The sequence below is a fragment of the Dicentrarchus labrax genome, unplaced genomic scaffold, assembly GCF_905237075.1.
Source record: "Dicentrarchus labrax unplaced genomic scaffold, dlabrax2021, whole genome shotgun sequence".
NCBI classification, from domain to species: Eukaryota; Metazoa; Chordata; class Actinopteri; family Moronidae; genus Dicentrarchus; species Dicentrarchus labrax.
In genome coordinates, this window is record NW_026136701.1 from 19,922,249 (window position 1) to 20,066,427 (window position 144,179).

General features: G+C 38.8%; 2 protein-coding genes across 4 annotated transcripts; both read right to left on the reverse strand.

The window, feature by feature from the left end:
- Positions 1-4,686: 4,686 nt before the first annotated feature.
- On the reverse strand, positions 4,687-61,784 carry LOC127368213 (netrin-G1-like). 3 transcript variants are annotated; one of them, XM_051408788.1, is made up of 7 exons: positions 61,558-61,784; positions 54,968-55,624; positions 33,732-34,375; positions 17,611-17,783; positions 13,425-13,451; positions 12,145-12,189; positions 4,687-6,259 (listed from the first exon to the last, which is right to left on the reverse strand). In XM_051408788.1, the coding sequence occupies exons 2-7, from the start codon at positions 55,211-55,213 to the stop codon at positions 6,021-6,023; spliced, it is 1,374 nt and encodes a 457-aa protein (XP_051264748.1). In that variant the 5' UTR covers positions 55,214-55,624; positions 61,558-61,784; the 3' UTR covers positions 4,687-6,020. The 3 variants fall into 3 exon arrangements, with proteins under 3 accessions (XP_051264748.1, XP_051264741.1, XP_051264759.1); XM_051408781.1 differs by lacking the exon at positions 61,558-61,784 and adding an exon at positions 60,084-60,646; XM_051408799.1 differs by lacking the exons at positions 12,145-12,189; positions 61,558-61,784 and adding an exon at positions 60,084-60,646.
- A 68,564-nt stretch (positions 61,785-130,348) lies between these two features.
- Positions 130,349-135,472, reverse strand: amy2a (amylase alpha 2A). The gene is made up of 10 exons (XM_051408832.1): positions 135,365-135,472; positions 134,690-135,017; positions 133,756-133,902; positions 133,095-133,292; positions 132,703-132,933; positions 131,938-132,071; positions 131,423-131,645; positions 131,208-131,329; positions 131,002-131,127; positions 130,349-130,583 (listed from the first exon to the last, which is right to left on the reverse strand). Exons 2-10 carry the CDS (start codon positions 134,855-134,857, stop codon positions 130,394-130,396), a joined length of 1,539 nt encoding a protein of 512 aa, XP_051264792.1. The 5' UTR covers positions 134,858-135,017; positions 135,365-135,472; the 3' UTR covers positions 130,349-130,393.
- Between the last annotated feature and the right edge of the window lie 8,707 nt (positions 135,473-144,179).

Genomic DNA, 144,179 nt, shown 5'->3' on the forward strand with positions numbered 1-144,179 from the left:
TAGTATATGTGTATTTTTCATATCTTTCTTGAACTAATGGATGGAGGCAGAGTGGAAATGTCGTTTCCTGTTTAGTCGGTTCCAAGAACTCTGAAAGAGCAGTAGGAAAGAAGGTATTTCCATTATGTTCCAGCTGAGGCAGCTTAACTTCCTCTTTGTTCTGTCTATTGATTCTAGTGTACTCTGGCTCTGTGCGCCAAGCCAGCGAACCACCCACCAGCTGTCCTTGCGATGTCAGGGATGTGAATAGGAGTTTGATAAAGCCACAGATGGCATGCTGCTCCCACCCCTCCATAAGTGCCATTCCTGATGTGTTGCTGCAAAAATGGAGTCGATACAACTTCTACCGCTGGAGCTGAAAAATTGATTAGGATGAATAGGGCGGAAGGTCCTATAGATGTTGGTGAGTCAGTGCCTGGCTGAATGTATAGTATGTGTTCTAAACATAAAGGCACGTAAGGTGCATTTTTGCATTGGTGTGTGCCTCAGGCTGTCTCATATGATTTTCAGCCTCTTTTTACTGTTTCAAAGAACAATTATCTACTACATATCTAATAAAAGTTTAATCATTATTCTCCACCCAAAACCATCATTGTTGTCTATTGTATTTCTGCCTTTGCAGATTTTTGTTTATTACATAATTAAAAAATAGTGTTGTTAGAATGTGATAGATGTGATGATAAAAGGTGTAACAATGAGGAAAATTCTACCTGGTATCACTGATTTCTCCCTGTGGAGCTTTTTTTGATTACCACATCTTTTAAATATAAGCTTGCCATATTACAGAAGAGAACAAATCAAATGAAATGATTCGCTCATATGCAGGTTACTGAGTGAGGCTGACATTCACTATAAGGCCCAGTCACATCTCTATTTAAAAGGATAATTTTTTTTCTGCGAAATCAATAATTTCAATGGGATTACTATGATCAGTGGCTTCTCTTGTCGGGATAATGAACATCTGCACACATTTATTGCGTTTCGTTTAACTTGTGAACTTTGACACACAAATGAATCAGTGCCATTGATGAATAGCATGTCGTCTTGACAGTGCCGTGGAGAGGTGGAGAGGATTTTAACTCACTTGGTGTGTTGCCCTGTACACTTTTATTTAACCCTTCTCTGATGAAGTATAAACTACTCCAGAAAGGAATGGTTTGCAGGCAGTTATGGAACAGGAGCTGATAGTATAAAATACATATTTTGAATTAATTGAACTTATCATTGTCAGCAACTGAGCTGAACAAGCTTGCTAACTGACAGTTAACGCGAGTTATCTGACAGTTAAGCCTGCTAGTGCAGGAAACTGTCTTCCCCTCTTCAATAACTCTTAATAAAATGAATGTATAGTTATGAGAACATGCCAGGAGGAATACACAGACAGCATAGAGAAAATAGAACAATTGTGACTCACTGACTAGCTCTAGCATGTTCCTGGGTATCTAGCGTGCTAGAGTTTTGGCTCGATTGCCACAGCTGTTAGAGTAGTCCATACACAACCATTTAATAAAGACGACTGGAAAACTTTTAGTGTTGCACTTCATGGTATAACCAGGCCTTTAAAGTTAAAGGAATTCATCCTCAGACACATAGATTAGAGACAAAAACAAAATAAAAACACAAAAAATATCAACATCTCAGATTATGCGGCATCCTCTCCCAGCTGTTTTACGCAGGCTATGTACTGTGCAGTAATTAGTTTTAATTTGGTGCTCGCAATCATTTTGCAAGACTAGGTGTAACTTTTCTTCAAATGGTGGAGATTTGCAACAGATCTTTCTGAACAAACAAACAAACAAACTGACTAGCAAATAAATAAATAAAGTTACATCCATTGTCAGGTAGCAGGCAGCCTTTGCTCTATGAGAATGGTGCTGCTGCTCAAAGGAAGAAAATGACTTTGTGGAAACTTCAACTCTCCATATGGAGCCACACTTTTAATTTCTTTTGTTACAGTGACAGTTGAGCCAGCCGCTGAAACTTGCTCAGTGAGGGGTCCAAGGACGTTTTATTGTAGACTTGTGAATGGTAGACCTACAAGGACCTGCAACCTCTAACTTCTATCTAAGCTGTATATCACTGTACCTATACATTATAAGCATTCAAAAAATAAAATACAAGCTGCACTTTCTTTAACTACTGCTACTACTTTATTACTACCCTTGAATTGAAAACAGCCGAGGGAAGACATTTGAACTAGGCTTTGTGTTCCCATTTATAGCATATTCAAATAGTCTGGGAAAAGATATGAAGCTGGGGACTCATATGCCACTGCTCATCATATATGCATTCAATATTATTTACACTGTTGACTGAAGTTTAGGTGTCCCTGAACAGCATCAGTTTGTGTTTTGAGATCTATTGCTGTGCATTTCAAAGAGTGTCATTGATTAACTGAATATGGATACTGGTTTGCTAATAAGCTGAGTGCTCCAGTCATGTTGCTGAGCCTCTTCTTTCCTAGATACTGAATACCCCTTGTCTTATGTTATGTAACTTTCTTTTGGTGTCACCAGTGCTGACAGTGGCAGAACACAAGGACTGCTCATGTCTAAAAATGTCCTCTTAATACCCCCTCCCGAGTCTTAGAAGTGAAAGGAGGAAGGACAAGGTGTTGATGTGACACAGAACCGTGGGGAACATCACTAGCGAACAAAATCCTCAGGCCTTTTCTTTGTGCACTGCATTCTGACCCCTGACAAAAAGCATCATGCTACACTCCAAAAATCCCACTTGTATTTTTGCTTAGCTATTTATGGTAGTATAAGAAAATAGCTTCATGCATGTTCAGTTACACATGTTGTAGTTGCTACTTTTTCTTTGTTTTAAATCTGGTGTAGAAAAAGAGAAAGTTGCTCTAAATATTCCACCCATACTCTAACAGTGAGCAGACCATGTAGAGGAATTATGGCGCTCATTTTCCATTCGTGGCTGAGGATGTTGATGTTTGCAGTGTGTTGCACCTGCTCTTAAAGGCAGAGCAATGGTCTCCATCCAGTAGTTCATCAACCTTTTGTGCAATAATCTGCATTTAAGTGCAAGAGACTTGGATTTAACCTTACAACTTTTTTGTGCTAATAGCTAAATACAGCCCAAAGCCAGAAGCAAGTGTCATAAAACACCAATTTTATTGCACTAACATGTCATAAAGGTAATTGTCTTTCACACACACACTCTGGCCCTTAAACACTGCTCTATAGTTTCTTTTCCTCGAACTGTCACCACAAACGGTCTCAAGTGTGCCACTTTACGTTCTGCAGAGCCCGTTCAGAGAAAGGAACCTTGAACAAAACTATTAAATCACAGAGGGTGATACAACTGCAATATTGGATACGATGTTGTTACTGTATTTTAGGGGTAAAATCTGTTATTTACCACTTTTAGTCACATCCGCAAGCTTGAAAGAGCAATTGACCTTTCGCTAAGCCCCGCCCCCCTTAGTTCCCGTTGGTACAACTACCAAGCTTTCTGTTCTCGCATGGCACATATGCAGTTTAAAAGGGATTCACCTGTAATTCTTAGTGTTTTCTGCATGGACAAAGGCATTCTCATTTCCAGCTGGCGATTGTCTTTTGCCAGCTGTAAGGACAGCTGGCAATTTTATCTGCTGTAGCTAGCTATTTATTTAAGATAATGTTGTCACCAGCCGACTTGTTTCCAACTGACTCGTTTTAAAAGAAGTCTGAAAAGAGTCTTAAATGTGAACTCTATGGCTATATACATGATATTGTGCCTAAGTTAAAGCTGCATGTCCTAAGCAAAAAGTCACCATCTTTGCCAGTTAAGGATCCATGTGGAACACATGAAGATAAAGAAACAGCATTATGCTTGCTTTGCAGTGGTATAGTGTTAGTTGGCAAGAACGATGACTTATTCCAGGTTACTTCTGTAGGTAAGCTAGTTAGCTGGACATGCTAACATTTGCAGCTTACGTTAGAGCAGATAAACACAGTGTTTATTCAATTCCTGAGAGGTGTACTCTTGTTTTTTTAGGTTGGAAAGGTTAAAAAACTATTCAATCACTCTTAATAGAGTCCAATGTTCACCACTTCAGCATGTGGATGTTGGCAGGCCTGCTGCCTATTACGGGTGTTAACCTATAATTGGACAATCACGGTTTTGGGGAGAAGTTTAGCAAATGGTCAATTCTACAAGGATTTACTGATTTATTTTCTAATTGAAATGAATCGACAATCACATTGTTTCTTGTGTTTTATCCAACAAATCATTCCTCTCCTGTTATTTTACACAGTTTATTAACTCATTTCAAATACCTCATCTTAGTTTCCAAAAGTTGATTTCTCAGACAAGAGTCTCTGTCAAAAAAGGCATTTGCTACTCTATTCATCAACAGTGTCATTAAATGAGAGGCACTTACAGTAGACTCTAACACAATTAGGTGTTTAATGACAACCTCTGGAGGAAAATTAATCTCTCAAATGAAATTGGTCTCAGTGCTCAATATGTCACCCAGTGGGATGCGACTTCATTTCTATTCATTGACCCTCCATGAATTAAAGCTCATTTCCTGAACGTGTCGCTTCTCGGAGGCTCCCGCAGCAGGATGCAGGCTTTCAACCGTACCAGCTCAGAAAACCTTCCCCTCTTTCCATTTGATTCAAGGATTAGATCTGATTAAAGATTTGAGCTGGACAACCTCTGCGACAGCCATGCAATCTGCCCCCCCCCCCAAGTCTTCTTGTAAAATTTACATAAAGCTGATAGCATTTTGGGTTGGGATTCTTCTGATTCTCCCACCTTTCAGGAGCACAACATGGATGGGTTACAGCACATTAGTAAAAACAACTTTAGTTGTATGACTAGGAAGTCATTTGTTGACTGATACATTGTTACCAGCAACTGTTGCTTCAGTGAATTCAACGATTGACATTGATAGCTTCCAAGAATCCTTTAAAATGACATTCAGCTATTGTCATTGGCTTGTGCCTATCTACAAACAATACACTTCTACACTCTACACATCTTGTCTCAAATGTCATATTACTACTTAATAAAATTACTACTGTTCAACAACAAGACAAAGACATGTTTTTCTTTTTCCCTTTGGTGGAAGTGTATTGTGTAAGTGTGTATGTAAACATAGTTTTGACAGCAGCTCTCAAATGAAGAGAACCATGTGCCACACAAGCAAAGAAATAATACAACCAAACTCCTTATGCACTTAGTCCACATCTAGGACAGTTTGGCAGCAATAGAAAACAAGTAATACATCTTTTTGTTTTGCGTAGTCATGAAAATATCTGTTTTATACAAAAATTAAATACAGTTACAGTATGTTACAACTTTTTTTCCCATACAGGTGAGCTCAAGCATGACTACAAAGCCTCTGAAAAATAAAACGAAAAAGTACTAGATTGGTACTTGTCACGGGGCTTGATAATAATACATGTGCAGCATTTGGCAAAACAACGGACACCCTTCAGCAAAGTAAAATCACCAGAGTCACCAAAGCACAGGTAGGAGAAAGTGAGGGAAAAAGGGAAGAGCGAGGGGAAGAAGGGGAAAGGAGAGAAGAAGAAGGTAACAAGTAAGGAAGGAGGCAGTGAGGCAAGATGTTTTAGGATGTTCCCGTCCACATTATTATTTTTTAATAACTTCAGATGATACTTAGAAATCATGTGTCTAGTTTTGTACAGTTTTCTCTCAGAATGTGGGTAGCTCTATCCAAGTCTCCAGCGTTTAATGAAGTATCAGCCAATGACATAATCACACAGCGAGGGCTCCAACTGTTTCCTCTGTGACACAAGACAGCAGTGACTTCACCAAGCCTTTCATAAAGCCGTCTAGTATTCAGTATAACAGATCAGTGCACCACCTGTTGCACTAGTAACACTGTCACCCACAACTGTGGCCTTGGAGATGCAAAAGAGTTGCTTATATTGTATTCTTAGCACATTGTCCAGACATCCTTTGTCCTTCATGTTCTTAAGGTTGAGTGTTCAGTCTCAACATGTGTGGTCTTAGGGTTTTGGTTGAGGATGGGAGGCCATCTAGGTCTCTCAGCAAAGGGAAACAATCAATAGTGGGAGCACTACGAGGGTAAGAGTGAGCTGGCGGCTGATGGGGGGGTGATGGAAGGAGGCCCGTCCAGACAATTGGTCATCACACTCCCCAGGGCCCTGGCAGCGAGCTCTCTCGCACAGGACACCCGTGAAGCCGGGAGAACAATGGCACCGCTGATGGTGGTGGCACGTGCCACCGTTCTGACAGCGCAGCATCGCGTTGTCACACACCCGAGCTGCGGAGACAAAGCAAAAAGGGCAGGGGAGACAGGAAGGGGTGATTAATAGATCACTCAGTGATAGGGCGGCAGAGAACATCAACAGGCAAGTTCACAGGGCACAAGCTGCCTCTTCTTGTCCTGTCTGCATTGCTCTGTGTCCTTAGAGCACAGCTGACACATTAGGGAGGGTGAAACCAAGGACTTTTGTGTAGGAGTGTGCAGAGGAAGAATAGACAGATAACCAGGGCACATACTGTATGAATACTAGAATGCAACCCACAGCCTGTGAAAACCCTTTGCATGAATGACTGTTTATGACAAAAGAACACAGACAGACATTGTATGGATATTTTTAGGAACACCAAAGGGACTTTAGAGCAAATAATTCTGGCAAAACAAAAGAGCAAACAAACCATGGCAGTGATGAGGTGAAATTAATGATTAGTGAATCGGGGGATGACAGAGTATTGTGAATAGCCCATCTCTGCAGGACAGGAGAATTAAATTGTGCTTCCCTCTGGCACAATGACACTCACAGACACACACAGAAAGAGGAGAAGACATGGGACGGATACCTGGCTCCACTTACACCATCTCTGCCTTTGATATGCAAATAAGCATTTCTAGGTAATTCCCCAATTGCTGTTATTTTCTTCTCTGCCATTAACCCTTACAACAAATAATGCAACCCTGTTAGAAGAAAAGGAGATAATATCCAGGAATGCATTTCTCTAGCGGCCACCAACATATCTTTGTTTTGATATAGATTGATTAGAACTACATAAGCTTATATTCACATTTCCAGACAAAAACTCACGACTCAATTATCCCAGGAAGCCCCTCTGCTGGCAGAGGTGAAATCCTGGAAGAGGTAATATTTGCCAAGAGATTTCAGTGTAATTGGATATCTCTCCCTGCATAAATAGTAATCACATTTTTGGTTTTCAGTAATGTGGCTCATGCATCAGAATAAACTCAACAAATAATCATTGCTTCTGCCAAAACTGATTAAAAAGGCATCGGTATTGCATTTAACTTAATAATATTCCCATCCCTTTCACACAGACACCACTGCTGTTATGTGCTTTAAATGGAAATTCCACCTGTGGATATAGGGTTTATTGTCAATATGGGATTTTCAATAATTCTGTGATGAAGTGTTGTAAACTACTCTTCTAGTGAACCCACTTTCCTTGCCTCAACTGCCTCTACTTTTGAAAACCCTGAGAGATTTGGTGTGACAGCCTTCTTGTGTAGAACTGTTTTTAGAAAGATTGATAATGATAGCAAATACAGCAGTTCTTCCAGTCAGTACTCCATACTTAAAATGCAGCAGGTTTTGTAGCACGATGCATGATAGATTTCTCCCTGTATGATTGTTGAACACTGGTGCAAAATAATGAGTCTGGCAAGAAGCCGCTGCTCTTTGATTCAGAGACTGACACCAAAATCTGACATTTACAATTGCTATTTTAGATTAAAGATTTTCCACCAAAAAACTGCTTTGAATCGATACTGTGAATATGACATCATCATTTTTTAGATTTAATGAAACACAAAAAAACAGATAACAGACCCTGATATGATCTGTAAAACATATCAGGAATAAGCTGTGTGTTTGCACTCATTCTTCTTTAAAGGGCAAATCAATACTGAGCAACAAAAATAATTATAGTGCAGATGTATGTAAGCGTGATGAACACATTTTTGATCATTTTCATAATTATAGCTATGAGTAGTTGGATTAGAATTACTATATCATTATAGGGTGTAATAAAGGCTGGCATCAGACCTTGCTGATCAAATCAATTCCTCTCATTCCCTTTGAAAGCACTGTCCTCCCTGTCATGAAACACTAACAGCTTCTTTAGGTTTTAATGAAAAACACATTTTGTGTATGTTTCGCAATTGCCTGGTGATGCAGAGTGTATGTATGTAAAGTGAATCTGTAGTCCTCCTCTACTCATTGTTTTGGTTCACTCTCACCACTCTCATAGCATCGTTTTTGGCAGCTGCAGCTGTTTTTAGTGAAAAAGCTCTAAAAAACACAGCTCACCCAACATTCCCAGCCGAGACAGACACTTAGCAACTAGCTGGTGAAAAAACAGTGGAACATTCAGCAGCTTAAAGGACTCAGATTCAGATACGGTGGCATTTAGCAGTGAAGTTGCCAATTACAACCATTTGAATACAGCTCAGCCTTACAAGCGTGTAGGAGAAAGTACAGTCACTGCGAAACCTTGTCTTGACCAGTCTTGGTCCAAGCCTGACAGGACCAAACCCTCTAGTCCACTCATGCTGAGAAAAATGAACACCTTACTAGTTTAAAAGTGTCTGTACTTGAACTCTGAACAGATGAAAATGGACTCCTAAATCTCAGAGTGCTGTTGCTGTGTCCTCAGTGGGTTCAAACATTAATGCCCTTCTGGCTACACTCCAATCAGTAATGTCAGCTTTCTAATTTTACAGCTAATGGAAAACACCTGCCTTGTGTGTGTTCAAAATTTCCATGGGATCAGCTGAGTCTCCATTGTCTAGTCTACACATTAACTTTGTTGCCTATGGCCCAAGGATAATCTGTGTGTCCTCCAGCTGGCCCTAAGGACCATTGTCTTTTTAAAAGCATCTGTAGCCCAATTAGTTTTCTTTTCCAGAGGCTTAAGCCTGCGGTGTCTTTGTGGAGCCATAGGGCACTGCTGTCATAAAAAAATACAGTGTAAAATAAATCAATTATCTCGTGTCACTCAGAAAAAAGCTCACATAGTGACTGGCTATGTGTGAAATAATAATAAGTTTGTAAATTCTTCAGCAGCTTCAGTTCTTATCTATTATGGATACAATGAGCATATCAGTGATTTATTAATTATAAATTATACTCAACACTGTATGGTGTACAATAGGATGCATTTACACATGCATTACACATGCAGTCATCATTAGTGTAACCTGAACATTTTTATCTAATATCAAAGGTGAAATATACAATGTAATCACCATCTCATAAAGTTTAAAGGGGCAATTTTGTATCGCACTTAAAATTGGGGGACAAGAGAAAGAATAATCAAAATTAGAGCAGCAGAGCCTGAAATATCCTCACATTTAGTCTAGTAAATACAGGTCAAACCCCCGAAAACACTGCATTCCACATTTCCCATAATGCAACTCAATATTGTTTTTTGTTAGGGGTTACTCTTTCAGACAGTTCCACAGGATGAGCAGTACTCTCTGTGATAAGTACACTGAACTTGATGTGCAAAATTGGCAGAGTGCCCGTTTAATAACAGATAGGAAAAAAATAGATAATAAAATCTAATATGAGCCTTTTTTATTAATCAGTTTTTACATACAATGGTCTCTTATGTAGGGGAGTTGACAAATCTGCCGGTATGATGTCACTCACTCTCATACTTGTGCTGGCAGCAAGTGAGAACACAGAAAATTCGAATCATGGCTAAGCACCAGCATACTCTCTTCTGAGACATATGTGCACCTCACACCTCTGTCAGATGTGTGACATTTTAGCAGTATAACTGTTATGACAGATCCATCCTTGGGCCTTGGTGTTGCACGAAGCAACATGGAGAATATTCACTGCAGCAACAGCAAAACAGTGATAAATAGGAAAGACAAAGAGCTGAATTAAATATCATATTGCTGCGTGTGTGCAAGCATGATGCATTTGAAAGGTATTTTTCTTAAATGTAATTTTGTCTTGTTGTATTTGACCACAATTCAACTCAACTCATTAAATTATTTGGTCAATTAGGACACATTTCATCTAGTATGATACTGAGATATTGGACATATTGTTCCTTCTATTGTGACTTTTTTTTATGTCTGAGACATACTCAGGCAGTTCTCTAATCCTCTCATCTCAGTGAACTCTTGATGTCCTCAGACACTGTGAGACTGAAGTGTCAGAGATACAGCAAGTCACACCGTGGTATCAGGTTAAAAGTCACAAATCGATGTGCTGGACCATGGCTCCTGTCACTCTTTTTTGTGCAAGATCTAGAACTTATGTGTTAGAAATAAGTTTTATTGAAAAGCCAACCTTTTTAAATGTGTCATTTCATATGAACAGATCTAATATTACACAAATTGCTGAGTTTTGCTGCAGTCATGAAAGGGAGCTATAGTATTAAAGATCCCTTTTTTACAAGAAGGACCCTGGAGGGACAGCAGCTCATCCATTTAATTACATACAGGGGGAAATCATATTCATAGTTTAATTTAATAGTTTTAAAAAGCTTTTAGAACTATAGATTCACTAGTGCAATTAACTATAAGTGGAGACAGTTTTCAGATACAGGATCTGCTAATTATATGCTCTGAGACAGAATAGTGTTGCTTCAATTACATTGAATCAATATCTTTTGCCATGATGTCAGGGTAAGCTGAAACCTGTGTTCAGCCATGCCTCCTGTTATCATATTAACATGAAGGCTTCATCATTAGTCATGACTTGAGGCTCTAAAGTTCAACATAAATTGTCAGCTGCAAAGTAACACTTGACAGTGGCAGGAATACAAAATTGCATCTAAAGACAGACAGTGACTGATTTTCCTTTTACTCAAGTCCTGTGTTACATTTGGAAGATTAGAAACATTCAAGGACTAGTTCAACATTTGGGGAATATTCCCTTTCTCGCTGAGAGTTAGATGAGATGAAGATTTATGTACCACACTCATGTATGTTAAATGTAAAGCTACAGCCAGCAGCCAGTTAGCTTAGCTTAGAACAAAGTGTGGAAGCACAGGGAAACTAACTAACCTGAGCTAACCTGCCTTTGTCCCATTCAAAAATACATAGATAACATAGATAAGATAAGTCTCATTTGACTCTGGTAAATTTGAGGGTTTTTTGTTCCATGACATGCCACATTATTGATAAACTGATCGGTATAATTTGTATTAATATAAAAAAAATCAGTTGCAGCCCCAAATGATACCTATTACTGCAAATGCTAAACAACGTCCTTGTTTTTATTTGAGATACTGCTGTTGCACTATAAAATGTCACCTCTCTGCAAAAGAAAATGTCACCCCTCCCGCACTTAATGATTTCTCTTATGAAAACACCTACTGACATGAAGTGTTTAGAACTGACGTAAGTGTGGCAAATGCAGTACACCTACATATAAAAGCTTTTTGTGAAAATTGCTATAGGTCAGATTGATACTGTGTTCTGATACTTTATATGGAAATTATTGCGATTACACAGGAAAGCAGAATCGTTTGTAATCCAGTCCAGTGCATCAACTGGTTTCTTTTCAACTGACTGAAGCAAACACTTTTTATTTTCATAGGTGCATCTTATTCCCAGCTTTAAGAGTCCAGACGAGAGAGGGAAGGAAATGCCCTCCCTTGATTGTGGAAATCCTGAAAGCCCTCTTTTAATTTTTCTTTTCTGGCTGTGAGAGCAGTGGTGCAGATGCAACTTAACACTCACTACACAGGATATCTGGGCCTGAGGATTAGCTGGAGATAGCTGGAGATCAATCTACATAAACCCCCCTGGAGCTTCTTCTCTCCTTCCCTCTCCTTCTCCGCTTTCCTTTTTTTCCTTGTGAACATGGCAGAAAGGGTGCACCCCCAGAGAGCATTCTGGGTGTTTAAAAAGAGGGCATGATCAAAGGGGTTAGGAGGCAGTGGACTCTGTGATCACGAGGCATGTGGTCCATTCCCTACAGTGTTCTCACAACAAAAGGTCTGCCTTGTAAGGACCAGCGTGTGTTTGTGTGCATGCAGGATGAAAGAATCTGGGCTTTGGGAAAACAACCTGCATAGCGCTATTTGCATCTCCTACGTTACACTTTTTTTTTTCAAATTGCCAATCAATAAGCAATCAATTCATCCTCTGTATTGTTGATATTGAAGTTACAAAGCCTATAAGCCTACCTTGGTTACGATTTGCAACACCAAGAGATGAAGCATTTGCTCGATCTGTGTAAAAATGGGAGAGGTTATATATTACACTGAGTTGTCATATAATTCATGCTGTTATATGTAGTTAAAGCACAGGGACAGCATGCAGAGATTCTCGTTTTTTACATTAATCCGTTTGTTATCTGGGCTAATTTGCCTCAGAGTTATTGGAAAATGTCTGGCACATGTTTAGTAGTAATGTAGAATAGTGTGCATGCAGCTTAAATGAGTGAATCTTTAACAAGACAAAATGCAGAGACATGTACATATGGTAGCTGCTTTTGTTATCCAGTACGAGGAGTCACCTTCAGGCATCAACATGCGTATGGATGCATGGTGGGAACCATGTCTTGATAAAATATGTTTTTCTTTTCTCTGGCTTTGGGAAACTATCTGTCTGTGCGCTTAGAGCAAATATTCTTGTGTGGAGAAAAAAAAAGGATACTCAATAGTACCTACTGATACACTGGCCCAAACATGCAGGACTCCCAACAGTATTTCATGGACTAGCAAGTCATTTAAACTTAAACCATATGTGTTTTGCTGCTGACCATTTTGCAAACCATGCTGCACAGTCTTAAAGTATTTCCTACCTTAAAACAATGGATGCCTGCAGGGTAGGAAACCTTTTAGGCAGCCATTGTTTTTCATTCATTTGTGTACAATATGAAAATGAAAAATCATCTTAAAACTTGCTCCTGGTGTGTAATTTACCACAAAGTTTATACAGCATTAAGTTAATCTGCTCATTGATGTTAATGCTACATGTAAATATATGGAAATCAGCCATTGATTCAGTATATTAAACAGGACAGCATGGTCTACAAAACTTTTGGCAGGAAGGTGGAGTATATATGATTTGATCAGTTATAATCCTTGTTGTCTTGTTATTTTTTCTTCTTAAAACAAGAAAATGTTGCCAATGGGGTGAGAAAATTCTACTTGTTTCAAATGCAGCTTCTTATATTTAAAAAATGTTCGAAGAATTAAAATTGCATTGGAGAAAAGTAAGGTTTTCTCAAACCATTCGTTGGTTCACTTCCATTCATAAAAGCAGGGTATCAAGATGTTATCCTACAGTAATTTCTTGTAAGGGGAGATTTTCCTCATTGTGGAAATTATACTGATGAATGAAAACGGTAATGTATGGCACAAATTCTCACACCAACATCATCAGTCAGACAATAGTTAGTCATCACTGAGGGAGGAAACCATTAGTCAGCATGCCAATTTAAAAAGTTTGATAAACTTACGCACTGGTCCATGATTACTGGGAACACCTGCGGAAAGAGCAAAGAAACAGTGTTCAATTAAAGCTTGACTCATGCCATTTTACTCTTGAAACTTTAGTCATGAAACTGCAAGAGAAAACATTTTTGTGTGAGTTGTTTGCCTTGAATAATTCAAAGCCCTGCAGCACTTCCAATTGGTCTCCACTGTGTCCACTGATTAACAGCAGCCATGGCTCTGCAGAAAACCTGACCACTGCATGGTCCAACACCCGCCCTCTACTGATGATAATAACAGGTCTGTCAGTGATGAAATGTCAACAGAATCAAAACTCTAAGTACATAACATGTCTTTTCATCACCATTTTCATTTATGTTCGAAATAAACACGGTTTCTGCTATTGGCATCTTTTAAAAGGTAGATCATTCCTCTATCATTTTTGAATTAATTAATCAAACAAGACAAACAGCATCTGTAATAATTCATATTATTCATTGTAATCTTCTCCAATTGATAGGTTAGGGGGATTTCCAATATAGTGTTGTACCACAAGCAAAACATCACCTGTAAACTACGTAGGCTGAAAGAAATATTAGAAAGTAATTTTATAAGCAGTAAAACAAAAGGCCCTGTCTGTGTGCTGCTGGAGCTGACTTTGGCAACCCTGTTGCAGCCATTGTCTGGAACATGTGTTATCAGTTTCTGGCAGTAGAGTCACCATCATTGTGTTAAACTAATGTAATCAGTGGACAAATCCTACCCCACAATTAGTGCAATTTCTGATCCTTTTATTCAAGCTTTACTGTGTTGCCCTCCATTGATTATGTTTCTCTGGGGTTTTCATATTGTTTGCAACACATTCATCACTTTATTACCAGTTTGGAGCAGTCACAGCGACTCTTGGCCAGTGCACAACACTGCAGTAGCAGGTAAAGCACGAATTTTAAGCTCCAATTTGCAAGAAAGCAAGCAAGCTGCAATCCCTAACCAATAGTTGGTCTGTGTGAGAAATGGAGGGCAAACAATATTGCCCTTTGAAGTCAAAACACATTCTACAGTCTGATCAAACTCTCAGCCCCAACCCCTCTTAACCTGTGAACCTGCTTTGGAACACGAGATGAGTTGACGCTCCCTGTAAAGTGGACTGTCAACATAATTCTCGAAGTGATTCCTCTTCTGCTCAGCAGCCAACTTACAGAGCTTTCTCCTGCTTCTTTTAGGGAAGCCTTGGATTTGAATCACTCTCAGTCACTCTCTGCAGCTGACAGCTATGGCCCATAGCAACGCAGGGCTCCATTTTGGGCCCTCTAATTTATTACTGGATGAAGGGTCACATATGTCCATATATCTGCATGTGCAGGGATTTGAATATGTAATAGACCTCGCCTTGTTACTACCTGTGAGATAAATGACTTCCATGATTAAAGAGGAAGACTTGATGACAGATGAAAGCTATTAAACCATAATTACATTTTACATGTTCAGCATATTTGTCTTGATACAAGGGCTGTATGTTTAATATCCTCATAGGAAATATGAGCTTCACATAATGAATAAAGGCATGTTACATGGCATTGGCTTTACTTATGAGATAGGAATAATTTAAGACAAAAGTGTGTTCATTCAACACCTGGGGGACCAATATTGCTACGTCACTTCCATGTGCAACATTATTGCATTTTATGCCACTGCCAAACAAGTGCTAATATTGCTTTTGATATGGCTAGACCTTGGTTTCATCAGTTCAGTGCAGATGCGGCCAAGTGTTGGATTTTTTAATAACGGCCTGTCAATCTGACAGTGAGAACCACACTGCAGGGAGACTCATAACACAGAAGAGGTGCAGGGGTAAATCCTGCAATATCTCCTTAGAGTTCACGAACGTTCTCACAAACAAACTCCCACATGCAGTCAGATGTGTTTTTTGTGCACATACATACATACATACATACACAACCATAGACTCATAAGACACACTCACACAAATTACTTTATAATCATCCAATTCATCATCATAGCCCAAAGAAGAGCAAGAAAAGGCACCGTTACTGCAAAAATGTACTCACACAAATCAGTGGATCAATAGCAATATCATATCTGTGTACACATCTAATCAGAGCAACCATGTCTGAGAAATCAAGTCAGACAATCAAACTGAGCATCTGAAAAACCTGCTGTCAGTCCTAGCAGACCGTTGCCATGAGTGTTTCTGACTGTAAGGCTGAATCAGTGTGAACGGAGGACCAGAGGGCTAGATCTTCCACCATCTGGCCTCGCCTGGCCGTCCACCACCACATCCCTGAGTGGCTGTATTAGATTTATTGAGGCAATGAGCCCCCTGCCTCAGGCAAGGGATTTGATAAATGTGACTCAACTCCCGTCCAAGATTATAATGGGGATAATGCAAAAGAGCACCTTCTGCCTCGGAGTTACCACGTGAACAGGCTAAAAAATATCCAGCACTAGGTTGTCATGAAGTTGAAGTAGGAGTATTACATTTAATATTAAAGAATTGGAATGAGTGCTATTTACTTAATAATGAATGAATGAAACATAACATGATTTATCAACTGATTAGTTATTAAGTTATTAAGTTGATCAACTTTTAACAGGCAAGACATGGTTATATCTAAATAACAAAATAGGTCATTTCTTTTTACAGCCTGCCAAAATGACGTGAAGGTTTTGTGATTGACCACCATTATAGATTAAGCATAGATTATAGAATAAATTTAGCTTGAGTTCTGCTTACAAGCCTTTCGGGAAGCTTTCAGCTATATCTTACTGTCTTCATTGGCATATGGAGTTGTCATGGAGATAGCTTGGTTGTGGCTTGAAATTGGGTCACGTTGTAACAGGTGTTATACCTGTAATGCTTGAATAGGAACAGATGCTACAAGCCCCCCCTGGAAAAGACCAACTGTTGTCATGTGACTACAGTTCCATAATTACCGTGGGTGAACTGAAGGTGGTTAAAAGCTCCTGAAAAAGCTAGTAGTGGACTTTAAGTTACAATTATTTGTGGAACTACTGTATCCAAGATCAAGAATGAACCTCAATGCTCAAAAAAAACTATCTGTGGGGAAGATCATGGTACCAACATTGACAATGATTTTTGCGAGATAAAGGATGCAGACTGCCCCCTTTTGTGTCAATGTTACACCTTTTGAAAGCTCTACCACCCACCATGACCACGTTCCTAACTGTGTGTTCAGACAAAATGTGAAGCGAATTGGTGCCACTGCAGATAAAGTCAATAGAAAGATACAATGACACCCAAATTTGCCCAGGGTGGCGCAAATTGATGCAAAGACGTCTGTGTGAGTTAAAATAAAAATTTCAACTTCAGAAATATATCATGCTTATCCCTGGGCTTCATGAATATACTTCATAAATGTACAGAGATGAGAGGAAAAAGGAAATGAACTGGAGGGAGATAACAGAAATAACTGGAGTTTCTTGTGAGTTCTGAGTTCAGTCAGAGGCTGGAGACACACATAGACAGAGACACACGCCAACAGACACAATCAGTTCATCAGTTGCTAGCTAGCTTCCAGCTAATGTCTGTACAGTTGGTAAATTGGCTGTCCAGCGGTCAAGTTCATGCAAATGACGTGAGACAACAATTCACTTTGCTTTCTGTCTGAACACAACATGAAGGATTTTGGGCATAGAATGATATTCTGATTCTTCCATTTTGCTTCTGAGAGAATAAAGCGATTATTCACATGATAAAAAAACAGAGTTTTCCACAAGAACTTAGGTCAAGAAGAAGATTAATTCATTAATCCCCAATGGGGAAATCCATTTTCTAACAAACTGAATGAGCAGAGCGTAAATTGCATGTTCTCAAAATATTATTTTATATTTTATATTATAACAGGAGTTGTGTTTACTCACAGTGAAGAGCTCTTTCAAAGGCAGAGCAGGCTGTGTTTGTTCTCACATGAAAGATTACAGTTTCATATAACACATGTATTCCAAATATACTTCTCTGTATTTGATTTTACTCCTGTGATGATGATAAAGAGGTGCAACAATCTCTCAAGGGCAAAGAGTAAAACATTTTCAAAAATAATAGGTCGCTGTCTGCTGTAGCCAGATAGGAAATGGTCGGTTACTTCCAGCACCAACAATATCACTAGCAAATTAGCTGCATGGTCAGTCTACGACTACTGTTATTAGTATAAGAAATATGGGTATACTTACATATATTTGCCGTTCCTTTGGGTATAGGGAGGTAGGAGCCCACACTCCAGGCTCTTCCATGGTAGTGCCTCTTACAGCGGCTGCAGTCTGGCCCTGTGGTGTTGTGTTCACACTCACAGCCCAGCTTCCCCTTGTCAAAAACACAGCTGTTGGCATGCAGGTTGCACTTGCACCTGAGACAGAAAGATAACAACAAAAGACGGACGCATGAATAGGCATCATCCCGCACCCATTGAATCAATATCCTCTGGAGGGAATACACAAAGTCTGCCCTTGCTGCAGTGTTTATTTGTGCTTTTCAAATTTTTGACAGGGGTAAATTGAAATCCTGGTGGGTTATCTGACTTGGATCGTGCCTTCACAAAGCTTCATTATGCTCTCCTTTAAAAAAACAAGGCCTCATTTGTTGTTGCCCCGGCGGAGAGAACGGCGACGCGAATAAGGTCACTTTTGCCACTGTGAGAGCTAAATGAAAGGCACTCTGTAAGATTCACTAATTGAGCCTAAAACAGGGATCTGATAGAGAAATGATAGCATAAAGAGAAGCAGCGTAGCCAGAGAATTCTCTTTTTTCTTCCTCTTCAAAGTTACTGTGTTATTTGGCAAGGGAGCCTTCAGGCAGGAAACCCTACCGTTCGACGGAGCTGGTTTATTAGACAGAACTGTGGCAGAGCGGACAGATGCTCCTGACAGGAGAGGAGAGAAGGCCCGACGGCTTTCAACGCTCAACCAAATCCACCCCCGTTATTCTGACCACATGGAACAAGCCTGCCAAACGTTCCAAGTGTATAGAAAAAGAACTAGTAGTTTGCACTTGTTCTAACAATTTGAATGAGCAGAGAGTAAATTGCATGGTCTCAGAATATAACCTTTTTTATTTTCGTAAGAGTTGTGTTTACTTACAGTGAGGCGCTCTTTCAAAGGCAGAGCAGGCTGTGTTTGTAGTCACATGAGATATTACAGTTTCATATACCACATGTGTTCCAAATATAATTCTCTGTATTTGATTTTTACTCCTAAGAGGGTAAAAGGTTACAACAAGTGACATCAGCTTCTTGGGCAGGTGGGGGGTGGTTGATACGGGGGGGGCATCGAGTGGATCTGACACACTACCCGTCCACAGGGATTTGGGCGGCTCATGGTTTCACATCATGACTATGTTTGTTTTTACAAAGTGCTTCCGCGGGAAGATTTCTCCCATTTCAAACCGAGGAGCCGGGTATCTGTTGCCTACAATCGGCAGTGAACATGAGACAGAGAAATCACAGCAGCAGTCAGAAATACATCCATTCTAATTGACTTCCTGGCCTTACTGTGACATCTCGCATTAATGATAGATAACTGCGGGAAACAAGGGAAACTATAGCCTGTTCTGTGTAGCTGATAAACGGCAGTAAAACGTCTAAATAGGGTCTAAAGTAATGTGGATGTCTGGTAACACCCACATATGGGTTAGACTATTTTGCATCTATAAGCACTATACACTATATGTGTATAATTATCTTTATTTAAATTCATGCTTTCCACCAACAAACATATATAATAATACCTTGATGTACAGGATAGTAAATATCCTGGGATCGTGTCAGGCTAACATAATATTTATAACAAAACAAAATTACATTTGCTTATTAAGGGCTTTGAATTGTTCACAAATATCCTTATAATAGCTTAATGCAATTTTGCAAGTTTCAAATGTATTAGTTATAATTTATAATGAGCAACAATTATAAATATTCACATACTGTGTTGTCTTATACCATATAGTACGCTCAAGCATTTATTACCTGTTTGTGTACATAAAACTGTATTTAAAACTACTGAATGCATCATTATATATGATTCTATCTATGTTAACTGTTTATACATTATGGATGTGTCAAGTAAAAATAGTTAATAAATACATTCATCCTATCTTTTTACAACTATGTAACAGTGTGTTACGCATTAAATGACTTAATCTGGATTGCAAGTAAAAAAATAAATCCTTATTTTTAAAGGAACGTTATGACTAATACATCTGTGATGAGAGGTGCTCACTTGGTAACAAAAGTGCCTGAAATAGTTCAAGCTATAGTAACAGCAGAATCTTTTCTGATTTGTTACTGTTTTCAATGATTCAAAGCACATAAAACTCTAAAATCTTTAGTGATCATGCAGGAATTCACGTTACCCTTAGATGATCATATACACCTTTAAGTTAAAGCCCCAAAAAACTAAACGCCATTTGTAGATACATAGATTTCGACAGCTACAGCAACATTAAAGTTGAAAACAACTTCTTGAGTCTATACAAGAAAATCACCATCTTACCTCAGGTTAAGTGCTGTCTCACAATATTACCAGCCATAATGGATGCGACTGCATATCAGCACACATTCACAGCAACTAAATGCTAGAGCCTCTTACCACGCATTCCCCATAGTCCTTAACTTTTTAATCAATTAAAGTCCCTGCTCCATAAAATTAATGACTGGGTGTAGCTCTTCTGCCATGCAGACAGCAGCAGCTCCCTGAAGTAAAGAGAGATGAGATTTGACCTTCCACTTAATTAAAAACCAGCAAAATTTGGATCATCGCGCCTAACCGGTGCACGCTGATAGAGTAGAGGATGTGGACTCAGGGGAGCTCTGGGATGTGATGCTTTTGCCGCTGGCATTGTCATATTGAAATCAGAAAGCTTTTCTGTCCCCGGTTTGGGTCACAAGAGGGAAGAGATTCCCTGTATGTCCAGCCTTTTGAACCTGCACTATTTCAAAGACACATTTCATGAAGTTTTAATGACCTTTTATCCCGTGCACTGCCCAATAGCAATTGGTATTATCCATTATCCAAACAAGTGACCCTCCCTTAGGAGGTACTGGAGATCATAGCGTCTCTCTGTCCTTCCCATCAATTGCGTTTCTTCAGCTGGGGGTAAAAATGCTCTTAGAAAGGATGAAATGAACACTGTTATCGATAAAGTGTGTGTCAGTTACTGTTGAGGTGTATTTGTGTGTGTGTGTGTGTGTGTGTATGTGTGTGTGTGTGTGCATGAATGCGGTAAAGGGAGTCATTACTAGACACTACTAAAAGGAAAGTGAAGGGGAAGGGAAGTCCATCAAAATCACAAAAAGGCTTTTTCTCACTCCCGCTATCAAACTATGAAGATACTTTCTTTATTTGTGCAGGTTTTGAGATATCTGTGTCACATAATGGAGGTGAATGACATTTAGTCTGTGATGCACACAGCATTAAAAATTGTAATGAGACATGTACAATGTGTGCCTTTATGCTCATCTAAGGTTTTTATCTAATTATGAATGTCATCATGACCTTCTTAGTTATACAGTAAATGACCTTCCTTAATCCTCACATTGAAAAAAGACATTTATGCTGTCTGTGGTGAATAATGTGATACAGATTCTGGTCTTTATTCCAACCAAATCAATTTGCATACCAAATGTAAAAAAGAACAAATTTTTATAGTGAAGTAAGATGAGGCGAGGGTCTAGTTTATGTTCTGGAGCAGACAGCAGCAGTGCCCTGTGTCTTCTCCTTTGGCTGCTGCTTAACCTTGGTTTCTCCTGGCTGCCTGGCACTGTCGTGATGGGCTTACCATGTCTAACACAACTTTCCTTCCTTGTGACAGCTTCTAGCAGAGGAGCAGAGAACTTGTTAAAGTAGAAGAGGCTGAACTGACGGGGAAATTTCCTTTTTTGCTCATTTCAAATGTAACCTTACAGAGACTTCCAAGAAAAGACACTCAAAGCCACTGATTTCTTGTCTACATTTACAGTAATCAAACCTTTAACTGTTATTGAATAAAGTGCATTTTTGCCAAAGTGTATTAGTCTAGTCTATCGCTGAGGTAATTGTGGAAGACTAAAGAATATGATGTAACATTTGTTGCATAACCTTTCAGACAAGTTGCTAATAAATTACAAGGGTTCAAGGGGATAGGAATCAGGTGAACTGATTAAAAAACACACTGCATTAGAATGGGGTAATTTTTACTCTGTTGACGAGAAGAGTGCATATGAATGCTCCCCTCTTGTCGTATTCACAACCAACAAGAAATACCTAATTGGAAATGGCAGAAGTAAAGAAAAAAGGAGAAGTCTAAATACTGCAAATTATGGAAACTTGTTTACTGTCATGGCTTACGGAGGCACTTTAATAGAATGAGTCAATTGATAATGTTATAAGTAACACCTGTTATTTTCCTACTATGACAAGTTAAAATCACTGCTGTAAATAAGTCTTTAATACATGTGTGCAGACCATTGGCATCATAGAAGAAGAATATAAGCATTGCTAGATTTTTCTGTTCAAACTCGGCTAAGTTTAGATGAAAAGTTGTTTTGCCATCTTGGTTATACTATATATAACCATCATTTTGACAGCATGCTGTTGAAACAACAGGTAGCCTACATGTTACCTAGATGCCCCCAAAAGTTTACTTTTCAATCAATGTTAGTCCTGTTGTAACCACGCTGTGCTTATGAGTAAAGTCTGCACTTTCTATTTTTTGCACTTCAATTTGTGGCTTCTTGCTACTATAAATCTCATATTATTTTACTTGAACAGTTGCTGATGCTGACTATAATACAATAATACCTACAATACTCTAGGCTATATGTGTCTAGTGTTTCATGTTGGTCCCTAACTTGGGTTTTCTTTCTCTTTGTGGATGTGATTGGCCTAATTGATGGTTTACCCCTGCGGTAGAGTATAAATCCTGAGGCTCAGGGGGTCAGGGCGTACACCGATGAAGGGCTGGTAGCTAAAATGTCTGTCAGTGCATTATTTCCCATTGCTATGAAGATAAGGAAAATAAATTGCATATTATCTATACCCTTGGAAAAACAGTGGTTCCTACAAAATATTTTCTAAAAAAGCAACTTCTCCTGAGACCATTGCCTAAAACCTGCAAATATTTATGCAGACATTTCTTGTTGAGAATTTTATAAAATGGCTACAGTTTTTTTTGGATTGGTAAGCCCCCTTTCTTTCTTTTTTCCATTAGAGATTTAACCCATGGCCGCCACTCTGACTGATAAGACTGACTGAGCAAACCAGTCTCCCTCAGCTCTATATCTCACCTGTTCCCTCACACAAGTCGCCCATGGTCAGAACCTGTAATGCGCCTCCATGCTGTATAAATACATACAGAGGTTTCCTGAAACTTTCCTCGAAAAGACACTTGGAGAGCCTCACATATCCTGACCAGTGATGGTTCTGACAGATATGGAGAGATCAAGGCTGTTGAGTGAAACTTTGGCCTTGCTGAAAGTTTTAGATGAATGTCAATGTGTTACCAAACCAGAATAACCTGCCCAACACCTTACAGGGAAAGAAAGGCTGTTTGATGTCTGGTACATGTGAGCTACACAGGGAGCAAAATGGGAGAACTTCATTCAGAATTTCATCCCTTTCTTACATTCTGTTATTGGGAAAATTACAAAATTGGTTAATAAGAGTGGGAATATTAAAGGTCCCCAAAAAAGTGACACTCTGGTACAATATGGCAAAAATTTCCACCTACTAAACAAAGATGGAACAGAAACAACTGTTTTTGATCCCAAAAAAGAATGATTAAAGATCAGTGGTCAGAGTGATCCCTCATGTCAAAAACCATAAACCAAGCAAGAAATCTTAAATCTAAATGTATTTTTACACATCTAGACAAATACAAAGTAAGCCTACTCTCACCTTAATAATTATCAAGTATTAAGGGACTTGCAGTATGTCTCAGCAGGATTTAGAAAATCTTGTCAGACAGCTGATTCACAATACTGCAGCTAGAGTCCTCATTAAGACCAAAAAAGTGGACCACATCACTCCAGTTCCTAGATATTTGCACTGACTTTAAAAATTCTGCTGTTGGTTTACAAAGGACTAAATTATTTAGGGCCAAAACACATTTCTGATTTGCTGTTATGTTATGTACCTTCCAGACTCAGATCTTCTGGGAAAGGAGGCTTAAAGTTTTTCAGCCTGCCATTGTTTTATCAAATTAAATTTAGGACTTTTCGCTCATACTGTATCTTGCTCTGTACTCTACCAGTCTTGTAATTGCTATTTCCTGTTTAATCTGTTTTATACGTAAAGCTAAACTTTATTTAAATGCATATATTTATAGTATATCATTTTCTATATCTTTTCTATATCGTTTCTGCCACTCTGGGGTCTCTCACATAAAGAAACAAACTAAATATGTAGTTTGATGATGTCATGAAGTAGCATGGGATCAGAGGAGTTAAATAACCACCATTGTACACACACCGTCCTCTGGGTTTAAACATTGTTGGAAACATTTGTGATAATGTGAGTACACAACTCAACAAAATAGGTCTGATCGTCTTTAGACAATTTAATGTGGAAATGTTACATATTAAACCCTTAAAGGTGGTTCCTAGTGTTATTTGTCTCAGTATTAATGTTGGTGAGACTTTAGACCTCAGTATAAATCCTGCAATAATATAGCTGAAAGGTGCGATACAAATAAACCTTGAAGTGGGAAAACATATTCAAGGTTATCTGGTTTTCTAAACTGTCTTTACACTTCAACAAACAAAATCAGTCATGTATATTCAAATACACAGTATAGCTTGCATAATGTGGTATTAAAATAAATATGGAGTTAATACATTTAAATGTTTATAAAAATGGCCCTGGTTTGCTTCAATGTGAAACATATATATATTTATAACATACCAGTGAATTAAATAAAATATCTATCTGGTTTCATAAACTGGCAAAGCTAAAATGATTACATCTAGGCTGTCTTTAGCAAACTCCATAACACACAGTTGCAGGTACAGAGAAAGAGACAGTCTTCTATGTCAACAAAAGTCATTTAAGCAGGAACAAAGCAAATCCAGCTAACATAATGAATTTGACAGCATTACTTTACATTGACTTCTTCCTTTTACATTTTGGATGGCATTGAACTTTTTCACGAGGAGAGGAGGAGAGTCACAGACTCACAGAGTCACCTTATTACACCAGGCTGTGTCACCGTGAAATTGAAGAGTCCGATTAGGCTTGTTTTCGTCGCTCTGTGCGGTGGCCAATTTTGTCATTCTTCGGGGTGTAATGTAATACATCTCAAGCAAATTGTTTGCGTCCCCCATTGAAATATAAAGTAGCCCCGCCAGGGCTGCCCAAATTGTTGGAGAAATATTAGGAATGGATCACAAGTTAATTCCCCCTGCTTCAATTTTCTGCCAAGGCGAAATGAAATTTGAATTTGCGTGGCTTGGGCCACTGCCACTGAAAGACTGTGATTTGTTTCAATGACAGGGCCTATTATTGAAGTTGTGCATTGATGTAGGCATACAGTATGGTAATGTCTACCCCCCCTCGTCCCACCTCAGCCCTCATGGTGGAGGGCCGTCTCATTCATGTGATGTAAGCCGCTGAGACAAGGAGGAAGCCGTGAAGAAATCGGCAATGGGAAAGACATATTAATATGGAAATCAGAGGCCGGCTGCATACCCTGTGTAGTCTGTGTGTGCGTGTGGGTGAACACAGAAGCATGTGAGTGTTGCTTACTGCATGTACTCACCCACTACGGTATGAAGGATGAAAGTACAGATAAAAAATCTGTTTTCAGAAAGTCGTAATACTTTAATGTAATGAGAAAAAAACATGCTTTGCCCACCACTGCATTACTCAAGAGAAGACAAACACACATAAACCTATACACACACAATTTAATGTGAACTCATGAAGCCTCAACAACCTTGTCTGTTCTACTACTAGTAAAGCTTGATCATACAATAAATGTAGCAAAAAGGACATGTTGACAATTTTACTATTCATGGATGCTGGTCCTCCAGAGACAGCTTATGTTGATGTACTTTCTCTCCATATATTATTTACAAAGAAAGCTTGGGCCTTAATGAGCACTAATTAAACGCTGGAGACTGGGAGATGACTGGCAGAAAACATCGCAGCATGTGACAGGCATCTGGTGGAAGATAAGTGAGCAGGCGTTGGCATAGCCGGTGAGAACCTTACAGTGGTAGCGAAGTAACGCTGTGGGTCGTGTGAACCTGCACTTGAACCTGACTTTCAAACTCTGTCAATCAAGCTGGCTACAGCTGTCATGGTTCACAGGGCACAGGCTTGGAGGATTGGAGGCATGTGTGTGTGTGTGTGTGTGAGAGACTGGATAAGACCAAGTGAGTTTGATTGTGCTTGTTTTGTGTATATACGCGGGTGTGTGTGCAATTTGTGTTGGCTTGTGTGGTTTTGTGAAGGGCAAAGCAGCAATGTAGACATTCAAAGGTGCAACAAGGAAGATTCCAGTCCAATTCCAAGAGAAATATTGTGCCCTGTACTTGATAGTCTTGACTCAGTGTTAATTTTAGCTTTAAGCCAAAAAAATGTATCTCTTCCAAACGTAACATTTTCTTAACTTAACAGCGGGGAAATAACTATATTTAGAAATGTTTAGTTCATGAACAATTTCTGCAATGCAACCACGTGTCATAAAGAATGTTTTGAAAAGTTGATGGTTGATAAAGATCACAGCTCACAGCCCTTTACTGTGCCACTACCAAACAATATACTGGTAACTCTTTGGTCATGATATAAAATGCCAATAGTGGATCAACAATTGCACTTTGGCAATGGCTGATTCAAATAAACAGCAGGCTTTGACACAGTCTTCACCAGACATGAAAGGAAAAAGCATCCATCTGTGGCAGCACATGTCCCCAAAGGGAAAGAAATAGAAATTGCTCAAAGATGAGGGTAAATTTGGGTTAAAAAATCTTTGCATGTGAAAATACTGAAGGAGGAAAAAGTACAAAAACATGGGCTCGGTTAAAAACCCAGCTACAAAGCTGTTTGCACACTGTGTGACTCTGAATGCTCTGCCGTCTTTGTAGTAGTTGAAACATCATCCAATTACGCTTTTAGAGGGTGACAACCTACAGGAACATACAGATTTAGTGTAGTATTTGCACAAAGTACCATATGGCGGTGCATTTGCGATAGTCGAACAAAAGTGGCCTGCACTCAGGACTCACAGAGGATGTCATGTTACTCGTTTGATTAAGGTAATAAATGAAAATTGAGCAGAGCAATCAATGGTATGAATATTGTACAAAACGAGGTGACGGCACATTGCTAGAATAATGATAGTCAAAACACAGTGCATGTGTACATTTATCTGAGAAATAGTCATGAAATGTGTTGGTTTTGAACATATACTTTGCAGCAGTCAAGAAATTGTAAATCTTTTCCATCCACTGGACTAAAAATCAACAACAAATTCCATCAAGCTTCTCAACAGCATCCTTTACTTAGCCACTCCAGAGGAATATTGATTTATTTCCTCCTGATTCATTCTGTCCTGCCTTATGAACTTACAAGCAGGAGAGAAAGAGACACGTGAAGATAGAGAGAAGGCAATTTTTCCAGAAGGATGTTCAAATGTCAGTAGTTTAAATGAGGGAGGGAAATGTCCTCACATATTATTAAGATGATATTGTGTAATATCATTACACTGCTACTTCTAGAATTTCTATATACAACCATTGGAGAGCACATACTGTAGATATCCTCGGGGCTTAGATTTGTGGTTCAGCGGGGTGTGATGCCCGTCATGTGAATGCACTGTGGAGGAGTTACAAATTTAGACTCTTTTTAAGTGCAAGATACATTTGAAGAGTGTGATACGGTACTTTTATGAGTTCAGGATTCCCACTGGGAAAGGGAGATACAGAGTTTGTCTATGGCTCGAGGGGAACATTGGGGAGCCTATAATAACAGTAAAATGTTTCATATCTTATCTAAAACTATTATTCTTTGTATCCAAATTGCCTTTGAATAACTCTCAAGTATACCTCAGAGGGAAGGTTCAGGGTAAAATATGTTTTTTAGTCTTTGAAATTTGGTTTTGTTTAACATTTGTCAGCATAGAAAGTCAGTGGGGAACAAAACATCTCTCTTTTTAATTTCTACAAAGCCTGCAGTCTTGTTAACATTTGATAGTCTAACTTGCCTGTGTGTTACAAAGCAGCGTTTTCAGTGGGAATTGAAAAGTACAAGACTAGTATCAAAAATATTTTCCTAAATGAAAAATGATTAAATGTTCTGGTTTTGTGATCAATAAGTCCTTGATAAAAAAATCAACAATTGGTAATCCTGGAGCAGGTTGCATCAGCTAAGTTCAAACTTAAAATGTCATAGTGTAACATTAAGTGCTTAAGTAGAGACACTTATAGCTTGCATTATGACCAGTTTAGATTATGGAATTAGTTGACATATCTGACATTCATAATCTAATGTTTTAGATGCAAACTGAGAAAATACATTTCACAAAAAAACTTCAATACTTCAACATACTAAATGATATGCCAGTAATATAAGATTAAATGACCAAATAACATCGGTTAGGTTAGCATGAGTCCCGCTCATGAACTGCATGAATATTATTAAATCTGAATAACATATTTCTTTTTGTAAAACTGTTACAACTTGTGATACTACAGTAACTTGAACGGTTTACACTGTTGAATAATGTTTGGACGTGATCATTTCTGGACGAGATCATTTACTAACATTCAGCTTAGACATTACGTTGAATGATACAACACAATTTAATAATTCCCTAGTTTAAAGCTAGATACCCAGTAATAACTTATGAGGGGCCAAGACTATTGGTTACTTTGACACAATGTTTATATACCAAGTAAAAAATAAAAAATAAAAAGAGAAAGGAACAGTGAGGTAAGAAAAAGAAAAACAAGAGAAAAGGTGAGGGAAAAATAGAGAATGACATGGGGGATGAGAGAAATAGCACATTAGCACTTATGGATTAGCTGCCTCTCATTCCCAGGCCCTGCTGCAGCCCTGTAGATGTGCAGCTCTGACCGCGTGGCTAGCCGGTAGCGGTCATGTCTTAATTAACGAGCAGACATCTGATCAATAAGAGAGGAACGATGGAGAGGGAAACGTGAAAGGTGGGACAGCCTGCACGGTTCAAGGTTTTTGTTTTCCGTTGATGTGGAATAACATTAGAAATCAATAGCACGGCTAGCCCCGCCACACACTCTGACTCTCACTCAAGAGAGGTGAAAAAAGTAATCCCTTTCTACCTTTTCCGTGTGTTTTCTTTTACCCATCACTTTTCTATCATGCAAGAACATTGCACAGGAAGATTTGTCACAGTATTTTAAGTGCAATGTGATTCTGAGCCCTGTAAAGTCAGTTTTGTAAACATGTGCTCTGTAACAATTCTTAGATTATTAAATAATGTTTTTTTTTATACTGTCATGTCACGTGTGGCATCTGAAGCTTTTTTCATTTCTGAATGAAATTTAATTTACTGTTGTTGGAGTGCCTGCTTTACTACAACCTGCTTCGGGTACTTAAATTTGTGATTTCTTCACGCAATTACTTTAAAAAGCCTGCAGATAATGAGCCTCAATCATTAAAAATGTGTACTCGCAACTTGTGCAAAACCACAAATGAAACATGTCGATAATGATGTTTTAATATTATAATTTTTATTGTTATTGTTTATTTACTTCCGCCAATTTGTATTTTTTTGTGTTTTCAGTGGTCATAAAATCAAGCTCTTACGGCTCGTTCACACCTGAGCAGCGTGTGTGCTTGGCAGTCACAATGCTCGCTGGCTGCAAGTGAGTTTTCTTCATTTTCATCTAATTAAATCACTTATTCATTTGTAACTAATTTTTATATTACCTTTTTATCTTTGTAAAGCATTTCTTAAATATAAATGTAAAATTAGGCTAAATCATTCATAGATCACTGTGGACATATAATTTGACATTTTTAAAGCATGCCGATATCCATCCATTCAGAGCTCTGACATTCATGAACATATCTGCAGGTTACCTGACACTGCAAATATACAGTTGCGCATGAGTGAAAGTTTATCAGTGTTGTGAAGTATTCTGGGAATTTTCAGACAGGATGGCCATTCTGTGATAAGGCTTTCACATTTGGTTGTAGCCAGAAGGCTGCTGAGGCTGGTGGGAACTCTAATCACTCTCTCCCCACCCGCCTCTATCACCCTCTTTCAAGTGAGTTACTGATCCACCTCTGGACAGAAATCGTATGTTTATTTTCTTTTCTTTCTCACTGCAAACTTTTGGTGGAAAATTGAATTTGATGCCCAGGGGCAGGTTTGAAAATTGGGCAAAATAGCTTATTTCCCCCTCATCCAACCTTTTGCTACTCTTTGTAATGAATGGCAAAATAAGATATCTGTGGGAGATGCTATTCTGTGCTGGGTTGCAGGCCTTGCAATCTAGAACTCATCAATTCATGTTAACAGTACGAGTGTGAATATTGGAAGAGTGTGTCTGACTGCAAAACATGTGTATCTCTCTGATGGAGCTGACTTGGGAATATCACATGCCACCATTATGAAAAACTTGGTATGGCATGTGATCAAAGACTATCAAACATCATAAAATGTTGTCACCATTTTGCCAGTCATGACAGCTCATGTTCAGTGACTGATTTGTTCAGCTTTGCCAACAGCAGTCAGAGATGATTAAGAAATACTAGAGATATCTGAAAGTTGTTATTTAAAGCAAAAACTGTTGCTTCCTCAAAAAAGGAAACCTCACAGATTAAACCATAAATCTACTCATTATTAAACAGGGCATGGCTAAATTTGGAACCACAGCCTGGCAATTTTGAATGTCTTCACGTTTCACTGATGTGTCTCTGATGATTACCATTTAATCAGCTGCAAATGCTCTTAATTACAAGATTAGTCTCCTACCAATTAGCCAACGTGCTAATGGTTCTAATCTTCCATTGAAGTCGACTGAATTCTAATTAGGGACTAACTGTTTCAATTCACCCAGGGCCCATCTAATGGGTCATTACCAACCTAGTTATCCTCATATAAACCAACTGCAGCAAGCAACACAGGTCCCATTTGGAGAGCAGCTGTAGAGGCTTTACGACCATCATGTGGGCTATTTCCATGCGTCATGAAACGACAATGTTTCCATTCCCTGAAAATCACAGAGGCATTCTGATGACACACTGATGAAAACTATTATACACTAAAGCATTACAAGCTGTGTTACAGACATATGCACTAAAAGTTTTCTTAATTTTACAAAAATTGTTGGTTTTAAAATTGGAAAGTTTGTGAACCATGAACCTTTACCTAAAGTAGAGAGGGAGGAGTATTCTAATTTCCAATGAAACAGAATTCTAATTTGAAAACTGGCTGCACTAATCAATCCTTTTTATATTAACAATGGATCAAATGCGTGTGTGTAATGTGAAGGGAGTTTCTTGTAATGAACCACCCCATTCTGCAGTCACAACTCTCAAATCTTTTTTGGATTTTTTGTTCTGGATTTCCAGCCTGCAAATGCATGCTTTCATCGTCCTTGTTTGCAGCAATAACATCTTATTAACTCATGGTACACCATAACAAATGACAGACAGACAAAGTTAGTGACTAGCTGGTGAACACAGTAAAGCAATTAGCAGGTAACAAGTTGCTGGTGAAGATCAGACCAGAGCCAGAAACGCAACTCCAAATGAATGCTAAATTCTTTGCTGATAAGTTTGCCAAAATGATTTTGTAAGTTGATTTCCATGTTTACAGCTTGTTCTGCTGTCCCCAAGTGGCCAAAAATGACTTTATTGTGGCTTTAATAAACTTTAAACTTAACAAATATATGAAGCGCTAATTAATCATACAGTCTATTTATTTATTACATGAACATAACATTACATTGCAAACAAAGAGCTTGTCTCCTGTTTAAGATTATACAAATGAAATTATCCACACCAAAAGTTCCCTCCTACACTAATTTCTCATGTTTCTTATAATTATTCATGCAGAAAAGACATTCTACTATAAGGAGCAGTCCTTAAATCATTGTATATTGAGCAATAAAACATGAAATTGTCTCTCTGCTCTCCTGTGGGCTGTCCTCTCTGTACTTATATTGTTTAAAGGTATATAAAAAACGTAAATTAATATCAACAACAAAAAAAAAAAAAACTCAATCATGAAACATTTGATCATAAATGATTCTGTGTGCAACCTTTTTAGCCACACTAGCAGCTGACCTTTCTCTAGCATTGAGGTTGATGCTAGAGGATAACACATAAAGGCACTTGGGCTGATAACCAGAGTAGGGAAAGACCACCAGATACAAGACTTTTTGTGATTCAGGGGACAAGTGTGGATGGTGATATCTGTAGGTGTAATACACCTGGCAAGATAATTAATTACATTAAGAAACTTTGTGTATGTAGACAAAGTTTTGTAATGATGTAAAATGTTCATATTCATCAAAAGTCATGGAAAGTAAGTTCGACTTTTTGTGCTACATGACCCAATAATTATGATATCATATTATGAGAGTATGAGATGTCTGTGGAATCTTGATGTGTGTCTGTAATAAAAAATTAAGAGAGACATGCATTAAAACTCTTCTCTTTGCCACGGCTCACAGGAGGCAATCTCAGCCCTCTGTCCTTGTCAAGTTAGGGTTATAATAAGTAATTTAGGAGACTAGAGTTCAGTTTCTGCTCAGGCTGCCACTTTTTTCCTGATTCAGACTTATTTTAGGAACAGATATTTTAGCTGGTTTGAACTTATTCTAGGCCACGCAAACACTTTATGCTTGTAAACACGGACCAAGAAAGGAGGTATTGACACTTCTTTGCATTTTAAAAATTCCAACCAGTTGTAATCAGCAATGTAGTGTATCAGTTCACTAAAATCATGAAATTGCATTAATAGAATTCCCCCCATGTTTGAAATGGGGCAGTTCATTTGTTGGTCAGTTTATGGTGCTTTCTGAAAACCATAAATTTTCTTTACGTCTCTTTGTGGAAATGGGATAACAGATATGTTTTTCACATAAAAAAGAAGGTTGGTTTATACTGGGGTGGTCAATATACCATGGAGAAGCCACAGTATGTAGTTTTTCATTCCAACTTATCAGCTCAGCAGGTGATCTCACTGATGAGTTCTTCCTCTCTACTTGAAGTAGTGCTAATTATTGTGTGGTGTCTTTGTTTGGAATGAAAACATGCAAACTCTTGGCTCTCAATACCACATGGCTGGCCACCCCCGGTTAATACTGATGGTCTGTGATAATTATAATGCCATAAAATCAGTGTAATTGGCAAACAAACTAAACAAACAACGTTTTACAACAAGGTTACATCTTTTACCATCTATGTCCACCTCATCATTTCTCCTGCAGCTATGTGAGGTATCTAATGTGATAATTTATGGACAGGATTTATTCCATACAAAATGTAAAATATTTTCTTTAATTAAGATTAAGGTTAAGATTAAGTCACGTTAACGAGGTACGTTCTTTTCCTTACCTCGGTTGCTAAGGTATTTTATGTAACAACTTTAATGATTTCCTTGAGTATAAGAAAACCAAAGAAAATCTCTAGATTGGCACAGTCACGTTTTTTGCATGTTTTACGGCCACCATAGTTTGTCCTTCACACTAAGAAGGGGAGGGAAAGGGAGTGAGTTGTGACCTGCAACTACCCTCCTAGGTGCCACTAAATCCTAAACACTGGACTTTTAAGGGTGTTATGTGCAACCAATTTTATTTGAACAAACTATAACTCGGACTCTATGGAAAAGTATGTGTGAGATGTGCTCTTCTTATATAGATACTGGTTTAAGAAAATTGTACAGAAAATTGGAGGCTCTTTTTGTGACTTTCTTGACAACTCCTGTTTCTCAAACAAGGTTTGAGGCTATTCCACTGAATGGCAGTTAACAGCCGTAAATTGCAAAGACTGCTAACAAGTAAACATGGATGTAAACCATACACGATTGAAAATATTGTAAAATCAGCTGTGTAAATGTTTTCTGAGGAAGGATACACACAATTATTTGTTTTTTTTGTGAGAAATATTAAATAAAACATTACTTATGTTTGTGTACTGGAAAGCTCAGCAGGGCACAGGTTGTGAACTTTAAACCAGCACCATGCTAGCTTTCACTTACAATTTTTAAAAAGTAAAACAAACTCAAGATGCTTTAAATTAAAAACAGCTTAAGTGGCTGAAGCACGCAAACGTCAAATCTTGATTTAATTCAAATCAAAATCCAGTAAGAAAATATAAATAGCTCTTACCTGCCCTGCACCTTGATGTCAGAGATGGCGTAGAAGTATCTGGACAGATTATTCTCATCCACCATGGTGGCTCCAGTGGCTGGCTTCAGCAGCCTAATCCTCAGATCGGTGATGGTGAAGAAGTCCCTCAGGTTCTTGGTGGTATCCAGCTGGCCGTACAGTGAGGCCATGTTGTGTAGCCGAGGACCAGCAAAGACAGCAAAGCGGTCCTTTATCTCAAAACGTACTGTCTTGTCGTTCTTCCACACATAGCCTCGGGAGTAGTCCTCAGTGCAGATGATATCCAGCAGGGTGCGCTGGGTGAGGTCGTTGACTGTCTTGGGTTCCATAGTGAAAGCATCCAGGCAGTCAGTGGCATAGAACTGGTATGGGGTCCAGGTCCGGCCGTAGTCGAGTGACTTTTCCAGGACCATCTGCTCTGGTCGGCCTGACTCAAACGTGAGTATGATGTCGTCAGTCAGCTCAATGGTTTTGTTCCATGACAGCGTGATGTTAACCTGAAGAGGCTTTGGGTATTTCTTCCATGAGGTGGACTGCCAAAAAGTTGTGGGGTTGCGACCCTCAAAGTCAAACATTAACTCTGGAGGATGAGCCAGCTCCTCAGTGGTGGCGTCACATTCATTGTTGCACATGTAAGGATTCTCCTATAAAAAAAAAAAAAAATAGATACACACGTGTAAGTGCACATTACATTCAAATACATGAAGAGTTCAATATTACATGTACGAAAAATTGGGCCAGTATCTGTCATGATTCAAAAAATGCACAAAAGGGAACCCATTGAGAATAAAACAAAAGCAAAAACAGCTAGAGTAATTATACCTGAGAGCCAGGTCATGAAATTAATTTTTCACAATTAGCTGACAAGTGGTTTAGGGCTGAATTTAATTGGTTTTTGTGTTAGACTGCGTGAATTTCCTGTTGGCTCCTTTGGATTGTATCAGAAAGCAGCTCTCCCTACTAGCTGAGCAGTTCTAAAGCAAACTTACTGACAAAAATTGGATCATAATTTATCAGAATGATGGTGAAAACATTTGAAATCAAGACCAAAGCTATAAAATATCTGAAGTTTTAACATGCTAGTTTACCTTTGTGCAGAAAGAGTTTTGTACAACAGTTATGGACAAATAGAGAAAAAGGTAGGGATAAGCTAGGCTCTATAATTTTAGTAAGGCAAGTTAAGCAATTGAAATGTTTTTAGTTAGTTCTGAATAAAATATTCAGAGGAAAAGTGGAATCCAAGAACAGTTGTTAGTTATAAAGCAGCTCACTAAAAAAAGTCCCACCCTCACAATGACATCTCCCGGTTGGCTGTTGGTCCACAATTATTTGTTTTTCCAGTTCCCTGTTGGTTTACCATCCTATCGACCCTATAGAAATACTATTGTGTATGGTAGCGGAATCACATTCAGGCCAATGTGTATTTCATAATCCGCGCAAGCAATGTTGGCCTTAGAGCTGCAGGAGACAGTGACCCTCTCATTAAGATGACACTGTGGATCCCATATTCTCGTTCAGCACCATTCCTACCTACACTGCCACCCAAATTGCCAGTGTAATTGATATTCCTGTGAGGTATTTCAGCTGAGATGGGAATGGAATCCCAATGAGTGTTTCTTATGAAACACGCAAAGGGACATGCATTTTTCATGGGCCTGTGTCTGCTCTGTACCATAGGCATCCACTGAGTGTGGATGTCTGTGTTGAGTGTGTTAGTGGGGAGAAAGAGGAGCTCTTGATGTGTTTATGTTTGTTTGTGAGAGGGGTAGAGAGCTCCGAATGTGTTTTCTTGTGTGTGCACATGCAGTATGTATCCTTGTGTGTGTGTGTGTGTGTGTGAGAGAGTGAGTGAGTGAGTGAATGCCAGTGAGAGAGAGAGAGAGAGAGAGAGAGAGAGAGAGAGAGAGAGAGAGAGAGCTGAAACAGAGCCAGAGAGCTCAAGACACACTCCAATTGACATTCCTCTCACCTCTGCTCCAGGAACAATGAGGTTAAGTGCAGATGAGATTCAGATCAACTGTAAAGCGGTTCGATAATCAGCAATCATCCGACACTCTACACGCAAAATTATCTAAAGGTGAGAACAGCGCTATCTGAAACATTACCCGCTTATCTCTCCGGTATTGCAGTGCATTCAACACAGACTGCCACTTTGTGGAGTGAAGATCACTGGCAGGAATACTGATAAGCAGACGCCATTATATTTTATTTGAAAAGACCAATGGCTGCTTTTTGTCTTTGAGTAAGGACCCTTAACTCCTCTTGCTTAAAGAAAAACATCATTTGATGCTTTATCTTCTTCACAGGAAGATATATGTATGACTTGCCTGTTTTTAGATACAGATCTTCTCAGTCCATTTTATTTCCCATGGGTCTGTGATATGCTATCAGCAACCTGCTCCTCAGCTATAAGCGAAAACTACACGATGAGGTAGAACAAGACTGAGCGATTATGGGTCATTGGACCTGCTCAGCTGACTCAAAAGACCACTGCATGATACAATTAGGAGGGTAATAAGGGTTATGCTGCTAAGACAGAGACTGAGAGAATAAGAGAGAGTGGGAGGGAAAGAGATTGTAAGAGTAGAGCTTTTTTGCAATGTGCTTTTTAAAGGAAGATCCCAGTTGCTAAAAGTATTCTCTTCTCGTGCCCATGTACACCCACACACAAATGCGAAACAAAGCTTGAAAGGCCACGCTGTAGCCTGAAAACAGAAGCACAGAGAAAGAGAGATCTGAAAGACAGCATTATGGGGTAATAGGGAGGACGTTGGCTGCTGAGTTTGGCCACAGGGACGATAAATTGTACTAGTGTCAACTGTTTGTCAATGATGTGTGCTGAGGCTCGTTATATTAGCTACTTGTGCTTGAACAGCCTTGGAGGTCTGCTCAGAGCTCAGACCTTGCCCGTACATGGTGGGCGAGGGAGGTAAGAGAAAGTGATTTCCCTATTGTCATTCGAGAGCATGAATTTTCACTTATATTTGTTTCATTTGTTGTCACGGTTAGGTTTCAAGGGAGCAGCGGGGTGGCTGCCTTTGCATCATCCAAAATGGGAGCCTTGTTCACAGATGATATAAAGAACTCAGACTGCAGCATCTGTGGCTAATGATAAAAACAATTTTCCGGCTGAACAGCGAGAAACAGAGTAAATAGAAGGTTTAAAGAGAGAGAAATTTGCCTCATCATGCCAGCAGAAGTGTTCAGAGACCAGTGGAACGCAGTCATAAATTCAATCCATAATCATTCTCTCGCTGCCTGCCTCGACTTCAGGCCTTCAGGGAAGTGATCATTCTGTCCAAGGAGCTGGTTCACATATGGAAGCTGGCTGGAAAAAAACCTTTCATAAAAGGCCCTTCCATCATTAATAACAGTCAATAATGTATAGGCACTTTTCCAATCTAACATTAAGTGACATGTGCAGTATTTACTGTCTCCTAGTAATCCCCTCCATAGTGGAATGCATTTATACAGCCCAGTGAAGGTGGAATGATAGAGACTTAGAGAAAGGTCAGGACCTTTCATCGGATTTCCTGTGGTGGTTATTTAACAACAAAAACAGTGCATTATGAAGATCAATACCTTCTGTGGTCATTTAAGACCCAGGGCTTCAGAACTATGCTAGGGGGCAGCTATTGAAAAACAATAAGCCCTCTCAGCTTGATCCTTTACCTGTGAGCATGGCTGTGGGAGAGGGAAATAGTCAGCGGAGAATCAGAGAGAAACAAGAGTTTTGTACCAAAATGAGATATCGACCAGCTGAAAAATATGTGGGCTGTCCTTACAAAAGCATTGCTGCCATGAAAGTATAATCTGGCGGGGATCATTATTGAAGTTAAAGGTTATCGTAGAGTCACTTTTAACCAAAATTTAGCATGTTGATGATGTAATTACATTAATAAAAACTACATGTATTTGTACGTTTAAAATATTGTAAATCTATGTTTTGATCAATATCTCTTTGATATTCATATACTTATATATTTCTTAATTTTCTTATATTATTTTATTCATAAACCAGCTTATTTGTTACGAGGAGCCTGCAAAAACTGTTGTAAAGTATCTTGTGTGACTCACCATGGCATCATAATCCTGAATCAACAGGGTTATCTCTATTTGTGCTTGGATGCTATACATTTACAGAAAATCTATGTTATTATATATTATTAGATATTGCTATTAACCTTTTTTTCAACACTACACAAGATGTTTACATATTCTACTTCTACTTCTACTTTAATTCCTCTCATTTTATTGTATGTTTGTATGTTTAAAGGATCCCATTACCTCATGTCATAGAAGTCGGATAATTCCACACCTATTGACATTACATACAGCGCTGCAGTGGTTTCTAATGGCCTGTCTCTTATTGGTATTGCTGACATCTCTATTGCCACCATGGCTGTGCTGTGTATCTGAGCCCAGCTGGTTTCTATCAATGCTATGTGATCCATTCGGGGGCAGTGGCTTAATGTAGGAGGCCTGAGCAGCAAGTCTGCGGCTGGTCGCAGCTAATGATGTCCCAATCTCTGCAGCCTATAAGGTCAATCCAATATCAGGGTGTCACACAGTAGGAGAGCAAGAGAACAAGGAAGAGAGAGAGAGAGAGAGAGAGAGAGAGAGAGAGAGAGAGAGAGAGGGAGAGGCAGAGAGAGAGAGAGAGACAGAGACAGAGAGACGGAGACTTGAGCTGGGAATGTGCATCCAAATGTAATTCACAGGAATATAACACAATCAGGACATTCGGGTCTTCAGACTGCCATGAAGGTTCAGTGGATATTTAGATGTAATTTCATGGTTCTGTTCAATGGTTTATTGAGGTTTCTATTATAGGAACAAACAACACAGCACAGAATATATTTGTTGCACACAAATTACTGTATATCAATAATAAATATTGACACAAAACTGTGCCAAAAGTACAGCACTTGATGTTTTCTCACACACAGAAAATATCCAAAAATGTGGAAATACACACACTAACATGCACACACAAACACACACGGGCCCATGATGATGTGATGTGAGGCAGATGTTTAAATGAGTGACATATGGCCTGTGAGATTGACAAAGCATAACCTGTTGATGTGCCTTTTGACATAAGGCAGATAAATCCTCTGTCCAATGACGGCTCCTGTATGAAGGATGGGTGCAGGCAATCCAACCAATCAGTTCAGTTGACATATTTCTGGACTTGAAGCTCAGATCATAGATTGAACTCACAGCAGCTTTCTACTCAAACCATCTCCCTTTAGGCGAGCTTGTTATTTCACCATTGTGACATTTTAGCTTAAAGTCTGAGAATTGCTCACTGCTTTGTCTCCCAGTAAATCACTCTGAGACAGTTTTGCTTAGTAAATACTTGCTAAATTAATTTGGCTTGACTTTGTTTGACTGATGCACCCTTTCAGGAAAAAAGAAGAAATATTCTGCTATCAGTCATCAAACAGTCCTGGGGGAAATTTATTTGGGGTATAAACAGAGGCCCACGGCATATAAAGAGATCATTCAGTACACAAATTGCACAGCATTTCAGTCAGACGCCACAACACTGGAAGGGTATAATAATGATAGGCCTAATTATAAAACTGTTAGTCAGTTGCAGCAATTACAATTAATCAAATTGTGGGTCAATCAAATCATGACTTCCAAGCCATCCAAAAACATATTCAGAATGCACACCTACATTGATGCTGTAACATGCATGCGTACATACATACAATAATGTTGGTTGAGATGTGTGTTTAAGATAATAATTAATGCTTTAATTAGGAATGTGAAGCTGATGATGATTACAATAAAGACTGTACATCCATCCTCTCTCGCTCTTTATCCTCTGTTACTCTTTTTTCTGACAAGGCATAGCCTTGCATGAATTGCAATGTAATGCTCTTATAATACACTTTTAGATCACAATATATTACTTTAATGCACAAGATTATTATTTTAATTATTAAAGACCGCTGAAGGATAATCTTATTTTAGTACGACCTGGGCCTCATTTTTGTTATCATGCTTAAATCTGGGAACACATCAATATTGATGCAATGAAGTCCAGACTATGTAAACCACTTGGGGAAATGTTGACAACAATCCCTAAAGGCACTGAAACTCATTTTACAGGTAAAAGTTGGAAATTAGGAAGTTAGTCTGTTAACTGTGATTAATGTTTAAAAGGGACAGTTTTGGTAATTATTTTACCATTTTTCACTTCCAGATTAGTTTGTCTTACCTGTGGGTTTGTTCAAAACATAGAGTATACAATCATCTAACTTCTTGGTTCCTTGGATTTTGTTTGTTTGTCACTACATACCAAGAGCGATGATGACCAGAATAACTTTTTACATGTACCATTTGCGGTAAAGTTTTAATGTGACGCATACAGTAAAAAGAAATAAATGAGCCTGTGACCTGTGTGTACTTCACTGGTTTACCCTCAGTAACTCACTGCAGAGCCTCTGTGGCTGCGAGAGAAGTCTCCCAGTGGACCTGAGGTGTTGCTGGATTAATCAGCCCATCATCCTGCTCGGCCTTACACCTCCTAACCTGCTGTATGACACCTGCAGACCTGTCGCTGGCCCAGACCCCCTCTATCACACCTCCGGATGCCTATCCTCATTCATAGGGTGTACCAGAGGGGGAGAATTTGACAAATGACAGCTCGGTGATATCACTCGCCTGTGATCCAGTGCTCAGGGAGTTGATCCAGAACAACAAAAATGACGATGATTTGAGCTGAAGCACCTCTTGACAAAGTCATAAGATCGCCATCAGAGACCACAATAAATTCTCAACTTTCAATCAGTGCAAAAAGACAAGCTCTCTTTGCCCTGCACTCACATAGTTCCTCGATATAACTGAAGATGATGCGTTTGTGGTGATACACAGAGGACAGGCCAAAAAGGATGATATCAAGGTAGATCTAGGTCGGCTTTTTAGAAGAGGGAATGCTCAAGTGTAAAGTGAACACAGAGACTGGGTGTTGATCCTTTCTGGGATCGGTATAAGCCCTGACGGAAGAGACAGCTGAGATGAGCCATGGTGAGATATTGGGAGAGTCAGAGCTTTGGCAGAAACTCAATAGAGCTTTAATGACCTGCAGTCAGGGCCAGCAGTGGCTCACAACAGAGCCAGGCTTTTCATTCTTCTGACCTTCAGAGGAACGAAGGACAGGAGGATTGCTCATCTGACCTGTGAGTGCTCCATCATATCATATCTGAGGTTGGAGGGTTATGAATGCCTGAGACCTGACAACACATAACGGCAATTCAGTAATGTGCATATAAAAGAAATAATATCTTACATGATAGTTTGATGATCTAAATGGTCAGGACATGTGAAGGATTGCCTAAAAAGAAATCCTGACATTCAAGCCTGTCAAAGCTTACTAACTGTTTCACACATTTTAAACAATTTACTACAGATTACATACTCTTTACATCAGAGCTTAAGATTCTGCAGAGCATGCCGATGTGTTTTAGAAGTTTAAATGTACTTTTTACACCATTAAAAACCACTGTCTTTTATTTTCTGTATTGTATGAAAATTAATTAGCCCAAACCTACTTGAACAATGTAAGCCAGTGATTGCCAACCTAGGAGTCCAAGGATAATTCTGAAGGGTCACAAAATTATTTAAGGAATAAGACAGAAAAAGAATATCTCTCTTACTTACTGCATACTGTCAGCTCTTTATGGCTCCAAAGATGAAAGCCATCAGAGAAGATAAGCACTAAAAACACTGGTTAAACTGCTCATAAACAGCCATAACCTTTGATTATCTAAATACTGCTTCATTTTATGCTTTCACAAACCAAAAGGTTTGGGAAACACAAATGTAATCCATCACAGTGCAACATTAAGTACACTAATGGTAACTGCTTCTGCTTCACTGCTACTGTTGCCAGCCTTATCTTTCTACATTTAGTTTGCCTTTGGTAAATACAATAAAATAAAAGCCTGGTTAACAAATGTATGCATTCTGTCCACATAAATGCTAGAAAGCTTTTAATCTGAAACAGATACAGCAGGTGTTGAGTTTAAAAATATATTTATATTTTTATTAAACTGAAAGGTTGCTGATATAATGCCGATATGACTGTCAACAGATAACTTTCACTGTCTATGTTTGCTGAGAACTGCGCAAGCTTCAAACTGTGCCAAAAATAGGCAATCCCTCTACTCTCTAATGAAGTGTTGCTGCAGCTGCGCGTGGGACATGCTGCTCATGCGGGCAGTGTGGCTGCTCTAACCTGTTAATATGGGTGCTGAAATAAAAGACCTTCCGCAATGCACACATGCTGCTGATGTAGGTTGTGCATCCAGGCTGCAAGCATGTATACATTAATTTCTATAAGTAATTCAGTGCAGGCTTTTCAAATTAATCGGCTTAAGTATTGCACTTCCATAAAGTTTGGGGACTTGCAAGGGATGCAGTATGGTCAAAGTTGGTGCTGCAGAGGTCACTATATCCTATGAGATAGATCATCATACCATGATAATGCTAGGGTTATGTGTCATTTGCTTTAGCTATGCTTAAGAAATATGTGATAAATTCTGAAGTGCTTTTGTGGAGATTAAGAAGATTAATCAAGATTGAAAGCATTATATTAGTCTTGCAATATTATTATTATATTCACTTTGTACAGAAATGAATGGAAACCAATAGCTGCTTGAAACGGTGGAGAAAAGAAAGGCATACATGATCTGTAGTTTAAAGGTCAAAGGTCAAATGTGCAAAGACACATCATCAATATGTTCCCTTAAGTGTCATGTGAGTCAGCACACAGCAAACAAAATGAAAACATATGGATCAGGTAGTTAAATAAACAGCACATGAGAAGGTGCAGAGGTGATGGCTGTAACTTGCAATCCTCGCAGACGTCTGATCAAAACAAAAACATGAAGTTCTCCCGGCGCTCATGTTTCGATTTGCCACATGCCAAGCACTCCGCCCTTTGGCACGTAGCCCTCGCCAAAGCAGTCCCTTTGAGGACTGCAGCACAGCCAGTCTGGCCTTTTGAAGTACACTGCTTGGCAAATCAACCGCGCCGTGATCCAGGGCCGCAGCCTTGATTGGGATTCACAGGGCGTCGGTAGACGAGGGGAAACGCACTCCACATTAATTAACACCTGGCCTCATTATCTGTCCCATGTGGCAGAGTCCCACTGGGGTAAATTTAACACCGCCTTATTATCATAGGGAATGGAGGTGGTGGTGGTGGGCTTTTTTCTTTTTTCCGGTGTGTATAAAAATATCAAAGTTTACATATGGAAAACTGAAAAGTCTTTTGTGTCTATTTTATGTTTTCCTGTGTATGCGTATCTGTATGTGAGCCTACCTGTATATTTTCCTGTGTATCAATGTATATGTGTGTGTGGTTGCATTTTTTCTATGTGTGTGAGCTTGGTTGTGTTGGATTAGACTCCCTCTGATGTCAGGATTCAATAAAAAGCTTTAACATTGCTATAATGAGAGTATGTTTAATTCTCTTTGCTAGATCCCTCTCTCTCGCTCTCTCTCTCTTTGCAATCGGCACAGCCACTGGATAAAACGCTGCCTGCTTGTGCGGTAAAAATTGATATCTCTTTTATCAAGATACTTAGACAGAGTACTTAACAAGTTATCTGTGTGTAAAATAAACACATCGAATGGATTTACAGGCATCTCCTTTGATCCTGTAGAGAAAGAGCACGACACTAACAAGGTTGTAGGTTGGTATCTCATTGACTTTAACTCTGCTAAAAAAAAATTATTCATCATTCAGAAGGAACTTTGGATAAAGATGGGCCCATATGACAATTTAGATATTTCATATTTCATTTTTTCATAGTTCAACACTTTGATAATACGCTAATTTGCTTTTGTTCGAGTTAGATGGGAAAATCAATATCAATCTCTCTCTGTGCATTAGGAGCTACAGTCAGTTGGCAGTTAGCTGAGCTTAGAGACTGGAAGCCGAGGGTCTGACTACAAAGTTACCAAAAAAACTCACTAATTAATTCAATTCAATTTAATTCAATTCAATTCAATTCAATTCAATTCAATTCAAATGATTCAATTCATTTGTATAGCGCCAATTCATAACAGAAGTTATCTCAGGACACTTTTCAAACAGAGCAGGTCGAGACCGAACTCCTTATAGCATTATTTACAGAGACCCAAAAGTTCCTACCATGAGTAAGCACTTAGCGACAGCGGCAAGGAAAAACTTCCTACATCCAGAAACCCCGGACAGACCCCGGCTCTAGGTGGGTGGCCGTCTGCCTCGACCAGTTGGGGTGAGAGAGAGAGAGAGAGAGAGAGAGAGAGAGAGACAGACAGAAAGAGAGAGAGAACAGAGGCAACAACAGAAGGATGTTGACCATGTTGTATTTTGTCTATTTATTAATGGCGTAAAGCCTTACTAATACGAGTTGGATATCGGTTTTAATGTTATAGATGGGAAACCCCTGGATTGATCTAAATATACCATGAACCAGTTGATGGTCCAAAGTTATAAATCGGTTTAGTGAAGCTTTGCTGCGTCTTTGCTCTTGTGAAAAGGTAAAAGGTCAACGCCTTGTGACGAAAGTAACGTTAGTGCAGCGTGGCTTGCGAGGTGGGTACACACACAAACATGCCCAAGAACGCTGACGCGATTTACAGTGTGGCATCAAATCTAACGTTTGGAATAAATTTGGATAGGAAGGAAGTTGGACAAAAGTCTAGCCATTAGTGAGATTTGTCGGACAGTAATTAAGAACAGCAGTAGCGTGACAAACACTCACCTGGTGAGACGGCGTGTTGACACCTATGCAGGCAATGAGGTGTCAGTGGATGCTTATACAGCTAGCACAAGCAAAAACACGCAAGACATGGATGTTAAACACTTAGTAAGCAATTTACTATGCAACTCACAACTGTTTAAACAAACCCAAATTTCACTCTTTTTAGGCCATATAGTGTGGAACAATTTAAAACAAACAAAAAGTGTAATTCATTTATTACCCTAGAATGACTCCACCCTAACAATATGCTGATGAACTATTCTAAAATAAATTGCATTACTGATTTTAAACTAGCTTCATATAAGCAGCTTCAAAACACATGAAAATCTGCCACTGAGGGATTCTAAGTGCTCTCTCATTGAGAAGAAAATCAGAGGACACAGACCCAGTTCTGAGCCTTTTTTACAATGAAAGCAGGGGTCATCGCAGAGAAATTGATAGAAACTGGGATGAAATTGAGAGAGTGAAAGAAAGAACAAGAGACAGCGAGAGTGAAATTGCTGCATTGTTCAGTGTGTTAGCTCATTGTGTGTCAACTCATCCTCCATCTTTTCAATCTGCATAGTTATTAGAGGCTTTTATTAATTTGAAATGCCAAAGTGAGGAATAAAGCATTACTGAAATGTCACCCTTTCACTGAGCATGATAAAATCACACCAGCCACTTTTGGAAAGGAACATTCTTCCCCACTGTACTTTCATCCCTACATATCTCCCTCTCCTTCTCTCTCTTTACAGCACAGTCTCTTTCACTCTTTCTCAGAGATCGATATGGCGTGACAACATGATGGCTGGGTTTCCTAAGGGGAGGTGGGTCGCAACAGTTGCCTGTCATCTCGCCATTATTTCTCCCTTTCAAGTCTTTCCCCTTCGACTCAGTTCATGATTTCTCAAAATAGAAAATAAAAAACAAACACAAAAACATAAAAATTCTGCCCTGTAATGCTTGACCTTTTCAAAAAAACACAGACAGTGTTTTGACTTCTGGGGGATTTTAGAGATAACACGATACAAAGTTGATGTGCTGTACATACTAACAGCTTTAAGGCATACTTTAGCAGTTTGGAGAATGCACTTATTAGCTTTCTTACCAACAGTAAGATGAGAAGATCAATATCAATCTTACATCTGTACATTAAGTATAGAGCTGCAGATGGGATGTCTTTAGCCTAGCTTAGCATAAAGACTGGGAAGAGGAGGAAACAGCAAGTTTGGTATCTACAAAGACAAATGGTGTTCCTCCATTATATAAGTGAACCACATGACATATGATTGAGTAAAATCATAATAATGTCAATATGATTTTAAATGAATTTTACATTCTTACTACTGGACAGGACCAGGAACTTGCTCTTTCACTCTGCCTCTAGCTGGAGACACAGAAACCTCGCTCCAATATGTAATTCAGCATTTTTATTTATGTATGAGTTAAACAGACAAGATACTTTTAATAAATAGGACTATAAGTGAATCATCATATTACCCAAAATGTTAAACTGTTCATTTAAATATAAAACTTTTTTTAAACATAGATTATATGTGTCGGTTCATGAAAATATAGTTGAAATGATGAAGCTCATTGTTGTAATTTAACTTCATACTTACTGATTACTGCTGCACATTGGTGCCAATTAATATGAACTGTGAAATCTGTGAGATCTGTTTCCAGAGCCTGAAATTTCATTACAAAACACTGCAAGAGACACTACAGACTTGTGTTAACAAACAATATTTCAGTCAATGTTATATTATGGCACCTTTATAAAAAAAAGCTGTCATTGTAACACAGCTGTATTCACACCAACACAGACTTTTGAGGTGAAAGCTTTCAACTTGTTCCTTTCCCACGAGAGCACTGCTTGATTGCTTGACACTCCTCAGTCTGGCCAAAATTATAGACAGTGTCTTCAGGGAGGGGAAGTCCTTCACATGCACATGCACTTCCTTTGGCAGATGAGTGAGCCAAGTTGTGTTTTTTGGGCAGATACAGAGAGCCAGCCTGCCAAATAGCTTTAGAGTAATTCAATTACTGTATCTTTTACAAGAATCCCATTCAGCTTGTCAAGCATAAAAGGATGCTGAATGGGTGTACAAGCACTGAAGTCTGGGAGAGCGAAAATAATTTAATTTGATGGTGAAAGGATTCCTTTTATTTCTAAAATTACAGTGTGGACAGTCACCGCCTTACCCTCTTATTTTGTTGTTGAAAAGGTAGAAGAGCTGAGATAGACATGGCAAAACAGGAAGGGCAGGAAAAACATCACCGCTGGGAAAGTACTTTTTTCTGAATTACTGTCGCTCTTTAAGAACTACTGTTTCATTGGTATTGACAGACAACACACACATGCAGAAATAAATAATTGTTTCCAGTGTACTGAGGTGTAAGACAAACACGATGATTCATTTATGCTTGTATTGCAGTATGCCTTTGCCAAGTGAGCGGCAAAGAAGCGTTGGCATCTGAGTCTACAGCAAATTAGTTAAATGTGGCTGGACTACGGGAAGAAAGGAAGCTGAGTCATATGGTGAGGTAAGAGGATTCCCTTTGAATCACTCCAAAATACCATCTTATCTCCTGCAATTTGGGTCCTCAAGCAGTACATGCTAATAAGATTAGTCTTTGTCACACTGTTTCAAAATTCAAACCTAAAGGGACCAAAAAAGATTTAATATCTTATGTAAAGTTTGTTGATGTAGAACTCGAAAAGAAATGAGAAGTAGGGATGCAGTCAGTTCAGTTTGAGTTTGTTCATTTTCAAATGTAAACCTAAAACTACATTTGGCAACTTTGTGCATAAAGATACAACTGTCTAAACTATACAAAGAGGGTCCAAATTTAACATTTAATGTATATATTAATTGGAAATCCTTTTGCCAGGAACTGTCAGGAAGTACTGAATAAAAAATACCTAAAATACGAACTCACTCCTGAATAGAGATAGAGCTAAATATAGCTCTAAACCGAAAGCTGACAAATAATATATGACTTAATTCTACTCTGTCTGAGTAATTGAGTACACAGTTTTTAATAAGGTACCTCTAATGCAGTGGCTTAAAAATATATAAACTCAAGCACTTTCATTTTCTGCTACTTTATACTTTTCCACACTATGCAACTATTTTACATTTATTTATGAACTGTAATTGCTAGTTACTTTGTAGATTCAGACAAAAAATCCAAAAGCTAATCAACAAGTAAACAATTATGTTTTTATAGGAGTTCAAATGAACCCCTCTTTTACCAGCTTGAGTATAACAGTGATGTACACATTAATGCATCAATTCAATAAAATAATATACAGAATGATAGATATTCATAAAAAAAATCTTCATAAGTACTTTTTACTTTTGGTACTTTAAATGTATCTTGATATGAACACTTTTGTACTTATATTTTAAACTTTTGAATTACTTTTACTTATAATTCACTCTGTTGATACTTAAGTAAAAGATCCAAGGGCTTTCTCCATCACAGCTCTCATGGCGTATGATGTGGCCAAAGGACCAAACAGTTTATAAAATTGAAGTATTCACAAGATGCAATGTTTTTTAGTTTTTTTAAAGCTGCACCCTTACATCTAATGGAAGTATTAGAATGATTGCAGCCATTGATAATGCTATACTATATTATAGTCCAGCTGGTCAAACGCTGCACTGAACTGTACTTTCCACACTGCAACATGCTGCTACAATTTACTAAAGCAAAATTAACATACAGTGTGATCACCTGATTTATTACTTTCTTATCAATGTAGTTATCAATGCAGTTTATTGGTTCAAATAACACCCTCGCTTATATGTAAAAATAAATACACAGCCATTGCTATGTGAAGTAGTGGTACATATTTATATTTCATAAAAATGTAATGATGTTAGGCGAGGTGGTCTTTATTAAACCCTGAGTATTCTAGATGTCCTGTGTAATACACATTTTCTCATATAGCTCAGTCTGACATGCTTGGTATAGCAGGTAATGTAAAGTATTCCACAAGACTTGAAATAAAAGTATGTGGGTTTTAGCATTTATTGACCATGTCATAACAATCAAATGTGTTCTGATATTTCTACTGAATTTAATTAAATGTGCTTCGACACCAGCTGTGCTTAGTGGAAATGTATCATATCAAACACAGTGGGCAAACATAATATCAAAGTACATCAAGGTTCTCTGCCACTGTGGGCAGCTAGGTTCCATCATATACATCAGTACAAGTGTTTACATATGTGAAATACAATATAAAAACTGTAGAATCTGTTCCACAGAATGATTACTGCTTATAAAACTTGAATTGGCAAAAGAATGTATATGGATATCAGACAACATTTGTATTAGTGAAAGACAGCCGGATGTTCTTCGACAAAGGGAAACCTACAGTTACAATAATTTATGCTGAGAAAGCAAAAATCCTGCATACAACTTCAGACTGAGATTTTCAAGTGGCCTATTACGTCTGCTTTGAAAAAAAAAAAAGAATAAAGCACTTATGCATATCATTATACGCACTCCATTTCAGACATCAAACATGCATTCAAATGTTAAGCTGTCCAGAAAGACTCTGTCTAGTCGAACCACAAAGCCCATCACTTTCTTTTATATCTCCATGCATAATTTATCTGTCTTTGTATTTACAACCCTCTAAGAATTAACCTGTCACAGATTCCAGGGAATAATGCCGACATATCTCTATCTGTCAAGTGCTCACCTCATATGGAGCAACCAACCTCCACATGTTCAAACAAGGCATGGATATTATGCATCATCAGCTGACAGAAAACAAGGGACAAGGAAATTAAAAAGCCAGGAGACAAAAGAGGTGGCAGGCGAGTGAAAGAATAAATGATGACTCTCCCCTCTCTGGAGTCAGGGGACATGTTGCATGTCATCTCGGTGTCTTGGTACGCAGTGGTGCGGTGATGATGTGCTGGGCAGGGCCAGTTCAGAACAGAGTCAAGGGCACAGGGTTGACAGGAAGCTAAACGCTCCAACTGTTTCCTGTCCCCAAACAAATATATGGATGAGTGAATCCCCCCCCCAAGACAGAAGGGTACAGGGATCAAAGAGGAGCAATGTCAGTTTCTGGTATGACCTCTGAACTGCTCGGTTATTTTAGCAACCAGAGACTCTGACTTGTTTATGATATTGATGCTCATACTGGTTTGCTACAGACACAGGCTGTGTCCAAAATCACTATTTACTGTATATAGCAAGTAGTATCTATGGCATGTACACTGCTTTGTGTTAACAATTCCAAAATGTGATGCATCTCCATTTTATACAGTGTATGTTGTGTGAGACTGCATTTGTCAGTGATGACGCAAAATGATGATGATTCATAAGTGTAAGAATCTCAATTTACTGGTCATTATACAGTTAATGACTGAGGGAATGGGGGACAGATTTTGGGCATAGCTATGATTAAAAAAAGGAGCTGGCCAGTTGGATGTAGAGGTGACCAATCCTCCTAAAAATGACATTCTTATTAGTTTGCAATAGCAAATACATATTGTAGGATATTTAATGTCACCCAGGATGCCTTTTTATCAATATAACAAGGACCGTTTTATATTGAACACATCTGCAAGCTGTTCACTGTCAACATTTTGCATATCATGATTAAGCATGGGTGTATGTTTATGTTTTGACAACTTAAAGCTGGTTAAACCTGTGTTAATTGATTCTTTTGGACACTTGTGGGTAAAAAAAAAGCCAAACAAGACAGCAGACATGGAGCGATGTTACAATATATATATATATATATATATATATATCGAGCATTCGTTTTTTTTGCTCCACCATCTCCTGAGGGAAATGTCTGACTCTTTCACTGCTAAATGCTCTAGGATTTTGACCAGCTAGGCGTTCTGAGTTCTGAGCCAGCAAACCAACACACTGAGTTTAAAGATGATGAAAAGGCTCCATAGAACTGAGGAGAACCTTGAATGTTTCAATAATTTACTTTCACATTACAAGTAGTATTTTTTTCACATTGTGGCCTTGCGGTTTAATACTGAAAAAGTCGAAGATAACTTGACGCAAAAAATAGTTGATTTAGATTTTCAGTATTTAATGTAAACCACAACCTTTTCCCAAATGTACATGTTTAACTAGCCTAAACCTAGCAACACGTGGGATGCAAGACACAAACTCATGTTTCTGGTTACACTTCCTGAACTTTCTCAGAATGGAAAGAAATCTTGCCAGTGATTACCTGTGTTTCCCCCCAAATGTAGCTGGCAAAGCAAGTTAGGAGGATACAAATATATTTTGTAAGAGTCAAAGTTGAGGCACTAGCCATTCTGCAGATTCACTATTTCTGTCAATGACCTCACAGCCTACAGTATGTAGCAAAGGTTACATCCCTTTCTCTAGTCTGTAATCTATTTCTAAAGTCGATTACGTCAGTTCTTGTGGGCATGTAAGACACAGATTGAAAGTTCACAATGACTCTCGTCATTGCCGGCAAAGATAAGTCTGCTGCATTGACTGTCAATAACGTGGCAGTCTCCGAGCAGCTTAGTGGGAGCTCTCGTCTCGTCTTTCCTTCCTAAGCCTCCGAGGGGCTCGTGTGGTGAACTGGCAGCCACAACTCCTTTCATCCATTCTGAGAGAGCCGAGTAAAGTTCAGAGGAATTACAGGAATCTACCCAGTTAGACTCAGAGTAGCTGGAATAAGCATCATTACTGAATCAGTCTCACAAATGTTTATATATTGCCAAAATGACGTGGATGAATCAGCATGGCTGCAGATGCTGTGGAGTATGCGGGCCGATGACGATTGACTCAAAGCTCACATTCATTCATTTAGATCAACTGCCAGAACACTGAAGATGTTGTGGGAAGAAGAGTGTCTCTCAACTTCTTCCTCCAAGATTTTCCCTGCCAAATTTCAAACCACCACTTTCACTAGGTGAAAAAGGCAGTCACAGTTAGAAATGCTTGACAGGGTGGTCTGTTTAAACAAAACAGAATTTATTTACCCAGCACATTCAGATCGTGAACATTTTAAGACATTGTGGCAGCCATCTGCCAAACGCTTTTTTCTGTTATGGAATAAACATCTCCATGCCCAATACTTGGCAACAACAAATGATTTGGTTTTGCTCTAAATTGCATGAAAATTAAACCCCTCTCAATGAAGTTGAAGTAATGGCCTGCCACTTTTGTGAATTGCCATTTAATCCACCAAAACCAACCTGATTTGGACTTAAGAGAGGCAGCGAAGTGCTGTAATTAAAAACACTCTCATGTCTGTTAACCATATCAAAAATTATTATGAGAGGTTTTAGATGCAGATGGCTTTCAGCAAGCATTCTTCTACATTAACAGTTATTTTTCACAGGGCCCATGTGGTGCACTACTGTAATAACTGTCTCGCATACAACCATTCAAATGGGTCTAATTTGATCATTTTTATTCATCTATGAAAATGCAGAATATCAAAAAATGTTTTTTCCCCATTAGTCTCAAAAGAATGCATGAGTAAGACATATTACACACAGTAACTGAACACTGCAATATGTCTATAAATCTAACTTCAATCTTAAATTACAGTGTATGTATTTTGGTATTATAGCTTGCACACTGCCTGGTACTGTATATAGGTAAAAGAAAAATGCTTAAACCAGTGTTCTGGATGATAGTGAGTGACAGTGCACCACAGGAGAACAGCCTTAATACCAACACATTTTGAAGAACCCCTGAAGGTCTGCAGCTAAAAATAAAAACAGGGCTAACTCCCTGATGCAGAACACCTGTCCTAGACACTGTTTATCCTGGACTCTCTTTATTACTTGTCCTAAACATTCAAGAGAAAGCCTGGAATTAGAGCAAAAGAGAAAAGCTGTCTTTACTATTTCATCCAAAAACTTCAAACCTTAAGTTGTAAGAGATCCAGTCTTTAATGATTAATGCCCTTCTCATGAGCACAAACTATATTTGGCAGAGCTTCGTTTGGACAAAAAAAAAAAAACTTCCTTGAGCGACAGAGATGGGAATCATAAGCACAAGACAGAGGGAAGGGAGGGGAGACAAGCCATCCAGGATTCTTTGACCATCCACTATGAGGCAGACCAACTCCTGGGAAAAATGATTTGACTTGAGCTCACAACAGCAGTCAACTTGGCGATTGGCTAAAAGAGCTCATTTGCATGCCCCTCTCATCTCCAACAAACTCTCAGGAAGAACCGGTGGATAAGGTCACCGGTGTCAGTCTGCCTGTGTGCCAGCCGAGAATGTAAACAGATCAAATACAGAACAGCCATTTAGGCGAGTGCAGGAGGAGCCTGTGTTCTTGATCATCTGGACAATGATGACCTCAAATTTGTGTGAGGGGATGGACATCCTGGCAATCAGATGTAGGGACATCTATCACATAATGAAACCTTTTAATCTAGTGAAGGTACAGCTTGAATGAACACATGTTGGAGGTATGGGGATTGTATACGCTAACAGGATTATTTATGTTAAGCTCTTGTGCAACCTCCGTCAAAAAAGTCTGGAAGCGCCCTAGGACTGATCACCAACAAGCCAAGCGACAGACCAACACCAGTAGGGTGGCAAAACATTAACAAATCTTCTGTCCTTGTTTAGATGGAAGCAAAGACTCACAGAATACACTCACAGCACCTAACTGGGTGTGTAGCATCAGCTGTTCATGCAAGTGACATTGTTCCAGTGCTGAAATAATTAGGACAACCACATAATCTATCAAACTCATGAAGATCGGATACATTATTTGGTAATGCTATGCTCTGATCTTCAAAGTAGACGCAGCTTTCATGGATTGTTACTATTGTACTATAATTTAAAAATCAACAAATGTCCAGCAAAACCACTTCATAATTGAATTGTAGCCCCTGTAGTTACTACCACAAAGAGTAATATAAGTAATTGGTAGACGAGCATTATATAGTAGGAAGTGACCAGTGAGTGAACCAGTCTCCTTAAACAGCTGCCCTATAATGCTGTTAAGTAAAGTTGCAGTATTCACTGGTAGTAAATCCAATATATACTGTATCACAAGTATGTAACAATAACTACACAACACATTCTGACAATAACAAATAATGCCATAAAATAAATATAGTCAGTATATAATTTGTAATGAATTATGAAAACAATTTAGACAATATGTTTGTAGTATACTGAATATGAAATTATGGCTCCAAATAAACAGAACAAAAATATGACAAGGCATCTATAACTAGCAACAATTACTGCAGTAAAATGAACCACTTTGACTCTCTTTGTCTCTATTTGGCTCTTTATGCTCCCTGTGTTATGTGTTGTGTATTACTGATAAACTACTGGGCTGATAAAGGTTTCACTGTTCGTTTTGATATAAAGCTTCACAGAACGTCACACACGATTGGAGACCGGCTCCTTTTTCATCCTACAGTGGCATTAAATGTCTCAATGCCATCTGGAGCTGTGAAAGTAAAAACTCTCCTTTTAAAGATGCCCATTTTAATTGGTAAATATTTACTTGCAGGAGCTCTCGGCGGGCACGCACACGACTTCTAATGAAGCACTTTAAAGCCTATGGGCTCCTGCTGCTTTTTTTGAGTGTGATTCTAAACAAATTCAACCTGGGGTTGAATTGTTGATAATGTTTGATAAGGGCCAATGAAACACAATGCTAAACAATGCGGTAAGCATGCAGTGCATAACAACTGCACCAGTACAATTACCCTGTCACTATTAACACTGACACCCCCCCCCGATCCAATACCAGAATATATTGGACCAAATACCTAGATATTGCTATAAACTGTATATTTCAAATGTTTTTTGCTGCTTTCAAGTCCATAAGAAACATGTAAAAATATTTTACATAGTCTAAAAAGAAAAAAACATTCTGTGATTGCATGCAGTTTTGCGAGACAACCAAAATCTTTTTGTTTTTTTCTCCCAACTATAATTGTATAATTGTACCTTCTGTGGCTCCATAGAATTTACAAATTACACACAAGAAAGTTGTGACAAAGATAAGCATCAGTATTGTCAGAAGAGTAACTTTCAGGACAATTTCAAAAAAAAAATTTTCATCCTCTGTGTTCTGTGCATGTTTCCATTTATACTTGTGAATGTATGTCTGTAGGTTTACTTGCATATGCACATTTGATTGAGTTAGTGTGTGTTAGTCCATAGATGCCTGTATGTCCTTTTGCAGTACCTATTTTAGTGTGTATGTGTGTGTAAATGTATTTTCACACCGGCTTCTTCAAGATGTGTGCATATATTGATGTGTGTCTGCATCCATTTGTGTGTGTGTACCTAGTGAGTGTGTTGCTGGATGTTAGCACTTGTATCCTAATGCACACCAGGTCTGTATGTACATCAATCTTTGGTGCAGTGACAGCACGTTGCCTTGTATGCACTGCTCTCTATCCCTGACCCAGTATGCTGTGTGATCCTGCCTACAGCCTCATTTGTCTCCATCAGGGGACAGGCGAGGTTACGACTCACCAAAGCGCAGTACGTTTCTGGCGGATCTCCGCACGTGATGTTTGGGGGGTCGAGGGCCACTCGCAGGTACTGCGTCATGTCGGTGGCTTCTGGCTGACAGGCCATGTAGTCCCATGCCAGACCCTCCTCCGTATAGATCTGGGACTTGCACACGTCATAGTGTCCCCAGGCCGCCGGGTAATGTTGCATGGCATGAGCCACGCTTGAGCACAAGGCTTGCAGAGTGAACAATACGAGCCAAAGCATCACTGATCTTGTTCTGTATGGCTGCTGCGGAACTTCTTTTTCTGTCTTTACAGCTGCTGCTTCATCACAAAAAGGACTATATCACTGAGATTTTTCTAAATGAACTGCAGCTTTGAGCGGTGCAGTGGAGCAGTTGGGAACTGTGGCAGCATGTTGCTACTTTTGTGTGAACAGCTTCAGGCAGCGATTAGCCCCCATTCAGTTATTTTGTCTTCGATTGCTGCCACTTCTGCCTGGCTGATGAGGTGTGTCAACAAGTGTGCTTCTTCACAAGTGTTGAGCGTTGATGAAAGGGTCAACTAACGGTCAGATGTGATGTGCAGAGAGGAGTGACACTCTTCATAAGTCAGCGGCTGTCAGATGTCTTAGCTTGATCTTCTGTCTGTTGTGGGTTTTGCCACGGGCAGCATCCTAGAGGACAGAAGAAAAAACTGTTTAGTGAATTAAACAGATCGCATAAACACACAAAAACATTTGAAGCACTATATGAAAATATTAACAGAGGTTCAACATGGTTTATAGGAACTAAGGTGGATAAGTAGTGCACCTCACTACCTACTAGCACACACAATGCACACACAAACACAATTCAAGGTTCCACTGTTTAAATATATCCCTCAGTAATAACCTTGCCAAAATCACTGTATACAATTCAAATTGAGCTTGTTCTGAAAAGCCTAATCTCCCTTTGGTTTTTATACAAAAAGGCTCATTTCCATGTGTCAAGTCACTGCATTTAAGATATTGCTTTTTTCGACTCTTGCTCCTTAATAGTCGAATGTGGAGTTGCATTTGTCCCAGTGCCTTCAGAGGCATTTGGGAAATATTAAAGCAAAATTGGGAGACAGAAATGGTCTATTTGAGGGATTGTGCGTATCTCAGAGCTATCACAACCCATCAGTCAGATGGCCTAACTCGTCAGGTAATGGTGCCTGGCAGCAGTCAATGGAGACCCACACGATCTCAATGTCTCAGGTAAAAAGCGGGAGCGGGGAAAATAAAATGGAGGAGCTATATACAGCTGCCTCCAACAGTAATCACACTGTAAATAGGAGTTAAATCACTGTTGACTGTCTATGTGCTCACATGGCCCGAGGTTTTGCCTTAGTGAAAAGAAGTCTTTGTTCCCGGGAGTGGCTGTTCAGAAAAATGTACTTACATTTCAATTTAACCTTTGCCTGCTTTGGGCACAATTTAAACAACCATGTACAGTTATTCCTTTTGATAGCCTCTTACTTGTTTGCAATGTGACATCATATCATTTAATTCTGACTTAAAGAATGCTTGGCACAACCAGCTGGTACATGCAGTTGAACCAGTAACTTTCCGGTCAGCAGCTTTATTCTCTACCCCTCAGGCTATAGCCGTCCTCCTGTGACTGACAGTCACTGCTGAAATATATATATATTTTTAAGTAAGCTGCAGTTTGAAGCATGTGGAGAGTCTTTTATGTTCAGAGGAAACAGCTACTTTTCAATTTTTGTCAAACGATTACAGTTATTATCAGGAGATTATCAAGTCATATCAAATTAATTAAGGAGAGTATTTTGATATAAAAGCTTTATCATATGAACGGACAAAGATTCAAATCAGATTTGGGAAACAGAATCTCATCTTAATGAGTTGCTGTGGCTCACACACGCAGGCTGGTGCCTGTGCTCCCCGCTGACATATGGAGGCATTAGAATTCAGTATTTTAACTTGGCCATCTTGCCTTGGACTGAAAATTGTGCCAATTTGAATGGGTTTTGACCACATCTAAAGCAATTACTGCTTCCCTTCTCCCAACCTAATGCCCCTTTTACAAAATGACTACAGGCTTGAATACATTCCAACTGTAGTGAGAGATGTTCATCTGAGCCAAATAAATTATCTGCACTGCTATTCAGACCCTTTAAAGTGAGCAATGTCAGGAGGTATGGATGGCCAGCTTGTTTGACAAACCTCTGGTGGGAGAAGGAAAGAAACTAGTGGGAAAAAACACACAAGGGAAAGAATTTTGAGTTTTTAAATGCGCTCTTGTCAATCAGCGAGACTCCCTAAGAAGAGGCCAATTACAAATTTGATAACACGGCTGGAGCTCTGAGTGATGAATAAGCCATTTCTTTCATGGGGATGCAAATATCAAATTTCATAAATATAAATGTCAGTCCCTGATCAGAGATGCGTCATGAGATGGACCACTCTCATCTCACATGCCCACACACACACACACACACACACACACACACACACACACACACACACATAGACACACTAGATAAACCCCCTTTTCATCACTGAGGTTGACTTTCATTATAAATACAGTCAAATTAGGTACCAGCGGCAGGGTGGTGGAGGTCGCTTATCTTATTTTTATTTAATAGGGAACATTCAAAGCTAATAAGCTACAGCAAATGGAGCTAACCGTAGGAATATTGGATTTAATTCATAGACACCTGGAGTAATGAAATCTATACAGATGAGAGGAAGGTGTCAGGATGTTCAGTGAACCTCTATGGCCAGATACCATTCAACATCAGAGCACTGCTAAGGTGACAGTAAAGGGGAAAAAGTGTCCAATATAAAACATTTCAAGCCTGTATTCTGCTCATAAGGTAATTTCTGCATACAATAAGTGTTCTGACACCATTTAGAAAGCCCATTCATCTCCTATGGAGACTATAGCGGTCTATAGCAGATGAATTAGTGTATGGAAATAATTGCAATTCATAATATTTTTTTTTATTTTTTTCACATACAGCCCTTATTATTAAAGTTTTATGTTAAATTCACACAGCAAAAACTACAAATGAAACAAACAGCAATATTATAATCTTCCCCGCTGTCCCTGCCTCTATACCTCACAGTCCGAATGCAAGGAGAAACTCAGGAATGTCATAATTTTACTGAGGAAAATACGAGGTCAGATTCTATATTAAAAGTCATCAATATTTGAGCAGTTCTCCTTACGTGGGGGGAGAGAGAGAGAGAGAGAGAGAGAGCTTAGGTTGACCACATCACCTCTCTCTCTCGCTCTCTCTCTCTCTTGCTCTCTCTATGTCTCTTTTCCCTCACTTGTTTTTGAAGCCTCTGAAACACCCCCTTGTGTCCGCTTGCATTCCATCCCCTGGGCAGCTCAAGCATGGCAGAGTGTTTTAAAAGTCAGCAGGCAGCCGTGCCCCGTGGCTTATATTGGTTACAAACTCCCAGCCAGACTCTTAAAAACCTTGGCGGATGTATTCCATTCATTTTATAGTAATCCTGCTAAAGTGTGGCTTTGCTCTCAGTCTCCGAGTGTGGTTTTCCTGAGCCACTCTTGGCTCCCATATAGGGCAATGTGGAGGGGGGGCTGTCCATGGTGCTGAAACACAGGACACCATATCTGCTCCTATGCTCTACACAGAAAGGCCAGTACCTTAAACTCTGACACCACTGATTGCGGGATGACACTTCTATTGATGTTAAAATAAAAAATAAAAACTAAGCCTAGACAGATGCTCCCTCTGTGACTTATCCTGCAACAATTGCGATTTTGTTGTCTTGTCTTTCTGTATCGAGCACCTGGTCCGGATTTTGGATGCGCGCATACACAATACTGCCTCGTTGTGTTTATTGATTTTGCTGACTTCCAACCAATAACTTCTGATCCATAGCCAGTTTGAGCAGACTGATGCTTTGTGGCTGGCTGATGAGTGCAACAATAAACGGGTTAATGCTTCCAATGTTCTCGGAGCCAAGAACCAACCCTTCCATATGAGTCACAGTGGGTTCGACTGGCAAGCAGAAGCATGTCTGTTCTGGCACACACTTGTCTTCTTATTGTTTTTCTCTCCTTCATTCCCTCTCCCTGGGTCCCTCATTCAACCGCTCAGTCCCGCTCTTTCTTTCTTTGTCTCTCACTGTCTCTTAATAGCATCCTTGCTGCACTAGATCCGTAAGCACATAAAACAAACAATTAATGTCTGAGGGCTGCACTTTTAACCTCTGCGATTGGAGTCACTTTTTTTTATTTACAACAAGGACTGGCTGCTTTCCTGCAAAGAGCTTTTTCCCTGACAGGATGCGGTTGAAGTGGTGACAATGTGAGGGTCCCTCAGTGTGGAGCCCAGTCAGAGAGCCAGCCAGCCTGCACCACTGCCACACATGAAATCTGCTGCCATACATTATTCAGAGTTCTTGTCCTGAACCACTAACATGCAAAAATGCAGAGCATGTTGCAAAAATTTTTTAAATCTAGAACATGTAAGATTCATGCAATTAGAAACACAGTACAGAGACCAAACCAAAAATCCAATAATGTTACATTTTGTCTATTCCTATACCCAATGTAAATTAAGATGCAAAGAAAGCAACAATTTCTCAGAAAGTGTATTAATATGGATATTTGCAGTAACAGAAGCCGTGTTCATTATGTTCTGGGTCAGATTTTGCGCAGAGGCGAGGCACACCTAGATCTGACTTTACTGACCTGCTGCGCAACAGGTTAAAGTCACACTATTTAGCTCATTAAAAGGCTGAGGATAGCGGGGATACATTTAAAATACCAGCTTTAGATAAAGTGTATACGATGCAAATTCAGATTCATAAGCTCCCACATCTTCTAAAACAACGTAAACCTCCTCAATATAGTAAAACTTCTCAAAGAGAAAAACGGTAAGACGCTGTGAATGTAATTTGCGATCTTTTTATTCAATTTCATACGAGCCGCTCATTCCTTATTCATTTAGCCCACTTCAAACCTGATCACTGTTAACGTTCCGCCCATGAAACAGCCCACTGTAATTACCCTATTATTGCCCATTTAGTCACGATTGTCATCATCGTACAATTGACGGTATGCAAAAAGGAAAATGCACAATGTGAATGCTCAAAACACAACAATACTCACATTTAGATGCGCTCCTGGGACGTGCTGCTCATTCAACAAGTTATTTACAGCCAAGGGTAGTTGCAGAAAGATTTTCATACGCCTTTGACTGATTCTTCTTTCTCTAATTTATTCTAATTTCGCACCAAATGGATCAATAAAAGCGATGTGTGCGCAGAAAGCGCACATTCATATGGAGAGCACAACGTTTTTTCTTTCTCTCAACTTTTCTTTAAACTTTCGCGTCTCAATAAAGCAGCCTTTCCTTCCAAATAACGTTCCGGGACTCGCTCACATTCAAAGCGTTTCTTTCGCGCTTACAATCGCCGCCGAGTACCGACTGGTGTCCACACAGGCTGTTTGGCTTTACGCAGCGCTGCTCTTGGCGCAGCATTCATTGGAATGGCGCACGACAAATACTTCAAGTAGCCGTTAAGGGGATTCACAGTGGTCGCAAATTCATTAAAGTCCATCAACGCGTAATAAAACACATCCCGGTGGAGATCAACTCTTGGGGTCGTTTGGATTGGACAGATAGATTTCTCAGCCCAGCCGAGTTGTGGACGGGAGAGGAGGAGAGATAAGCAATCTTCCTCAAATGGAGCCACTATGTCCAGTTACATAGAAGCGCTCCGCCGGGTCCTAAAGATAATTCTGACTGGCTGGTAAATCTAAACTTCAGCCGGTGTTTTTACGCGGTTGTTAAATTCAAGCAACTGCGCAAAATATTCAGCTCTCCTAAAATAATTTCTTCTAATAAGCGGTTAAACCTTCGGATCTTAGTTTTTTCCTCCAACTGGTGCTAATATTGTGTTTAAAATGCAACTCATCACTAGAAATTAACAAAGCAAGTGACTTTATCTTGCCATGTTGCTTTTCTCTAAATACACGTTCTCCCATTCATTTTATACAAAGACAATACTCTTAGCTTGAATTGATTGGTAAACGGAGACATATTTGCAGTGGCACTAAAGTGCACTATTCTATTTAAAGTTGCTTGATAATTGCTCAGCAATGGGCTACATCTCTTTCTACAGCAGCATCCAACTCTCTTACAGCCCAAACAGCTGCAAGCCTATTGCGCACTGATGTCATTTAGAAAACACAACAGTTAAAACATTGTCGACTACAGCGTACAGTAATTACAATGTTCACCTGTAATAAGACATATTACATTTATTAAGTGTTACCTGAAGCCGTGCTGTAAAGTCATTGAGTTTTTATTATGCATGTGGGGAGTAAATCCACGGAAACTTAACCAAGGCGAGACCTCAGGGCAGAAATTCACAGCGCAGCGCAATAAAGATGTAACCTAAGTTGCAGGAATATGATCGCTTAAGAGGAAAAAAAAAACTCACTCTGAAAATACAGTCAGAATATTTTTGCTTATTTGCCTATACGCTGATAATCGCCCGGAGGTCGTACACAGATTATTACCTCTACAACACCGCTTCAGGACTCGATGCTTTCGGAAAACAAAACAAAAAGATCTTACCTTCCATCTAAGAATGTGGGGAATTGGTAATGCGCTTGCAAAAAAAGGAAAAGGAAAAAAAACTCCCCTGGCCGGAGTTGTTGGTGTAATTATTCGGTGAATTTTGAAGGCAGAGCTGAGAGAATAACTACAGTTAGGTGCGTCTACCGGGCTCCCTTGGCGAGGAGTCATAGATGTCACCCTCTCCACTACAGGGTGCCAAGCAGCACGGCAAACAACCACGGTGACAGGTCGCTTTGAACACGCATTTTAATTGTGGTGTAATGCCAACTGGTGGAGATTGCACGATAAGGACAACCGCGCCCATCTGAAGGTCACCACAGTAATTGAGTAGACCGCATCCAATGTCGGTGCAATACAGGTTCAAAACTACTACTGAGTTGTAGAATCAGTAACTGTAGCACTTATATTCATTCATATTTTTAGGGGTGCGCAACATGATTGTGTTCCTGCAAAGATACAGAGCATACTGGGGCTGTATTTTTTTCTCTGTTGTTGTTTGTAAACCGTATCGAAAAACGAAGGCAAAAACCGCTCTGGAGTCAGTTTTCTTACATTATGCTGTTTTTACTGTCTGGTGTAATATGAATTGCATGCATGTTCAGCACCCTGGAGAGCTCTTGCGCTCTGCAGGCAACTTCCCCACATGCTTGAGTAGTTTTTAAATGAGGAAAGTAAAAAAGAATTCATTAAAATGATGCTTTAAAGCACTTTGCAACAGTTGTGTATGAAAGTAGTTTGTGATCAACACAGTTTATTGAAGTAGAAACTAATTCCAGGGCTTCCAGTAGATTCTTCTCCTTCCTCCCTTTTTTCCTACATTTAGTTATTCACATGTCCTTCTTTCCTCCCCTCCTTACATCCATCATCCATGTTGATTCCAAATTTAAGAATAAACCCATTGGAATGCTCCATCTCGTTTTCAAGGGGTCTATTCAACCATCATTTCTTTCATTCCACCTTTTCCTTTTAGAAATCAGAATATACTAGTCTAATTTCCACACCTATTTCGTTGCTCTTCATCACTCTTTTTGGAGAATATAAGCTAAGCTGCTAAGTGTTTTAAATTCCCCCAAATAGATCCTCAGCCTGTATTGATTTCTTGCAAATTAATATGCACTGAAAGACCCGTAATCCCATTAAAAAGTGACAATGCCATTTCTGTTCTGATAAAGGCAGATTTTGGTTGGGACCGGAGCTGAATGACAACAAGTCTCTCATCCCCACAGAGGTAAAGTGGCTCACATTGTATCAGAGGGTTCAGCCTTTGCTTGGAGCGACTGCTGCTCTTGACATTTCCATTAAATCATCCCTCCTGGAAATACTACCACACCACCCTTACAGACACATACATGACTGTGCTCCCTCAGTTTGATTCTTAGTAGTGTGGATAGATAGATAGATAGATAGATAGATAGATAGATAGATAGATAGATAGATAGATAGATAGATAGACAGATAGATAGATAGAATATTAATCTATGGCAATATAATAACAGTGGACTAGTACTATAAGACAAATAATCTACAGCAATAGTGGCTTTGTGATACTGTATTTAGGCACAGTGTGGCTTTGAATGCTAATGTCAGCATGCTAACATGCTTACGATGACAACATGTTGATGTTAAGTAGGAATAATGTCATTAGTTTAGCAGTTAACTTATAGACAGTAGAAGTATTTTGGACAAATTAAAACTTTGACCTGATGATGGCGCTGGAGGCAAAAGTCAGATTAATTTATACTACATTTATAGGAAAGGCAAAAAATGGTTGCCTGGTCAGAAACGTATTACAGATAAACAGTACACTAAAATATGTTTCTGGAAGCATTTTAAGGTGAGAAACTGGCAACGCAGTAACCTGGTGCGTTGCACTGGATGGACTCACTGAGAACTCTAAGAGATGCAGTGGTAGCGACTTGTCAATCAAAAGGTAGCGATGCCCTAAAAGCATACCTAAGCATACCTACCTAATAAAGCAGGGGATAAAGCATTATCACCTTCTTTACTCTAAATGGGACCTTAATGATCACAAAATGCACATCATACTGTATCAGAAAAGATTTCAAACTAGTGATTGAGACCATAAACCCATTAAGAAACAATTTACTGATAAGATTAAATACAATTGGACTTCTTCTTCAACCAATGGAGTTGCCCCCTGCTTCACGTTTCACACCCTGAAGCTCCTTCCACTATACAGTCAGGACCAAAGTGGTGGACCGACTGACTGACTGACTGCTGCTAGCTTGGCTAAAACCCCCAAAGTTAAAAACAATCCAAAAGAGAAATTCAAACAATCACAAAGTCACAGTGTCCATTTTGGCTTTTTTCTAATCTGATTCTATAAACAATAGTACAGCAGCAACCACAGTTCATTGAATATCAATGTTTGTAAACTACAGTAGTTCAGGGTGGTAAGAATAAAAAATTCTGCAGAAGACAGCTCTCCCCACTCCCCCACCAGCACCCTCTGGTCAAAGGCTGCAGGGTCAGCTGAATGAATCCACAAAGCCTGCTTGAAATCACATCAGAGAGTCCGGAATTCCTCCATAGCTGCTCCACTTTTTTTTTTAGCAGTGTGCTACGGTGCACGGTGAGGATACAGAGGTGGAGTCTGCCCTCTCACCCTCCGTGTGTCCTCTCCCTCGGTGCCACCGAGAGCTCGGGCTGACAGAGATGGAGGGTTTGCTGTTTGATTCAGCTCCCGGGGGTCTATTGATAGTTTCAAAGTGGAGTCCACCTGCCACTGCTTTAATCATCCGTGACCCCGGCTGCATGTTGGAAGACCGCAGAGGGGGACGGGGATCAGCAGCCCTGTTCGTGTGTGTGTTTGTGTGTGAGTAGTCAAGAGAAAGAGAAAAAGAAGAAGGAGAGGCAGGTATAGAGAGAGGAAAAAGAAGCACTCAGACCTAAAGAGAGATGGGGAGAAAGAACGAGTCTGCCAAACCACTTTCCATCCCCGTTGTCATCGATACATATGTGGGTTAAGATTCATTCCAAACTTGCGTTGAGATTTGGAATAAAACAGTTTTTGTTCCATTCAGCTTCAGGCTTTTGTCCCATGAAGCATTTCTATCTGGTTTAAATGTATTATTAGTGTATTTAATCAGATTTTTCTCCAGAGGTGGAGTAGAGTAAATCAGCATGCAGGCACAACTTATGGCTGCCAAATTAATTCAATTTATTCCAAAGCCTTTCTTAAGGCCAAGGTTGTAATTATGGCATGCAATTAGAGGGGCTATAAATATTAGATAACTTCCCAATTCCCTGTGAAAGTTAACCCAAAAGAAAAGTTGTTTTTTCAGGTATTGGTGATTTACATAAAGATCTCAGTGTGCTTCTGGCTATAATTAAAGCAAAATTCACATACTGCTGACAAACATCACTCATCTATGGTAGAGTTTGGTTGAGAAAGGTTGTTATAAGGGTTTACCTTTGCTGATTGCGTCATCAGAAACCCACTGATAATTGGAGTGAAACTTCATCTTTAAAGTGACAACTTGAGCAACCAGTGTGGTGGCATATGACAGTGTAGCTTTTCACCAAGTAAGACATAGTTGTGAATTTGAGTGGGTTGTTACCACACATAAAAGTCTCTGTGTACAAGGAATATGTGACACTTTTCTGGAGAGTATGCCAAAGCCACTGCAGTGCAGCTTAGAACAGGAAGTGATCAGGGTAAGGAAGGAGATGGGAGAGTCAGGAAACACTCTTTGGAATTAGTTCAAGCACTGCAGTGTGTCCGTATGTGCGTGTGTGTGCGTGCTGGGAAAAGTAATGCTCATTTGAGACACTAAGCATTAGATTTATCCATTAAGTTTGTAAACATCCTTATTTACTTCCATTGCAAAATGTAAAAGATAAAACTTTTCTGTCTTAAAATCCTTAAAATTCAGCTACCAATTATACAATAAGTTAACTTTGTTACCACAACATAATTATCATAAACAAATCAAACCATGGTGATGGTGACTGATAGTCTAGCCAACATTACCTATATTTCTGATTTGTTCAGCAATCCATATAGGTCTGACCAATGAAAGCTTTGTACGAAGCATTAACAAAAGGTGATGTCATATTCCTATAGACAGTCTGCTGACTAGCTAGATCTGTGAAAAATGGCAACAGAAATATGGCCACAAACATTGGGTGGATGGGATTTACACAACATTTAAACTGCCATATGTCTTTCTTGACAACCTTAAATCACCTTCTCTCTGCAACTTTCTTAAAGTAACGTCTACATATACGTTACTTACTACCGGTCATTAGGGCATGTAACACGTTTTTTCTCAACTGCTCTGTACAGTGAGTCTTCTGCCATCATAACTTCTGTGTCCAATGTTAAATTTATTTCATTTGGTTGCATTTGTAGCGGGAACTCAGGGTAGTGCTTGCTACTATAACTGGGCAAGAGAGTGCAAAGACACCCTCTACCTTCCTTTGTACAATGTCGCACTTACGCTGTTGCTGCAAAAGCCCATAAACATGAAAATGCAATTCAGGTTCATTATAGGGCTAACAGGTGTTGCTGGAGCAACTGTTTCTCAAAACGTAGATCAAATTACTGATGAACCCTGCTGTTTCCTGCTGCAAAGAACACTTCAATGGTTTTTATTCCCCTGCCATTTCTGGCATCTCTCTGGATCTTTTTATAGGTAAATTAAATATTCAGAATTAAAATAATTTGCACCGGACATGTTCTCAGTTTGTCGCTGTCCTTTTTTGGGCTGTAAAGCAATCTGATCTTACCTGTGACACACAGTGTAATAGTAAGTGCTGGAAAAGACTGGGGATCTCAGTAAATCTCAGTTTTGTTTTACTTGGTTTAGTATAATTACACTAACATACAATTTATGTAATAACAATATAACAATTGTTACTGTACTGTAATTTACTTAAAAATGAATCATGCAACAGATTTACCAAACAGTAACAGGACAATGTCATGATATATCATGATATGCTTGTACTTTTAAGCCAAAGGAGCCACACGTGCATCATTCTACACTTGAATCACACTGACAGCATTTCCAGTCTATACACACCAACCCCCATTAAAATGCACTGACGGTACCTGGACTTGGCTTTGTTAGCAAGGATGGCAAATGAAAAACACTGATAGAGCCAAATCCAAAGGATCCTGAGCACAAAGTCTGAGTAAAATGGAATACTCATAAAAGGGTATTCATAACTGAAGCAATTTTAATGACACATAGGGATGAATTTTATTAATGGTATACAGCATCATCTTTTTCAATTTTCCATTACTTTCTAGACAGACAGACAGATAGATAGATAGGGTAACACTTTATAATGAGTACACACTATTAAGCATTAGTTAAGCATGAATAAATACTGAATTCATCATTTATAGCGCATGAATAAACATTAGTATGTAGTTTATAAACAGTTAAAAATGTTTTATTCATCATTGATAAGCACATTAGTTATGGATTAGTAAATACTGAATTCATCATTTATAAAGCATGATTCTGCTGTAAATAGTCATTACTATGTGGTTTATAATCACAGTTATAAATGTTTTACTCTTCATTGTACTGTACATTTCTGCATGCACTTGCACATCCACTATTCAGACATGTATTAATGATTAGTGACTGTGTTAGCAGATGTTCTATAAAACCCACAACAAATTCATTTTCTAATGATGGCCTATAAACAGTGATTAATGCAGGAATTCACAGTTACAAAGCACTTACTACTCATTAATTAAGTATTTTACGCGAGCTTATCTAAAGTGAGCACTATCTATGGTTTATTAAGGATTTACAAATGAGATATAAAGGCTGACAATGCCTCGAGACTCACAAAATGTTCAGTTATCTTAACAGACGAAGGAGAGACACAACACAAAGGGATATAGAACATATTGTATTGATATTTACTGCAACTTCCCAACATATTGTATGAAGACGAACAAGGGTGGTTTATGAAGACACGCTATTGTTGTGATCTTATCTGTTTGGGACGTGTACGTTGAGCTCCCACTCTCAGCACGTCATCAACGTGATGACGTGCTGAGAGCGGGATGTTTACGTCATATTTACGTTAACTCTCAGAAGTTTCTGACAGTGCAGCCAAGGGGAGCATGGGAGCCATTGGAGTCTGCGGCCGTCAGCGGCTCTAGAGGAGAGTATGTGTCTTTGTTTGGTAGCACACATTATGGTTGAAAGATAACGTTAGCTTGTCACTTGACACTAACGACTAACGTTACTAACGTTACCGACCCGCCCGCGGTGGCTAAGCCGACCCGCCGCTGCTAGGCACTCACCTCGCCCGGCTAGACGAGACTAGACTAGGTCGGCTTAGCCACCGCGGGCGGGTCGGTAACGTTAGTAACGTCAGTCGTTAGTGACGTTAGTCGGGGAGCGAGGGCAAACACCTGCAGCTGCTGACAAGCTAACGTTATCTTTCAACCATAATGTGTGCTACCAAACAAAGACACTACTCTCCTCTAGAGCCGCTGACGGCCGCAGACTCCAATGTGCTTCCCATGCCCCCTTGGCGCACTGTCGAAACTTCTGAGAGTTAACGTAAATATGACGTAACATCGCTCTCAGCACGTCATCACGTTGATGACGTGCTGAGAGCGGGCTCAACGTACACGTCCCAAACAGATAAGATCACACAATAGCATGTCTTCATAAACCACCCTTGTTCGTCTTTTACAATATGTTGGGAGTTGGTAAATATCAATACAATATGTTCTATATCCCTTTGTGTTGTGTTCTCCTTCGTCTGTTAAGATAACTGAACATTTTGTGGTCTCGAGGCATTGTCGCCTTTATATCTCATTTGTAAATCCTTAATAAGCCATAGATAGTGCTCACTTTAGATAAGCTCGTGCAAAATACTTAATTAACGAGTAGTAAGTGCTTTGTAACTGTGAATTCCTGCATTAATCACTGTTTATAGGCCATCATTAGAAAATGAATTTGTTGTGGGTTTTATAGAACATCTGCTAACACAGTCACTAATCATTAATACATGTCTGAATAGTGGATGTGCAAGTGCATGCAGAAATGTACAGTACAATGAAGAGTAAAACATTTATAACTGTGATTATAAACCACATAGTAATGACTATTTAAGCAGAATCATGCTTTATAAATGATGAATTCAGTATTTACTAATCCATAACTAATGTGCTTATCAATGATGAATAAAACATTTTTAACTGTGTTTATAAACTACATACTAATGTGTATTCATGCGTTATAAATGATGAATTCAGTATTTATTCATGCTTAACTAATGCTTAATAGTGTGTACTCATTATAAAGTGTTACCGATAGATAGATAGATAGATAGATAGATAGATAGATAGATAGATAGATAGATAGATAGATAGATAGATAGACAGATAGGAAAGGAATGTGGAATCAGAAGTCTTGTTGAGTGGGTGGCACACTTCCATTCTCTGCCAGGTATGTGAGGCAAGCGGGTGGCACCTCAGCTGCACCAAAACCAGGGCATATAAGCAGCTGGAGCCCGGCACCTCTTGCCTTGAGAGAAGTGGGCAACATGCCAACCTCTCTGGGAGCTGTGTGCTACATTTCAAAACATGATGGATGGCACGAGTCATTTTTAACCGTAACAACAAATCAGTTCATCAACAGCCCTCCTTAATATCTGAGAGGAGATAAAAGCGTTCTTTTAGGATCAAGGCTAAAATTTAAACTCTAACGAGGTGATAACTGTGCGCTATTCCCATCTGAGCAATAGGCCAATTGACACTTTCAGATTATTTCCTGCCCTCTTACTTCAATAGACAGATGAGATGATGCAATTGAGCGTTTAATTGTAGCTGTATGTACTGTAGATAGCTCATACTTGCCACAGGCTTATTGAAATATCTGTGATAAGATGACCTTGAATAAAAACGGTATTCATGACGATACAATCAAAGTGCTCGAGATGCCACAAAACAAGCTCAGAAGTAAAGGGATAAAATCACTGCTGATTTTGGAGGTGAAAAAGAACATCCCACTAGGTAATAGACTGGAGGAGCCTTTGCATGTTTTTTTTTTCTTTTGTGGTAAAGCAATGATTCTGATAGCTCTAAGTTTTGACGTCTACAAACCCATGTGAGCCTCTTGACATTTATTAGGTACGGCATGCCAAAAAAGTCCACATATTCCCTGAGGTTCTTTTGCTGTGTCTTGACAAGGTTTAGACTTTTTATGTGGTGGGGGAGAGCTGAGATTTCCTTGCAAGATTTCTGGTGGATTGACATGCTGATAAACACTGTGCAGTCTACAGTACTAACGGCAGGTTTATATTACAAATCTGTAATAGCTGACCATAACATGTTAATTGCTCTGTGGCTTGATCTTTGCCAGCATAACATTTGGCAAGGTTTGAAGCCTGATTCCTGGGGAGCTGTGGCATGCGTTGTTGGGTCATATTGTAAAGTTTATTAAATCACATCTCTTTGTCAGGGGGAATGAAAAAGAAAATCATTAGAATGAATCAGCCCAAGACAGTGTTTCTTGGCTCGACATTCATGTCTTGAAGCTTTTCAGTAGTTGTGTGACCATTAGCCTATTTCCCAGAAGGCAGACTTAGATGGAATATATCCCAGAATCAATTATCTATAAATTGGATTGTATTACATAGAACAGTAGTGCTGAATATGTCTAGTAGTGGCACTCAGGAGACAGTCAACAGAGTGTAACCAACCAACGCTGGGCGCATGTTAACACAGTTTAGCACACACAAACGTTGCCACTGTCATTAATTAAAATTCCAAGCAGCCATTCATTATTCTTTGTTCAAAACTACATGCATCTCTCTATTTTACAGGCAAAGCAGTGTGGTTGTTGTCCCACAAACATGAAACTATTAATTGATTGGTCTTTTCTTGTGTTCTGCCTTATTAATCACCTGACTATCAATTAAGCCCGCACAGACTGTGCTGAGCGTGTTAGTCTCATATATCATGCTATTTGTGACTGTCATGTTCTGAGCGGTTCATTATTTCCAACATGGACCATTGGCAGCCGACAAGGTTGTCATTGACCTCTACCTAATCTGCTTTTGATTGAGGATAACAAATTTTGATGTGGAGACTGCTTGCTAATATTTAGGTGCTCTTGGAGAATACAGTTTCAGTAGGTTAGCATGCACTGTAAAATAAAGTCCACTATCTTGATTTGTGTGTGTGTGAATGCTTGACTGAGCATTCACCCACCCATGTCTAATCTACTTTTCATTGAGGTTAACATATTGGGATGTTATAAACCACAGGGACCCGTGCTGCTCATAAACTGAACTCAATTGCTAAAGCTGCAGTAGTATCAGGAGGAAAGCGATCACATCTTCAAAAACTCTAGCCAGCTCAATGAATAACAAACCTCTTGCTCCCACTAACTCCCCTAAACTGCAGGGATTTCACTTTGAAATTAGAATAGTAATAGACTGCTGTTTCCGAAATTATTATCCTGCTTGTCTTAAGCCACCAAACATGGTAAGCTATTATTATTTCTAAATAAATTTGAACCAAGAAACTTTACCTACTGCATGTTATTTAATAGTCACAAATTACCCAGCATGGCTTCTGTAGCCTCAGGGATGGAGTCCAGACAACTTTAGATGTTGAGTCAGTTCTCAGAGCAAATCCAGTTGAGTAAGGAGAGACCAGGTCCAGAGACCACTACAATTTACCTGTGGAGGAATATGAGCATATTTATTCATGTACTGTTCAAAATTTAGTTACTTGTACTACTTCCAATTTATGCAACTGTATACTTCTACTCAACTACATTTGAACGGCAATATACTTTAATAATGCTTTTTACTCCACAACATTTGTCTGACAACTTCAGTCACTGGTTACTTTTCAAATTACATTTGTGGCATAACACTCCTTCCCATTGTATTTTGAAATTTGGTGAGGATTCTCCTACTTCTTAAGCTAAAATAAACTATTTAAAAACAATCTTGGACTAGCTAGAAAATGCAATGTCAAAAAACTGACAACAACTTTCTGGACCTGAATACCTCTTCCACTTCTGCAATTCATATGTCAAGATATATGATAAATATATTCTCCATAAAAATACATTCAAGTCTTTTCGAATATAAAGGATAGTTTCTAAGACATATCTTGATTTGTCAGGTATTTCATTTACTAGATTGGTCAAAACTAAGATATTTCTGTCTAGGAGCTATTTTAAGATATATATCAATATTTCAATATAAAATAACTTGTACCCTATTTTTTTTTATCTACACCACTTTTTAATAAGGCACTCTTTATGGTGTGTTTTAAGCTTTAACTATTGGCTTTAATAATAGTCAAAAACTGATTTACTGATCCTTTAAGGATCAGTTATAAGTCATTAATAAGACTAACCTTTGGATTGCCAGGCTGTGAATATCAGTTTGGCTCGTATTTATCATCCAGTATAACTCTTGCATTGTCTTTTTTTTACTAGCTCTTTAGTTCATCAGGAAGACCATTCAACCAGTTACTGTACTTTCTAAGAAAGGTGCTGCAGGTAGCTGGACCACATTTTTTAACACAGACTTAATTGAGTACCGTAAGAACCTTTTATTAATGACATATTAACATTTAACATTGCAGGTGAGGGCCTAACTTTTTCTAATGAAGCCTTTGACCCATTAGCAACTACTTACTAACATTTATAACTGCAGACCATGAATACTTATGAATGGATTACCAGCATTTATAACTGCATCTGTTTACACATTCAGCTATTCATTGGTATTCTGCAGTCAGAGAACAGTTGGCTTGTCTTTACTCCCAGTATTAACAGGCATTGACATGCCTCAAGCTAAGGTGTTTCATCAGAAACTCAGGTGATTAAAAGTAGAGGGGAAGCAGATTTTCGATTGTTGGAATGTCTCAGCCACAAGTTTTCTGGAGCATTGCTTGAGCAGACTTTTATGTGAAAGATAACTGTCATCACATATTTTTTTCTGCCAATCTTATCTCCCCAAAAACATGATATTTTTGGAGATAGAGCTACTGTATTTTACAGGCTTACGTATTCACCCATAGAGTTCTCTGTTCCCCCTCTATACTAGCCCTGATATGTACGGTACCTTTATTTATTCCACCCACACAAGCAGGTACATGTGCACACAAGCATGCTGACACCAACACACACACACACACACATCATTCCAACAAGAATACACATATTTGTAAACACCGCCCTCAAACGGAGGCATCCTCCTCAAACGTTTCCTGTTGTTTTCTCATTCAGGTTCGACGTGCTCCTTGAAGTAACCTTACTCATTCTGAGAATCTGCAATGCAGGCTGTCTTCATTTAGGTGTTTCTTGGGCGGGCAGGATGCAGGCTGCATTATTTATGATGAGGCAAACCGGCGTCAAGTGATAGGCACCAAACAGACACGAGAACAGCCCCTCATACCACAGCGAAGCAATCAAACACAGTCCCTGTGCATTTAGTGACGCCTCATGACACCTCTTTTCATTTTAAACATAAAACATTGCATCCTCCCTTGCTGAAACCTCGAAGAGGACAAAAACGAGAAACCTCAGTATTGGGGGTCCTAAGGGAATGTGCCGGCATATCTCCCCCAAATGTTGGTGTAAAAGTGTTGCAGCTGATATGTTAGAGAAGAAAGGAGTATGTAGGAATCATGATAAACATTTCTCCAGATGAACAAGGACACTTCTATCTCCACCCCTCATCTGGAGGAAATGTTGTCTGCAGAAACAAAACATCAGATCAACACTGAAATAGGCAGCCGTCTCCTGGAAATAGACCAATCTAATGAATTCATATTACAATGCAAATAGCACCTATCCATTATCATCCACTACTGAATCCTCTTTGTTTGTCGGGATTTACATTAATCCCAGAATTCGAAGAGTGGCTGACAGACAGAGACTTACTTGTGATGTTCATGTTATGGAAAATGAATAAAGCATGAAGGCGAAGTGTTTGGGTGCAGCCCAGGTTTTGCGGAGAAGGCAGGGTTGGGTTGAGAAATGTGGTGGGTGGGTGGGTAGGAAGGGGGTGTTGTGGGATGGACGGCAGTGTGGAGGCCACAGGGTCTGGAGGCCAGGTCCACAGAGAAATCCTCAGTTTTCCTTCAGTATGCAAGGCAGGTGCTGGAATCCAGCGAAACCTCTTAAATATTAAACGCCAACCACCTGCAGTTTTTCTCTCCCTTTCTATTCAATAATGGAGGACAGCCATCGAAGCTGTGATATTTCTATGTGTGAGAGAATGATGGTTGCATAACAGTAACTGTTATGAAGCATGTTTACAATAACACCAAAACACAGCCATCAATTGTGTATGTATTTACCAGGACATAGATTCTGATGGATGAATAATGACCATGATTTGCTCCTCTATGAATCACCAGGTTTACCTAATGGCACAAATGCCTCTTGAGGAAATGGCTGGCAGGTTGTTCTTTTTATCTTTTGATGGCTAAAATGTGAATTCTGAAAAATCCTCCTAGAGACATGGCTGCTGTGCAGCAATAGCCTCATTTGTGTATATTTTACTTAATTAGATAACCACAGGCTTTGCATTTGACAAATAGATAGTTTGTTGATCTTTTCATTCCCAGAATTGACTTCAATCCCCAAAATGGATTTGGGTATTTCTCTGGAGGCCCAGTGTTGGCCTCATTTCCTGATCAAAAGAGTCCTCTCTTCCTGTCTAGGACAAATCTGGGATTAAATGGCTATCTTTGATGACTCACTTAGCAAAATTACAACCCTGTCTCCAAAGATTACCGTCCCTGCTGCTTTCTTTTTTCCCCTATTTCTGAGGTTTGGCCAGTTAAAAGACTTATTTTTTTAGATGTCAACTTGAAATCAGAGCTTTTTTTGTATACTCATGAGATAATCTGGCTTTCTACCCTGAAATCTTAATCATTATGTATTTCAATTAGATAAAGACATCTAAAAAAAAAAATGGTAAAACTGTATTTCATGTTGTTTGTCAGATTAAAGAATATATTCCATAGAAGATCACAAAGGTATGTTGGTAAGAGCTATAAACAGATATGAAAATAAATTAAACATGCTGAACAAAATATTCTCATGATGGCAGTATCGAATGAAAGCAAGAGTTAACAGTTTAAATATTTAAGACATACCCAGAGGTCCAAAGGAAGCATAAGTTCCAATGACTCTTGGTCCACGTTTTTTCTGGAGGGAAAACTAATTTACTGCTGCTGTTTAAGAAACAGTTTTTGATTTTTCTTTGAGTTTCGGTTTGTCTTTTTATGTAGAAAAATGTGACAGAACCGAAGACCCACAAGTCTCAGGTCTTTGTTAAGTATGCTGGAGCCAGGAGGCGATTAGCTTAGCTTAGCTTATTTTACAGGCTGAAGGCAGGGAGATACAGCTGCCACCAGAGATTACTAATTAACATTTTAATTTGTACACAAACAAAAATATGAACGTGACAATCCAACAAGAGCTGAGCCCAGTGACTTCCTGGACTCTTGTCTTCACCGCAAGATTTCTAAGTGATACACTGCTGTTAATCAAGAAATAGTTAAAGCAGATAACCCCTGAGCACTTTATTTTAATACAAGATAGAACATAATATATAGTGAGCTTTAAGGGTGTTGGTAGGCATACTTTTTAACTTCAGACTGAGCTAGCCCAACTCTTTCTCCCTGCTTCCAGTCTGTGTGCTAAGCTAAGATAATCGTGTCTTGGCTCTAGCTCCATACCTAATGCACAGACATGAGTGCTAACAATCTTCTGACAAATGAATAGGGGCCCCAATCTTTGCATCCTCTGTTCTGTTTTCATACAATTATGTATATTATCCAATGCAGTAATGAAGTATTGATGTAAAATGAGTGGCACTGACGTTCTTGTCTCACTCTCGTGAAATGAGAGCAGGTACTGGAAGTGTACTGTTTAATTTGAACAAATAGTATGCTCTATTTTCTCCTTAGGAATAAAGGAATGCCGTTAGCTTTTGTTGTTTTCTCTTTAAACTATAGCATTTACTGCATTATTTACACCTTAACAGAGCAGACTTGCAAATTATGTCCACTATTAAGTCAATTATTTTTTCTACAAATTACTTATTTAAACAGTTATTCATGGATCCATCTCTTTGTCTTACCCTAATGGGAGAGTAAAAAATAATGGACCTGTGAGGTTTGATGCAACTGAAACAGAGAATGTCATTTATATGAATGTCAAAGATGTAAGGAAGTATATCTATACCCCCGGTGCGGCTTTAGACAATGAATATATAGAGTACAGTTTCTGCTTTCAGCCAGTGCAGGGACGAGGGGGCCAACATATGGAAATGAGCTTCCTTCAGGCTTTAATTCATTCTAATATTGTGGGTAGTCTAGAATTAATGTCTGGCAACCAACGGGAATATCGTGTTGCACAAAAAGCAAGTGCTTACAAGAACAGCAAATGCACACTTCTATTAAGGATTTATTTTTTTTATTCAATCAAGTATTGTTGTATTGTGTCTCCTAAACCCCTGGGTCAAGGTTAGGTGCTTGTGTTGTTAAGTGTTTCCTCTATTTCTTCCTGCTTATGTGTCACAGCAAGTTAATAAATAGAGTTTTTACCCTTACATGGATCAGTTTAGACACTTAAAAAAATTAAAGGAGGACAAACATTGTGGGGGGTTATAGGTTTGCGGATCAGTTGTGTTTTGTTTATGTCACCAGTTTGTGTCTAATCTCTCTCCAGACCCTCAGTCTGTTGCTGAATTGCACTTTGTTTCCTCTTGCTGCGAGGAATGTTAACGCACAGGATCAATCTGTGCTTGTGTTGTGTTTGTTTCAGGATTTCATTGGTTGCATTTCTTCAGAAATGATGGCCCCAAACTAAAGTGGTGATTTTATGTTTTATTGATTTATTTATATCAAATACTGTTTAACAACTTATATGTTACACTTCCTTTTTAGGAAGCATGGTCTAAATATTATTAGCCATGCTTACCAGCAGTGGCTCTGATGGCAACGTCAGTCTTTCAGTTGGTCGGTCCACCACCTTGGTCCTGACTGAATGTCTCACAAACTATTGAATTGAATCATCATCTACATTTTAGCAAGTTTATTCTAGCAGAGATGGGCAGATGATACAGATGCTCTTGTGTATCATCAAACTTGTTTCATTGCTGTGAAGTGCATTGTTTCAGTACATTGTGTCTGAGCTTGTGTCAGATGAAGAATACCATGTGACTAATGGCGTCCAAAGCTTTGAATGTCCCTGGTTCTTCAGAAAGCACTCCATCTGGTTTGACAGTTTAAAACGTTTTGCAGCATATTTATGTGATATGCACATTAGTGGGAGAAGAAGAGAGGAGAATAATTAGGAAATATGGCAATGTACACTAGAAAGACATAATGATTAAAAAAACATGTAATAATGTAATAAAAATAATTTAATGAATATCCTCGTCTCAATGCTGGTCGACTCCTAGTTTAAGATTCTCGTGTCTCCTTTCCTTCCCTGCAAATGTACTTCATACTGAATTCTTTTCCTAGGATGGCAAAGGTATGACATAATCTTGCCTAAATAGAAATTTGAGGAATAATTAAGAGTACACCCAATTATCCAGGCAACAATACACGACTGGCTTTAACCAAACTAACTTTTGTTCTGTCTGGTTAAAGCTGTTTATTTGTGACTTTATTCACAACAAACATTTAACATATGGACTTGACATGATATTTCCAGATGTTATGGTTTTAAAATGAAAAAAAATCTTGCTTAAAAATACCATTCCTGAAGAATAAATCCATTGCATTTTGTAAATAAAGAGTCATCTGAATTAAGCATAGAACGTTGTTGTAAGCAATTGTGAAAACTATATGAAACACTTTGCTCCACGTGAATTTGACTAACTGTATATTATGTTCTTTCCTGGAAGGCAATGAGATCATATTTCAGTCGCATTTCCTGTTTCTGTGTTTGTTGCATTTTATAAGAATGGCAGTCTTTTAGGATTGCATATGCCTACAATGTGCTCAGTACAACAGTGTGGGTGTGCAGTCACGATGTAGTGGAAAAACAAGAAACTATTTCCAGTGGGATGGGACACTTGTATATTGATTAACTGTCAACAGTAATTCCACATGGAAAAACAGAAAGCAAATACTTCTGGATTCAGATTGATAAAAAGACGATGGAAGAAATAGATTTTTTGCTTTCTTTTTAATACATTTTCCCGTACTGAATTTGTCTTCTACCTTTTTGATTTTTAGTTTTATGTGTCGTCAATATTGTAGGAGGCATTCTTTGTTTATTAAAGAACTACAGGAGGTCGCATTTAAGTTAAAAATGACGCAATCACCGCATGTTCAGATTCAGATAGAAGAAGACACAGGTGTATGACTGTATTGAGGATGTTGCTGAGTTGTTTTCACTTTAGTTTTTTGAACAGATTAATTTCCTTTTTGATACTTTTGAATCCAGGTTTCGGTTTTGAAGAATGCATCCAATCATTTCTTTTTGCTACAAGCCAGCACAGTTGCATGCACGTCACTCATTCATTCACACATACAAATCCAGACCTTCACTCAAGTCAGTTACAGATATTGTGGATATGAAAAGAAGCGCATTGAAATCAAGTCCATCCCTTTAGGCAATCATGAAGCTTTATTATAGAAGCAAAAGCCATAAGTAATATTTTTGCAGGTTTGTTTTATGATAAAATGAAACCCCACTAAATGTAAACAATATTCAAGCAAAACACAATTAACATGCGGTTAAGCGTGTTTTTCTGGGCATGTTCTTAGATACAGGACAATGGACAAACCCCCTGACATGCTGACAGCAGTCTAGTTTCAAACCTATTGAAGCTTGAACCACCCTTTCCCATCAGTACATTATATCTCAATAAAAGAAAAGTCAACAACATCCCCTATAATGGAGTAGTCCGTCAATTTCCCCTCAAACTGTGACATCCCAGATGTGTTCTTAGAAGTTAATCCCATTTCAAGGGGCAATTGTGAAAGTGGCACACTATAAAGCCTTTTCTTGGGTAGGGGTGATAGTGGTAACAAGACCCAACAGGGCAATATTAGGGTGCATTTCACATGTCGCCATCCTGTCATTGTGTTGCCTGACAGCTGTGAATGGCAGAGACAGAGAGGTCATAACGGGGAATTTCATCCGCTCTCTGGCGAGGGGCGAGTCGAGACATGTGCACCTCTGTCAAGGCAATCCAGAGCTCGGCTGACAGATAACTGATACCTGGGCTTTAAAAGAAATGAGAACGAGAGCAAGTCTAGGGCATCATAATCCCTTTGGAAAGGTTTTCCATCTGTCACAAACGGTGGTGACCGGTCTTGGGTAATTTCCCCACAGGATTTACAGAGAACATTAAAAAACGAGCCATGTAATATTCCCCCTACCTCAGAGAGGCTGGCAGGTAGACAGTGGCAGCAGTGCTATGTATGGAGGGATATGAGGATCCACCCTTTCCATTTCACATGAAAAGCCAGGGTGTATGTTTGAATGGCATGATAGGCTTGCATCTATGGATAGGTATTATTTGCGAGAATCAGAAATTGCATTTCTTACATCCAGACATGTATATTGTGTTATGGTAAGGCTGTAGATATTGTGTTGATTTCTATGGACATTTGGCTGATGGCAAAATCTGAAAATGTAGATGTCGATTCAAAGTTTTGATCATATTTGATTGACAGTGGTCTGGCTACAAAGCAAAAAAAAAAAACCCAAAGCAAACAAGAACAACAAAAAACAAACACAATAACTATATCTGTTGTAGCTTTGGAAAAAAAGCCTCATGTCTCACAGTGAGAAGTTGTTTGAGATAATGCCTGAGTGTCTTTTAATGTTCTTTTACTTCTCCTCTTCAAGTCATGTCTCCAAGAAATGATGTTTATATACACCTAATTTACAGCACCAAATATGTTTCATAGGAAATGTAATTCTGCATGGATTATAAAATCTATTAACACAACTGGAAAGTAGAAACAATGTTGATACTGAACATAGCAAGGAAAATGTTCACTGATAGCTTCATTCATTATTAAACTTTTTATTTTAAAGCAATTGGTTAAAATAGGTCTGGTTTGATTCCGAAAAACTTTGCAGTGGCTCGAGACACAAAGTGTTTATTAGAATTTAACCAAGATCAGGATCTTTCCCTAACCTTAACCAAATCATTTTTATTGTCTAAACCTAATCACACACAGGAGTCTGGATGTAAACCTTGGACTCTAAAGCCACTGCCCTGACCTTTGTACAAACACCCCATACCCCTGTATGAGTCTAGCGCTAAGCACATCACAGCCGGCATGCAGGACAAACCAGTGTTTTGGTGTTTTGGCAGCAGTCTTAATATTTTGGCTGCCGTGTCCTCAGTGAGCTGCAGGATGATGACAGCGGTGACCAGGAGAACAGCAGTAACTCCCTTACAACTCACCACTGATTCTCTTTTTCTCCATGGATCTAGGAGACATGGTAGTACACAGTGATGAGAATTTTAAGCTTCTTTATGTCTTTGTGCCAGCAAGCATCCTGAACTTCTACAAATATCGGTACATGCATAATGATAAGGCCCACTGATAGTAAAAATCAACAAGTGACCCGAAACATGGAGTAACATACAGAGCTTGTAAAGGTCTAAGGTCAGATGGGGTACTGTTTTTAATGGTCATATCCTTGCATAAGTAAGAGTCAAACTAAATGTTGTCAGTTGCACAGGTGCAATGCAAAAGTAAATGTTGATGGGCAATGCAAAGGAAGAAAGAGAAATAAGGTAAGAGATAGGGACAGGGAGACAGTTCTCATATCCAAAATGGAAAAATCTTGACTACATATTTCAGAAGTCTACTAATAAAGACTTGGACAGAAAAATCTATTATGGAAATATGAGGTAAATTATCTAATATTACACAAAATATCACGTCTATATTTCAGGTATAAACCTTCAAGTAAAAAAGTCTAGAAATGTTGTTTCATAGTGTGAATTTAGTGCTTGACAGAAGTCCATGACCGAAACATCATTTCTCTAATAAAGTCATAGCTGACGTTTTGCAGGAAATCAACTTTTTCTTTTGCATGACCAGTGAGAGAAAATTAGTTGAATGTCAGAATGTCACAGCAGCAGTGATCTGCAGCAACATTCTGGATATTAAGATGTAGGCACAGACAAATCGGCTGTGGGGTCAGGGGTCACTAGAGCTCATTGCCCTTGACAAGCTTCTGCCTTCTATAATTGGATACTGCATCATAAATGGTGTTGTTCCACAGATGGAAAGAGACACAGATTTGGCAAAGGATTTGCCTGCGGGTGATGTTAATGGGCCATTACTTTTTTTGTGCAAAGAGAGCTCAACAGAGAAGGGTGTTTTCACTTATATATTGCTTCTGAAATACAAAAGCAAATGAACAAAAAACAATATTTAGGTCTTCATGTTATCTATAGTAAGTATTTATTTATCAGTGTAATTTGCTCTCAGAATTTTTTTTTCTTTGTTTGAAAAAAAAACATTAAAGATTGCATGGAGGTGTGTTCAATAACCTTGTTTTATTACTGATTTTGCATGGACATATTGTAAGTGATGTTTACAAATGACACTCAAGGTCTCTCCCTGTGTCCTTGGGTACCACCAGGAGGACCCCTATGTGTCTGTAAGACTCTGTTTTGTGTTTTGAGATGTTGTACTTCATACACCTGCCTATTTTGCTTTCCACCACCTACTGTTTGGCAGCTGGGATAGCTGGTGGGTGGCATTTGCTGCCTGTGTGTGGTTGATGTGGAAGAGACCTGTGGACCAAGAAGAGACCTGTGGGTGTGAGAGACAGATGCCGGGGCCTACAGTGCTGCGCACTGAGTCAAACCTTTTGTGATATACTGTGTGTTTCCAACACCTTTGCTGAGAGGCAAAAACAATGTGGGAAGTGGCATATCTCCCTGATGGTTGGTGTGTGTCAGGTACAGTACGCTCTGCTCTGGGAGACACCTGAAAGACTGGTGCTTTGGTCTTTTTTACAATGTGGTGAACTGACACCAGCCCTAAGTCAGCTGAGTTGTCCACCACTTTTTGCATGGCGGTTCTGGTCAACTTCCTGTAAAGTGACAGCTATTGAGCTATGTGCAGTAAGTAAAACATTGTTGCCCTCTTGCTACTTGTCGATCAGCTCTTTTGGTCTGGCATCACATAGATGTATTAAGAGAACTAGAGCTAATACCCTACAGCTCAAAAAGCACTGGCTCCATATGTATAAAGCTTCAAAACAGAGACATAAAAACTTTGACAGACACAAACTTGAACTGTAAACACGGTCAATACTTACTTAGAGCTTGGTATCTAGAATAAACATTTTTTTACTACTCAAGACAAATAAGGAGTAGGGAGAGTTATACCCTTATAGCCTACTGGGCCAATCCCCAAATGTTTGAGCTTCTATCGAATAGGTACATCCAAAATATCTAAACACTGAGTTGTAAAGACAAGAAGTTGAACAGACAATGCACTTTACATGGCCCCAATTGAGTTCAAAGAACCAGGATTAGAAAATGAAGCCATCAATCTTTTTACGTGTTTTCTTTGTATTTGCATTTGTTTCACTGTTTTTACTTGATTCCTTCCATATTCTAAAGATATACATGTCCAGTCAAGTGGAAACTCATAGGTGTGAACATTTGCGTGTGTTTTAGCCTTTGTGATGAACTGTCCAGTGTCTTCATGTTTTCTGTATGCTGGCATATGCTCAGACCTCTGGACTCTAAAAAGGTCAAAGAGTGGGCCTGAAAAAGATGTTCTCCATAAATTATTTATTTTGCAGTCAGAAATTACAGATCATGATTCAAGGTCCTAACATAAAATATAAAACAAGTCCCCATTGTTTAAATTGATCAAACACTTATTTCAGTCTTACCTGTTCACTCTTTTCCCCCCTTAACTAAACAGGTAAATATGGCTTAGAATAGTAATGAGAGCAACAGTGCATGGCCTTGAAATTATGCCTGTCTGATGCTCACCCTTGAGACACAGTTGAACAGTTCAGTGCTGAACCAGAGCAGAGCAGCGCAAATGAATATGCACTTTGACTGGGTGAGTGGAAACCATAACCTCCTCAGCCGGGCTGTCTGACAGCCTCCTGCTGTTCAGCACTTGACTTGTGGCAGCTTACAAAGTTTTTGTTTTTATTATGGATGGTATGTTTTGGTGGATCATAAGCTAAGCCACTCTGAAATGAGATGAGCAAAAGTTTTTTTTTTTTTTAGATGAAATTGTTAAAGTGACTCAGCCTCCTATACTGCTTTATTATCTGGGCAACTGACAGGGAAGCTATGTGTGCATGCACTACAAGCACTGGTCAAATTAATTTTGGATATCTTTGACACAACTTGTTTAACCCATTTAATCTAATTTGTGGTCCTTCTATTTACTGCAGCTAGTGATTTACACCTGAAGTGACAGGTGAATGCAATTATTGAACTGCTAAGAGAAAACCAGCAGTAGGCCTATATTGGGCCCCTGCGGACTGACAATATGTGTGCCAGATAAGTTGATGCAGAAAAGTGCTTAAAAGTCAACTTTGATAATGTCACTGTCAACTCTGTTAAAAAGGGTATAAAAAGTTGCTGCATGTGCAGCATTTATCCGTGGTTGGTGTTTTAAAACAGGGTTGTTCTCAGTGAAACACAGTATAAATCTTGAACATACCAGCACCGTCAATAGGAAGCATCGTGCTGCAGCGCAGCGATAAGTCAGCAACTAACACTTGGTTCACACTGCCTTCCTGAGCAGCGTGTGGTGGCTACGGTGCTGAACAGCTACGTCTGGAACGCGAGGTGTTTACACCAACAGTGTGTCAACTGCGTGACTGGTGCATGGCCGCTGCCAGTCCTATCTTTCTATACTGAATTTTCCTTTGATAAATACCATACAATAAAAGCCTTGTTAACATATAAATGGATTCTGTCCACATAAACACAAGAGATCTTTTAATCTGAAACAGATACGGGAGGTGTTAAAAAATAGATTTATATTTTTTTTCCATGTCTGTGACATATTCTATAGATATAGACATTGAATATGTAGTGAAAGGTGTATATGTTGTTGGTATAATGTCAGTATGACTATGAACAGACCCTTCTGTTCCCTAGTGAAGAATCACTTGAGGCGTGCGACTCAGGCGGGCAGTGTAACTGCTCTAATCTGTTAACATGGGCGCCAAAATAAGTTCACACTACCTGCTCAGGTACGAGCCGTAATGTCTCTTCATCCATTGTTGTACACAGATGAGAGCCAGCGGCAGCAAGAGATGAAGAGAGGAAGTTCACCTGCCACAGGAGCAGAAAAGTGCTGGATTTGAACCAGCAACCCTACAGTTCTTAAACCAAGTCCCTACAAACTGATCTACTATCAATATAGGTACAAACAATATAGTTACAGATAGAGTGAAAAGCAAGCAAGCAACAAACTAGTAATAGTAATATGTCTATAGTTGGGGCAATGTTGCACTGAAGTACAAAAATGTGTTTTTTCAAGGGCTGCAAGGCTGGAAATAGAACAGTGGAGGAAAGTGTTGTACAAAGGGTTGTACATAGAAAATAATAGGTGTGGCTGTTTAGCAGTGTATTTTGGCCTACAGTCTTTCAACCACCAATATTTTTCAAAATGTTTTTTCTCGCCATCTTCCTTGAATAAATTAATGGGGAATGAAATGCAGTGTACCGTGAGATGTCAAAAATGTTTAAATTTTTATGTTTAATGTAGGACAAAAGTTTTTTTGGCATTTATTGCCTTAATTGATAGTGACAGCTGAAGAGTGACAGAAAAGGGGGAAGAGAAAGAGAATGACACACAGCAAAAGGATCACAGGCCAAAGTCAGACCCATGGCAACTGCAGCAAGGTCTCAGCCCTGGTACACGGAGTGCCAGTTCTACCAGGAGAGCTATCAGGCCACCTCAAAAGTAAAGTACTAAAAAATCTGAATATATAAGTATTCCAAAATGCTTCACATATAGACATCAGATTAATAAAAGCAGCTAAAAAAAAGCTGAAATTTAAATGATTTATTTCACTGTATTTATAATATAACACTTCCTCAAAATGGCGTTCACAATCTACATAAGCAACAAAACAAACATATATTGTGAAGCTGTGTTTTGGCAGTTTGTATTGGCACACAGCAGCACTTTTATCACTTTTTAAAAAAAAATAAAACCGTTACAGTAAAGAGCAAGTTGACTCACTGTAATGCACTGCACTGTACAGCTTGTCACAATGAAGAGAAGCTCATTGGAGCGAGAGTAGAGAGGACCAGAGGGGATGTGAAGGGGAGGACTGGGGCTAAGTGTTGTGCGGAGACAGGCGGTGACCTCGTGGGAAAGGTACACACCATCTCAGTTCATGAATTGGCTCCAGATGGGAACTGGCAAGTGGCAAAACGGAAGAGAATTGTATCGACAAGCTATGCCTAGGCAGGCCCTGAGCAAGGCCATTAGCCATGTTGCAGAGTCACCAGGGAAAGCTCCGTCAGTCTGAGATTTCACTTCACCTGAGTGTTGATGGGAGCTCTCTCCAGCCATCCTGCCCAGCAGCCAAACACTAAGGCAGAATCCCAATCAAGGTGCTGATGGGAAAAGCACAGCAAAACTAAAGTCATAAATACCTCTAATGTAGGGAATGGATTGGGATAATGGCCTCGTCCCTGTGCTCATCTCCCTCTTTTTAATGAGATTATTACAAGGTCCTATTACCCAAATGACTTGTTCTGTCCTTCCTTAACTTTTACTAATTCACACCATCTATTGTTAGTACCTGAACATTGGGAGGCTATTATCACCAAAGGGCTCAGCAGGAATGCAGCAGTACTTTGTGAGTTACCTTCTGGCTGTCTTTAGAGAAAGGAGACTTAAATGGCAACAGGAAAAAGCTAGGTAAATTTTAGATTTTAGTTAAATCAAACAAAAGAAAAAACAAAGTGAACAAAGAAAAGACAAAAATGAAGATGATAGGCAAAGATACATGCAAATGGATAACAGCACTTAAATAGCAACAGTCCTTCAAGCTGGTACCTGTGTTTTGATCATATTATCATACATTTTTGATATAGCCATCTTATGTTGGGATATTGTTAATCACAAAAGCTTACTCATTTACCATGGTTTGATACACTTGTCTTACTCTGTTATTGACAGATGTTGATCGACTTGTCGTCCTAGCTGACAGTTTCAATAAATTCTGTTCAAAACAGAGCTTGCACACCTTGAAGGAATTATCTTAACAGTTTTATATTTAAAGCATGGGAAGCAACATTAGAAGCTAAGCTTATTTGTATCTTATTTTGCATCTTGGCACATTCTCTGGGTTTTACTGTCAATGATTCAAATAAACAAAAGGTGTTCTTGCAACATTTCACAAAAATCTGCAGTTAGTCACCTGGCATCATCAAAATCTATTGTTTAGCCTGAGAGGTTGTGAGTCTGGGCATGAGGAGTAGTAGTCTAAGAAAAAGGTAAAGAAAATAATCTTAAAGTCAACCCTTAAACAAACAGGCAACCAGTGTAGATATGTTACAAGTAATATGAGCTGAATATGAACTAACTGCAACATTATGTTCTAGTTGGAGTTTTTTTTTTTGTTGTATTTTCTACTTTACCTGTTCACTGGTTTAACTAGACTTATGAAGTGGTCTAGTCTCAATAATAGTCTTTGACAATTTAAAGTAATCTAAACTTGGAGATATTTCTTGATTATATAACCATGACTACACAACCTTGCCTCTTAATGACTTTAGGCAACAATCAAAAAGCAAACCTACATTTTTTTCACACAGAGATGTATTAGTTTACCATAACGTATGATAACTACACTACGACATTATTGTTGGGTGTGGTTACAGGTTTGACTTACAGTGCAACAGACTTGAAACTTTCACCCAGAGAGGGCAGTTAAATTTTAGATCATGTGTTTTTTTCCCCAGTGGATATTTTACCTTTTAAACAAATGAGGCCATCCCACGGCTAACAATACCTCAAATGAACTGATGGTTGAAAATCATCTGGCCAACTCCAGTATTATATGTGGGGGGGTCAAAAACGTTTTTGTTGGACAAACACTGAGAGCTTTTAAGTGAGTACTTTTCTGTGTTCCGGGGAATTCTTAAGTAACTATACCTTAATACCTGCAGGCGGAGTGATCATAACTTTTCACTTCACAATAACTAGAAAACTAATTTCGGATATTTTGTCTGGCTCAGTCAGCAAGTAATAAAGCTAACACAGAGAAGTATTTACAGTATGTTCCAGTTCTAATGGAAGGATATGTGTGATTTTTCTCTGTGCTGGCTATCCTCTACCTCTCCCCTGGCTGTCTGTGCCTCTTTCCAGATGTGTGGATCTTCGTCCTCCGGGAGATTCAGCCTCTCCTCTTACCTCTCACTTGTCGCTCTTTCTGTGTTGTTGTCCTTCTTTTCTCATGCCTGTGTGAATGCTGTTCTTGAGCTTTCTCTCTTGTGTGTCCTCTTTCAAGGTCTCCATGATGGAGAGAAGGTCCTGTGGCTCAGGTCTGTTTGGCAGCACCTGTTTCTTAATATATGTTAACAATCTACCTATAATTTTGTCATCTGATCACTATGATTGTCTATACTGTAATATTGCTATGTTGATTTACTCTGTACACACCTCTATTCATCATCTGTACAGTAAGCGGGATGTGTCCTCCTTCCTGTTTTATCAATTTCTTCCTCGTTTAGGGGTTGTATGGGGGAGTTTTTCCTTATCTAAATCAAAGGTCTAAGGATAAAGGGCGTCATATACTGTACAGATTGCAAAGATTCTTGAGGCAAATGTGCGACTTGAGATATTAGGCTAGACGAATTAAATTGACTTGACTATTTTGTACCTAAAATGAGAATTCACACAGAATTCCCTGCAATTGTTGAAACATTTTTAGCCATTTCCACTAAACTTTAAACATGGTCTGAGAAAAGAAAAACTGATCTATTTGAGAGTTTAACAAGATGTTACAGGCCATCGCCATGTTGTAAAGTGAGCATTCAGCTGCAGTCCCCAATTCTTGACAGTGGTGACAGACTGTGATGCGGAGCTTGCCTAGCAGTGCTGAGAGAGGCGTCTATTCTAATCAGCTCCACTTGGAGCAGGATATTTGGAGTGAACACTGTCAAAACCCTCTGCAGTCCTCATGTCAGCTGAAGACAACTCGTGCCACAGCACATCAGTCAAAGACAGGCCTCAATACCTCTGTCGCCATGAGAGAAAATTTTGTGTGAGAGTGGGAATACATAAAAAAGTTTGCAGATGACATTTTTCTTTAACACTGAGCAAATACATCTGGGTAGACAAGACTCAATCAATTTTTAATAAACTCCACCATGCTAGAAGTTGTGAACTGAATAACAGCAAGTTGGGTATAAAATATATTTCAGGAGAACATTGAAAATATTTGTAGCATTTGAAATGGTACAGAGATTTATGTCACATTGACAGAGAGGCATTTTTTGCAGGTAATAGGATTGTGTGATTAATAACAAACAGTAAAATATGAATTGCATTTAAAGCACATTTGTCTATGTCTTGCTTACTCCCTATCCATCTGTCTGCCAGCATATGCATGTGTGCATGTCTCTCACCTTATACAGTATGTGTGTGACTGTGTTACCCCTCTTAGTTGTCTATCACCACCTACAGTATGTGTTGGCGTGTACCTGTGTGTATGCATGTGTTCGCTGTCTGACTCTATAAGCCAGGGGAGTCGAGGGAGTTGTCAGAAGGTGGTTGCCCTGGTTTCCTTAGCAAGAAAGATGAGGGTTGTGCAGGAGATGCAACCTGCTTGACTGTAGCAGAGAAAAAATAACCATCAGAAAAAGCTCCCAAACCAGTGAAATTTTCCACCAAAGCCAAACAAATTAGATCAAATCTGATGGTACTAAGACTAATCAACACTTCTGCCTTGTCTTTTCCTGTTATGTACCTTCACAATAAATCAGATTTGCCTTTTAAGTCCTCATCTGATGGGAAGCAGCCATTGTGACAGAGGATTAAAACTCTTCTATACACTAATCTCAGCATCTTGGACACAATTTGTTTGCTGTGCTCCCACCTGACTCTCCGCTTGACTCTGATGGATTTTGCGTATCCCGCGCACAGCCTCCTTGGGCTTTGCTAAATGAATTAGGGAGGCCTGAGTAGCTACATTTTTAGCTTCATGCACTAGATGCACATTATCCTGAGCTGTTGAAAGCCTAAATACCTGCTGGGCCTCGCTATGACCGTTCGGCTGCCATCAAGAGCCCGCAGAGAGGTCGGAGAGGAAGAGAGACTGCACAGGATAGAGAGAGCACGTAGAAGAGAGTGGCTGATGACAGCAAAATCGATTAATTGAATGAGTGGACAACTCATGCACGGATTGAGTTGCACTGCTGTGATAAAACAAAGTGCACATTATGTTTTAAAATGAGTAAAAAACGAGTTAAGCGCCTAGAGGCTGAGCAATGATAGCGACCGCATTCGCTGCTTCACATCTTTTATAGTTGCAGAAGCTCCCTGTGCTTCACTACAGCTCAGACAGACGCAGAGGCACCAGAAGACGCCTTTGCTTTCCCTCCCAGGAGATTCACTTCCTCCATCAATATTTAAGTTTGTTTATGTTTAGCTGTTTCACTTTATTGACCGTGCTCAGGGTACTTTTATACATCTTTACGTGTCTTTGTTTTAATAATGAGCATCCCTCACCAGTCAGATGTATGTATTGTTTTGTGCAGAACTCTTTATTAATTCCCAGGTTTACCTAGAAAATATAAGCACAAAATGTTACATGTGCTTTGGATTTCATTCAAGCATTTAACACGCTAAACATCATGTAGGATGATCCATACTGTGTTCCTTAAGCATATCAGTCAAGGTCTTCTCTTCACTACAATGATATATAAATGCTAACAGCACTCTTTTACCTTGAATTTCTGTTGCTTCCCTAACAGCAAAACATTCAACTACAAGCTTAGCAGGACTGTAGCTATTATCAACAGCATCATTAAACTCTGCCATGCAATGTTATCCTTAATAAGATCCAGTTTAATGCTCACTTAGCTGAGCACTAGTCAGTGATCTATGACAACCCTATAACTCTTGCAAGAACCTTTCTGGTTTGCTGCCAGCTTTATCTGCGATCGAGATAGGGCAAGATAACCAGATCACAGGTGCACTACATCAGTCTCTGCTAGTGTCAATGGGATTACCTGTCCTCTGCAGCCCAAGCTGTACAGAGGGAGGGATGGAGCAAAGGAGCTGGGGAAATAGGTCAAGCACACTGATAAGGGCAGGTGTTCTATTGAAGATGTCTCTACAGTCTCCGGGGGACCAAGTACAGCGAAACATTACTGCTTCAATAGAAAAGATAAAACTTCTATTAAAATAAATGCAGTGGTTCAAGCTGTTCTCTTAAATAAATGTTTAGGTTAAAATCTAAAGTGAAACTAATAATGATACTGAATGTCTGAACCTTGTAATTAATGACATTAAAGGTCTAGTTAGTGACAATTAGGCGGCTTTATTAGCAGAAATGGAATATAATATGCATAGCTATGTTTTCATATAGTCACCTGAAAATAAGAATCGCTATGTTTTTGTTACCTTAGAATGAGCCTTTTATATATCTACAGACACCCTGGGTTGCCTTCCATGGAGTCTGCCACACTGAACTACCAAGGACAAACCAAACACTGGCTCTAGATAGGGGCATTTGTGTTTTTTCGTGCGTTTTGTGGTCACCGTAGTTTCTCCTTCATGCTTGTGGAGGTTGAGATGAGGGAGTTGCGTTCCACAACTAAATCGCTAGATGCCACTAAGTCCTACACACTGGACTTTAAGAAGACACACCCAGCAAAACCCAGTCTCTTTTCATCTCTTTCTAATCCACATAGATAATCCAAGGTAAATATGAATATCCTATGTATTTTTTGTTGTGCCTCAGAGGTTTTTCTGAAGTACTTTGAGACTATTACAAATACACCGGTTTTATCAGGATATAGATAAGAGGACTGCAAAGCTAGGATAACAATCTGGTAAAAAAAAAAAAAAACCTGCTTCGTACTGAAACTGATCTGTGATATAATAGCAGAGAACAATTGGCAAGATGAGGAAGGTGCAGTCAACACTCACAAATGGACAAAAATGCTACTGTAGTGCTGGGAGATTTGAGTGTTATGTTGCCTCCGTATAATGGACCTCTAAATGTATTGAATATTTTGAGTTTTCGAGTATTGGGTGCATCTTTCAGGCCACTAGTGTGCGAGACACACTTACGTGAAGTGGAAATAAATCAAAAAGCCTGATTTTCCTGACAAAATATACTGTAGGCTGCATAAATCTGATGAAAACTTATGAAACCAAGAAGTGTTTTTACTTAGTTACAGTGATAATGTTGCTACACATAATATTTGCATCACCAAAGTCTGCACGCCTGATTAGTATCCACAGGCAAAAAGGCTAATAAGTGAGGTGTCTACTGTCCCGAGGCCCCTGAGTGGCAGTCTCTTTGGCATTCTTCTCCATACAGGCTGCAGTTTTGCATAAGTAGTGTGGAGGGAAGTGAAAATATACGAGATTTTGGCATCAAGTCAAGTCAAGTTGAGTTGAGTCAGTACAGGTTTGTGTATTCAACAGTATCAGGAGTTAATGCATACAGCTACAGAAAGCCCAGAGGGGAAAACATGTACCTGCACTGCTTAAAGCAAATTTTGAGTTTAAGAAGTTGTAAAATTTAAGGTTGTAATGCTTCCATATACATTATTGGCATTTGAAAGCAGAGCAGGTGGGAGATGTTAAAGTTTTCAGTGTCAGTGTCGGCCTTTAGAGTGCAAACATAATATGGAGGCAAAATTCTTCTTTGTTTTTCTTGTTTTTGCTTTCTTTGTGAAGCACTTTGTGATGAATGGAACTGATCCAGATCTCAAGAATCACTTTGATCAGTAATATTTTCATACCCAACAGGAAATATGGCCTAAACTATGAAAAATACCTGGTCTGACCTGCCCTGAATCTGATGATGTCATCAGTTAGAAATTTGGAATTGTAATGTGAAGTCAAGTCTTTTTAATTTATATTTTCCAAAACTACAAATTAGCCCCATATCTATGCCTCGGATGAGAAAAATTCCCCTAATAAACCCAAGAAGAAAAGAGGAGGGGTCCCTCTTTCAGGACAGACGTGAAATAGATATTGTGTATGCAGGACAGAAATATCAATATTAAAATTACAGTAAAACCAGAATGTCAATATTAAATTGCAAACGTACATATGAATAATATGAATGGAAAAGTGGTCATTAAAGTGGTCAAATATAGGCGGACTGCTCACAGGAGAATTTGTGTGGATAATGATACATTTTCTGGATCAAAACAAGAACCATACAAAGCTCATTTTAAAATCAAATTAAACTCAATTTGGAAAGACGGATACAAAATCCTGTCTCCATTTCATTATCGGTGCAGAAGCTTCAGACCCCCTGATGATATCCCAAACCTTTATGTCTAAGCAAGGCTTTTGATTAAACTCTACTCAACAACAGGAGTGATATATAGGAGTTTTTCTTAATATGCAGCATTTCATTTTAATGAGACATGTTCTCAGGTGTAGCCAAAGGGATGATGTCATTGTGATGAAAGGCAAAGTGGTCGTGTCTTTCATGTCGGCAATCCTTCCATTAAATAACAGATGAAAGAGCAGCTAAAGAGAAAAGAGAGCTGGTCACGCCGGATAGAAAAGACAAAGCTAATGCTTAGAACAGGATTTCAAGGACAGGTGGCATTGTATCTCTGAACTGACAATGAATCTGTCGACCCCTCTGTCATCTTGGGAAGAAGCTTTGACCTCGGTGACGGATTTTGCATTTGGCATCCTTTTGACTTTCCTCCAATGCCAACATGAAATAGAATCCAGATACTTTGAAGTTAGGTGTCAAAACACAAGTCCTGACTAGCTAGTGAATAAGTTATGACAGTACCTCTTGTGGTCAAAGTTTTATTCTTCAAGGTTTGTTTGGAGAAGTTCAAAACATATACTGTACTATTCAGTTGGCTTTCACTTAAGAAATTATATGATAGTTCACAATTTAAACACTGGAGTTATGGTAATGTCCTTTCTGAAGCATAGCTAGAAACTAAATGGTTTATTCACTGTACACACTGAAATTTTTGTAAGTGAATGTTTGAAGTGGATCGAATCCAATTTGTTTTGAATAAAGAAATGACTACCTCAGAATTACAAGAAAAATCGGCTCTGTTTTTCTTAAAAACAACCAATCCTCCTCACTCCCATTGGTTCTCTAGAAGAGTACCAGTGGCACGAAGAGTTAAACGAAGAGATGACTCCTAGGGGACCTGCACGGGTCTGCTGGAGTCTTGTGACTGGAGAGCCAGTGTAAGGGGCTTTGGGTCAGGCTAAGAGCTCTGGAGGTTTTCGTTAATATCAGAGTAGAGCACTTCTTTTTTTAACAAAAACCTTTTTCAGAATTCTGAGATAATAACTTGTTAATTCAGAAATGCAGGGCAAGTATTGTTTTTCAGAGGTCCTGACCCCTTGGTTGGAAACCACTGGAATAAACTAAGTGTTAAGTAGTGAAAACCAGCTCCTCCTTGACCAACATGAACATTCTGCTTACATATACATATAATATCACACATCAGTTGCAGAGACCAATTTTTGTTTTGATCTTCACATTTTTGGATGCTCTACTTTTGACTGGCTTATTCCAAAGGTGTAGTTCTGTCCAAACATGTATTCTGTGTTGCAGATTTTCAACTGCAGCATAGTGAGTGGGTAAATCAATCATCATAAATGAGAGACAGCTGCTACACAGATATATTATTCCTACTGTTTAGCCTTCTGGGGGCAATGGAACCAACTTCAACAAGACGTCAGTGACAGGAAGATGCCCACTTGATTACGCCAGTGTGCTCTCCCTTAGAGTTTGCTTTAAAATCCAACTCAGCTATCTATACAAGCACTCATTCATAAACAGCACAAGGGAGGAGTTATTTCCATCTGTTTCTGTAAAAAAAAGGTGTTGCAACACTCTACATGTAGCTCATTATATTGATTTCAAACAAGCCATCATGATAGTGTAGAGCAGTTTAGCTTGCCAAGATCTAATTGTCTATTTCCCCAATGTCACTGGATGCTGCGTATTTGCTACAACCCCCCATCTCCTCATTTCAACATTCCCATCCCGCCCCCTCATTAAGTGAATCATTTCTTGAGATGCTCTAATGGCTCCTAGAAATTGTTTATGGGCAATTTAATTTGTGTGTAAGGAATCCTAATAAACACTCTTGGCACACAGACGAGTAATTATACGTTTGGCTAAACAGATAATTGGATGGGCTTGAAGATAGATTAGTGCATCTGTGGTTGTGGATTGGTCTTGTTGGGAAATACAGTGACTTTTGAAGAAATACAAGTCATTGAATTTACAGTAATTACATTCCATACTCATGCTATGAGAATAATGGAAATGTTGCTTGATTTGCAAGTTAATGAAACCAGAAGAAATTGCTCTTTTTTTGGGGACAAATTAAACAGTATATATTTTCAGTAAAATATTGTGTATTTTCCTCATGTTATCAAGGCAAAGAGCAAAGATTGAACAACTTTGGGTTTCTGTGTTTACTATATATATATTATCTAAGCTGCAGTATTATATCTTCATTCAATAAGGTGATATCTCTCTGGAAATCTCACATATTGTTTCAGTTCACAGAGGAATACTAACCTCTGACACAGAGAGCAGTTTTTCACTGTGGAGGTCAAGCACAATATAGTTGCAATATAGTCACAATGAGGCTGTAATGTGTTGATTACTCGCTCCATACATAGTGTATTGATTCACACTATTTATTTTTAAATTATATCAACCAAACTAATAATGTCCTAAAGTATGATGCATGATAGCAGGGTTTGTATCAACATACATGTACACATTTGCATCTTACATCATCATAGGTCTTATGATGATATAGGTTTTATGCTTGAACAACAACAATGACCATTTTAGCACATCAGCGTTGGCATGAGCTGTCCGTGGGCCTGGAAGTTTTCATCAGTGGAGCCACCAAACAGCCTGAGACTGTGTCAAACTGAAATCTCTACGCGGCAGAGCCTGAATGATTTATGCATTTGTCATTTCTCATTTGTTGAAACAAGGTGTCAACGTTTTTGTTCCATTGCTCCAGTCAAGCCTGCAAAGACAAAGAGGTAAGGATGGAGCAAATGCCCTTGAAGAGAATAGCAAAGTCAACCAGACAATTTCTCCTGACACTTTGCTTTTCTCAAGTATTTTGTTGTGAGGGTGCAACAGTAGCAGACAATCACCTTGTGACTCATTTGTATATCCGTCCTTCCACGCTGATCTCACAGTGTACACCTGTACATTGTGAAAGCGAGAGGATAGTAAATAAAACTGCTGTCTTAAGAGAAATTATCTCAGTTGCTTTTGAAAATACTAACCCATCTGCGTTGACTTTGATAAAGAAATTACTGATCATCTGCATAATTATTTTTTGACTACAAGACTTATATAAAATTGCTAAATGAATACTGCTGTTTGTATTTTGCTGGCACATACAGTGATGCTACATGAACATTTGTCCACATCTTAACTACAACTATGAAAAATTGGGATCATTTTCATACTTCTAGAGGACTAACGATGTAACCTAAACATTTAAGTCACTCCTGCATTCATAAAATTTGTCATGGAAGGGATATCAAAAATACAGACTCACCACAGAAGATTAAATAAACTGGAAAACATCATTGTCAAGCTGATGTAAAGTGACAAAAACCATGATGGACTCATGTCATGATGGAGAGGGATGACTTCAGTTAATGTCAATTCAAACCTTGTTAAATCAAACATGGCACTGGGTTTCATACTATTATCTCCCCTGACTGCTCAGCATCAGTGTGCTCACTGCTGCCCCTGGTAGCAAGTAACTATATGATGAAAGTATCACTTTAATCAGTAGTATTGCTGTAACATGGCGGTAGCATCAGCAGTTATCATGATGAATACATGAGTGATTGAAACGTTTGGGTAGCCAAGGACAATGACATATTAGTTTGACAGTTGGCTATTGACCAGATAATTTGACATGTTCGTATGTATGTATCATCATGTTTTGGCCTCCTACCATAAAAACTTGTAGAAATGATTTGACTGTGAATAAAATATGCCCACCTTAACTTATGTGACATTACATGCATGCAAAGGCATGCAAGGAAGTACTGTATTCACACAGCTCAATCTTGCATATACTCACGTACACCCACACAACTTTTGGGGAAGCTTGGCCTCATCCTGTCAGTGCAGGAGCTGACAGACAGGCTTTTGCTGTGTGTGTCAAAGGAAGTGGTCCGGTATAGACTTGAGGGATTCACTAACTGAACACTGAACAGGGGAAGAAAGAAGGTGAGAGAGAGAAGGAGAGACAGACAAAGAGAGAGAGAGTGACAGACACAGAAAAAGAGAGACAGAGAGGTAGAGGACGAGAGAAGCGAGTGTGTATATATATATATGCGTGTGTGTTTGTCGTGGAGGGGGTTTAAAGTGCCCCAGGCTAAACCACGTGTGAAGATGGCAGGGCCTGAGAACTGCCTGCTGCTGGGGAAAAAAGAAAAAACAACAAGCCCAAATGTATAAACTTTAACACTCTGTCCTTCCTTGTAAATGCATGAGCAATACCCAAAGCCCACTTTGACATTTCACTAACTCAGTTTGAGATAGAGCACTTTGATTGTGGTTTCACATGCAGGAGCTGCTGAACTGGGCTAGACTAGGTTAAACTGAAATATTTTGCAGAATATCAGTTAGAATAAAGTCCAAAAGCACAAGGTCACTGGACTCATAGAGGATTAAATGTGCAATGCTTGAATTTGTTACTAACAGCCTAAAATGATGTGTAGTGGGGTCATTTTAATGGCTGAATACACAGTTTGCCCAACACTTAAGGGTTATTTTTGTAGTCGAGCCACCTTAATGAGGCTTTTAGTGTGATATGAATTAACTGTTCGATAAACCTCTTCCCCAAACAGCAATTCTTCAATCAATCAAACTTGGCACTGCAGGTCTGTCAAGGATTTCTTCACAAACCGAAGTGGTGTGCACAGGGCTGTTGTAAGAGTGATACTCGCCATTAAAACAAAAACATGAGCAGGTGTGTAAGGAATTGATTAAACTACATGTTTGCTCAAACATAAGCAGCATTCGTTATCATACACGGGTAGCTCACGATCTACAGTAGCCATAACTGACTGCCCCTTTAAACATCATCATTAACTAACACATTTTTGAGGTTGACTCCTTCCTAATCTTTTGTTTGATAAACTTACACTCCAGCACCCCCAGCCAACCAAATATAGCGTAATTTTTCCCAAACATGGAAGTACTCATCCTAATCTTTCTTGTAAAGTAAAAGTAAAAACAGGATTTAGGGAAATAAGAATCTGACATGATTTTTTCCATAACAAACTAATAATACTAGATCTACAACACTGCTGTTTTTTTTCCAATGTTTCTACTGGGATCATCAGCTGATCAGGATGCTGACATTTTGCTGGGGACATGTAGGTTTAACCTCAGTGTCAATCTTTTAGCATGACATCAATTATGTAGCCATCAAGTGCATACTTAAGACCACTATTGCAAGATTTGCATTTATAACAACTCAGCTGGAAATGTTATAAAGTCAGCTAGAGACAGTGTTTTCAACCAAGTCACGGAACTAATGTTTGCTCAATGCTGGCTACAGCTAATACATTTTCCGGCAACAGTCATCATTTTTGGTGGTAAAATTGATGGTTACCAGCTAGTCATAAGAAGCTTGCATTTGTATACCTCTGTCTTTAATGAAGAATAGAAAAATTAGCTACTGCAGATTTCGAGTGGTAAACCTGCCTCCATTATTATTGTAAACTGCTGATGTGTCATGTGAGAACGAAGCAACACTAACTATGGTAATGGAAACAGTTAACTAAGTAAAGGATTTAGGGAATTGTTGAAGCTGTAATGGCTAATATAGATGTGGACTTGTAGGTTATATCCTGCAGCACTGTAACACAATCACTCAACATACAGCATTAGAGCACTGACAGAACATTTTCCAAATCTGAGACAGGACAGAGAGACAAGATACTTTGAAAGTCAAAAGGCTAAGGGCATAGGAAATGACTCCAACACAATAGTAGTCTGCTCAATGTTCAATTATTGCTGATGAAAGGGACATTTTGTGGGGCGGACATCAGAGAGTGGGATTAGTGAAAGTGATTTTCTTGTCCTGGGTTGTTTGACAAAGTCTGCCTGTAATCCTCTTGAAAACTTTGCCGTCTTGGCTTTTCCTGACTGTTGGCTTTCCTCTGAGCTGAAGATGGCACACAGAGTGGTAAAAAAAAAAAAAAAGATGTCCACTTGTGATCAAAGCCATACACAAAATTTTAGGGTATAATATTTTTAATTTTAATGTATTTTCCATATCAGCTAAAATAAAGATCTAAATTGTAAAGCTCCAGTTCACTGAAACGCATGACTGGTCATGCTTCTATAGTTAATTAATTAATTTTATTATATTAAAGACTGGTTAAATTGATTCATTAAGTATATAGGAAGCATGAAAAACTCTAAAGCATGGATTGAATGTATCATCTTCATTGCAGCTGCTGATAACAAGTCATTAACTTGAATAGAAAAGCTGCTTATTTTATGCACAATCGTTTGTAACTCTTAAAACTAATGATAAGGGCAAGAAGCTTTACACTGTTTTCAATATATGCACATCTTCACTTGGTTATTTTGTATACAGAGGCCATTAAACAATGCAAATGATTCCACTGTGCTGATGATGGTTATTAAATGTTTAATGTAGACGTGAATAGATTGGGTATTGCTAAAAGCATGCTTTCCTTTCCAGAATCATTTCTGCATGAATATTTTAGTAAGGGCACTTTTTTGTAATTCTTCCCAAACACTTTAACTCTTTGACTGTTAAAGATATTTTCAGAGGCATTAAAGCTTCAATACTGACAATCAAAAAATGAGATTAGCTGAAATTGGTTCAAATGATATTCAAGTCTAATTTCAATACGTGTCTAAGAATGTGATTGTTTTTTTTGTGACCGTGTCTCATCCAGCTCCATGATCCAGCCAAGTGCAACCGAAGACATGAGGATTTAATAAAACATACCAACATTTGGCACAGAGTCACCATTTGAATAAGGCAGGATTACAAAGATGGCGCATGATGATAGCAGTGAGATTCCGAGCGCCTGAGGCTATCACAGAGAAAAGATTTACCCCATAGTGTCCTTTCTGACAGGGAATGAAGAAAATAATACCTTTCTTCCATTTCACATTTACATGTGCATAGCAAGCCCCAAAATAGATGGATTGATGGATGGACAGATAGAATCATGTTGCTGCCCCTGTCAAGCCCCCCTGCTGAAGTGTGTTTGAGAGAGATCAAAGAAATTGTTCATTCCGTTAATGAAAACTATGGCTAAACTATGACTTGACGTTTGTGAACAACCCTTTTCATTACTATGACTATGATGAGACGATGACGAGACAGCACCGACGTCATTAAACACTAACTGTGACTATATCAACTTGCAATATTGTTCACGAAAAAAGACGTTACTAAAATGTAGTTATTTATGTAGATATTTTCATTGACAAAAGAAGATGAAAGATGAAATATTATATACAGTATTTTTGCAGCAGCAATGCAGCAATTTTGTATCCTGTGCTGTGTTCACCATATCAGGACTACAGAGTAAGGACTGAACATATATCAACAATTTTATAGAAAGCAAGTTAAAGTTACCAACAACTACAACAGGGCTTGGGAAAAAGAAACAAGGTGATATTTGGGCCCAATATAACCAGTATTTTTGTTGCACTGAAGCTTAGAAAAAAAACAAAACAGACTGCATAGCTTCATCAGAAGAGAGCAGCATGACCCTAAAATAGGTGACAAGAATACCACAAACCTGAAGAGACACATTAAGGCTCACCATAAAGAAATTGAGGTAGGTTAATGAAAAGTTTTTTGAGCTATATTAAGCCAAGTAATAAGGTGGTGGTGTTATGTTATGTAGGATGTGTTTTACAACATGTTGTTTTCTGGCTAGACTAGATTGATAAGTTTTAATTGATGTTTAATTGATTAATTGATGTTTAAATTTGCAAACAGGACTAAGATTGGCTTCCAAACACGTGATGTCATAAAATCCTACTTGTACAAACACGCCTTAAACTAAAGATTTAAGGTTAGCCCAGAGAAACATTCTTCTGTCAGTCCCCTAACTCTGCAAATACATTATTCTGCAGAATGAAGCTCAAGCATCCAAGTGAAGTAACAATAAGCAAAGCACTTTTTTCAGACTGGAGGGGGATTAAAAGCTGCACCAGCAGTGGACATTTGTTTCCTTCAGCCTTGACCACAATTCTCTCTCCTTAATTCATGGAACACAAAAAAAATGCAATAAGCATTTTTGCAGTGCACAAGGTCCAAGATAAAGCATGAGCAGGAACAGCAAAATGCCATGAAGACAGTACCAGAAACACAGCACGCAATGTCACAACATTAAGTTCAGTAGCGATCTGTGTCACAAGATTTCTAGCAGTTATATACGTACATTCAAAGCAACAGCTGAAAGACAGGTCTGTGTTTTGCCCTCGGGGAGGAAAGATTGAAGCTCTAAGATCCAAAATGCTTCACTCAAAAACATTTGGTGTCATCCTCCTGCAGTTTGGGTTGATTCTCAACCTGGCCACAGCAATAATACTGGTAAAAGTAACGCCTATGACTGAAATATATATACTTAACTTTTATAGATCATTAGCACAAGGATTCAATTTTGAAAAAAAAATCATATCAAAAGCATGTCAAGACAACCACTTTTAATCATAAACATAATGTCCAATCCCACACATCCCTCACTAGAATTATAGTAAGAATCTTGTTGTCTGGTAATAAAAGGCTGCTGTACATTGCATGTGTCTTTTAATTGAAATGTAGCTGCACAATATTTATTAAAACTCTCCAAATCATATTAAGAAACCAAACCAAACCAACCAAACCTGCAGTGGTGAGTGGTGTACAGTATGTGTCAAATTATTTGAAATGAAGGTGGATTACTGCTTTAATCTCCACACTGGATTAAAATGCCAGGGACAGAGTCTGGGCAAATCCATAGCTCTCTATTCACCGAGGAGTGCTGGCCCCTACGCATATGTATAATCTGTTTAGTATTCCCAGGCAGGTCCAGTGCATTTCCTTCAGATGCTCATCCCTTTTCTCTCCATCTATTGAATTGTAATAGGATATTTAAATTTAAAGACTGATGTTACACATTAGGGGGTGAAGAAACTGTTCCCTGTGGTGGCCATTACTCCACAGACTAATGGGGGAACACCCTGCAGAGATATACAGCGGTGTTATATGGTGACAAATGTTTGTTTTATGCATTGCGGTTTTCAGTCACGATGTGAGTCACAAATTGATATTTTCTTAAACAATAGGGATTAAATCTTCCACAACTCCACATGTGCAATGTAAAAAAGCTTTGGATTCTTACCTTTGTTTGACATTATACAGTAGACCGATTTCCATATCCATACAGTAGACACTACTATATGTCTGAGGAGAATCAAACCAGTGAAGAGATTAATAAACTTAAATATTTCAAATCCAAATCAATTTCCAGATATATAAAAAGCTTTACACAATATGTTGAAATGCTACCTAAGACATGTTTTCTATCTGTGCTGAATTCATTCTTGTAAAGCAAAAAAACAAAAACAAAACATTAATATTAAGAATTAAAAAAATCCAAAATGCCTTATTTTCACTTTTCATGTTCCAGCCTAAATAAAAACTTTAAGAAAATACTGAATATGCTTTATGAAGATCCTTTATTAAACTGTATTACAGTAGCCAGCTGACCATCTTTGACCCACATTCACACACACACACACACACACACACACACACACACACACACACTGACATCATGATTACTATTGAGTTTGATAAAGTTTGGTCTCTCTGTTGGGAACATCAGTGAGCAACATACTACAGACCTTTTTCTCAGCAGACATTTGACATTTAGAAAAGCACAGCAGGTGTAATTAATAACATTAATAACAACTAGATTCAACTTAGGTGTGTAGTTTCATGGTTGGGAATTGTGCATGCGGGCTCACTGGAACTGGTAAGTTTAATTAAACAGAACCATTGTTAACACTATTAGTTACACCTGTGCTTTTCATAAGCACTAAGACAAGACACATTATCTGCTGTGAAAAGGTCTGCTAGACCTGAAACTTCCTACCGTCTGGTGGGTGCAGTAAACATGATGGATTACTTGAGTTCATAAGTTAACGTATGTTAATGGTTGAGAGTTCATTATTGAGGAAATGTAAAGGCAAGAGTTTTATTTTCATTAAATTGTTGCACCTTTTTTAAACACAAATGTGAATCGCCGCAAGTTTTCATTAAGTGAATATATTCAAGTCAATATAACAAGATTCTAGAATTAATTGAGCACCAATCATTAACTTCATTTAAATGCTGTTCCCTACCTAAGACTCCATTTGTCTTTTCTATTGTTCATTCTTCTCCTCCCTCTGGGTTTAATTCTGTGAGCAACATCTAGCCTGTAGGATGAAGATAAAGCTGTCAGGTGTTGACGGGTACAGAGCTAGTAGTATTTATGCTTCAGCTTTCTGCTAATGCTAGTTGAAATCAAGTCAATTGATCTCGCTAGTCAAAATATCTGTTGTGAAAAAGGTCTATAGTTTAACTTGTGCAATATTTGCAAGTAAAAAGGAAGTCCTCAAAAATCTGTTCAAAGGAAAAAAACAGGACACATATTTCTTTTTATTAATTGATTTTCTGAACCAATTAGTTGCTAAATGTGGATAGAGCTGATATGGGAATTCAGTGGTGGTAGCAGAAATAGGGAGAGGTCTAGAGGAACAATTCAAGAAAACACATGTACAAAGGATTGCTTATGCAAAACTCTCACCCTTTTTACTTCCTTGGAAAGTTTAAAATTTGGTTAATACATCATACATACAACTACACACATACATAAAATGGTTACATTTTATTGGTGTTGTGAGCTACAGCATGTGTTCTGCCTCCATAGACTTTCCACTACTGTTTGCAGTGTTATCACCTTTAATGGGCTCGGCGGCTGGTTACTTTAGGAGAGAAAGATTGGGGAACTTGTGGGGTGCTTTGATTATTCTGGAGGGTTGCAACTCTAAAAGGCTGAGAACCACTGGTTTATTGACCCGCCAAAGCCACAGTGTAAAGGCTCATTTAAACTGTTTGCTGAAGACATACAGATTGTTCGAGGAATACTGATTAGTACAGATCAACAGGTTGGCAGTCTGCGATAAAGTGCAGGTGACAGGCAATTCTAGGTTTGTTTATTTATTTATTTGTTCACTTATTTATTTCCCGTAGAAAGCTGTCAGACGGAACCGTTTCCAGCAGGTGTAACTTATGTTTCATGCTAACTGCTGAAAACCGAACATAAGCAATGCAATGACAAAAACAATCTTAATTTTTTTTTTTTTTATGGAGATATATATATAGAAATCACAAAAATACATATTCAAGTAAAAACCTCATTCATTCTTAAAGTAAATTCCACTCAAATCCTTTTGTAGACCTTCTTTCCCAACAGGTGTAACTCCATTACCCCAGACAAATATATGATCAAACATATGATGTTGTGAGAAAATTTACTTTCTGAATTGACTAGACCTCTTGGGTAATTACCTGAGTGCCTGAGTGTACTGACAAAAACGCTTATGTGTGATGACAACCAGCTCATCCACCTTATTATTCAAGATGGCAGAGCTCTCAGGAAAGGTGTCACTTTTTAAAGACATGCATACAGCAGTAGAGGGCCAGTTGGTTTGAATGTTTGGAATAGTCCAAGGAGTACAACGTTTTCCTAAAGTTTTTAGATATGATCCATCCAGGGGCGCCATATAAGGGGGAAAAGTTAGAACAATTCCAAGGGCCCATGACTGACAGGGGTCCCAAAAAATAGGTAAAAACTAATATAAAATGATTAAACCATCATCATTCAGTATATATATTTCAAATATAATAATAAAATTAATGATCTGGCAGTAAAAGTTAAATATCCCCATTGACCTAAAAGTAAACATCCATATTGACCGACCACCCCCCTGTATCTGCATGAAATGGTTTGGTCCTGCCTTAGGGCACTTATCAGTGGGTGTTTAGTTGCCATCAGTAGATGCGCCAGAACTACAGCGATCACAATGTTAACTAGTAAATCAAAATCTGGTTTTCAAAAAAGGAAAGAGAGAAAAGAGAGAGAGGAAAGACAAAGGAAAGGATGTCAATCTGTAACCCTAGCTAGCTACAGACTAGTGTTAGCCTACATTTAGTCACCATTTAATCAGTTCAGGGAAACGTTTAGCAACATATTCATATTAAATCATTGTCCCTGCCCCTTTTAGAACAGGCCAGTTAGCATCATTGCAGGGAGTCTGTGGGGATTTCTCTGTCTCTCTTGCTCGTTTTACCATTACAAAAAAGAAAATGAAATATTTATTAATTACAGAAATTCAAACACATTAATAACAATTATTTTCTCACATAATGATCATTATGAAATAAAATAATAAAACAACAACCTACTGTCTGTACTGGATGCTGGACAGTTGGAAACAGTGAGTAGCTTACCTGAGCCTGCATGTAAGATACAGACAATATTCAAATAATCCAGTTTGATACGTTCATTTAGATTTATGGAATGACATCGATAGATACAGACTTTATTATTCCCATCATGAAGGGCAATTTATTTGAGAGGCTTGCACACACACACAAACAAAAAAAAATCTATCTATAATGTATGTAATCAAGTGGTGGGGATACAGAACTGTAGATATTTTGGGCAGAGGGGGCCCAATTAGATTTTTTTGTCATGGGGCCCAAAATTCCTGGTGGCGCCCCTGGATCCATCTGACCTCTTCGATTTCGCTTTAGTCGTGAAGAGCAAACGAATCATTAAAGAAAAACACACAACCAGAAAGGTAAATATTTTAGCAACTGAAACTATGGTCTATACAAATGAATTTTAATTTCCTGGCAGAAACACTTGACAAATTAACACTTAACCCATGCATCCTATCAATTGCATTCACATGTGACTATTCTTTATGGCTGATTTCTGTGCAGTGACAATGCAGGTGTGATGTAGAAGTGTTACCTTTGAGGTAAAAAAATAATAATAATGATGTTGCAACATGAGAATCAGAGTGACCGTTCTATTTGTTGGACTTGGACAAAGCAGCAATGATGAGTGGTGAAACAACTTCTGCTATCTTCCATAGTAATGCAATACTCACAATGCATTGTATGCTATAATTATCACTGGAGATAACCGGCAGATAAACAGATGCACATTCAGCATTAAACCGCTATTTCCATTTATCTCTCCCTTGGGTCATCTTCAGACATTCTTTATTTGCCGATTCATCTGTTTTAAGTCATTGTAATCTATCTTCCTTTGAGTTATTTTTTTAAATACTGTATTTTTGAGCATAGGTACTTTAGCATAAGGCTGGTTATTTTATGGTTTTTAATCAAGTTTAAAATTAACAGTGTATTTGATATTCGACTCTTTGACCCATCAGTTGAGTCACTGTCACTGTCAGGCTGCTGAAATTGCTATAAGTTCACCAATCTCCACATCTTTTGCGCTCCAAATATGTCACGACCAAAACATCAGGGAACCTTCGTCACATCCATCTCCCACACAAGAGTCAACCAAACTACAGGGAAGCTTTGTGAATTTGTCAGCGTGCGAGAGACAGAAACAGAAATTTTTCACTGGAAGAATACACAATGATAAATGATTGCATGGAAGATAAACCATCGTTCGTAAAATGATCACAAAGGTTTGTGTTGAAAAAGAGAACCTTGAAAACTGTCAATCTGTGCTTTAGCAGAAAACATTTGTGCCCATGTGTTTACTCTGACACTTGTAAGGTTCTCAAATAAAAGATTTAGTACACTCAGACTAGACAAGTCAACCCTGCAGCATTGCAATGTTGCTTCATGTCTACAGCCTTCGGTTTTTAATAAGATGCGGCAAAATAAATATGCACCAAAAATGTAAATCATTTTGGTTGTTTAACAAAGAACCATGCAATGTGACATCACACCGAAGGTGACATACTGTAGAAGCTTAAAAGACTACAAGTACAAACACACACACACATACACACACACAAACAAATACTAGGGAGAAGCCTCAGGAGGAGCTACAGAAGATGGATCTTTCTTCCAGGGAAAGAAGGAAAAGATTAGCAATAGGTGCCACATGGACAGAGTAGACAGAAATACTGTAGCTTTAAAATTACAACTAAAGAACAAATTACAAAATATTTTTTTTAAATCCAATAAAAAGTACATACGATATTTCATTTAGTATTGCACAAGTAAAAATGTTAAGCATGACGAGTAAGAATCAGAAAGAAAATAGCTGCAGATTGCAGCTCCCTCGCTTCACCCTCCTCTTCAAAGCACGCAGGAGAGACTACAGTGGCCACGAAACATGTAAAAAACACATATAATGAATAATAATCAAATGATAATAATAATAATGAAAACACCAATGAATATTATATTCCATTTTCGCCAATAGATCCACCCAAATGTTACACACTGGACTTTTTAAGCTAATATTTAAATTCTTTCAATACATAAAATACATTCAATACATTGCTAAATGCACAAAAAATTTCAATTTTCCTTATTTACTGATTTTAATGTGTTGCTTGTAGACCTTTTTCACAACAGTAATTTTTACATGAACTAGTATACGCATAAGGTTCCGTTCCATTTAGTGTAGCGGAGCATTTCCAGTGAGACAAACTTGCACAATAGCAATGACTGACCATAATGGAACCTACCTTTCTTTACCCTAATACTAAATGTGTCCAACTTTAGTCTAAAGCCTTCACTAGTAAAGGAATCACATAATGAGGATGTTCGACTTCTTTGAGTGGTTCAACATTTAGAATCTTACGCACAAATCATCTTGTCATAATATTTAACCAGGTTTAAAGGAAATATGGCAAAATCTTTCTACAGCATTGCGGCATCCAAACAACAGAAGGTGACTTGAAATGAGATTTGGTGCACTATTTGCTAGACTCTCAAAATCTTAATGGTGATTGACAGCCATAAACACCTACATACATAAAGTGGAGTTCAAAGGGGTTCATTTGCATCCACAACAAGATGGTTTTTGACAATTTCCCAGCTGCTCACTGTGGGAAACTTTCTAGAGATAATGATCCTCCCTGACAGATTTGGTGCAATCAAACTTGTTTCTGCAGGTTCTTTTCATTGTGCATACTCCACCCTAAAAAGGACATTTTCAAAGCCAGGAAGTGAGAAGGTGTGCAGCTATAGGAGAAAACTTGTTTGTCCAAGAGAAAGTTTGAAAGATGATAATACTGTGGGATTTCTGTGAGTTTGTTAAATTACTGAACAGCTTCTGAAACAGGCAGCACTCTAAAATATCTAGCGAGTCACAAGTTACTCATTTGAGCAACTGTATTAGGGTACAGGATTAAACTGTGAGTCTGTCTAGTTTTTAGAATAAGTTTACCGTATGATATTCCAATGACCAGCCCTCAAAGACAGATGTAGCTGTCAAAAGGAGCTGGTATGTTTGAAGTTGTCCAAAGGAAGAGAGAAAACCAGGCAGGGAAAGGTAGAAACAGAGACAGGTTGACAGATGGAATGAGAGACGGCAGTGATTCATAGCATCTCAAAGAGCCTTGTGATGGTGAGGGAGGAAAAAAGAGAACCTCAACCTCACCCCAAGAACAGTGGCATTGTTGTTCTCTTGATCATTATTCCAACCACATGTGGTCTGCATGTTGATGGGATATGGGGTTAATGTTTGAACTAGTGCACCTTACATCTCAATTTGTAACAACAAAGGGCAGTGGCACGGGAATTACATTGGATAGACATGTCTGTCAAGAAAATAACTGTGGAAGTAGTGAGCTATATTTACTGTTGACGTTATTGTTAGATTAAATTGCACTAACAACAATCTAAAAATATAAAAGGCTGCTATTATCTAATATTAAATGTGTTATTATTCAAATATTCAAGTGCTGGTTGTTAGCTATTGCATGATAAAAAGTAGAACAAATGCAGTGATGAGGCTTATTTTGCTTTAGTGGTCATTTAGACCAAAGACAAAAACAGCCCTGCATTAAAATCAAAAATCACAAGGGGCAGCATCAGTGGGGTGTGTTGCTTTAGTTTCTGGTAAGACATTGAAATACAATACAGGTCCTGTTGGAGGTTGATCAGATGACAAAACACTGCATACTGGATTATAAAATGAAATAATAACATACTGTGTAATGTGAGTAAGGATTTTTCTAGACTCTGAAAAAAATATATTGTGATTGAGAATTATTTTCATTGTTCTAACAATCACAATGTGAGCAGCAGAAAAATGTCTTTTATGTTACAGTAATTTACCAGGAAAATGCACTTCCACATATTTAATTTAAGGGGCCACCAAAGTGGCTTGATAGATAAAGTCCAGTAAAGGTTGACCCAGGTAAAGCTGGTAAATATGTAGAATTGGTTAGGTTTATAACTATGACCCACCCTTTTCACATTTTTTTTCACATTGTCATTTGATACATTGTGATTATAAAAATATTTATTATAGCCAATTTAAACATATAGTTTAATTGTTTTTTAATTGTTTTTAAAAGGCTCAGCAATTTCCTGAAATAGTGGGGCATTGCAGTTTCTAGGAATCATCACTAAAACACCAGTAAAGAGTGCAATTGATGGGAATAATATTTAATACACATTTCATTCTCTTGTGAGTATTTACAGCAGCAGATGGTTTATAAGGGATTTACTCAAAATAAACTCATGTGCTTTTAATAGTTTTTGGACAACATTGAAGCTCTATGGCACGGAATAAGCTGTATCAGACTCTGGCGACATGCAATACTGTTAGCATTTCATTCTTAGTTTTGGTCCCTTCATGGGGTTTGTTGACAACAAAGAAATATAGATTATTCCCTATCTCATCATTAAAAAACTCTGAAACCATATATTACAAAGAGCCAATAAATGCTGTCTAACAGATAATGACAAACAATTCGACACTTCAGAGCTGTGGTATAAGCAGAAAGATATTGGCCAACAAAGCACTTTAGCACAACTGATAACACTTCAGATTCCTTACAAATTGTGATATTGCTGTGTAATTGTGGAATAAGTAGCTTCTCACTCCAATCCAACTGAGTCTTCAGATTGCAATCCTTTTCCAAACACAGCCAGGCCAATCGACAGCACAATTGATTTCCTGATTAATGCCCTGGCCCACCTACTAACATTGAAGCCTAGAGACATAATTTCCTTGTGAGCATGATCAATAGCTGCATCAACATAAATAAATGCTGGAAGAAAAGAAATTTTGTTTAGTTAGGGCACTGAGGCCAAGTAATAGCTTTTTACCTGTTTGCAGCCATCTAGAGATAAATTTAAGATCACAAATTGGTTTTCTCTCTGAATGTTTTCATGGAATTAAGTTACAGAGAGCATACTGGTAAAAACAAAACAAGATAAAATAGAATTAACACAAACAGTAAGAATGACAATTCAACATTATACTAAAAGCTCTCTTGCATGATGTTTTGTGTTGAATTAGCCACGGTAAAATTACCTTAATAAGTCACTGCTGATAATGTATAGTTAAAAAACACAATCATAACAACAGAAACAAAAACTAATTTAATATAAGCAGTCAGGTGCAAAGTGAACAGAAGAAATGCAGGCTTCACCTGAGTGTAACATTTGCTGGTGACTACAGTGGTACATGAAGGTAGGGAAGTTGTCTCAGTGCTGGACTGCTGACCTCTCTCTATCTTGCCTTTACATGATGAGCAGAGATAAAATATGTAGTAGGCAGTCTAATTTTAGCGTCCAGCTCCTCCATCATCACTTTCTAAGTTTTGTGCTTAAAAAAGGTCTCTCGGACTCATCATCTCCTGAGTATTTCACGGGGTTATGTCTACAGTGTAAGACAGATATTTGGTTCTAGACTTTGGCCTGAAAAGGTCACATTTGAGGTCATATAACATGGTCAAGAACTGCAAAAAATTAAAATAAAAATGACAACATAAGGACATAGTTAACACATCTTCAGAAACCAAGTAAAACCACAAAAGTCATCCCTTTTTGCAGTCGAAAACCATTGTCAAAGCAATTTTTTAAATTACAGTTTATAATTTTAGCCACGATCTAACTATAGAGAGCAATCTCTTTTTGTAACCTTTTGACAGAGCTAAGCAAGCCATCTTCCCCTGTTTCCAGTCTTGATGCAAGAGTAACTTAAAATTAATTCTTTACGCATGCTATGGTGCATGTCTATACTTGTAAGAGAAGAAGAAGAACCAAAGCTCATGTGTGTTTTTGTTCAGTATAGTTCCTTGAACAACCACTTTGGGCTCCATAAGCCCCTATATTAAAATACCCAACTTTACAGAAATAAACATGTTTACGACTTGAGACAAAAACAGTTTCTGTCTATATAAATGTATATATGACAGAGCACATATACACAAAGCAAATATGCTGTGGCATGTTGTAACATGCTATTAAATTTCATCTATCATAATTGAAGCTTTAAAGGTTGTTTTCTTCCTAATACACAATGATTTTCTAATTTTCACTAAATGCTTCCAACCTTAAAACTTCCACAGTGACTATCATTTATCGTCACAGTCCCTGGTGTTGTAAAGCGACCCTAAACAAAAACTGTGATTCATTTGTAGTATGCTCAAGACCAGTATTGGTTCCAGCCACTGATGACTTTGAGAGAATAATTAAAGTGTGAGCTAAGTGTTGCTTGGGGATATTTTACATGCAGTAGAAGGGATGGGACGGGGAAGCGGCCAGAGATATTGATTACTGCTGGGATTACAGCACCATGAGCATCGCTCTCAGTCCAACAATGTAATCATCAGCCTTCTACTTGTAATGCGCAGGTTGCCACACTCTCACCAGGGGAGGGAAGGAGAGAGGCAGAGAGAGAACTGCAAGTGGACGCAGAACAGATGGATAATGTTTCATCTGCCATTGTCCTTCAACTCATGATGAATTTAAGGTTGAAATTTGCAGACTGGGAATTTGTTTTTAAAGAAGGTTTAAAGGAGATGTGTCACATAGTAATTACTTGGATATCAGTGCCTAGTGTGTATTTATTGTCAAAAATATCTTCAAGAAATAATTGTTTTGTCTAACACCTGCTCTGTTAAATGAATCGCATCCATTCCAGTGGAATAAGGCTGTATTCTTCCCAGAGTTTAAGCCGATTGTTTCTCCCTTGCTCAGTGACTGTCACCATGGCTGCTAGCTCTAGATTGGATTCAGGGAATGCATTGATGTAAGTTGGCAGATACTTTAAAAAAAAAAGGCTCCTCTTTGAGAGTTTAATCTTCAAAATGCATGACAGTGCTGATCCAGCAGTTTTCCCTTACTTTTAGACAAATATTTTTCACTGTTTTCTATCTCTCAAAACTATCAACTTCCTCAAAGAGGGTTGCATTACATTAATCCTATGTATATTTATAACCAGATATCTTTCAAACATTGATTTTAAAATGTTCTAAACAACAAAGTGTAACCTCCTACTCCTCCCTCTCCACCTTCAGCATTGCATCAGTGGCTATATTTTCATTACTGCAATGTATTTGTTGTGGAACTTGAGTAGTCAGTAAAATGTTTTCATTGTATTGTTCTTCTAATGTAAGAGGTAATGGATATAGTACACAAATAAAGCAAAAGCAGTGTGGATTATTATTTGTGGAGTATAACGCTGCACCATACAATTTTACCCCATGTGACTATATCCATTTTCTCACCAAAAATGTACAACATGTTTACATGCTTCTCAGCTTTAACACAAAATCTGCATCTGCATATCTGAAAGGGAGAATGCAAGTTTATATGCCAGGTGTAAATGCACGCAGAACACACATAGTGATCGTAATGTAATGGAATCCGCCAGACCACATCTGGAGGCTCGCATTGTGATCAGATCTCAGCCAGGAGTAGAAGTGATCCATACAGCATGACCACATTCTACAGGGAAAACCCAGCAAGAAGAGTCACCAAACTCCAAACTCTTCCTGCCACTGCACAGCAAGTAAGAAAGAAACTGCTAGTAGCAGTTGCTAGCAAGTTTATCCTCCAAAAAAAGGGATTAAAAAAAAAACAAGTAGTCTCGCAATACCAGAGAGATCTGAAATATCAGTGCATACCAATTATCTGGGCTCAGTATTTTAAAAACCTTTCATCTAGATCAGAATGATCCAAAGTAATACAACATTTCATTAGCATAGATGTGAAAATTTGGGAATGACAGTGTGTTTGTGTTGTAATACATTCCTGAACTTATTAAAGCTTGCCCCTACAAATACCCCAATACTATAATGAAAAAACGAAAACTAAGCATTTTTAAGAAATAATGCAGATAAGTGAATAAGAATTATACAAACACACTGTCTTCTGACCTGGAATACACCATATTTATTGACAAGCCCCCCGAAATAATTTGCATATTGATATCTGATCACAATTTTTATTTTTATTTTTTTATTTAACCTTTATTTAACCAGGAGAATTAAAAATCTCTTTTACAAGAGAGTCCTGGCCAAGATCCTGGCCAAGATGTTGGCAGACTTGTGGATTGGATGTCATTATCCACATAATGTATCTGGATACAGATCAAATGTTAATACCAGGTGTAAATGGGGTGTATAAGTAAACTTTTGGGGATTAAAGGATGTGCTAACTTTTAAACTTGAATCTGCATTTTTTGATTTTTGGGCCACTTGGAGGAAGGAAAAACAAACTATAAATACAAGATTTAGATATTCACCAAATCACCAAATACTGCTAAAATGGAGCCTATTTACATAATTTTACAATGTCTTTTTAACCTTTATGCTGTATCTGAATTTTAAACCTTTATTTCTTGAGATTTAAAGTCATATTTGTCAATGTACAGCTGTAAAATTCCTGTATGAATGTGACATTATTGTGTACGCTGCACAGTCAGCTAAGTGATTGTTCTTTGTTTAAATGCAGTTGCACTTTGAAGAGGAAGTGCTCCCGAGACGGTCAAGGGTATTTCTCTGAGTTCTTTGAGGCGCCGTAGCCCTGGGGCGTCCCTTGAAACAAGTCCCCATCTGAGGCAGAGAAGCCGGGACATCTGAAGTAAGCAGGCCAGGTGACATCATGGTGTTCCTGTCTTCTCCTTGCAAAGTGTCACACTTGCCAACTGTTTGGCAAACTTTTCTGCAACTTCTTGACATGAATTCTTATATAAATGTTACTGCTAAGGTAAAAGTGCAGTAGAGTGGAAGGCATAGTTGTAATACTTCTTGGTATGAATTTTTGCCTGTGGTTTTATAATATCTGCAGATATTTGTCATTATAAAAGCCTTCTTTTTGTGTATTTACTCTGTATAACCCACACAGCTGTAAATTCTTTCTCTGTATGCCTACACTAATAATTAGAACAGTTTTTACTGGGAAAATAGATGAGAATGTATGTATCTTGAATCAAGGTTTGTATGTGTGTTGCATAGGACATATTTAGTCATAAAGGGATCTATCAGCCAGTGGCAACTACTAGTTGATTTATCACTGGTGAAGAGAGACAGCAGTCCATGCTGTCAATACTCAATTCATGTCTGGTGGTGGTGGCGGCAGGGATCTGGACTTGATCCTGGATAATGACACCATCCAGCCTCATGCAATTGGGGAATAGGATGACCAAGAAAATTGTGAAATAACTCTTTTAGATACACATAGAGAAGCCACAAAACCATTAACTCCAATCAGTCTGATTCATGTTACAACAAATATGCAAAGTGCTCAAACCTATGTGCCTGTAAAATTCCATATGGATGTAGAAAGTTGGCTTGCAAAAGGTGTGTCCCTCAAGTCAAACAAAACAAAAAACAGAGAACAAACAGAGGCTCCTCAAAACTTAACACTAATTCTAGCTGAAGTACAGCTGGAATGTAAGCACCAGTAATTGTGTTGGGTCACCCCTTACAGACGCCAGTCAGTGAGATTACACCATTTGTTTAAATACAGCCTGGTCAGAGGATAAACTCAAATCAAACGGAACTGAATTGCCACCTCAGTTTCCATCCTTTGTGTGTTTGCGCTGGCAGCGGAAAACAAGGACAACTGCCACAATATTGACAATCATCAAACACAGATGTTCAAACCCATGCAAAGGTATTGCTGCTTATTTGGTTGCGGTCCAATGTGCAGAATTAGATAAGAAAACTAAAAATGAAAACAATGATTATCAGTCATATTGTCAGAACAAAAGAGTGGAATTTTCAGGCTCTCACTAAATTGAACACTTTTCCTACTTGCAAAACGTTCCTCGGGAGAAGGTATAATCAACACTGTGTTAACAACTACGTTACATTGCAATTTGGGATACAATATCACCCTCATTAATATAACACAATAAATCTAATGTTCTCCTCTTCATGCTTGAAAAAGCGGGAGCGTGAATTCCTTTGTTTAGGGAAAAGAGTGTCTGCAGGGCTTCTCTGAGGTGGCACTTGTCATTGAAGGAATAGAGAGAGATAACCTGGGGGCCTGCAGATAAGTGAATCTAAAGACCTCAATAAAGCCCAAGCCAGGAGAGGAGGAAGACCGAGGCAGGTATTAGTCCATCCATCATTTCCTTCACCCGATCAGAGAGCACAAAAATATACCACTCTCATCTAATCTGCCTAGTTCTCTCTATCTTTTTCATCGGTGGCCTCAGATAACTAGCAGAGGCTAATCCCCGGATCATTGATGAATAGAGGTGGTGAGCGATGTGGGTTTACTATTGAAGGGTCTTATTCTTAAATGTTGAAGGGGGAAAAAAAATCTAGTCACATAAGTCATATATTTTCCTATTATTTCATGACCCTATTTGGTCACCACTTATTTTATTGACTCATTTAAATCAAGACATGGCAACATTAGAAATTTTCCTTAAAGCCCCTGAAAACTTGGTTTCAATTTTGTTTTTTTTCAGTTTTTAGTGTATTTACTATCTATGATGACATAAGCAAGTTTAGAAAAAAAATATTATTTATGTATAACTCAAGAACTAATCTTCTTCATCAGGACTTTGCAGGTAGTGTGTTATCACATTTGATGACAGTGGTTTGGTAATCCACTAAAATTGTGATTCACTACAGTACATTATGACTGGTGCATGGAACATCACATTTTTCCAACTGAGCTTCAAACCAAAAAGTAAAGCACCGTAATTACAAAGTTTCACAAAATACTGTAAATTAGATCTTGTACTACCAACATGATTTCAGCTTCAATGCATATTCTTGCTCTTGACAGAACCTTGCAAAGTGATGATGAAAAGTCTGTGGGCAGGTGACACATAAAGATTTTTTTAAAGTTGCTGGCTGTTTGACATTTCTAACAATGGCTGGTTCAACAAAAAAAGATCTGTTCAGAGATCATCCACTGATGATCGCCTACACTTTGACGCAGGCAAAGTAATTGTTATGAGAATTTCCCTGTCAAAGAAAAGCAACAGTTTCAAACCTAAAGGTCGGGTTAAAGAATTATGAAACGATAAACCAGCAGCGTTGTTAGGCCTTGGTGTCCGAGGCTACAGCCAGTTTTATGAATAGCCCTAGATCTAAAAAAACAACAACTTTTCCCCCAAATCTATTCATTTGACATTGATATAAAACATGTGTTTGCGGTCCTCTGTGTGTCATTCAATCACCAGATCTACTTCATATTAATGAGCGTTCACACATTTTCCGTGAAGAGGGGGAGAAAGAGAGAGAACTTAATACAACAGCAAGAGCACAACAGAGGAAGAGATGAGGTATTGAAGATATATGTTATCAGATGAAGAAAGCACAGAATCCACTGATTACACTGCAGTAAGTAATAAATAGCAATAGAATGCTGATTGATGTACATCTGTTGCTGCATTGAATATTGGTCTGTGGCTGGCATCCAATTGGGTTGCTATATAGACTAATGAGCATTATTGACTATTTAGTCCCTATGGGATTGAATAGTGCATTAACGGTTTGCTTTTGTATGATCTCATATTGGTTGGTGAGTTCAAATAATTGGTTAAAGGAGCAATAGAACTGTCCAGGAGTCTAAATTCTTATTCAAAACAAATTGGGGACGGCATATCACCAAAAAGTTGGGGTGTCCACTCCTATTGTGACAAATGCAAAGCACTGGCAACATACAATCTAGCATATGACTCAAGGCTCTTATTTTTTCTCAGGGTTTTACTACTCCTGCTGAAAATAAAAAGTATACTGAAGTTGAATGAGAACTCAGATTGTACTTGCTTATTATGATTTCATGTTGTGAAAGCCAGCCTACACACCTGACCGGAACCTTTTCACAGTGTCTAACATTTTATATTAATTTTACTCTGAATTTACTTCACTGTAACTTGAAAATTGAGCAATTATCGGTATAAAATGTAAAGATTTATGGGCTGGGCTAAGCCCCCAATGTTTCAAGATCCTAACGCCTCTGCACTCACTCAGGAAGCGGAGGTGACAAAATGCCAATAAATGAATAATTCCTTTGACAATGTTAGAGCCAAAAACAAGTGCAACAAGTCTGGCATATGCTTACATCAACATGCAGTGGTATAATGTCAGTACTTAGTATTCGGCTGTTGTGCATCAAAGTGGCGCTGGAAATATTGTAATTACAAATGGAGCACAAACAAATTAGTGAATATGTCTGGCAAACATTATAATGGTTGTATTTCATGGTGGGTGAGTCAGACTTTTTCTTTGATATTAAAGTTGCAGGAATGTGAAGTTTAGGGAAGGGCAGAGAACTCAGGTCTTGTGTCGATATATTAATATATATATATAGATATTAAAGTAAAAAGTATATAGTATTTTAAAGTATTAAAGTAAGTGAAGATTTGTTTTATTCTGTTGTAAAGGGTGTAAATATAGACCTAGAGAAAGCGGGTCCTCATTGCCCCTTCGGAAATACACCTGCGTTTAAAGAAGTCCTCGTGTCAAACCAAAACTAGTGCCCTTTGCCATATATGCCCTGAACAAGGCTGAATCTCCATCAGGGTTTTCTTGTTCACAAATACGTCGCAAAGGTGCCCTCTTGGATTCCCCTGGGGTAGATAAAGCATGATAAACTGCCCTGTTGGTTGCCCTTCCAGTAAAGAAAATGTGGTAAAGTGCTCTCTAAGGAACTAATCCGAAGCATCGCAATATGAAAGATGGATGTTTTGTCTTCATTTCCGGCAACTGCACAAAATGAAAAATTTCCCAGATACGGCTGCTGCCATCTTACCCTGATAACGTAATTTGGAGCCGGAGTCTGCGCAGTAGTGAGCAGGGTTGGAGCCTCGGTATCGAGATCCCACTCATACACCTGGTTGGTCCAGTCGTGAGTAGGGCTCAGCTGTCAATCATGATGTGAAACCCCCTTTTTATACCTTCACATAACTCATTAAAACCAAACTTGACAGGAGGATGAACATTTTAACGTGCAGCATGATAAGAACTATCTAAAATAACAGAAAACATAATTGAGAAAATTTGACGTGTACAATTTTTTTGTTTCTTGGTTCTGCTAACATGGAGGCAATGGCTTTTATGACCTATACTGTCAGCCACCAGGGGGCGATCAAGATTTTTGTGGAACTGTCATGTTGTCAATCTGTTCCGTGTCGCTGATCCTAACAGTGACAGATTTTCTAACAAATAAAGACACAAATGCACTGTCATCCTTACAGCATCCCTGAGATATATATGGTTTCATAAACTATACTACTTTTAAAAAAAATTTTATTCAGTAGAGCTTTTTTTGAACAAATAGGTCAAAATCTTTTTTTTATATGCAGTCCACCCTTGACAGACTGTATAGCTGTGGTATGCCATTAAAAAGTCTCCCCAAATGCCTACATTGCCACCCATCAAAGCATGACAGGAAATGTTGCTGTGGAAAGATCAATAGCAAGCTGACCTTTGTCACAACCTACACGACGTTTAGCGTCTTACTTTAAGGTCATTGTAAGAGATCCTGGTTGTTCCTGCCCCATTTGATCTTTTATTGTGGCCTTTGATGAGGAGTATTAAAACAGGTCATTTGCTTTATGTCCCTCTCTGTCCCATCAGCAGGCGGATGATGTTGGCTTCACTAAAACTCAAGCCAGAGGTCGACATCAGTGAATTAATTGCGGTGTGCGAGAGACGCTATTCCCGGACAACATATTGATCTGGGGATGTTGAATATGCTAAACATTTGTCTGACAGAGGTGCTTTGAAAATCAGTGATACTACCTTACCAGAATACCAGTCATGAATCTGTAGGGGACTGCGTTAAATTATACCACGAATAAAGGATGCAGAATTGTCATCAAGTATTGAATCATTCGGTTCTTTGCTTTTGTCACCAGTTAATTACCATGTTAAATAAGTCCTTGATTAAAATCTTAATACCTCTATTATTGATGTTTGCTTTCGTATTGAGCAGGTTTCAAAATGGCTTTTCAAGCTAAGACATGTAATCTCCTCATAGTCAAGATATGTGTGCACAGATTCTCACGTGGCCTTTAATGTTTGTAATCGTGTTAAGGTAAAATTTACCAGGCAAGGCATCTTTTTTAAACACAAGTTCCTTCTCTTTAACTAACTTTTTTATCTTTGGTTCCCTCTGTGTAAAGACTATTGCTTGTGGTGACACCTGCTGGTGTTGAGTTTGGGAAAAACCTCAGAGAGTAAGGAAGGGACTGGGTGATGTGTACTGTCCATGCTGTCATACATACCAAGTGCCTTAAGCAAAACATATCCAAAACAACATAAAATAAGGTTTGACAGTCAATATTTGACTTCCTTTTAGTTTAAGACTTCCAGCCTTGTGTTTCAACAAACCATTTTGTTTCCAGACACCCTGCAGGGTACCATGTCTCTATTTGATGTTGAACTTTATCCTGTTGACCTGAGTGTACAGTCTGTCATTAGTCTGAAGTATGAGTTTAAAAAGTTTTTCAGATTCCAGCAGTGTGAAATGAGATGACTGTAAAAACATGTTTAATTGCCTCTAGTTCCATCTGATGCTGGTCTCAGGACTTTTGTTCCACTGCAGAGTTAAACGCCCCCAAACTGTGCAGCCTTCTGTGATTGAGAGGACATGTGTTTGATAGCCAATCACAGCAATGCTCAGGGAATCCCTGGGAGGGAAAAAATGTGGAAGTTTCTTTTTGATTCTTGGAATCACAGTATCATGAAATGCAGGTTTTCAGATCTTTTGGAATTTTAATTATGAACTCCCCACTGTTTGCTTCAATGTCAAGTAGGACTTACTGATTAGTGGTGCACATTATGACATCAAACAAGCACCTTTCAGCAAATTATATTTCATCACTTATCACCCATAAACTTTCAAATACACGGTATGATGTTTTTGAGTTCATAAATTGATATTTTATCCATTTGTATGGAAAAGTATGGTAAAGTTAGAAAAACTCTGGGGCCGGTTGCAACAACTGCTCTTTCCTAACCCTGGTTATGACTGCTACTGCATCTCGGTCTTTGTTAAGACCAGTTCTTAGAATGGACTTCACGTCGGTTGCACCAACCGAAGTTAAGCCTAATATTAACTGTGCTCGGTTATTAATGTGAATGCCCTTGTCCTAGAGAAGGAAAAGAAAAGATAATTTCACAGATATAGGCTCTATTGATAGAGCTGCACAGCCACCACAAGAAAACATAATAATAAATAAGAAGAAGCAGCCAACTTGGAGAGAAATAATGGAAACAATAAATGATTGTTCAGATAAAATATATGGACAGATGTTTGCGAGCACAATGTTTTAACTGATTTCAACATGGAACTAGTAACCGCAATATCACCAGACTCCTTGACACCAGTTGTTGAGCCTATGATACATTTGTAATTATTTGGGCCATCTTGTAATTTTGGCGAAAGTTATATATTACTTAATTATTATACACCACACAGTTATTTCTTACTGACATCATTCATTTCTGACCTGTAGTGCTTTAATTCCACACACTGTTAGATAACACATCTCTCTGAGCATTCATGGCACAGAATAGAAGGAATCCTTGACTATAGAGGCTGCATCTGTATTTATCAACCTATTTATGGACACTCCCAAATAGTAATGGTGCATGGGAACTGTGTTATTACCTATACTTCTTAAAAAGTAGTAGTCTCACTGTAACCTTAACGTGATCTGGTTAGACTTATAACATTCACCAACAGCAATTAGGTGAAAACCAAACGGCAACATCCAATTCTTCTTCTCTGCTGTTTGAAAGTTACAGACTGTAACTTTAACTGTGGTAAGTTAACAGAGAACAAATGTAGAAGACTTATATTCTATTGCAGAGGACGACAGAACACTGTCGAGCACAGGTCAGAGCTAATGAGAGAATAAAGCTAGTAGCATTCAGCTCATTATGCTTTTCCTACAAACTGGGTCAGAATCAAAGGTCCAATGGGGAAAGAGAGCTAACCACCGGGATCAGAGTGTCCAGAGCACTTTCTCTAATAGGCCTTTGAGAGGCCTCATTAGCCACATACATTTGAACTCAGATCTTCAACACAAGCAAACTTCAAATTAAAAAATACCTGACTCCAAATGTACACAAACAAGAAATAGAAAAGAACGTGCAAAGAATTGCAATCATGCACATACAGTTAGAGCCAAATTCTGAAGAAACACACCCATGCACACACTTATATACAAGCCCTTGCCCTCCTGCTGGTTCTCATGTATACAACAGACAACATAGGGTTATGTTGTCTGTTGTGAAAAGGTACAATATGTCAAAATTAATAATTAATATTAATATTTATTTATATATTTATTTTATTTGTAAGAGACCATGTACCATATTAAACATAAATGTTACAATTTCTTCCAGAGTTAGCCCAAAGCTGCATTTTCATAGAAAGTGTGAAAACTAAGTTGATCTGCTATATTTAGAAATTACAGAAATCCTCCTTGACTAATAATTGTTAGATTGCTGTGCTTTTATTTCTCTATCCTCTTCTCTCATTATGCATTGCACGTTCCAGCTACTACACAATACAAACCAGCCATTCCTCCACCTATCATCATTGTCATGCAGCAGCTTTCAGTTCAGTCATATTCTCCCCTCACATCTCTAAACCAAAGCCCCCTCACAAAGCCTTATAAAAATCTGTGCCTTGGGAGGGAGCAAACTGCGGAATACCAAAGCGTGCCAGGTGCTGTGTTTAAAAAAGCAGGACTCTGCTTAAACAGAGATGCATTATTTAAAAGACAACTGAGAGGCATAAATAGAGTGAATGCATGACAAGACCCTACAATCTGTAGCCCCTAATAGGCCCTCGGTGGTCTTGGTGTGGTCTTCTTGTGCAAGATCAGTCGACTCTGTGCCCCTCTGGCTCAGGATAACATGCTGTTTGTCTTAGTTTGACCTTGAGCAGCTATTTCCCAGTCAAACCACGATAATTTAGCCCAGTTGGGCTGCAATATGAAATATAGCTGTATTGAATGGCAATATATGAATGCTACTACCTACAAGCTACTATACTGACCACTGTTGGCCATGCCACAGAGGAACTTTGATCCTTTTCCTTCAAGACGCCAAGGTCAGAACAATCATAGATACAATGCTGTGCTGTGTGTGTGCTTGTCTCAACTGATTGGATGAATTATTCCCTTTGATCAGACAAAGATGACTTCATTAACATTTACAGAACAGATTAAACTTCCATCTGAACTGTTGTGCTGCATCTCCTATACGTCCCTACAGCACCTGAAATCTGGCTATCATCAACACTGGTTCACACTCACAATCACATCATTGTCATGTGACACAGGTGCTAGAAAGGCAGCTATGCCAAGCTGCGAGCACGTGGCAGAAATGAATCGCTCAGAGTCAGCCATGTGGTGGGCAAATTCCCAACTAGCTGCCACAGAGAGAGATAACATAGGCTGAATCACAGACACTGAGTCAAATTCCACTTGGGGCAACATCCAATCTGTAAAGCAACCTACAGAGAGCCAAATGACCATCAAACACATGCTAAAAAGGAATTAAAAGTAATACCTGATTAGCTTTCTGTTGTTCATTGTCAACAGAGGGGAAATCCAGCAGTGTTGCAAATCGGGATTCTTGTCTAAATCAGCCAAGCTAATGCATTTAATATAGTTGTTGATGAAGTCAGTGCTACATTTTAGACACTCTAAGGCTCTTATATTGCACTTTACTCAGGTCTTATACCTCTCTAGGCTCTAGTGAGCAATCCTCACAGATCGTTGGAGTGCAGGTGTGCCACAGAGACTCACATCTCATTAAAACGTGCATTACCCCCTTCCTGTCTCCCTATCTCCGCTCCTACCCAACCCTGCTGTAACCATATGGACCCCATACTGACTCTCATTATACGGCATGAAGTGAATTTATTCCCGGGAAGACAAGGAAGGCCCAGAAGTGTTTGCGTGTTCAGGGTGGCTTGTTTATAATCATATCTGGGGGTGGAAAAAGGCTGTTATGCTGACTCATTAAATCATGTCTGATAAGGGGATGGTATGCCTTATTATAAATGTGAGATTGGGGTCTATCACCTGACACTAGAGCCACATACAGTAACTATTATCAGGTTATCCAGGGTTAATACGTTTACTAGATCTGTCACAATATTTTGTGGTGGGAGTTTTTATGGTAACATTTCCGGCAAAACTTGCATTGTAGCACAAAACAACATTATTGTGAATGCATTTTGTCTTATGGTCTTAATTTAGACAAAGAACATTTGAATATAAATGAGACAAAATACATCAGCCCATTGCAATTAAGCTGTATACATTTAATTATTTAAATATTTTATCAATTATAGGCCCAAACCCATAAGTTCAAAAAAGAAAAAATAACAAAAGCAAAAAAGTATACTTAAATGTTGAAAAACCATGATAAAAACATGTTTGACCCAAATATATTAAAATACATTTGAAAATATATTTGAAAATAGGTTGAAATACATTTCCTCTAGGTACAAATGGCATTTAGATTATATTTATTGTCACACATTTGCAATTTTGTCAATTTGTGAATCCTTTGAGACATGATCCATCTCTAAGCATATAGTATTCGGATGGAAAGAACATACAACTATGTATGTGAACAGGTTGGAGAGACTGCATATGGCCTTTTAAAGTCACACATGCACACCACTCACTCCATCCCTCTTGTTTTATTCCATTACACACTCTGAAGTTACATGTCTTGCAGGGCGAGGGTGTACCAAAGCACTCTCAGCCTCCAGTCGTTAACCCCCTCTCCATCTGCTGACACAACAAAGTGAACAACCGCATAATCAGATGACAAGTGATGGAAAGAAATTAAGCAGGAGGAACAGGGAGGGTGGTGGAGAAGATGTCTTAAGCTTTTCTTAAAAGACATCGCACAGCAGGCGGCTCATCAGGAAATTGGGGTGTCAGCTAGCTGTCAGGGTGCATTGACCTAACAGGGCTAGTTTGTAGGGCAGCTGTCGCTGACATGTCAATCTTGCTCTCAGCCAATCAGTCTTTAGCAGAAAGAGGAGCAGTTCACAGAGAGAGGGGAGGAGAAAACCTGTCATGTATCCAATATATTTAATTATTTTAATTAAAATAACATAAGACTTTATTTACGGTTAAAGCATAAAGCAGAAGAACCTACATTTAAGCTCCTTACCATTTAAATCACCGTAATCAATTTATAATATATATAAAATTCTAAATGGCTTTTGCCACACCCTTAATCTCTCAAATAAAAAGTTGTCTCTTTTCACAGTTGGTACTCGCCCACCAACCCTTCTTTCGACTCTGAAGGTCAAGCGAGTGCTCGGGGAAAGTGTGTGTTGGTGCAGCGGAGGAGAACTGCTGCATGTGTTCAGTCCCGGCTCTGTCTGGGTGACCACGAAGCTGCCCATCTCCCCCCATTGCTCCTACTCCCCTCAGCCTGGGCATGTCAGCTTTCTGGGGCACAGCGGCCTGGCTCCCCAGGGAGTGGAAACAAAGAAGGAGAGGGGTGGGGGGGGAGTAAGGGTAGGGCATAAATAAAATAACACTTGTGTTTCACCTTGGAGAGGCTGGTTGCCTGTTGTTGTTTTCTTCTATGCAGATTTAAATCCAGAAAAGCTCATGAATATCCCTGGGAAATGTGACATCTTCCCTTGGGTTTACATGTCTTCAGCCCATGGTTTGGTCATTGTTTGGGAGTGCTGCATTGTGAGTGACAAGTTATCAACAACCTACAATGAACTACGTTGGCAGGGAAGCTTGCTAATTCAATTTCCATGGCAAGCATACAGTACACACAAGCCATTCATATAGTAAACAGCAGACGTAACAAATATGGTAACCAATGGACACGACATGCTGCACCCTACACATAGAAAAGTGGGGAAAACAAAGAAGTTATGGCGGACATGGAATGGGAGTGAACAATGCCCAAAAGGTGAAGTTGGGTGTGAGCCTGAGTTTATGAAAAGAACATTTGACATTTTTGTGTGAAAAAACACAAATTTACCATTTTACGGGGCTAAGCTAAGATAACCAGCTGCTGGCTCCTGCTTCATACTCACCATACAGACATGAGAGTGGTGGATGATCCCACCTACCCCTCAGCACAAAGGCGAGTATGCTTATTTTCCAAAATGTCAAACTATTCCTTTAAGTACACATACTGGTGGACATGGTGGTTAAGACTAAGGGTCAACAACCTTGCTATGGTAGGTATGCACAATGTTGCTTAGAGCTAATATCAGTATGCTAACATGCTCAGTGACATTTCTAACATGCTGATGTTAAGCAGGTATAATGTTTACCATGTTTATAGTTTTAGTTTAGCATGTTAAGCTGCTAACATTTGCTAATGAGTACAAATACAGCTGAAGCTGGTGGGCATGCCATTGGTTTTACAGGTATTTTCAGTGAACATATGAACACAGCAGCGGTGGATGGGCTGCACAGACAGTTGTTGTAAACTGTTAATCAGGTTGACTGTTAAATATTGATGTAGAAAACATGAGAATTGATTTCAGAAACGATTCATCATTTCCAAATGGTTTTAACGGAAAACTGCAAGACTTCACGTCTTTCTAAATTAAACTGGGAATACAGTGGCAGTGCACTGGGATGGCTGGGTCGCAAAACAGATTTTGACATACTCTGTCTAAACCAAGTCATACAAGTTTAACGTTATGTGTTTCCCAGGGCTGCCATATATAATTAAAGTGTTTCTGTGGGCTTTCCCAATGTCTGTCTGGTGGACAGATAGGGAATTACGTGGAAAAAGTGGTTTTGAATTGCTCACAGAGATGAAAACAACATGGCCTGAAAAGAGATGTACCTACATTTGTCAAGTGAGCAATATATAACCTCCATCTTCCACACCAGTGCTACACACAGAGAGACAGACAAATCCAGTATGTGTGCAGTAGTCTCCAAGAAGTTTCAAGTCCACTCCTCTTGAAGAAGTCCTACACCCTGCATTACAGTATGTCAGAGCAGCAATGACCTTGATGATTCTGCCACTCGACAAAATCCAGTGATGATGGGGCCATTCCAGCACATCAATTATGAGAGGCGTTTGTTGAGGTAATGTGCTGCACGCAAGGCAATGGGTGGGGGTGGACGGGACCTGCTGCACTATTCATGTCACCATCTGCTCCCTTTCAGAAAGTCTTGCTCCACAGGCCTGTGGGCTCTGGAACCAGGCCGTGGGCTGCGTCGCTGGTCTAATTCTTCCAGCAGTGCCTGGAGCCACTGCACAAACATACGATTTAGACCGGCCAGCGCTGCTGCCCTCACTGTTTTGGTCTCAGCTATACCACCATGTGCAATACAAACAGCCAGGCAGAACACCTGTGCAATTGGAATCTGCTGGAATGGGGAGATAATGTAAGGGAGCAAAGATAAGCAGCAGGGGACTTCCACAGCAATAACAGGGATCAATAAAGAAAACACAAGGGCAACAGCTGAAAGGGGTCATCACATAAGATCCCAAAGCCAACACATGAAATATAAATGCTGCAGAAATAGACAGGATTTCTTTTCAGAACACATTTCCAATGACCAAATGTACTTTGTGTTTCCAATCTTTTTGATCTGTGTTAAATCTCGTGTCTAAGGCACTTGTATTGGCAACATGACTCAGGAAGCTGTTGACCCCCTGCCCAATTTACCGTTGAGGTGATTAAGTCCTGGCAATGGCCTAATTGAAAGCCTTAGTTTGCACTTCTCTTAGTGTGTTTGTAAAGTAAATCCATGCTCAGATTGAATGTAATATCCACAGTGAATATCTATGAGAGGGCGCTATGTATCCTGATGGAGGCATCTTATCAGTATGCAAATTGAACAGCTCACTTTGCTCATTATATTAAATGAGCCGCGACTGAATGAGTTTGTCTCAATTATTTCAAAGTTGTGCTGGGTGCCCGTTTCACATAGTGGTATTTTAGCCTCATAGTCTGTGTATAAGATTCAGGGCTAAGTAGGGCCTGTCACACTCTACACTTAGGATGCCTGGGGTACAAACCACACACACGCATGCACACACACATGCACACCATAGACTAAATATTGGCCACCCTGTGGGGTGTCAGCTATAAAAGATGACTTAGCCAGGCAATGATATCATTAAAGACTAAAGCAGAGAAATGTATGAGGACACAAAAGGCCAACCTTCACGTTGCTCTGTGTGCTGCTGTATAATCTGTTGGTGGGGGGTATGAATAAGCTCACTGCAAGGACAGCAAAGGCGTTGGAAAAGGGTAACTGTGACACAGACCAATGTACTAATGTATCAACATCATTTCACTCTATTGCCTATTCTCTTTCATAAGATTAATCTGAAAAGTGTGTTTTGGGGGAAATGTTTCAATTTTGACTGACTACATACTACAAAGTATGGAGATGGAGACTTTTTCAGTACAGTACAAAAGCAGTGAGGTTCAGTTCAGCATATGTGACTTGTACTCTAGTTTCTTTCATTTAATTTCTGTTTCCTTTATATAAGTAAACTACGTAAAATGAATTTAGATTAAGAGAGACCTGGCCGAAAAGGCAGCGTGAAAACATTATCACTGCATTGTTATAAATACAATAAGGAGAGATAAACAGTATGAGTTTTAAAACTATATATAAAAAAGTAAAAACAATGAATTAAAAGTATTCTCTTTTCCACTTAGAAAACATGATATCTTAGATGTTTTCACAGAAAAAAATAATAAAAATACTGCATGTACGTGATACCTTGCATCAAAGCCAAAATATATCCACAGGGGAAATTAGGGTGATAAATAGTCAAAGTAAAAAGAAAGTTAAAAAAGCTGTATCACACCACTTTCTCCATGGACCTATGCTGGTCTAAAGAATATTTGTATTATGGCTGGCACATAAAACAGCACTATCTTTAATTTATACACCAACATACAGCTCCTTTTTTTCTTGAAGACCAAGTTTTCTCCAGGTTTGTTCAGATTAGATTAACTAGAGAAGTGAACTGTGAAATCTTAATTCCTATTTTTTTCCGAATCACCTTTCAAAGCATTTAAGGTTGCCTATTTGTAGATGTTCAAGTTGCCATAGCACGTTGCTATGGTAAAAGTGCCTCTATACAGAGATATGATGTGACAGCTATTGGGTGAGGAAGCTGGAGGCTTGACAGGAGTCGCCAGTGAACAGAAAATGGATGAAGATTCTGTCAGGAATTTGGGATCAATACCCCACTGCACTGAGTTCTTCGTCAGAGTGATGAGTTGAGAAATGTGGTGTTAATATCACACAAATAAACAATGGACTGCTCGCATTAATGGACACTGAAGGCTGAGTCTGTATCATCTGAGAGCAAACACTGACAGCCCACCATTATTCAGTTTTGCATGTATTAAGGTTGTATGAGCAATAAGGTCATCTATCATTCACCTATTTTACTGTCATTGACAATATATATAATTCATGCTTAATTTTGTAGAATTAAACATCAATCATGAATTCTTTTCGCATCTTGAATAATTCTGCATTGAATTTCAAACAGTTATGAAATACATTTCACAGAGAGCAAAATGTCTCATGGTCCTTTTTAATCCTGCCTTGGAAAAGCTAATGTGTCCAAGTTCTTGCTTCAATACTGCCCCCATGTGATATGAAGCTGAAAAGGTACCACATTGCTCAAAGGAATCATATGTTGTGTTCATGATTACTGCAAGAGCATTCAAAAAAATATTCAGCACCCAAACCGCCATTATAGTGTACTAAACTAGTGTTTAAACAGCTAGGTAACTATTTAGGCTGTAAATTATTAGATTTTAATTGATAATGTTAAAAAAAAATGAAATGTTGTTCCTTGTCTTTATCAGAGCAGAGCATGAACCTCACCTACACTGTCTTTTTGACTTTCTCAGAGCAGTGTCAGACAGCTGAATAGATCCAAAATCTCACTTGCTTCTTCTTTAAGTTGATGACTGTCTTTCTCCTTGGGTGATGTGACAGGCAGGTCTGGTGCACCATATGAAATATGAAACAGGATGGGGACACCGTTGACAGCCATGTCACAAAGCATCAGTGAGGATGACAGGACCAAAGACCCCGGTCTGCTACGCTGACATCTCTGCAGCTAATCGGAAGGTACAGGCCCTCACAGCTGCCGGACCAAAAGATGGAGAGAGGGTCAATAATTTAGCAGTTGCAATATGTTGAGGCTAGTCCAATGTTAAGGTCTCCTTCCATCCTTCTCCTGCACTTTCTGTCACTCTGACTTTCTCGCTCAACAAAGATTCATCACATGCCATAAATGTAACAGCAATTCACAACTTTGGAGTGCAAAAGCTTAACATACTTTCCGACGTGAGAAGAATGCAGGTGTGCACTGTAACCTATATGTTACCATTACTTTCTATTATAATCTGTGTGATTTGATTGTAAAGTTGATAACACTTCTATCTGTGGACACATTACAAACCATGTGATCAGCCAGTGTTTACACCGCCTTTACTGAGTAAGTAAGACCCTTTTTTTCTTTTATTGCTAAACTTATTCTTTTTATGGGGCGTTAAAGAATTTCCCAGGTTTTCACCAGTCTTGGATCACGTTGCCATGACAACAGAGATGAGCTGAATATTCTGTCAGTCATCACCTTTGCTGTTTCACCTCTGGTGGCTGGCACTCTGGTGTCACCGGTCCAGGGCTGCTGACGGGGACGCAGTAGGTGGTCAGGGAAGGTGGAGACAGGAAGGAAGTAAGGATGGAGATTTGACTCACTGGCACTTTGGGCCCCAACGCTGCCCTAATGATGGATGCCAGCGTTGCACTCAGGTGAAACTGAAGTGACTGCGGTGTGATGGCCAGGAGGTGTCCCAGTGGAGGACAAGAATACACAATCCAGGAAGGACACAGGAATCACAGCTCTTGTTCAGGATACTCTCTGACTGTGTAGTTGTCTAATTAAATATCATTTGAAAAGTAATATTAAAAACCATTTAATCATGAAGCAGTATGTATGACACTGTCTATACAGAATCTTTAGCCTTCACAAAACCTAAAATACAAGAGCAAAAGTGTAGAGAATGGGTTTTTCACTGTATATTAAATTGGAAATATTAAAGAGTAATCTTGTGTTTTCACTTAGCATTTAGCTTAGCATTAGCTTAAACCTATGATATTAATCTGCTAGTGACTGCTTGTTTTTTTAGCCTACAAAATCCATGATCGGTGGCTAGATCTGTGTAAAACCGAAGAAGAAAAATTGCTGAATTTGTAGTGATGGCAGATTTGTGGGCTTAATAGTCTGTCCATTTAAGTCTTTCTAACAAAAGTTTAAAATTACATTACGTCTGACTCCTTCTTAAGTTAATCAATTGAGAAGTAAATTACTGTTCTCATCATTATTACAGCTGTAACTCTTTTTACCTTGGCCTTTAGTGTTCAAAGTTTCTGGCAGTCTGTTAGCCTTTTAATATATTGAGTAACAGAGATGGCAGTAGAACAGTTGTCATTGCAAGGGCTTTTAAGGATACTGAATTCTGAAAAACGCTGCTTTTTGAACAGATGATGGTCAAACAGTATCATTATATACTGTAATTATTCATGCCTGATCTGACCAGATTTTACTAACAGACGGACAGATTTTCTGCATATGGGTGATTCACGTATGTTGCCCTTTAAGTGTGCAAGTATAGATGTCACTTTGCATATGATACAACCCCTCTCCCACATGGCAATTGCTATGAATGGAGAGAACAGTTTATTACACAATAGACCTTAACAATTTTATCAGGTTTGTTTTTATGCTTTTTCCATGTATTTCGTGCTCAGGAGGGAGTCCACATACAATGATGGTAAATGCATATGCTCAATGGGAAAGTAAGCCGCAGTGCTGTGAGCCTCTATAATGTTTTCTGTGCACATCAAAGTGACACTATTGGGTGTGGTTACAAATGCATTTTCCTAAAAACTGTGACTAGAAACGTACGGCTTTCTTTTCTATCGATCTGAAAGTTTAAACCAAAAATCTATGGCAAAAATAATTGTTTTTCAAATTATATCAGTAAAAAGTCAAGTTCAACATTGCAGTTGAAAAGTAATATTTATTTGAAGTTGTACAGGATGTTTTTACAGCTTGGAATCAGCATGAATAGCAACGAAGGGGTCCTCATCTCTGTTGCTAATCTTGAAGTGGGCACGACCATCACCGCCAACATGGATCTGCTTCCCAGTGCACCTGCTTCCTTCCTTCTGTCCAGAAATGACGTCACAGTAGGTGCCACCGGGCATGCCAGTGTTCAGGGTGACATCCAGGTCCCTGAAGGTGAGAACATGGTACATATTATTTTTAAAACCACCAAAATGTAACAATAAAAGAATGAATATATTATTTAGCTGTATTTTCTATTAAAACTGGAGGTGTAACCTAATGGGGTATCACTAAGAGAGAGAATGGCAGTTTTATGTGATGGGAAAAAACAAGCTTCAACAAGAAGAATACAAGAATAATAAATATTAACAGGTTTTTATAACTATTTGTTATACATTTTATGTATACTAATACATGTAATACTATTTGTTTTAACTAATGGGACATGCATCTGCAGCCAGTCCTATGCATTTGTTTAATCTGGGTGGGTTTGTTTAATTTTGGTAGGTTAAATTAGTATTACTACTATTTTAACTGACACTAATACTGTCAGTACCAATTATATTAATAAGAAAATAATCCTTACCAGTCATCATTGTTGAAGACAATGAAACCACGATTACCACGTCCAAAGGCAACCTGGTTACTTTGGTTGTCCCACCAGTTGGAATGAGGCTGTCCATTGACCACGTTACGGAAAATAACCATGTTCCTAAATGACCAAGCAGAAGTGAATAAGTGAGCTCTGTGCAAGGTCAACAGTTCCATGTCTCTTGCTTTCTGAGGACTCACTTGATCTGACGCCATCTGTGCTCACACACCCAGCCGTCTCCACAAGTCTGGTCAGGGTTGATAGGAACAGACTTGGTGGACCCATCACCATGGCTGGGAGGGCCCATCCAGTCATTCTGATCCTACAAGATAATGATGGATAAATGAGTTTAATAGAAAGAACTAAACAAATGTACACTACAGATTGGATTTTATTATAGTAAAACAGAATCTACCTTTCCATTGACAATGTGGCGGTTCCAGCGGAAGCTAGACATCACCCTGGTTACTCCGTAAGGGTGGGCCAGCATGTAGGCGACAGCCATCTTGTGGAGCCTGGAATCCCAAAAGGTAACGATGGATGCACCACCGGCACCGTGGCCTCTCTGGTTGTCATGGTTGTCAACGAAGACAAGAGCATTGCCGTCGGGCATGAAACCCCATCCCTCTCCCCAGCTCCTGCAAACAAGAAAAGATTTTTTTTTTCACTTTTTAATGAGGAGTACACTTTTATTTAATTCTAGTATTTATTCATAATTCCATTAAAGTATTTAAATCAGAAACTCTAAAATGTACCAGTTCTAGTCAGTGATGATTCACGAATAATTAGGTCAAACAGTTTGTCTCTAGAAACACAGTTAGTGAGTAAGAACCTAGTCGTCCAATCCAGCAATTTATGGAGCTATCTCTTGGTTAAAAAAATAAATCACTTTGATATGTGACTTAGGCATACAAACAAAAACACACATACTTGGTGTAACACAGCTTCTCGCCATTCCATTTTCTGAAGACAGTTCCCAGTTTGGCACCATATTTGAACTCAGTCACCCTTCCCAGATGGAAATACTCCCTAGATGAGATGGGCTCACCTCCGAGATCAATAACCTAGAGGGAAATCAACACATAAGTCACATCAGCCACACTATTCAAAGTAGATATGGTTTAGATTAACCACGCCATATCAGTCATGTGTGGGTTGACAAAAAGTAATTTGACAAGTAAGCTGTTTTGATTCAGCAGTAACAAGAACCACATTTCTGCTGTTAAACATTCATGTTGTTAGTGAAGACTGAGCACTCTTATTTTTTAGATCAGAGGCTGTTCTTGCAGCCTTCGTTTTTTTCATCCTTTTACAGTATCACTATTACCTGTATTTACCTGCTTGTCATGCCAACTACTGTGGAAATGTGTCGAATGTTAACATCTGCTCCCAGTGTGTGTTTGTTTTTACCATCTTAATTTCTGTGCCACTTTTCCCATGACTCTGCTGAATGCTGTTTTGCACCTATTGTCTCAAATATATTGGTCATGTGGGTGTGTTTTACTGGCAGCTGATTTTTGTTCACATGCTGCACGTTTTCCTCCAACTCAAGTAATCCAGCCTTTTGGTTCAGTTCAGTTCAACACTACAGTACAGGTATTTCATGGAAATGTATGGTTGTGTGGCACTTTTTTCTTTTCTTTTTGATATATTTTATTGTTTTGGTAATCAAGTAAACAATTTTGAAAAACTTACCTCCTGGTAGATGAAGGCTCTGGAGCCATCAGGGAACCACTTAGTGTTGAGGTTTTGGAGACGACCATAGATAGCAGAAAGGTCACCGGGCCACATGTGCTTGCAGGCATCCACTCTGAATCCGGCCACACCCATGTCAATAAGCTTGTTCATAAAGTCTACCACCTTGCCCCTGACGTACTCTTTCTCCAGGGCGAGGTCCAACAGACCAACCAGACGACAGTCGCGCACCTAGAGCAGCAAATAAGCATTTACATCATAATACAATTATTCTATACTGTTGTTTTAAAACTCCTCAAAGTCAAACAATGGGTTTACTGTATTGTATGGACCCTCAAATGGAGTAAAAATGTACTGTGGAATGGTAATAAGGAAAAAGTGACATTCATTACCTGATTGCTATCACCATAGTTTTCAATATCGCCACTGCCAGTCCTACATTTGTTATCATTAAAGTCCAAATGGCTATAGGGGACGGTGGGGAAGTCCCTCCTGCCAGCACTGAACCAGCTTCCACATGAAGAGTGAGTTCCCTCTCCACCGCCGGCGCCGCACATGTGGTTGATGACAGCATCCACATAGATGTTGACCTGTGGGGTAGATGCAGGGTTGTAGGTGCAACACAACTAATCAACACCTCGCTTTCATCCCTCTTCACTTTCACTCCTTTTCTTAGCACCTTCAGTTCATTCTCAGGTCATAGGAATATGTCAAAGCTGCTCTGTTTACTGCAATGTTGGTGGTCCATTAAGTAAGGCATATCATTCTAAACAAAATAGCAGCACCTAAATGTCTAAAATGTGAATGATAGTCCCTTAAGACAGAGTTATTAATTCATCCAATTGTTGCTCTTCACTCAAAAAATGTCTTTTGTTCTAAAATGCCAGGTGCCTGTTGTTATAAAACTCATAATTATGCATAAAGCTATAAAGTTATGTAATGTATCTGGTAAGAATTTGTTGTCTTGTAGGGCTGTAGATTTACGAGGCGTTGTCAAGCATAGAACAATGTTCCTAATGCTTTTCACTAAATCATTGTTTTCATGTAGTTTACCCCAACGTTGTTGCATCTGGTGATCATGTCTCTCAGCTCATTCTCACTGCCAGATCTGGAGCACAGGTTGTAGCCGATTGGCTGGTATCTTTGCCACCAGGGCCTCCAGGGATTGTTCAGCACAATGTGATCATTTGGAGGGGAGATCTGAACAACACAGAGGGAAGACATTACAGTAATCATCACTTTTAACACAGGGATTGTCTGCTGACAGAAGATTGTTGTTAAATAGGATTATATTGAGTGTACAATCAATTAAAGGTGCACTCCAGCAGGTTTGAAGTTTAGTTTAATCATCAGAAGTAGCACTATTGAAGTCTGTGAAAACAGTTGTATAGTCTGAAAACAAAAATCAGGGAGAGTGATGCTATACAGGTGTATTATAGGAAATGTAGCATTATTGGAGCTTGATCTACACTAAAAGTTAGAATATCACTGTTTCTTGTATTTTTTTATATTTGCCACTCTTTTTAAAATCTGTCTCTTGTGAGTCATTAAACCTAATGGACGTGCAATTTTAAATAACTGGAAAATGAAAGCAAAGAGACAGATGACAACGAGAGACTACTGAACCCTTATACAATCCTGTATATCCAAATTATATTGCAAGATTTTTATTCTTATTTTGTATTTTATATCAGCATCACCTTCCTTCTGTTTATTTTTCCAAAAGTTTTAGTTTGAAATGCAATGAAAGAAACAACTGAAATCACCTTTGTACCTGCTGATATTTTGCTTCTCTGATCCATTTAATATAATTCAGTATAAAGTGATCACAAGCTGGTGGGCAATATACTGATATTTAATTTTTTTTATTTGAATTAAATAAACAGCTTGCTTTTATTACCCTTTGTAGCCACCTGTGTGCAAAACCGACATTATTATGATCAGATATATATTATCTCATTGAGAATGAGAAGCTGTGTAGTCATACCTGGACTCCACCAAAACCATTGGGACCCAAAAAGCGCTCACACTCTGCAGCAATGTCCGCCCAGCGCCACTCAAACAGGTGGACGATGGCGGTCCTGCCATGCTTGATGTGGGGGTTGTGCTGGGCGAGGCTGACCCCGAACAAAGCCACCAGAATTAACAACTTCATGCTTGCCCTGGATGATTGAGAAGGTCACACTCGACTGCTGCCTCACTCTTAGTGTTTATACTAATTCTCTCTCTCTCCTGGACCAATGACAGACTAGCAAATATCAGCATGGAGGTTAAACAGGTGCTTCTTTCTCACAGCTTCCAACCTTGTTTCAAACCTAGAAGGAAAAAATAGCTTTGAGGCACGTACATGTTGAAAACCGGGAAACATGAGTGGGCATAATGTCTTTACCCAAATATAAAACATGTTACTTGAAGAGACTGAAAATATGTGCCAAAGATCATAATGCGTACTTATTCAATTCTGACAGTGACAGTGTTGCACTGAATTTTATCAAACTGATCAAAACAAACACAAACTCTTATCATTCAGCAGCAGCATGAGTAAACAAAAAGAAAAAGACAGCTTTAAATATCCCTATAATGCCATTTTAAGCAATTTATGAGATTCCCCTTACATTAATTCAAATATAAAAACATAAAAATTGTATTTCAAAGCTCTTACCACTCAGAATATGACATGGTTATATTTATCCTGCTTTAGAATTTGTTCATTCAGTTCAATAACCCCATGGTGTTGCAACAGCCAGCAACTTAACTTGAGTTACAAAACTTTAATTTGAACCAAAGATCTATTTGGGGCAGAGTAAACAAAAAGCTGAGGCACGTGCATGTGAGCAGTCACATTTTCTGTCACACAGTTACAACAAGTTAATCTATGCAAGATTTTATGCATTTGGCCCATAATTGTCATATTAAATCACCATAGCAGTGGTTAGTTTTACGTTACTGTTCTCACACACACACAAACAAAATGTTGGAGGTGCAGCAGTTACAAAACAACCTAAGTCCTTGTGTAACTTCACCATGATATTATCAGCTTCCCAACAAAGAAAGTCAATACCGATAAGCTACACTCGAGTCGGAAGGGTAGGAGGTCAAATTTGTTTTTCCCATAAGGGACTTCAAATATAACCCTCTGCAGCCTGCCAGTGTGTCAACTTAAGAGTAGATTAAGGAGATAAATGTATGATACTACATAAGGTTAATCCTCAAAATAACTTTTGTATACACAAAAGAAAACAAAATAAAGGGTAACCTACACTGGTCAGATTACATTATTCCATGTTTGTACTGTCAAAAGGTCAAAGAGTAGTTTCATATTTTCATTTATCTCACTTTCTTTCTTTAGTGGTGGAACGTAATTAAGTAGATTCACTAAAGTATTGTACTTACTTACTTTTATTTCCATTTAATGATACTTTATACTTTTATGCACTTTGCATTTTAGAGGGATATATTGGCTTCTTTACTCTGCTACATTTACAAGAGTGAAGTTTATTTAGTTTTTACTTTTGATTGTACTATGTGCATTTTGCTGCTAACACTTGCTACTTAATATTGCAAATACAAATAACTGAATGCAGGACTTTTACTTGTGTTGGGGTATTTTGTGTGGTATTGCTACTTGAGTAAAAGATCTCAATACTACCATTACTGCTTCTCTACTTTTCTAAAATAAATAAATATACAGTACTACACAGTACCGTGGGCGATGCAGTACAGGCACCTTACTGACCTTTCTTGCAGCTGTGTTTATGTCCCACTGCATGAATGTTTATACAGTTGGTATTAAGTATTAAATGATGAATTATACATTGGGAGACAGATCAATTGTCTGGATGCTTTTGCATGTTTGGCTCTGTTGGATTTTGTATTGTGTAAATTGTATGTTGTTGGCATGTCAGTTTTTTCAAGACTGGACAAAAAAGAATTCTATCCTAAAGGAGCTAATGGTATACAGGTTTATGGATCTGTAACCAGATCTGTATGTCATATGTCATATTATATAAAAATAAAAATAAAATCCGTCAAAGATCCAGTCTGCAATCTTTTGTATACTGTCTGTATCTGTCCGTATATAGACGTCTCACCACTGTACTTTTTTGCATTTATTCCACAATCATTTTTGTTTATTAACCCTAATGTGACCCTATAGGCCCTTAGTTACAGTTTTATCACCTTGATGACTTTTATGAGAATTTTTATAAAGATAATTTTGAACAGAAAACATCTTTCAGAAATCGACAACAGAATGTAAAACCGTGATTGATGTTAACATATTGTGTACGCACCCCTCTCAAATCCAAAATGTCTGTCTGTCTTGATTTATTTTATTGGAGCTTCATAATAGTTTGTTCATAAACTTAGTAAGCTCTCTGAGGTCTGTCATTTATCTCTCTGTCTGTCTTTAACTTGTTGGTAAATAAAATAATATACATTTGTTCCTGCATAGAACATATAACATATAAAACACGATCTTCTGTATTTGATGTAATATAAATGCTCATTTGAAGATTTGTTTAATTAAATGTGTAGGCCCAGCTTATACCAAAGAGAATGGTCACAACTTACTACTTATATTGGGTTTCATTAGTCAGAAGAAAATAAAAACATAAAAAAATTATTAATTTTGCATTCATCATTAGTATATTTTTTTGTTTTACTTTTTTCATTTTTCTATTTCTGTATGTGGAGTTATATTAACTGTCCTGAAATACTTGCCCTACCGGTACCCTAGCCAAATGTTACATTATAATTGCCATTCCAATTTCAGTTTCTGTATAACTCTGAGCAGCATGTTATAGTGGTGATGTGATGTACTTTCATATAACAATAGCTCCCCCAATGGTTCTTCATAGAAACTGCTCCATTTAAAACACAGTATAACCAAATTGTACATCATTATGTGTTAACCTCATGTACTATAACAACATTTTCCCCTTAATACAATGTGTACTTACTGGTATTCAAACATAATTTCTTTATTCATAATAGAAAATTAATTCATTGTCTATTGATATAACATTGAAAATGGGATTCAGTATCCACAACTAACAACACAAAAACTTATGTCCCTGTGTCACTGCCGGTGCATAAAAAAGGGCAGTAAATGCCACACTGACTGTAGGTTTGTGTGTGTTGAAGCTTTTGTAAATAAGGCCTGTTGTGCCTCTTCATGCCTCGTCCCACCTGCTTACTATCTGACCCAGCTCCTGCCCCTCCCGTCCCCCCTGCAGAGAGCGTGTCAAACAGACATCTGACCTGCCTTACTGGGTTTCGTTCTGGGTCGCTCCCCCCAGTGAGTCTATGGGTCACAGGCATGTAAAAGTGATGGGGCCCCGACACGTTTGCGGTGGAAACACTCACTAATAACTAATCTCAGCGCAGACTGCAAGCGTTGACACATAAGGTCTAAAGGGATAAAGATCTAATTCTACAGTGAAGGTTTTTTTCTGAGGTTGTGATGGCCTGTTCATGGATGCAGCACTGTTTTCTGGAGTGTCTGAAGCCATGGTAATGGTCCAGACAAAAGCATACAAGTGCACATGCAGAAGCATCAAAAACATTTTATATTTGTGTATATAAATGTTTATTATATGTTTATATTAAATATATAAAGAGAGAGAGAGAAATATAGATATATATATTTATCTGAACAGTAAAGCTAAATCCATACTGAGTTAATTATTAAAGATGAAAATACCTGATGTCTTTGTGTGTGTGGGGAATTTCCGGTCAAGACAAGACATCAAATTGTTTATTCATGCATTATTCACACTTGTTTTCACACATTCACATTTTTTTGTTTGTTTTTGGGTCAAAATGAGAATAAGACTGTATGTGAAACGTGCATTAACAACTTGACCACTTGGGGGAAGCAGAAACGTTGTTACCACAGCATTGACAGGTCATCACCTTTTAACTTGATATGGTGAAGTTGTTTGCAAACAGTTGCTTCTTCCACATCACGCAGATACAGAACAAGATTATCATTCATCTGTTTTTGGTCTCCTGAGGGAAACTTCTGGCTCTTTAGCTGGTAAATGCTTCACTATGTTCACCAGCTAGCTAGTCGCTTACTGTGTCTGCAGTTTGGTGCTAAACTGAGGTAGTGTATTGTGGGTTTTTACAGGTTTTTTACTGAAAACATCTGCCGGTTGCAGTTGAAAAATGGTGTAATGAGAGTGAACCAAACGAGTGAAAATTTAAGCTAGACAGCTTAAAGATGAGCTGAAACTTGCCAATACAGCTCTATAATGCCGACTGTAGCAACACATTTGGTGGATCATTATCTGTCGATTCATCACTACGAATGACCCCTTTGTCATGTGATCAATAATAGCCACCTCTTTCTTTTCTTTTGAATTACTGGCATGAGGTTTTCATCCTAATGACGCAGCATGCTTTGTGGGAGGAGATGTCAGAGGGAGAGTTAAGGCCTTAACTCACAAACTCACACATTTTCCCATGGGCCCCAAAAATTCCAGTCAGACCAAAGTCCTTTCCTGTATGGACAACACAGGACATACCTCCAGAGGCGATGAAGGGTTTGGGGGACAAAGCTTTCTTTCACAGCTCGAGCTCTGAGACCAGGTGAAAGAAGAGAAGCTGGTCATTTGATTCCCGCCCCTGGTTCTGTCATGGGAAAGTGGAAGAGTCATAGCGAAGGGGGGAGGCCGGAGGGTCGACTGAAGACAGGGGAAGAGAAAGTGAGGAAGAATGAGAGAGGGAGATAAAAAGAAAAGCAGGTCAGCAGGTTAAGAGAGAGAAGGAAGAAGAGAGAAGAGAACGAGAGGTGGGAGTGTGGTGTTAGTTGAAGACAAATGAGGAAAATAAGAGAAGAGAGACTGCTTGAGATGGTAAGGGGTGGGGGGTGCTGCTGCAGTTCAGGGTAAATGAGGAAAAACACAGAGGGAGAGAATGGAAAAAGAGAAGGGGGAGTAAAAACCGTAAAGGGAAAAAAAGGGCTGTGGATGGAAGGATAACAAGCTGTATGTACCTCGTCTTCTTACACCTCAGGTTGCTCTCTCAGCCAGATAGCTCCGGTGTAAGAGCTGTTTGCGAACAGATAGCACATGGCATGCTGGATGAAAGCAATAACACAGTGTGCAGGTTTTAACAGTCTACTGTAAAAGCTTTCGCAAAAACAAAGCACGCAGCATTATATTTAATAAAGTTGCATCACTCACTGGTTTTGGAAACATAAAAATCCACACTGTCGGATGAAGAGGTGTCAAATGAAAACTAACCACATTTATGGTCCAGTAATAGTCTGATGTAAAGCATTTGTCGCTTCACAGGGTACTGCAAAAATTTACTGCCCTTAACTTAGCATGGCTTTTTAATGATCCCAGTAATGCCTTAAAGGGTACTAACAAGTGTTTCTTGCTATGACGTGAAGTGTGTCACCACATTTTTCCCTTTACGGTTTTAAATTTTTCAATAAATGAATTGCATTTTGGGAACTTTTCAGGTTTCCTCAACTAAACTAGGCATACCAAGGAGGAAAAAGTCCTATAAAGTGAAATCCACAGGCTCTTCCAAAGGAAACTTTCTGCCCAGTATCCTCCTTTTTTTTGTTGCCGTGATGATATGTTGTGCAGATGTTGGGAAAAGCTTTCCATCTCACTGCAAAGAATAACAGCAGCAGCGGAAGTCCCCCAGGAGAGGTTCACGCTCTGAAACTTGCTAATACACACACACACAGGCAGACACACACGCACAGACACAAATGTCAGCACAGACACATGCACACATTTACAAACATGAACTCAAACACCTTTACATTTTTAGACAAGTCATGGATTCAGACACTCTCTCACCCTCTCTTTCTCTCACACACATGCTCTCCATCCAGTCAGAGAAGACACTTGTAGAGACACATGCTTCTCACATTTAGACATTAAAGAAACACGTGTAGACAGTAATCCTGAACATATACAGTACAGCGTTCCCCGCAAGTCTTATCACTCTAAGTAGGACAACAGTAGTCTGGAATAAAAAGTCTTATTTAAATTGACTGATTATTATTAATTTCTTAATTTAAAATTTCAGAATATGAATCGGCCATCAAATGTTCCCAGACCCCAAGTTTAAAAATTGATGTGAAAGTGAGAAAAGTTGCAACACCTTACATTGGAGAGCCTAGAATCTACAAAGGTTTGGAAGTTGTATTTAGGTAAGGTGGGTTTTTAGAGCTTAAAACTACTTCCGACTGAAGCTAATGAGTGTTTGGGATTGAACCAAAACAGTAAAGCTGCAGGTAATAAAACCAAAATAATGAGCTAAAAGACACTAAAATGCTCCAGGTGATATTTCTATGCGGGTTCATCACAATGAGTGTTAGTAGCCAAGATCTAAAAATAGTGGATCTCACATTTCATATAATACAACCAATGTCCTCTTTTTGTTAGACCCTCCCTGCCTGGAAAACACCACACCCCCAGTTGAAAACGCATCCAAGCTTAGTAGTACACATAATTAATGAAAAACTTGAGTTGTCTGTAAATCAAAAGATGAATTATTGCACTCACTGTTAATATCATAAAAAGGATACAAAGAGGTGTAGCAAAGGTTCGTAAACATAACATCAAGTGAAATAACCACGATAACGTGTGTTCAAAACCAAGTCATGCCATGATCTCTTGTCAAATGTGCCCAAACTTGTCTGATTTGGGACTTTAAAGGGACATGTATACACAACAGCTATCCACAAAAAACACAATTTATCCCAAAGACATACTACACAATACATTCCTTTAAGTCAATTTTAATAGAACTTAATAGAAGGAATGCCGTTGTGCTGCTGGTGACTGGAAAGTTAGCCATAAAATTACAGATGGAGTCAATTTTATGATCCTCTTTCACAGTAGTCAGCGGGAAATGAGAGCTTTGCTTTCATGGTTATAAGCTGAGCAACAGCTTTACTGTGAGGAAAATTCCCGAGCTCCCCTGTACTTCTGAAATGTTTGTAGTTTCTCCTCCTTAGACATTTGTTACCTTTTATGCTACAATAACAGAGGATTGAGGGGTGCAGAGTTTCAGCTGTATGGCCTTTGGGAAAGACTTGAATCCACTTTACCCTTGTTTTCTGTGATTTCTTTCTACTACTCTGTCATGATATTTCTAGGGAATGCAATCGCTGGGCAAGAAGTTATGATGAATCTACATTATTGATTTTATTAACTATTAATATAACATGTAAGAGAATTAATTCCAATATATGATAAATCACTTTTGCTAAAAATCTGTGAATTTTGAGGGAGCAACAGTGATCCCTTTGACTCCCTCCCACACCTGACTGACAGACAGCCTTTTCCATGATATCACTGCTGGCTTTGAGATATAGAAGGCTTACTTTGTTTTTTAGTGCTCTGCTCCTCCAGAGCGAGAAGGGAGGAAGATGAGAGGAGACTTGGTGATGGGGTAGAGCAGGCAGGCATCTTTCAAATCACACAATATCAGCCTTTTATCAAACATTTGCTGGAGTCCCGCCTCAACTCACACCGGCCCCAAACTTCCCCCTGTATCACTTCAGTCTCACTCTGCTGGTTATCTTTGTCTTTGATTGGTCATTTCAACAGACACAGGAGTTCACTAAACATAAAGTGAGCATGAGGGACCACTGCTGTTAGAGTATCAAATATTTTAGTGAATGTACATTTATTTAACTGGCAACCAAGCAGCACCCCAAAACACTCACCAGATGATCATCGTCCTCACTAAACTGCAGCAATGTGCGCGACAGATGTCTGTCTGTGGCACAGGAGGTAGCATTACAGCACTGAAATCATCTCTTAAAACACTCCTCTCCCTCAAGAAAAAATAGCAACAAGTCTTTAAAGGCAAAGACGCAGTGCTGTAGGTCTCAGGCTTATACTTAAAGAGGAATAATCACAGGTTGTATAGTTGGCACGGAGAGGGAAGAGGTTGGCTGTAAACCTCGACCTGATCTCACACTAATGAGCTTTCGTATAAACACGCCGAGCACCCGTCGTTTGTTCTCTGCAGACTGTATTTGCTTTTGGTCGTAAACTGTGTAGTCCAAGGTTTGCCAGATCTGTCCAAGTTCCTGTCTTCAACTGGCTGCTTCTCTGTACTCGCTGCCATAACAGTAGCCAAGAGCTACAGTACCTCTGTGCAACGCACTGGCATGGATAGACACACACATATGTGGTGGACTGGGAGAAGATGGGTCAATAGATAAAGTGTCTTATATTAGAGAAAGGCTTGACTAAGGCTTTGCTACCTTTAGCCACATAAAGTGGCATCATCTTTAATTATTGTACTTCTTATATCCCTTACAGCCCACGTCTTAGTCGCAAATCAACCAAAAACCAAAACTACCAACTCGTATTCTGCTTCACGCAGAGCACCACAGGAAGTTTTCAAAATGTTCATACTTGTAACTCCTAATTGATGGCCTATGTGGGGGATATCTTTAGCTATTAATCTTTCACACATTGAACCTCCCTCAGTCCTGAGTATTCCAAACACATGGTGTATTAATTAAGAAACAATGTCCTCTTTCTCAGAGACACAGGGAAAGAGAGAGGGAGGAAGAGGGGGAGAGAAAGCAGAAGAGGGAGAGAAAATGGGGTGGAGTATTAAAGCACATCCCCTTTCCATATTGTAAGACATTTAACCCAGTTTTTCATGAGGAAAAAGTGAAGCAGTAGCAGTGTGCCTGATAGTGTGTACAAATCCCTGCCAAAAAAAAGTAGGTTCCCATCACACTTTATTGAGCACAGTGAAACTTTGCCCCTTTAGCAGATGAATGTGAAAATAAACTCTGCACATAAATCATACAGAGCTGCTCTTCCTTCCAGAGAAGGTGTCCCCCATCCTGGACCTCTTCATTACCACTCAGAACATAGTGGTGTCCCCGGTTCAGACTGTAAGGAACCTGGGTGTGACTCTGAATGACCATCTGTCCTTTGCTGCCAACATTGTTGTGACAACCCACTCCCTTCATCCTCACCCAGAAGGCGGCGCACGCTCTGGTCCTGGCTCCTGTCATCTTGCGCCCGCAACTCGCTCCTGGCTCCTGGTATGCCTGTAGGTGCCATTCGACTGCTGCAGCTCTTCTGCAACATTCTTTATGCTATGATAATATTAGCAAGGATAATACTATCCACTTACAACAACATAATACGTTTTCTTTTGGATTTGTTTTGGAATATGAGACAATTCATGAGACAGTGGTTCAGACACAAACAGCTCTCTTGTTACTTACACAGCACATGATGAAACATACAAAAAAATAATTAAACCATAAAGAATTCTCACTGCTAGAACATGTGGCAGTCGATTTAACATTAAAATGGGAATTTGTCATTTGAACACTTAAACTTATTAAATGATTAACTGCAGAGCTCACTTGTTGAAAATTGTTCATAAAATTAAAGTTGTTTTTTTGAGAGATTTTGCAGGAAGACACCTACCTCATGTGATTGCAATCACATGATGCTGATCAT

Excerpts from the sequence above, each read along its gene's own strand:
- LOC127368213 (XM_051408788.1), bottom strand. The coding sequence starts at position 55,213 with ATGCTTTGGCTCGTATTGTTCACTCTGCAAGCCTTGTGCTCAAGCGTG. Across the intron at positions 17,784-33,731 it reads GACATCAAGGTGCAGGGCAG|GTGCAAGTGCAACCTGCATG; the intron begins GTAAGAGCTATT and ends TTTCTGTCTCAG. Across the intron at positions 13,452-17,610 it reads CAAAGGAACGGCAAATATAT|GTGTTCCCAGTAATCATGGA; the intron begins GTAAGTATACCC and ends CTCTTTCCGCAG.
- amy2a (XM_051408832.1), bottom strand. The coding sequence starts at position 134,857 with ATGAAGTTGTTAATTCTGGTGGCTTTGTTCGGGGTCAGCCTCGCCCAG. Across the intron at positions 133,903-134,689 it reads ATGGTTTTGGTGGAGTCCAG|ATCTCCCCTCCAAATGATCA; the intron begins GTATGACTACAC and ends TGTGTTGTTCAG. Across the intron at positions 133,293-133,755 it reads CCAGATGCAACAACGTTGGG|GTCAACATCTATGTGGATGC; the intron begins GTAAACTACATG and ends TCTACCCCACAG.